The sequence below is a fragment of the Molothrus aeneus genome, chromosome 19, assembly GCF_037042795.1.
Source record: "Molothrus aeneus isolate 106 chromosome 19, BPBGC_Maene_1.0, whole genome shotgun sequence".
Taxonomy (NCBI): domain Eukaryota; kingdom Metazoa; phylum Chordata; class Aves; order Passeriformes; family Icteridae; genus Molothrus; species Molothrus aeneus.
Window position 1 is genome coordinate 9,854,988 of NC_089664.1, and position 104,227 is coordinate 9,959,214.

The window sequence follows — 104,227 nt, forward strand, 5'->3', positions numbered from 1 at the left end:
CACACGGGGTGCCACAAATCCTGAGAGTATCACAGCATACTGAGGGACACAGTGAGTACCGACTGTGCGTCAGGATTCTGAGAGAGGGCCTGTGCTAATTTCCAACAGAGCTGTAAGTGATATTGATATGAGACACACATAACGTAGGTGACCACTCATTCAGAACAGCCCTTGGAGATATTTGTAAGGAGATTTGATGGGATCCCCTCTCAGTCTTCTCCAGACTAACCAGGCCCAGCTCCCGCAGCGTCCCCCCATAACGGAGATGCCCCAGACCCCTCATCACCCTCGCGTCCGTCCAGCGGAGCATCCCGAGCGCTGCAGCCGGTGCCGGCGGCGGGGCCGGGGCGGGGCGGCCGGGCAGGGCCGGGCGGCTCCACCGCCCCCCGCATCACATGAGGGAACTTCGGGCCAATGGCGCCGCGCCGGGGCCGGGGCCCCGCTCGCTCCCGCGGACGCTCATTCAAAACGCGGCCGGGCTCTGGCGCCCGCAGCCCCGCACGGCGCCCGGGGCTCGGCGGGGCGGGCGCTGCCGGCCGCGATGCCCGGCGGGGCCGCGGGCTGAGGCGGCCGCCCGCCCGCCGCCATGCCGGTGAAGAACCGGTACAACCTGGTGGACGATGGCTGCGACTCCCGCGTCCCGCTGCACAACGAGGAGGCCTTCCAGCACGGCATCCACTTCCAGGCCAAGGTGAGCCCCGGGCGCGCTCCCCCCGCAGCCCCCGGGCCGGGGAGCACAGCGGGCCCCGCCGGCCGCAGCCCCGAGCCCCGGGGCCCTGGCAGCCGAGCCCGGGAGGCTCCCCCGCTCCGGCCGCTGCAGAGAGGGCGCTGCGGGTCTCTGCGGGCGCGGGGTCCCCGCGGGCTGCGCTCCGCTGCTGTCCAGCCGTGCCCCCCCAGCCCTGCCGCGGCTGCTCTTCAGCTCTGCAAGTGCCCCTGGGCCGCGCTGGGGGAGTCTAAAGAAAACAGCAATCGGCTATGAGAGCCTTACATTTAATGAGCGCAATCAAACAGGTTCTTGCTCTTTTCCTAGTGTTTTTGCAGCTGTGTAATCCTTAGACGCTGCCTTGGTGCTGCATTTGGGAACTGCTCTGGAATGACCCCTCTTGACAGCACCGTGGATGCTGTCCCAGGTGCTCATCCCTGCCCGATCCAATTCCTGTCCTGTCCTGCCACGGCGGGGGGACAGCTCCCTATTCCCTTGGAAACCAGCAGACTGCTTTGGGCCGCTCAGATAATAGCGCCTTACTACAGCTGACCCCTTCCCTGCATGAAAAGCTGGACCAGACAAGGTCTGCGGCCTTCAGGCATCAGAAAGAAATACTGATATTATCAGAAATTCCGTATTGATCGTGAAGAGCAGCCTGGCAGCACAGCAGCACTCTCAGAAAGTGACTCCATTGGAATTGGCATTCTGTAGACAGCATGGGGAACGGGTTTATAATTCAGCTGACAAGAAGAATTGCATTTTGCTGGAGCAACTCACAGGCTCCCTTCCCCTCTTTGCAGGTGGCCTAACACAGATTAGAAATGGAATTCACGCCTGCTGTCTCCTGAGCTGGAAAGAAGGGGCATATACATTCCAATAAAGCTTTGAAATACGGATTTTGTGCCTCTTGGTTTTCCTGCTGAAAGAGCTGTAAGATTTAAGCAGGATACAGGATGAATCTGAATAGACAGCTAATCATGTATTTTAAAAAATTTATCTTCCTTAGGGAAGAAAACATTTAATCTGTGATTTCTCTATTTAAATTAGCATTTGCTGTGCTGCAGACTGTGCTGAGGAGAAGAAAAATTCTTAATTTGATTTTTAAAAGATGGGTAGCAACTGTACCTTTAACTGAGTGAAACTGGCTTTTCAGATTGACAGCTCCAGGCATCCAGGGCTGGCGAGTGGATAACACCCTGTTAGGATGTGTGGGTCTGGGATGGGGTTTGCATTACCTTAGTAACATGCTTGCTCAGTTCTGCTTTACAGTCTGTCTCTTCCAATTATGCTGCTCATTGTGGGCACATCAGTCAGTTGCCACGCTGACAATGACAAGGCTGCAGCTGGCTGCAGGTGTCTGGCACCAGGCAATCTTACTGACCACACTCCCTCTCTAATCTCCACATGCCAAACTGCCTTCCTCCCCCTGTAATCTTCAGGAGGTCAGCTCTGGGAGCTGCTTGTTTGGGCAGAGCTTTGTGTGCTGTTTCATGAGTTTCATGGCTCTGTGTGGGAGCACAGGTACCCAAACTCTGCAGCCAGACCAGAGCAGGGAGTTTGAAAGAATCTCCTCCAGCTCAGCAGTCCCATCTGTCCTCTTGCCCCAATTAATTTGTCATTAGGAGCATGGCCTGTTCCTCACTGCAGCTCTGCTGCTGGCAGACAAAAGGCCAGCCAGCTGCAAGGAGCTCATCTGGATTACCAGTGACTGTCCTGACAGCCAGCAGAGCAGGGAGGGAGATGTGCACACCAAAGAGGCCACAGATCACAGCAACACAGCTCTGCCCTCCCCACCAGCCCAGAGGGAAGCCCTGGCTCTGCTGCTCCCCTCCCTGCTGCCCTCAAGCTCTCGTGCTCTGAGCTTGGTTCTCTGGTGGTTTACCAAATGCTATAGATGAACTTAACTGCTCTTAAAAGTGCCATTTGCAAAGGCATTTACAGAAGCAGCAGCAAAGCCAGATGACCTTTCAGATTGCTTGTGGTGTTTATTTCAAAGCAGGAGAAAGAGCACTAAAGACTGAGCCAGGAGAGCTCATCTCTGAAAGCCCTTTTAAGCAGACATTTTACAAGATAAAACCCATTGCAATCTGCAAGCAGTACAGTGGAGAAATAAATCCAGAACTGTCAGTAACAGCAAACCTATGGGGCTGTTCTGGGGAATTATTTTGTTCCTGTTCACATATATAATATCACTCTGAATGTTTGCAGGGGCCTCCTGATTAGCTGCTCCTTTTCCTCTCCACAAGGGAACAACTTCCAAAAAACCAACAGTTTGTAACCACACACTAAAAACCAGACAAGTTCACGAACCAATGCTCCTGGGAGGGTCACTAAACTCTGTGAACTGCCCTCAGTCCCCACCACTGACAGCAGAGATGGGCTGTGTTTCCCTGGGGGAGCTGATGGACCCCACTGGGCCCCAGCAGCACCAAATCCAGCAGCTGCCCTCAGCTGCCAGGGCCACTCCCAGCACATGCTGTCATCACCCTCTCACTCTGTGACATTCTCCCTGTCCTCCCCAACGTGCCCTGGGCGTGCAGGGCTTCCCTCAGAGCTGAGCCGCAGCACTCCACAGCATCAGCAGCCTTTGCTCCCCATGACTGTGCAGGACACCACACATTTCCTCATTGCCAAGGCTGAGCTGGCAGCTCTGCACCTCCTCCCCTTGGCAGCACAGGGCACTCCTGTGCAGCCGTGCTGTGCCATGTGTGCCACCACCATGTGCTGTCACCGTGTGCCACCCCCGGTGCCACCGGGCAGCAGCTGCTGCCTCCTGCCAACGGGTGCACCAGCAGGTTCTGCTTTGGCACACGAGGGGAGAGAACAGCAGCACAGGAGGGACAAATGCAGCAGCAGGAAGCTGCCCCTGGGTGTTCCGTGATACCCCGTGGAGCACGGGCAGTGTGCTGCCATTCCTTGTCAGGAGAACGGGCAGCCAGCTCGAGGAGCTGGAGCTGTGGTGCAGGGCTGGAGCTGGAGGTGATGGGATCCTGCCATCTGCCATGTCTCAGACCCCAGTAAGGGACCCTGCTAGGACTGGTGCAGACACTGGAATGCAGACACCCAACCCCAAGCAGTTTGGTTAGGGCTGCAGCTCCCCTAAGCAGGGTTGTAGGATACAGATTTGGGTGGGTTTGCCAGGATTCTGCAGACAGCTGAGCTGGTCCAACCAAGCAGGGACAGCAGTATCAAGAGTTAACATGGTCCAGACTGAAAACTTAAGCTAGAATCACAAGGCTGTCCCAGGAAAGGTGTTTGCTGCACATCCTGGAAGCTTTACAGCTCTTGTGTGCTTTCAGTTTTGAGCAGGTGTAGTAAGGAGGAACAAAGGATAGACAGTCCCATTTTCAGACTCACAGGATCATGACTCAATTAGCAGCAGACATCATCCTGCAGAGCACTGGTAAAGGCACATCCAGAACCTGAATGAGGTCAGAGCCTCAGAAATCCCCCAATCTCAGAAATCCCCAACTTGATAACATTATCTACAGCAGATATTCCTATCCTGTCCTGGCTCAAAGGAGTCCCGGCAAGGAGGGAGTAAATACAGGAGGAATGCTGTCTGTTTTGAAGAAGCCCCCCATGAAGGTGTGCATTACAGCCCAGCCATCTCACGTTGTGTCTTTCAGTACATCGGGAGCTTGGACGTGCCCAGGCCCAACAGCCGCGTGGAGATCGTGGCAGCCATGAGGAGGATCCGGGTGAGTTCAGAGCAGCTGAGCCCACACAGGGTTAAAGCTTGCACTCCCCAGAGTGACTTGGTTGCAATCTACTGCTCCACATCCCCTCCAGCCCTTCCTATCTGGAGCTCAAATCTCAGCCCAGTCAGGTTTGCAACAAGCTTCCCCAGAAATTCTCAAGGCATCTTAGCATAGGCCCATCCTGTGCTCTCTGTAAAGAGATCTGTTATCAAAACTCAAGTGTAACCCCCTCTCCTGTGCTGAGCAGCCATGGGGCTTCTCCTTGAACCTAAGAGATTTATTTAGCCTGTTTGGAATTTTGTGTGCGTGAAGAATAAGCTGGACACAATGTGCTTCACCAAAGCACTTGAGTTCCTTGACAGTTCCAAATATATTGTGTTATATATTGAAATATCAGTGCCCTGACAGGTGTGATTGATGTAAATCCCATCTGACTAGACTGTGGATTCTGCTGCTCCTAGAATAATTTGCTGCTTTCCCCATGCTCCAGTACAGTTTTACAGTTCCTGTTTCTCATCACCAAGGCTGCTCTCTTCCTGCTCTGCCCCTTTATTCTGCAGAGCAGCCTGTGAATGGTCCCCAGATTTAGCTGTGATTAGCAGGGTTGGGTGGCTTACATCTGCTTCGTGTATAACCAGTTCAAGTGCATCTCCCCCAAAAGGCAGTGCAGCTGTTGTGTCTGGCTGAAATTTTGCAGGGGTCTTAATTCTGAGGCTGTTCATATGTCTCACATCAGCTGAAGCAAGTTTGAGAATCTTCCATTTAAAGCTTTGAAGGGATTATCCTATTTCCCCCCCTTCCCCCACACTGTTTAACCATCTAATTTTCCTTTAGAATAGTGTTTTTTAAACTTAGCCTGTAACTGGCTGGGGAGCTGATGTATTCATCTCCAGCCAAGCTTAGAAATGACATTCCCCTCCCTTTGCCTGCTCAGACTATTAGCACAGCTCTTGCTCAGAACACAGTTCAGCAGCAGTCTAAATTGCCTGGTTATTTATGGAACAGGTGAATATCTGTAGGAAGTAAAAGCAATAGGTGAGGACTACCTGGGCAGTTCAGGTGCTGGGATAATTATTGGCAATTTTTCATCTCAATCAATATTTATCATCAGATTTGACACTGCACTTCTGCTGATCTATGACACCCTTGTAAGAAAAAGCAAACAGTATTTTAATATCACTCAAAATAAAGTGTCACATTCTGTTTTCACACCTGCTATTGCCACAGTGGTACCTAGCTCAGAGCCTTGGCAGTGCAATAGCATCCTTGAGTACCACAAGAAACATGTGAAAAACCCATTCTGCATTCCTGGGTGCCGTCACTTAATCTTGTCACACAGGATTTTTAAAGTAGGCATGCAGTAATCTATACTGAGTTTTTAATCTTGGAAGCCTATTCCAAAAAGGGAGGGCTTCCCTTTTCATCTGCACATTGTACAGCAGGATCTTATTCAGACACTTCCTGGCTGCTGAGCGGAAGATGCTCCTCTATTGAAGATAGTTAATTGGCACTGATCCTTAATTAGAGCATAAAGAGTGAACTGGGAGGTCTTTGAAGAGAATTCTGGTGCACAGAGTACCCAACCTAGGAACTGAGGGAAGATGGGGGTTATTTATGTAGCATTCATTTGCATGCAGAGGCCTTGTCTGTACCAGAGTTTTTTCCCATGGACTCTCAGCAGCACCAGTTACAACTGGGAGGAAATAGTGGAAGAAGCTCTTGGGGGAAATGAGTATTTTGTTCCTATGTTATTGTGAGTGTCAGTGCCTGTTTGCAGTGCAAGAGTGAGTAAGGTCCCACAGCCCTGCCAAGTGTTGGCAGGGGCATGTCGTGGTGAAGCTTTCATCCTTTGTGCACTCCAGTGTTCCACTGGAATTCTCCACTGGAGCAGAAGAGAAAAGTTGTGCAGTACAAGCCCCAGCAGAGCATTCCCTGTTCTCCCTGTGCCATGGGAGGAGTGGGAGCCATCCTGGTGCTGTTGGAGCCAGCCCACGGCTCAGGAGGGCTCTTACTCACTTCTTGTGCTGCTCCAGAGCGAGCAGGGAGGAGGATGAGGAGTCACAGCTCTCTTTCCCAGGCTGTGTCAGAGCTGCTTGCTCTGGTTACTCGTCAGTAAATTGACACAAGTGCCAAAACTGCCTTGGGGAAAAGCTTCCAGCTGCTGAGGACTCCAGATGTCCTGAGAGGGTCCTAAGGAGAGCAGCACCAGGTGATGAGTCTGCTCCAAAAACCCTGTTCTGCATTTTGTACTGGGCTCTTTTGCCAGTCACACGTGAATGATACCAGGATTTTGGATCAGTGGGATTCTCCATGTGCGAGCAGAGCACTGTGCCTGCAGACTTCAGGACATTACTCCCAGACAGCCTCAAATAACAAGTTTTAGCATCAGCCTGCTGAAATCGTGACCTGCTCTTTGGCAGTAGGTATTTGAGGTGCAGTCTCTTAGTAAAGCTTAAACCCATATTCTGGGCTGAATGGATGCTTGTAGAATTGCCAGCAATACTCCATTAGTCACACATTAGATCCCATTTCATAACAGACTGGAAAGCCTTGTCTCATCATGTTCTATGCTTCCACTGGAGAGAATGCAAATGCAGTAGGTAGAACAGGGAAGCTGCTGTTCTTAGCTTTCCATTATGCAGAGCTAGACAACTTTAAGTTTGCTAATCCTCCCAGTGGATTATTAGCTGCCTACAGCTGCCATGTTGTTATTATATGATCAGAGTTCACGCTAATCCCTCTACCTCTTGCCCTGGCAGGGGAGGTGATGAAATGGGTTTGCAGCTTGGATAAATACACTGGACCCTGACAGGCACAGCGAGGGCCTGCTCAGGAGACTCCAATTCATCTCAGAGCTCCAAGCACCCCGGGCAGGTGTTCCCCCACCTCCCAGGGAGCAGCATCTGCTGCCTGCAGCTGCCCCAGGCCATCCAGGCCTGGGTGTCTGGCAGCTCCTGTGCTCTGTCAGCGCTCTGGTGGAGCTGCCTTCTGCTGGAGTGGATCCCTCTGCAGGTACTGGAGCCTCCTCAGCACTCCAGGGAGTTTATGTACAAATCAAGATCTTTCCTCCTCACAATTCAAGCGGTAGTTAATGTGAAGATGGGTTTTGTAAAACACAAACCACTTCCTTGAAGCTGCTGAGGTTGTTAGGAAAATCTTAGCCAGGGAATGGATGGCTTCAAGTTCAGGGTTAACATCACCACACGTCCTGCATGCATTCCCCAGAGCCAGCACTGACCAGAGGAGAAGGTCACCCTCAGTCCAGCATTTCACAGCCAGCTGAGCAGGCCTAGTGCTGCTATTTTGAGTGCTGAGCTGTACCAGGACACAGTAGGAGTGAGTGACAAAGCCTGTCACCCCCACAGACAGCCTGCTGCCAGCAATTCCCCAAGATACTCTCTTTGTCTACCTTCAAGGCACAGAATCAGTTTCCCTGGAGTCTGCTCGTAAGGATCTCTGAAGCCTACAAATTCCATTCTGTTTGGAAGGTTTAGCTTGGACCTGTGCAGGTATTGACACTGAGAAAGGAGCCAGATGTTGGATTATTTAATCATTCTATAAGGGAACAGCCAACTGGTGCTGTGCCTATCCAAACACCAGGATGAGCAAACAGGCAGGCATCCAGAGTAATGTGTCTTCTGTTACCTCCACTTTTCTTGGGCTTAATTTAATTGAGAAGCCATTTTCCCCAGAGGCCAGTGTGCCAGAGAAACAGAAGCATTTATAAATCTCAGTGCAGGATACATGAGAAATGCCTGAGCTCTCCTTGGAATGAGAACTGGGTTCTCACTTCAGCCTCCCTCTTATCCTGATCATTCTTGCTGCATCCATCTTTGAGCAGAGCCTCAGCTCTTTGCAGTTTCTCCACACAGCACTTGAGTGAGGAGGTGCAATCCAGCCACACTGTAAGTCAGACTGACTGCCAAGCATCAACTGGTGGTGTTGAAGTGTGACATGACAGCAATTTAAATCAGGATGAGTAAGTTACAGTCCTGCTGCACAAACTTGTGAAGCAGAGGCAGCAGGGAAGCTGCAGGGAACCTGTCTGTGCACTCCAGAGCTCCCAGCCCCAGAGCTGGGCTGGCTCACACAGCACCTCTCACTTAAAGCCCTGCCAGGCTGTAAATTCCAACAGTCCAGGAGCAAATACGAGTGGGATTTATCTGCTCTTCCTACAGAAGGAGAGGAACCAGGTGGACAGATGGCAGAGGGCAGGAAGACTGCCTTCAGCCCTCAGTTTAATTTAATACTGTGTGACAGGTTTCAGAGATAGAGATGTTTCATGGGCTTGTCCATGAGATTGTTCTAGAACACAGCTCCCTCAGTTTTCCCAGGCAGGCAAAAGTTCACCTAGAAACTGCTGCATGGATTCCTCTGACATACTCTGCCTATAAGCCCTTCCTGGGTTATTGTGCTCAGAGCTATGCTCTATGTTTTCCTGCCAGTTTCATGTTAATCTGAGCTGGAGCTGTGATCAGAACTAAAAAAAGAGAGAAGCTGAACTCTCAGCTGGGTTTCTTGGTCAGTCTCTGCAGCCTCTCCCTCTGTAATGAAGGTATTTGGTCAGCTGTAGCTGAGGCACAGCCTCAAACATGGAAGTGCAAACTGCTGGAGCACTTGGAGCACTTGCCCTGGGGTACAGAGCTGTGTAGCTGCCACCAGGAGCTGTTGTTGTTGGGTGGGAGTTTGTTCTGCTGCAGTTCCTGGAGGGTTTTCCCTTTCAGCCTCTTTGGAAGAGCATCCAGAGCTCAGCTAATGATAGCCCTGGGCTGTGGCAGACAACAAGCCTAGTATCCTAAAATACTTCAGCAGCCTCAGACTGCTGGGGTGGACCTTTCTTTAGTTCTCAGAACTCCATGCACCTTCCTTGCATTTACAGGAGGATAAACAGTGACAGTTCTGACAAGGTTAGAGTGTGAAACACAGGCATCTCTTCCTCCTTCTCCCCCACACTAAGACATACCTTCCTTGCCTCTCTGGAGAACCCTGCAAGGGTTGTTTACCCTGCTGAGTGTTAGACACAGCCCATGGCCTCCAGGAGAGGGCTGTGGCAGCCAAACCAATATACACAAGCATGTACAAACTTGCTCTGGCACCTTCTGCAGCATGTCTGGTGTCAGTTCTGACTCCTCTCCAAAGCAGAGGTCTAAGAAGGGCTCTGCAGCTTTCCACAGGCAGTACATGATCAGCCCACAGGGCTGCTCAGCTCCAGAAACACCAGTTACTCTCAGGGTCCCATCCATGAGACCAGGCATCTCAACCACTTTAAGGTTCCTACCATACAAGATTAAGCTAATTGGGTTTACCTTTCCAGGCCCTGGCAAAATACAGCAAGTGTTTTCAGGATAGTAATTAAATGTTAATTGCAGCTAAGTTTAGCCCTAATGCCTCATTAGTTTGTTTTTCTGTTTGTTGCATCTCTAGCAGAGTCTCCTGCACAGGGCTGGGATCAGGCTGGGCTTCCCAGGAGGCAGGAGTCCCACCACGAGCTCTGAGGGTCTCTGAGCCTTGCCAGGAAGCCCAGGGCAGGCAGCACTGAAACCAGCACAGTCACTGCACAGCTCTGATGCCAAGCATTCTGCTGCTCCACACTGCAAATGGCCCCCAGGTTTGGCTCCCCCAGTCTGTGTTCTGCTCTTTAGGAAGATAAAGCATGACAGGGATGCCACCCCACCCTGAGGGATGGCAGACACGTGATGGGTCTTACCTGCAGCAGCACAGGATGCTGAGGGAGCTGAGCCCTCTGGCAGAACGTCTGGCAGGAATCCATTTCTCCAGGCAAAGAAGGTGGCTGCAGCCTCCCAGGCACTGCTCCTGACCCTGCTCCCATCCTGCTCTGAGCTCTGCAGCCTCCCAGGCACTGCTCCTGACCCTGCTCCCATCCTGCTCTGAGTCCTGCAGCCTCCCAGGCACTGCTCCTGACCCTGCTCCCATCCTGCTCTGAGTCCTGCAGCCTCTGTCCCTCCTAGGCTGCCCTGCAGCCCCGGTTAGCCCAAACACCAGCTGGGACAAGCTCTCCCTGAGCTCCCTTGCCATGAGCCCCAGGCAGGGTGGGCCCTGCAGGTGCAGCCCCTTGGGCCTCTCTGCAGGTGTTCCCTGGTCACCTTGACAGGCTCTGGTGTGCTCCATGCTTTCCTAGCCTTACAAAAGACTCATTAAAATGTGGAAGCTGGCTTTCTAGAAAAATTGAGTCTGCCTTGTCTCAGACAAACCCAAGCTTGTTTTACCCATTTTCTGCTGTTTGTATTATCTTAAAACAAAGGGAAGAAGCTCTTAATGAGCTGTTTCTGCAGTGGCATGGTGCACAGTGTTTCTAGGCAGCATTGTGTGATGTGCTGGAGAACTGACTATGCTCTGTGTGTCTTGAGTGGGAGGAGAGGAAAAAACACCTCTGAGATTACACAAGAATCCAACCTTCTGCTCACTGCTTGGGGGGTCTCACCGTACAATGGAGCTGCCCACCACTGACTTAGAAACTCCTGCAGATTTTCACCCTGCTCATCTCCAACCCTGAATCACCTCTGGACTTCCTGCCACAGAATAATGAGTTACCTTCTGTCACTTGACCTCTGAGCTGAAACGAGTGGGACTGGTCAAGCTGTGAACACAGGCCACTGTGCCAGAAGACAGCTGAGGGCATTTTTGGTAGCCACATTTCATGACCCAGTTTTTGAGGAGTGGCTGGTGACTGAGATGCTTCAGTTCCTCCGCCCTGTTCAGAGTGCACAGTGCAGGGTTGATAACAGATGGGTGGAGGGATCAGGCAGTGAAATGTGTCATCTCCAGGCAACAGTGACCTTTCTGCCTTCCTCAGAGCCCTCAGAACCCCCTGGCTTCTCCAGCAAGGGGGTGGAACCAGTCAGGCACATTAATTCTGTTTTGCATAAGAGTCATGGTGGATTGGAGTTTAGTTGAAGGCTAATAAAAGCAGCATTTAAATGGATAAAAGCTAAATTAAAATGTTAGTGCTAAATAGAACAAGACAGATCTTTTTGTCTGATGCTGAATCTTGGCAATGAAGCAGGTACCTTTTAATTGTAAAATAAAGTGGCTTTAACAGTATTATCATTATATTACTGAAGCATTTAATTTCCCTAGCTAAAATATCACAGTATGAGATCTCTGCAAAGCTTTTATCTAGTTTGAAATAAAGAGACTTTTTCACCAATTATGTTACTGGTTGTAGAGTATTACAGGGATGAAATATAATGGCTTTCAAATTACATTCTGGTGAAGAACACTCAGCCACGACTCAAAGCTGCTTCTTTGTTGGTGCCTGTAAAAATGTAATTGAGAAGGTAACCAGAGTGCAGAGAGCACATTGGATTGGCTTGGTAACAAGGAGCTGCCTAAATCTGAGTGGCAGCTGCAGGGGCACAGAGCTGGGGCAGAGACCCTCCCTGTCCAGCCAATACAAGTCCACCAGAGCAGGGTGATGTGTTTCAGGAACAAAACAGAATAACCCATGAAGATGCTAACACTTAAATCTGTCCCATGAGTCTCTCTCTGTGCAGAGAAAAGTCTGAAAACAGTCATCCTGTGGCTACAGCGTGATCCTGATGCTTTGCCTGAGCTCTGTTCTCAGGCGGAGGCTGTGCTGGACACAGGAGGCAGCCAGGGCACAGCAGTGGGTGCTCCTGTGGGTGCTGCCTTGATTTTGTCACATGCAGGGCCCTTTGTACTTCCCTGATCAGTGTTCTGAGCAGAGGGACCCTGAGGGACTGGGACCACAAAGGCAAATCCAGCCCAGGAAAATAAGATTTGCTAACAATAGCTTGGTTCTACACTCGCTTTCTTCAATCTGCTTTTGCTCTGTATGAATGAGGCCTGAGGACAGAAAGAATCTGTGCTACTTTACATAGTACTTTGACAAGCTACTTCATGTTTTGACCAAATAACAGTGTGATAAATCTAAAGCATAAAAGTCTTGAATGGCTCCCTGGAAGGAAGGATGCTTTGATGAGCGAGCAGGGATTTTTTTAAAGGCATTATGGAATGGTTTTCTTTCTTTCCTGCAGCAGTGATTAGACATTATTTAAATGTCTTTTCCCTGGACCAGATGGGTTGTTTGGACTAATTGGCAGCTGCCTGACAGCTTTCAGGACACCTGAGTCACTTCCCACTTCCTCCATCCTTCTGTCCCTGCTGCTGCAGAGATCCTGCCTGGGTAGCTGTGCTGGAGGGCAGGATGTGGCCCTGTGCATTGAAGGAGCACCCCAGGCCAGGGCCCCAAATCACCCTGTTCCCTGCACAGCCAGGTCCAACGTACTCCCTGGAATCCCACCAAACCCTCTGAGCTCCAGGCTTTTCTTCCTAAAAATCAGATTATTTTTGTCAGACGAAGAAGAGCAGAGGGAGGTGTTCAGGCCAGGTGCAGTGTGGTGAGGATGAGGCAGTCACAGCTGCCTCAGAAGGGTGCAAGGCACACGGGTACCCTTCAGGTTCAAACATCACCTGCCTCCTGTTGAGTGTCCTTTCCCTGCTGCAGAGCCACACACGGCTCATGGAGCACTCAAGGGTCAGTGATCCCGCAGCTCCATGGACCTGCTCAGTCCTGCTGCAGCCTGTGCTGCTCTGTTAATGATTACAGGGCACAAACTTCTATCCCAGGCACATTTCCCATTGTCATGTTGTTGCCCCCCAGGGCAGTGCTGGTCTCCTGCTTGTCTCAGTTCCTGGAATCCCAGCTGGTGGCTGTGGGCTGGGGGCTCTGTCTGGGTAAATCACTGACCTGTGTGTGAGCAGTGCAGGATGCATTGATGTCCACACTTCACACCTCCTGCTGACACCACTGCAAGCCCAGGGGCACAGGGAACAGCACTGCAGGGAGAGACGAGCCTGTGATGTTCTGGTACAGCTTTGGTGACAAGACCTCAGTGACAATAAATACTGAGAGCATAAAACCCTCTTTTTCCATAATTTCCATATCTAAACCCAGGCTTTTCCCTCATCGTGATTCACTAATCTCAGTAGCTCCCCTGAGGCTAATAGAGTCCTTGAACTGCTTAATATTCTGGAGTTTTGGAAATGACACAATTAGACTTGAATTTTCTTTCTCTTACAGTAGCAGTCTTGTTTCCAAATTGGAGTGAACTTTCATGGACAATTTGAGGAGAACCCAGAGACTTCCCTTTAAATTTAGGAGCTGCAGTTTTATTAGCACTCAGTAATTTCTAAGCAAGGCCCACTTGGAGAGAAGCAGTGTGGGAGCTGTGCCTGGCTCTGCTCAGGGCTGCACATCTGGGTAATGCTCATCCTTTCAGTGCACACCTGGAGGTCAGCTCTAAGTCACTGGGCTTCTGTAAGAAATGTTTGCTCAAGTGGAACTGCTGGAGATCGATAGTATTAACAGCTACAGAGAAAAGGTCTCCTTGCCTGGCAATAAAGCAGATTGTTTCTGTCCCTGAGTGTCTCAAACCAGCACATAGCAAGGCTGTTCATGGCACTGAGGTGTAGAAAGGTTCAGCTGCACCCAGGGCTTGAGCTAACCAAGAGTTCTTAGCCCTGCAGGAGAACAGAGATGGATTGCACCTAGCAGAGGAGTCCTGAAGCCTGCTCTGCACCCAGCAGCACACTCAGCATCCCCCCATTGTCATTCTGCTCCAGTTTGTGATCAAGTGCTGCTTCTGAATGCAAATGGAGATCAAGTCCTCCTTCTAGCTTGGATTCTGCTTGCTCAAAGATAAAGGTGCCAAGTCCAGCTTCCTGACTCTGCTGTGGATATGCAAAGGAAATGCTAATTTCCCTAGTAGGTGGCTAGGAGAAGTGGCAAGACACAGAGCTGGAGGATAGCACCCAAGATGCATATGAGGTGTGATAGCAAGTGTGGAAGCCAGGAGATGTTCCCTCCCTGCAGCATTTACACAGAGCAGGTGTTAGTCATGCAGATGTAGCTCCTCCAGATTCTCAACAGCAAACTAGATTGCTCCTTCTCCTTTGGATAGGTATCCACCCTGGGAGGACATGCTGAGCTCCCTGAAGTCACCAAGGCTTTCAGGAGGAGGCTGCAGAGCAGCAGAGGGCTGGAAATGGAGAACCCCAGCAGGTCACACCTGGCCCTGTTGGGAGCCAGGGTTGGTTTGGTTATCTGGCTGAACACGTGGGCACTTCTCTGCCTCTTCCTCTGAACCCCCCTGCCTGCCCCAGGTCTCAGGAGCACTGACATTCCCTCTCCATCCCTGCACTCAGAGTGGCTCCCAGCCTGCTCTGGCTGCCTTTCCCTCTGGACTGCCATCCCCCTTCCCTTGGACTACCTGCACTAAAATAACATCCTTACATAAACACTAAGTCTTGCATTATTTAGAGGCCCAAAATCCCAGTACCTGCCTTAGTCAGAGTCTGTACCTGGCAGTGGGATTAGGTTTTCTCCCCATCTCTGCCAGTGCCAGTGAGTCCCTCATGACCCTCATGGAGCCCCTGCCCCACACTCTGCAGGCCTGCCTGGCTCCCATGGCCACAAACTGCTCTGAGCAATGCTCTGCTCTGCTGAAGAGCAGCATCACAAACACACCTCTGAAAAGCCACAGAAAAACAAAATTGGCCTTTTATTCTCTCTCCAAACAGGCAATAAACACCAGCTTGCAGAGACAGAGTGGAGCAGCCCTGTTAATCACCCCTGCCCCATCTCCCCCTCCTGCCTCTGAGGACACCAGCTCCTCTTTTCCCTCTCTGCACAGCCTAAGGAGCAGGAAGTGAGCCAGGAGCATCTCCCCTGCCGTGGCCTGTCAGGCTCATGGAGAGGACTGGGCAGGGACTGAAAGTACAACAGGAATTCTGGAGCAGGCAGCAGAAATCCTCAGTTGCCTCCTGCTCCTGTCTGCTGGCCTGGCCCTGCCAGCGAGGTGCTGGGTGGCTGTCACTTGGCAGGGGCTGGCTGTAACCAGAACAACTGAAGGAATGGAGTAGAAAATGAATATCCATGCTTTGTGAGGGAGAAACAGACATAGAAAATACTCTGTTACCTTCCCACAGCCATGCAGGGGGTCAGGGGCTCTTTCATGGAGCTCTGAGCTTGCTGCAGAGTCCTGGCTCCTGCTCTTCAGAGCTTTGTTGTGTGAACCTTGATGGACAAGGTTTAAAGCAATCCAATCTCCTAACTTGCCTCTTGTCCTACATACCAGACTGGAGGGCAAGTAGGGTATGAAACATGCACTAAACCAGGCCCTTCTCTGCAGGGTGACACAGATGTTTGTCGGGGAATATGGAAATACTTGAAGATATTGCAGTGTTTAATTGCAGTTTCACTTCTCAGGGTTATTTCAGGTAAATCTGACCTGCTTCTAATGAAATTAGCACTTTTTATCTGCAGTAACCTAGCAGCTTTTTCAGGTAGGGACATTTTCATGCTCCTGTTGGGGTGGGGTCCCAAGACACTACCTCATTACTGCTGCTAATTAATCATCCAAGGCACTGCAGATGGAAAAGGTAATTTGTTTCCTCCTGCAAAGTGAATAGAGGTAGCGAGCAAAATAAAACCCAGCTTCCCCATGAGCTGGGCTTGGCCTGCCCTGGCAAGACAAGAACTGAAGGGCTGTGTGTGGGAAAGCTCCCTATTAAACCTGGGGACAGCAGGGAGCTCCTGGAAGTGACAGACACACAATGGTGCTTTTGTCAGAGAGGCACCAAAGGCCAGATGATGTCACCTTGTGCTGGGCTGTGAGGCTGCTTGCGCCTCTCAGGATGGAGCTCAGCAGTATTGCACTATCTCTTCCACTGGGAGGAGGCAATGAAAAGGCTGCTTTTGTCTCACCCTTTCTTAAAAGCAGGCGAAGAAGCTTTGTTCTGGGACAGTTTGTGGTTTTTCAGAGGTGGAAAAGACTAATTAAAGAGCCACTGCTAGCCCAGGGCTCCCACCAGCTCCCAGCACCTGCAGGAGCCCCACTCAACCCGTGGGTGTAACTCTGCTTTTTCCTCCACATCCTTTTGACTGGCACAGAGAAATGTCTGAACTCCAGCCAGGTCCTTTGCTGTGTCACCTTAGGGTGGAAAGATTGAGTTATCCTTTAGGGCTGTCTGAGACTTCAGCACTCTGGGGCTTCCCAAGGATAAGATCTGTTGGAAATGAGGAGAAGGGGGATGAAGAGGAAGGGCTGTATTGCCATGTCCATCAGAATGCTCTGGATTCCTCAGGTGTCAAAGGAGACCTGGACAAAATGCAGCTCTTCTCCTTCTCCCCCTGATGTGATCAGCCTCCACTGCTGCAGCCAGGGCAGCATCCTCACTGCCCCTGCCCTAGGTCAGCCAGGGATCCTTTGGGATGGACTGGGGCCACATTTCCTTGCTGCCCTCCCAGGGACTCCCAGAAACCCAGCAGGCCCGTGATAGCTTGGGGAGCAGTCTGCAGCATCTACAGAGAGCTTGCTGGATGGTGGAAGGAGCTCATTTAAATGAGAAAAAAAGACTTGAGTACATTGCCAGCATTCTCCTTGCCTATTTTACTCCCCTTTCGGTTTCTGCTTTCCAGTGAGCAGTTTTATGTTTCCAAGGATCATAAATTCTCATTTTTCCACTGGGCAGGAGGTGCACTCCTGGTCTCCGCTGCTTCCTGCGTGGCTTTTGTGTCCGTGTTGCCGAGCTACTGCAGCACAGCCCGGGCTATGCCCGGCCCATTCAGAGCAGCCCCGGGCCACGGGGGCTCGCAGCGCTCCACCGGCCCCTGATTCCCGAGGGACACGCGGGGAAAGGCTTCCAGACAGAGCCACGGGGAGGGCGGCGCTGCCCGGGCCGGCAGTGACCTCGGGAAGGTGGGATGCGATGCTGAGGGGGGATCGGCATGGACAGACGGCAGCCTGTGAGCTGTGGGGATGGACACTGCCGGTCTGGCAGCTCCAGGGCAGCCCCGCTGGCTCGGAGAGCTCCGGAGCATCAGCTCCGAGGGCAGCTCTCCAAGCATGGGTACTTTAAACAGCAGCCCAGATAACACCCTGTCCTCACCCCGTGTAGGTCAGCTGGTTTGAAATTAATTACATTCCTGAGCTGGAAATACTTGGATTCATCATGGCTTTAAATCCTGAAATGGGACTCGTATAGAACCAGGGGAAGGGAAGGGAAGGGAAGGGAAGGGAAGGGAAGGGAAGGGAAGGGAAGGGAAGGGAAGGGAAGGGAAGGGAAGGGAAGGGAAGGGAAGGGAAGGGAAGGGAAGGGAAGGGAAGGGAAGGGAAGGGAAGGGAAGGGAAGGGAAGGGAAGGGAAGGGAAGGGAAGGGAAGGGAAGGGAAGGGAGCAGGGGCTGGGGGTCCCTGCCTGGAGCCGGTCAGTCGGGGGGCAGAGCTGAGCTCATTCCCACTCCTCATTGCCATGCTCCCTGTGTCTGTCTGGAAGGGAAGCCTGGGGAAGGGGCTGGGACAGGCTATTGTTGGGGTTGTTTATGGACACATCGATCCTGCAGCCTGCCAGGCCGGCATGGGCTGAGGGAGGCCAGGGCAGGACAGCAGCCTGAGGGCTGGCTGGGGAATTTACAGCCACAGGGAGAAGTCGCTGGTTTCCAAGCCTGAGGCATCTTCCTGTGGGCATGCAAATAAGTCCATACCCAGCTGTGACTGGGGGCATTGACATTCTCCATCTTCAAAAACCTGCAGAGCCTCTGCTTTGATTTCCCTTAATACAGCTTAAAACACCATTTGAGCCATGGCCAGGAGCATGTTCTAGCCTTGCTGCTCCTTGTTAATGAAGAAGATGCATTTTTTGGAAGCAGAGACTGCCTCCAAGACCTGCAAACTCTCTATTTTATGACAGTTTTCATTTGCATAATGAAGGCCCTGATACCTTCAGTAATTAATCACATTAAGAATTGCTTCCTTGAATAACTGTATTCATGCAGGTTGTTCCTAGTGCTGGAAACTGCACATGATTTCCAATGTGCATTAGCCCAAGTTTCATCAGCAGATGGAAGCTGGTAACTGCATGTGTAATTTATATCTGCTTGGGTGGAATTATCCAATGAAATATGCATCACACGGTGCCATTAACATTTCTAGTCATACAGTTTTTAGCTCATGGGTAAGTTAATATTTCATGCCAGCAGTGTGTGGGACTGTAGGAAAGGCAAAGTCTTGAACACAGGTATTTAAGAGCAGAAGAGGAAAGTATTCCAGGTCAAACACAGCAGATATAGAATTAATGACACTGCTAAAATAAATGAAATTAATTACCCTTGTTTGACCTGCATTTTTTTATAAAATGTCCCATCTTGTCTCCATAGTTAAGAAAGCTGCCAGGCTGCTGTATTGCCACTTGTAGGGGCATCTCCAGATCCTTTAGCATCCAGAAAGCTTTGCCCCACAGGACAGCACAAACAACAGGAGAATAAAGATTGAATTGTGGAAGGCAGCAGAGAGAAATGTTGCTGTGTGGGTTTGGATTTGTCAGTAACCTTGATGAATCTGGGGGGAAAATCCCATCAATTCAATAGTAAGAAGAAAATCAGTGACTAGTCTGTGCTGTGACAGCAGTGACAGGTCAGCCTGGAGCCTTGTGCCAGGATAAAGGTTGGGTTATGCCTGAGCATTCTACAGGAGAAAGTCAGCTGTCTCAGAGTGCCTTTTCCCATGTGCTTTCCTGTCCTTATATAAATCAGTTCATTAAAATACTGATTCCTGCTTGATAGGAAGCAATTAAATGACTGAAGCTGTGTTCCACCTGCCTCTTCTGTGGAGAAATGCAGAGAGAGTCCAAGGTGAGCTGGTGTGCTGTGAGATGGGGCTCTGCCCTCCTCTGGGTGCTCTCACCCAGTTGTGCTCCTGCCTCATCTGCTGGGACATGGGACATCCTGCAGCTTCTGCTGCTTGAGGGGTTTCACCCTTCAGAAGAGATTAGAGGCACTAATGAGTTTTAACTATTTTCAGGCCAAGCTGGGTCTGGCCATGGCTGGGCCGTGCCTTGGCTGTGTGCTCCAGCAGGGATGCAGCAGTGGCACTGGCTCCATGGAGAGAAGGGCCAACAAACTCCTTCCTCACGGAGGCCACATCCAGCCTGGGGTGCTGCACAGCTCTGGCTGGGGCTGAGGCCCTGCACAGAGCCAGGCTGGGGTGGGAGCTGGCTGGAGTTCCCTGGGTTTAGAGTCTTGCCATCACTCCTGGCAGCACCCACAGATTCACTGCTGCTGCTCCCAATTGTTCCTTTCTGTCCAAGAGAGAAAGAAAAAGCATCTCTGCAAAATCCAGGCTTGGACTTTGCTTAAAGCCTTTGAGTAAAGAGCCTTGTTTGAATGTAATTGCACCCCTGTTGCTACAATGGGAAAATACACTGTATTGCTCTTTCTTGGAAAGCACAGCTAGTATTTTCCCAGCCATTTGTGTATAAAGAAAGATAAACAGCTCTTTAGCGGGCAGAACAGTCTATCCCGGGTTTATTGACATTCATGGAGCAGACAAGGACAAACAGTTTGGTGAGCACAGGGGAGGGGGAGCAGCTGGGCTGGGGGGCCTGGGCAGAGGGGCAGAGGGTGGGGAAGCCCTCTCAGGTGCTGAGCCTGGCGAGTCCATCTGCCTGAGCCCAGACCCTGCTGCATCCCCTGGGCCCCCGGCAGCCTGCAGGATGCACTCAGCACCTCACCCTTCCTCTCACTCCTCCCCATAAATAAAAAACGGGTACAGCTAATTTAGTTCCAGCTTCACACGCAAGAGCGCCAGAGATAGATTTTTAAAGAGCTTGTCTGAAAGTAATAATTCATGGGGAGATCAAAAGGCTGTGGTTTAATCCGGGGTCTGTCTGATACCATAAACCTTGCAGAGTGCTAAGAATTCAATGAGCAGCATCAAAAGCCTGATCAACATGAAAGCCACCCAATTTTCTGTCTGTAAAGCTGGCGTGGCTCACAATGGGTGCTGAGGAGTGGGGAAGATGTTTATCTTCTCTGCAGAGCTTGGGTGACAGAGCCACACACATTCCTCCAACTTCAGCATCCCAAAAGAGGAGCCTGGACTCCATTAACATCTCACTTGCTCCCTGTATGTCCCCAGCTGTATAAAGAAATCAGAGTTCTAATTAAATGTCTAATTACAAGGCCTAGGTAGATTTCAGGCTGCTTGGCATTGCCTTTTCCTCCACATCCACGAATCAGAATCTGCATTGATTTGCCAAAGCAACGTGACAAAGTGGTGGATTTCAAACAGGGACTGCAAGAAATATGGAGTATCAAAATGCTGTGTTTGGAAGCTAAAAATGGTGCTTAAAATGGGGGCAGGAAGGATGAGTGCTGTAAACAAAGGTCTCCAGAGTACAAGGGCTCTGCCATGCTTCTAACTATCTGCTAAAGCAACATTTAAAAGTCAGTGTTTAATTTTTAACACAAATGGAGGTGAGCTCAGGCTGCAGACACCTGCAGAGTTTTTCTCCAGAGATCCTGATCCCACAGAGGTTAATGTGATTATGCAAATGACTGAGGTATAATTGCGTTACTGCCGCCCATCTGGCCCTCCCTGCAGCTCCTGAGTGATTTTGTATTCCCCGTGCAGCGCAGGGCTGACACACAAGGGCATCAGAGATGTCACTGTCACTGCTTGGGGTTTGCTGCAGGTGCCACCTCCCCATCAGACCTCTGGAGCAGAGTCCTGCTGGACCAGGGCCAATGCACCAGGAAAACTCTTCCCAGATCCAAATTAACAGCCTGGGTGTGGTCCAGAGGATTGAACTCCACTTGTCCTCTCCAAAGGGATGCTCCTGACAGAGCCAGGATCCTGCCTGGCATCCCAGCTACTCCACCAAGTCCTTCCCAAAACTGTTTTTCTCAGCAGAATAAAACAAATTCCCACCTCCCTCAGCAGCTGGGATGAAACCAACACCTGACATTTTCCTGTCAGACACTGACCACCACACACTGTGCCAGGTACCCCCAGGACTCTCTCAAACTCAGGTTTCTGTTCCCCCAGTACGAATTCAAGGCCAAGAACATTAAGAAGAAGAAGGTGAGCATCATCGTGTCCGTGGACGGGGTGAAGGTGATCCTGCGCAAGAAGCAGAAGGTGAGGCTGCTCCAGCCCAGGGTACTCACACTGCTCACCCAAACTGGCCTTCTCCTAAAAACACCCAGGATTTGCACAAGAGAACACTCCAGTTTCCATCCTACTAATAACAACACCTTGCTGGAGAGAGAATGGAAATTCTCTGGGGAAGAGGATTTTTTTTTCTATCCAAAAAATGTATCTCTCATGGGATACATTTTTTCTTTCTCTTGCTAACACCAGAAAGCTTTTTCCAGGCTGCCTGGTCTGAGCCCCCCTCAGCTCTTTGCCCTTTCCACCAAGTCACTGAATCCAGATCTCCTCAGCCCCAGCTCCAAGCCTTCTTCCCCAAAGCATGTAGTTCTTCTGCATATTTGATGCTATAAATTAATCTTAGGGACCATTTTCAGCCCTGAAGGCTGTGATCAGATATGATAAACGATCCAAAAAAAATCTATTTTTATCTGAGATATTGTTGAAACAGCCGTGGCTCATCTAATCACACTGCAGCCTGGATTGTGGCTTGGGACAAAAGCACTGTTCCCCAGTTTTCCTGCCCTTCAGTGCGGTGGAGTTTCACCTGATTTACTGTAATTTTGTCTCTGCTTACAGAGAAAGGAGTGGACCTGGGACGAGAGTAAGATGGTGGTGATGCATGATCCAGTGTACAGGTACATGGCAGGAGATTCAACCAGGGAGGGCCACTGTGCCCTGGGGGATCTGTGCCCTCCTCCCACCTGCTGAGACCCCTCCACCAAGGCTTTCCAAAGGAGCATCTAAAATTAACCAGGGTACAGAGTTACTGCTGCTGGAGAATCCTTTTCATACATTTTGGAGAGTGAGATGGGCTGATCTGGCTTTGAAGCTGGCTCTGCTTTGAGCAGGGTTAGACTGGGTGACCCTGGAGATGCTCCAACCTGCATTTCTCTCTGATTCTGCCTCTGAAGACAGGCTTCCCATGGTTTTCCTTCAGAGCATGGCTCTCCCTGTGCTTCTGAAGCAGGGCCTTACTCTAAGGTGTAAGTGCTCACTGGGAATTAACCCTTACAGACATGGCAAGAAAGCACTGACTTTCCATGGGATACAGAGGTATTCCACAGGGCACAAGCCCCACCCAGAGGTTTACCCTGAACATAAACCTGGTGCCTCAGGAGCCCCTGGGGATGGGAGGTGAGCCCAGTGATGGTGCATGGCCTGAGGATGGGCTTAGAGCACAGGGTGCTCCAGGCTGTGGCATCTGCAAAGTGAATTCTTGTACACAAGCACTGAGCCCACAGCCCCAAGAACTGGGATCCTCAACGCTGGTTTTTGGGATCAGAGCTCTTAGTGAGGAGATAAGGAACAGAGGATATGCTGATGCATCATCTGTGCCCACTTCTCACCTCTGGCTTTCTTTAAAGATTACTACAGAGATGTGGTACATTGGCAGTAATTGCTCTAACTGCAAGTTCAACACCCAAAAAATTCCAGTGACAGAAAGAGCAGAAGAAAAAAAACATTTCAAGAATCCCTTTGGTTTCTTCTCTATTCAGAGCTGAGCTCACTTGTCACATTTTCACCTAATTAAATCAAACATATATAAAAATCTTCAAAATGTTTTGCAGTACAAGGAGGAGAGTCAGCCTGAGCAGCAGAGAGAGAAATCCTGAGAGTGCACTCAGCATCCCTGGGAGAGGCTTTTGTGCTGTGCCACCTGCCCACTGCCGAGGAGGGACCGTCTGTGTCCCCAGGGGCAGGACAGCCACCACCCTGCAGGCAGTTCTGCCTCGCTGCAGCCTGGGCAGGGGTTAATTGCTGAGGCTAAAAATAGCCACTCGCTTTCCAAGACTATGGATTTTTCGCTTTCCCACAGGATCTTTAAAAAGCTTTTGCCTGCTTCAGAAACCAGAAGGTTTTCCATCAAGCCTGAAACTCTCTAAATCCATCGCCTCCTGCCTTGAGAATTGCAGGAGGGGCCGTGCACCAGCACTGCCTTGTTCCTCCAGCCCTGGGGGCTGCAAACCAGCCCATCCTTGGGACTCATGGGAGCAGAGGTGGTCTGGAGGGCAGAGACTCCCCGTGGTGTTCAATTAATCCCCTTTGTCTCTCTCCCACCCAGAATTTTCTACGTCTCTCATGACTCGCAGGACCTGAAAATATTCAGTTACATCGCACGGGACGGCGCCAACAACTCCTTCAGGTGCAACGTCTTCAAATCCAAGAAGAAGGTAAGGATGCTGCAGGGGATGCACCCTCCCTCTCCTGGGGATGCACCTTCCCTCTCCTGGGGATGCACCCACATCTCTGCACCCACATCTTACAGGGTGCAGGGCCCTGGGGAGTGACCGAGGCAGTGCCGGTGCCTGGTGCTTGTCCCCTCCTGCCCAGCCCGGCCAGCGGCACATCCCACACAGGGACAGGAGCCCCCAGCCCCAGAATGGGGAACGGGGGGCGCTGCTGGAGCACCCAGCCCGGGAGGAAAGCACGGGTGGGAGGCAGGGGAGGCTGGCAGTTCTCGTGGGGCGGCGGTGGCAGCGCACGGCTCCGGGCTGTCCGCAGAGCCAGGCCATGCGCGTGGTGCGCACCGTGGGACAGGCCTTCGAGGTGTGCCACAAGCTGAGCCTGCAGCACGCCCTGCAGAACGCCGACGGGCAGGCCGATGGCGCCAGCGACAAATCGGCCGAGGAGCAGCCGCTGGAAGGTGACTCACGGCTCCCGAGGGGACTGGGCATGCCCCTCCCTAAAGCAGCGGTGCGGGGATGCTTTGGGGTGGGGACACGCAGGTGGGCAGGTGGCACCTCCTTCATGGGCGAGAGCTTTGGGCCCCTTGGGATGGGGAGCCCGGGGAATCTGCCCTGCCTGCCCACTCCTACTGAGAGCTGGGGAGGGGAAGGCTGGGCCCCCTGATTCAGCAAGCTGAGGGTCTGCAGCCCCTCTGCCAACCCATCCCTCCCTCCTGCCCCTTCACAGCATGCTGAGACTTGGAGCAGGTCCTGGCCCTTGTCCCTGAGCTTCCCCCAAATCCCAGCCCTGCGTGGGGCCCCGGCTCTTCCTCCAGCCCTGGCAGGGAAGGGAGGCTCACATTCACGTGTCCATCTTATTTGAAGTTCACCAGATAAAGGGCTCCAAGATCACGGATGTGGACGAGGTTGGCATCGATGCTGGGGGCATCTGTGTGTCCGAGAGGGGACCCAGAGAGCTGCCAGGTGCCAGGGGGGACCTTGGCATGCTGAAACCTGGGCAAGCCTCAAAGGAAAAGAATGGCCAGGTAATGGGGGTGGGCTGGAGAACGGTTCATGTGCTCTGCTGCTGCTGAGGGCCCTCTGCTCCGGGTCACTGTATCATGGCTTCATTTGGAGGTGCTTTCATGGAGACCCCATTGCAGCCCTCCCTCCTGGCTCCCTGCTCAGGACAGGCTGTTCAGCTCCCAGTTCCCCTGCAGCCAGGCCGTGTCCAGGGCTGGGCTGGGGGTTGAGGTGAGAGGCAGGGTGGGGGCTGCAGTGCATGGCTGAGCAGGCTTCTCACCCCACTCAGGCTGGATTTCTGTGCTCTCAGTGCTGCTCTGCAGCAGTTGCTCGTTCGACTGCCCTGGCAGCAATCCCTGGCTGCCCTCGTGCTCCAGGCCCAGGGAGCAACGTCCCCAGGAGGCCCAGCCCTGGCAGTGCAGGCACCCGCGGCACATTCAGCTCCAGCAGCAGTTCCACCTTAATGAATGGGTGCTCCACAGAGCTCTGGGAGCCCTTCCCGGGGGCCTGAATGGCATTGCTTCAGCTCACACAACAGTAACGCTCAGGGCTGCCTGGAAACAGCTGCAGTGACAGGCACTCCCCGAATCCATGGGATTCATCTGCGTGCCTGGAAAGGCTGGGCTTTCCTGTGCATTCCTTCTGGCACTGCCCAAGCAGGGGAGGGCAGCAGCAGGAAGGGCAGTGGCTGCTGGCACTGCCAAATGCTCCAGGCACCAGGACACCACCCAGCCTGGGCAGCCACAGCACGGAAAGGTGTGGAGTGTTTGGGTCACTCCCTGCTGTCTCCTTCCTGGGAGCCCTGGGGACACGCCCTCCCCAGACACAGCCAAGGCAGCTCTGCCAGCTTTCAGGAAGGAGCCTCTCTGGAACACTGGGGATCCCACAGATGTGCAGAGTTGACAGCCCAGGGCTGCCCCTCAACACCCCCTGGCTGTCCCGAGCACAGGGGCTCCTCTGCTGCACTGGGTCAGTGCCATGGGGAACCAAAATCCAAATGCCAGCCTGAGCCAATCAATCCGCTCACCTGCCCATTTCTTTGTGCCCAGGATGCCGAAAACTGCTCCCTCCACCTGGCCAGCTCCCAGCAGCTGCTCAGTCCGGGCAGCCCCTGCTCCTCGGCCTCCATCACCCCGCTGGCCTCCCAGCACTGCCTCCAGCTGCTCCAGCAGCAGCTCCTCCAGCAGCAGCAGCAGACGCAGGTGGCTGTGGCCCAGGTACACGTCCTGCCCTCCCCTCAGGCGGCACCAGCCCTTCTCCTCCCCCTGGGCCAGGCTGGTGGGGCAGGTGGGAGCGGGCTGGGCCCTCGCAGCAGTGCTGGCAGCGTTCCCGGTCGCGCAGCTCTCAGCAGCATCGCTTGCAGCCCAGCTCGCAGCATTGCTTTTAGCGCCGCGTGCAGCATTGCTTGCAGCACAGCTGAGCTCCCCCAGACACGGAGCTGGCTGCTCACACTGCCCCGGGCTGCTCTGGGAGTGTTGCAGGGCCCGGTAGAGCCCCCAACTCCCGTTTCACCCCATCTCATCCCGTTTTTGGAAACCATCCCACCCCCAATCCAGCATCAGAGCGAGGAGCCCGGTGCCTCCCGTCTGGGCACATCCCCTCCGCGTTTCTCGTTACCGGGGGGACAGCAGGACACCCCACACAGCCCCGGGATGCTGCCGCGTCCCCGCCCGCGGCTGGACCGGCTCGGGGGGACCGTTCGGGGGTGGCGCGGCGGGGCCGGCAGGGGGCGCTGTGGCGCCGCCGGTACCGGGCGCTCCCGGGGCTGCTGCTCCCGTCCCGCATCGCCCGGTCCGAATCATCCCGGCCGCACGACCCCGTTCGCATCTCCCCGTCCCGTCTCGCAGGTGCAGCTGCTGAAGGACCAACTGGCTGCCGAGACAGCGGCGCGGATCGAGGCGCAGGCCCGGGTGCGGCAGCTCCTGCTGACCAACCGCGACCTGCTGCAGCACGTCTCGCTGCTGGTGCGGCAGCTCACAGTGCTGGAGGCCCGGGAGGAGCACCGGGAGGAGCATCGGCAGCCGGGTGAGGATAGTGACACACTCACTGGGGTTGTTTGGGTGCTGGCACGCACCCAGCTCCATCCCTGTGGACAATCACTGCATTCCTTGAAGTCACAGGAAACAACTGGAGTGCTCCCAGTACCATCCCAGCAGGCTCTGGGGGTCTGGGGCATTTCTGCACCCCTCACAGTGCAGGGGAGCTGGAGATGCACAGTTTTTCACGTGCCCCTTGTCCATCTCTCACAGTTGACCACTCCTTGCAAAACCTGTCCCTGGCCCAGTCTCTCTCCCTGAACCTGAAGAACCACTACAGCCTGGATGTCCACCTGCCATCCACCTCCACCCCTGCCAGCATCCTGGGCAGCCCGGTGGCCCCCGGCTCGCTGCCTTCCCTGGGCCCCAGGGACTCCTACCTCAACCTCGTCAGCCTGGACAGGGGCAGCCACGGCTACGGCAGCAAGGAGGGGGACGAGTGCCTGGAGGGGCAGGAGGGGCTCAGCCGGCGCGTGGAGGGCTCCGAGGTCGGCGACTTCGCTCTGCCCAATGGGGGCAGCCGGCAGAAGGCAGACGACACGGCCAGAGGGGACGAGGACAGGTAGAGTGTGCCACCTCTGCCACCTGTGTCTCCTGCCAGCTGCAGCAGGAACACCCTGAGTGCTGCAGGGAGGTCCTTGCCCATCACCTCCTCTCTCTGCTTTCCCCCCACAGGCGGCAGCCGCCCATTCCCAAGCTCAACCCGCCACCCCCCATCCTACGCAAAAGGTCCAGCAAGACCTCCCCAAGCCTGGAAGTGGAGGTGAAGCCCGAGAGCACTGCCCACCTGAGCCTACCCAGTGCCAGCATCTCCAGCCTCACCAGCATCACTGCCAGCTCCCTCACCCTCTTGGACCCTGAGGCAAGGACTCCTGCACGGAGTGGTGCCTCCAGCACGGAGCCCGGCCCTGCCGGGACCTGCCAGCGCACTCTGGGCAAGGACAGGACTGGAGAGAGTGGGCCAATGTCCCCCTTGGCCAGCATCCATGACCCAGCAGCCAGCGAGACTCTGGCCAAGGAGTTAGTGGCCCTGGGCAGCCCCACGGACAGCTCACTGCCCTTCTCCCCTGCAGATGACACCTGCTTGCACATCAGCTTCTCTGAAGATGAGCTGGACACTGCTGTGGGGCCCAGCAGAGTCCCCTCTTAATGGGGCTACAGTAGGTGGTAGCTGGTGGCTGGCAGCCCCAGCAGCTCCATCCACAACCCTGAGCTGGGACTGGGGGTCCCTGTGCCCAGGCTATGAGACAGGTCCCTTTCCTGTCCCTGTCCCACATAATGGCTTCCCTCATCACCTAGAGGCCACCCCACAGGATGGGACTGGCCAGCCCTGCCTCAGTTGGCACCAGCTCACACTGCTGTCATACTGCCATCCTGTCCCTGCTCACAGCCAGGGATGCTCACAGCAGAGAATCCCCAGGGAGCTGCAGGCTGGAAGCCCTGGGCAGGGCTGTGGGACAAGAGACTGTTCTGTTCATCATTGCCACCCGTGGCAGCCTGAGCAGGGCCACGCAGCACAGCCCTGGTGTCACTGCCCTGCCCAGCTCCCCAGGGCGTCCCAGACTGCCACCACGCTGCGTCTCTCCAGAGCTGCCAGTGTCCACCAGCCCCACACTGTGCCCAGCCCTGCTTTGGGGACAGCAGCCCCACCACTGTGTCCCCATGCAGTGAAGCCACCACTGCCTCCATAGGTGCCTTTTCCCACTCCCCAGCACCCACTGCCCACACAGGCTGGGCCACCCCTCTGAGGCCACGGATGGGTGCAGGGCTGGCCATGGGAGCCTGCAGCAGGGGGGGTGACCCCCTAAGGAAGGGTGCACCCCATGTCTTGGGGTCAGGGCAGAGAGCCCTCCCGTGCCCCCCGAGCTGCTGGTGGCTGCAGGCAGGAGGCTGCTCCTTGTGCTGATTTTAGGGTGTTATGGTGTGGGTTTGGTTTGGTCTCAGAAATGTGAGTGTCCTGGGAGGAGTTAAGGTTTAAGGAAGAAGTGGAGTGATGCTCATCCACCTTGGTTGTTTGTCAGAGGGTGTTGGGAAAGTGTCAGAGAGTCGAGTTGGGAAGTGTCAAGCAGAAATGGAGACTTGGAGCAGCCATGCTGCCTGTCCCTGGCATGGTGCTGCTCCTACAGGGAGAGGAGGGTGACAGGACATGCACCCAGAGCCAGCCATGGCAGTGACAGAGCCAGGACGGGGCTGGGGACTGGGCTGGGGGTTGTAAAGCTTAGCTGGGCTGTCCTGTAGTGCAGTAGTGACAGCCCAGCCCCTCCATAGGACACTGCGGTTTGGTAATGGACTTTTAAAGAAAAAAATAAACAGATTTACAGAGCCAGTGCTGTGTCTCTGCCCCGTGGGGCCCGTGCAAAGGGGTCCTGAGCCTGTGGGGTGGACTGGGAACTCCCAGGTATTCCCAAAGAGGAAAGATTCCTGCTGGAAATGACTGCTGAGCCCCTGAGCTTCTCCCTGAGCAGCCCCTGCCAGGATGGGCACCACCAGGCAGGGCCCTGCTTCCCATACACTCCTTTTGCTCTTTTCTGGTCCCATTTCTACTGCTGAAATAAATCCTGGCCACAGCACAGAGGATGGAGGGCGGTAGAATGCAGATGGCAAAGCTGGATGGGATGGGATCAGTGGCTTGCCAGAGCACTGGGATCCCAAGGGATGCCTGCAGCCAGAATGGGCAAGAGACCCCTGCCCTCTGCAGACCCCTGACCCTTGCAAGGTGAGGAAGGAAATCCAGGTGCAATTCAGCACAGAGACTCCAGAAAGGACAAGGACCCTGTGAGATTGTTCCTCTGTGCAGGACAGGAGGCCCAAACAGAGGGACCCAGGACCTCTGTGGGGTCTCAGGGCCACCTCTCCATCCCTCCATGGAGTGGGTACAGCCTCCAGCATGGCAGAGTGGGGAGCAGGGAGCCCCTTCCCCAGGCCCACTGCAGACATCTGCCGGGGGGCTGCCTGCGTGGGGAGGGGGCACTTCCAGCCCAGAGCCTTATTATGCTTCCTTCATGGGAAGAAACTTTTTCCTTTGCTGTCTGCTAAGCTGCTAGCAATCATCAGGCAGGCAGGTGGTAAAGATTCATATCCATCAAACAATGCCATTTAGTTTGTAACCTGTGACTAAATCTGGTGTTAGCTTTAATTTCAGAGTCTGCTTTAGGGCTCGCTTGTTAATCTCTATGCAAAGCAGATGAAATGAATATGCAGCATTTTGGATGTAATTGTACAGCTTCAATTCAGCACTATAATTTTCCAAACAGGATCTTGCAATCAAGCTTCTATTCATTAGTGTATAAACAATTTAGTTTCTCAGCTCTCCAGTATGCCAATCATCTCAATGGAGTGAGCATCTCCGACAGAAAGAGGAGGAAAGTTTCCTTTGTGTAACAGAGGTAAAAGTTGCTCCATACTTCAGACAATTCCCACCCAGCAGATCCAGACCATTCCAACAGAAGTGGACGGTTCTTCATGCCCCAACAACACTGACCAGCTGCAAACCCTACTCAGGGGAGTGATGCTCCAGTCATCTCCCAGCTCATGTAGCCCCAGGCCCTTCAGGAATTCTGCATGTGAGACCTTGGCGGAAGAGCCCAGATCCACAGGACCAGGCTGCCTGGAAAGGTGCAAACATGCAGCACCTCAGCACACCCTAGTGATGCTCAGGGCTCCCTGAGTGCCCATGGCTCTGGGGAGGGGGTGGCCAAGCCCCCTCCACGTCCCCATCCCCCTGACACTGCACACCAGCTCAGCCTTCCAGGACAGAGCCCTGGGGACATCCCACACCTGGGGCCAGTGGCAGCTCCCTCATGGGAGGACAGGGCTGAGGTGACACAGGAGTGGGTGAGGGGCAGGTGTTGATCTCTGGGGCTCAGCACCCTCATGGCCGGTGCTCTCCTCAGCGGGGACACGAGGGTGCCACGCACACACGAGCACCTCCGGCCCCTGCCTGCATCCCCATCCCCATCCCTGTCCCCATCCCCATCCCCTCCCAGGCGGTGCGGGGGGACCAGCCCAGAGCCACGACAAAGGGAAGCGCCGTCGGCGGAGCCGCTCAGCGCGGTCTCGGTTTCCAAATGAATATCGACAGCGCTAATTACAGGCCGCCATGCAGACAGCTTATTAGCTTGTCACAAAAAGACGGTATTGAACCCGGAGCCCACGGTATTCACGGAGCGCAGCAAGACGCTCCCCAGACAGCACAGCGAACCAGGCAGGCGAACAACCTCCAGCAAAACTAATTACTTCCTGATTGTCTACGGCCACCCACTGGGTATAATAGTATAGACTAAATTTGGCATATACATAACTAAGCACTCAGCACCAATTTGGTGTACAATAATCATCCTCTGTGTTGCATAATTAAAATCTGATCACTTGGAATAATTATTTCATATTCCCAGTATCGGGTGAAGATTGCATAATGTGGCAGAAGTGTGAGCCTGGCGGTGGAATGATCCACTTCCACAGACGTGAGCCCCCAGGGAAGGGCATCCCGGCTCCAGGCTCCGGCTGCCTCCGCTGTGGCCATGGCCCTGTGGGCAAGGGGCTGTGCGGCCTCAGGCTTGGTCAGCACCGGCTGCAGAGGAGCTGCAATCCCCTCATCCCTGCTCTCCGCAGCAGCAGCAAGGCCCCGCTGGGGCAGGACGGTACCCGGCAGGACAGGTTGTCCCGGTGTCCCCACGCAAGCACTCTCCCCATTGACCTTTCCAGCCTGGCTGCTGCCCCGCTGCCCGCCCGGCCGGGATGCTCATCGCCCGACTCCATTGTGCTCGTACATCTGCTAAAGGCATTTGGAAAGACACGGCAATAAAAAATAAAAATCAAGTGGAACGTGTGTGTCTAATCCATTAACTTCCTCCGGCGGCTCCCCGGGGACGTGGCGAGGAGCAGAAAGAATACGTGGATATTGCACGCGCCCTGGCACCTTGTCCCCGGGCCAGCCCCGCCGCTGGCCACTGCCACGGGCTCATAAATCACTGCGGGCGACAGCGTTTCACAGCTCGCTTCCCAGCCAGGATATGGCCATTTCTGCTGATTACACGGCCGGCGCGCGGGGGAAGCTGCATCTCCCACTTCCAGGAAGGGAGGATCCGCAAGGAAAAAGCATTGATAAAAAGAAGAACGAAATCAGCTTTGTTCACGTTGCGAATCTCCCATTGTTCCTGCTGCGGCCGTCAGCCCTCGCTGGAGAAAGTATTTCCTCAGCGATAAATCTCCTGGGCTCCTTGCAGCCCTCGCCTTGGCACCAGACTCTCCTCAGCTTGTTTTGAAAGAAAAAGCACTTTTGGCTACAGGCCCCCTGTGGGGTGCACTGGGCAATTCATGGTGTGAGTTTGGGGGTTGAGGGACAGCCCTGGGGCAGGGGACAGTGGCCTGGTGCCCATCCCAGGGGTCTCTGCCCTGTGTCCCCAGTCAGGGCCACCCCAGGGGACACGCACTGCCACTCCCAAAAGCTCCACTCTCTTCCCACAGCACCCGGCACGAGCCGGGGAAAGTGAGTCTAACCGGGGCCACGCTAATCCCAGTGCTGAAACATGGAGCTGGCAGTGGCCAAGCACTTGGAATACGGGAGTCAGGCTGACAGTTGTACAAGAAAAATAGATCAAGTTTCCAAGAAAATAGAGCCGAGTTGATCTGATTTTCATCAGCATCTTCAGCCGCCTTTCGGGAAGCCCCAGCCTGCTCCTCATTCCTCCTCTCCACTTTACAAACCACTTAATTCCTTGTTGCTTTGGAAACCCTCACAAAGACCCTCTGCATCCCCCAAAATAACGAGCAACAGATGCTGCTTTGACCTCAGCAACTTCCTGGAAACATACATTTGTCAAAATAAAAATAAAAAGATTAATGTGAGGAAGGCTTTTAAATTATAAGGAAACAGCATACAGAGCCTGGCCTCGCACGCCGAGCCCGTGGCCTGTGGAGAGACCCAGGAATGGGCAGGGAGAGGCTGTGGGACCGGGGCCCCTGTGCCCCAGAGCTTGGGGACCCAGAAGGGCAGGGTCTGGCAGTGCTGTCCACAGCCAGGGACACCAGCAGCAGGCTCAGTTCTCCTTCCCTCATTGCTTGGTTTATAGGAGCAACTTGTCTCTTCCACAGAGCCTTAAAGCCCTTTGCCCATCCCGCAGGGGAGGAGATGGGCACACGACGGCTCACCAGGAAATTCTGGGTTATGAGCACTTGGACACCAGTAGGTTTCACCCTCCCACTCCAGCTGCAGAAACCTGGCACATCCCCGGGACAGAGCTCATGCACAGGCACAAGCACTTCCCAACAGCACCTGAGATGCCCAGCAAGGGCTCCTGGCAGGACTTGTGACAGCCACACTGTTGTGTGACACAGCCTGACCCACAGCACAACCTATCCCACCAAAACCCAGTACCCACAGCACTCACCAGAGCTGCAGGCAGGGAGGCTCCACGTGCTCCACACAGGGGAAGGCCCTTTTCCCTCCCAGCTTAATGGAATCAGCCAAAAACGAGGTGCTGGGAAGGGCCTCCTTCTCCTTGGCCTGGTGGGAGGTGGGCTGGGGGTTTGTGCACCTGGGGTGGGAGGGTCATGGGCACACTGGGGATTCCCATGCCCATCCTCATCCAGGGGGTGGCAGTGGGGAGAGGACCTAAAAAATGCCTTTCCATCATGTTAATGAGGGACAAGAAAATGCCGGTGAGCTCATTGGTGCTGGCAGGTGCATGTGGGCACTGCCAGCTCCCAGCAGAGGTGCCAAGGGATAATGGGAGCCATGCTGGAACACGGGCACTGTCAGCCCTGCTGGCAGCACAGGCCAAGGACAGAGGCTGAGCCCCGGCTGCCTCCAGCTCCCACACTGCCCACCCCGGGGCTCTGCCCTGCAGGTTCCAGCTGGCAGCACCTCTGCACTGCCAGGAGCCTGGAGTTAGTCCTAGACTGGGAAAGGGAGCCCATGTGCTGAGCTCCAGGGAGGAGAAAAACCATTAGAGAGGCACACACTAAATAATCACTGCTTGCACAGAGCATCATACAGGCTCCTGGGTGCTCCAGGGGAACTGCAGCACCAGGGGCACACTGCCAGCGTGGCATCACCTGTGACCCTGGCGTCACCTGCCAGCCTGGCATCGCCTGTGGCATGGCTGCAGTCCCCAAGGGACTGGACAAATGCCACAGCTCCTTGTGCAGGCACAGCAGGTCCCACACTGTCCATGGGGCCACCACACCTGCACCACAGTCACCCGAGGTGTCTGTGCTCTGCTTGGGCCTGTGGGGCTCTGCAGGGGTGCTGAGCCAGGGCACCTGCCCACAGCATTGCACCCTCCTTGTGTCACCTCTGGGAGCCCCTGGGGACACTTGCTGGCTTGCCCAGCTCACAGCCCCAGCAATGAGTGCTGTGCATACGGGGCTGCCGGAGGGCTTGGAGCAGCCCTGCCCTGGCCCCGCACCACCGGGATTCCAGACCCACCAGTTTCCTCTGCCCTTTCCACTGAACCAACCCGTGGAAAGTTTTATAAACTTGAGGAAACGAAAGTCAAAGCAGAAGGAGCCCAAAGCTGAGCTGAAGTGTGACCTCAGCGACCTCCCCTTTGTCCAGCCCGGGACCTCACTGTCATCTGTCAGCATCTGCTGAGTCTCCTCCTTCGGGGACACTCCAGGCCCTTCCGCAGGAGCGGGGCCTCCCCACAGCCCTGCTCCTCTAATGACTCTGTTATCTCTTGTTATCTCTGTCACTTCCACCTCTGCTTCCCTCCACTGTCAGAGCGGTGATGCCCCCCCAGCCTGGCAGTCCCAAAGGAGCAGCATCCCAGCCCACACTTCCCAAACCCCTCATGGATGGATTCATCCCGCTGGTCTGGGCTGTGGGATGGGGCTGACCCCAAGCTTGGTGGGGCAGTGGCTGGGATGAAGTTTTGATAGAGCAGCTCAAGCAGCACTACAGGCCACAGCTGAGCAGCATCCTATGGATGCTACTCCCATCCCATTCCTGCTCCAGATGTGATGGAAGGGAGGTAGAACCTGGCAGAACAGGGCCCAGGGGAAGATGGAGCACAGTTTGCTGTCTGAACAGCATGAACCTGCCTTGCTGATGAGAGGGCACTGACAGGCAGGGAGGGTTTGGTGCAAAGGAAGGAAATGGAAGAATTAAATCCACAGAACTTCCCTGCTTTTGTTCTCTCTCCCGCCCCCGCTCTTCTCCTTGGCCGCTCGCTCTTCTTGCTGGATGTGTATGGCTTGATACTACCCAAGCAAGCTGGAAACAGGGTATATCAGCTGAAAGCAATTTACTTTGAAATCCAGCTGCCAGATTTTCCTTCATTTGTTTACTTTTAAATGCTTTTTTAAAAGCCAAAGTACACAAGGCAGCCAAATTGCTGACATGTGTGCCGGGCCGGTACCCCGCAAATGCTGCATTCTTTCATGTCCTCCTGGGCTCAAATCCACTCATGTTTATTTAAAATATGTAGAACACTTCAGCACTATTAAGGACCATGTTTTATAGTAAATGGAAAAAGATTTCCTCGCAGGCCAAGGGGAGAGGAAAAGAATCACTTCAATTCAGTTTTGTTCCGACAGCACTTTGCCTGCCCACCAGGGCCCAGCCACCCACAGCCCAGCGAGGCCCAGAGCCAGGACCCAGGAGCTTGGGCTGCTCCAGGTGCTCTGGAAACACTGCAGACAGGTGGACACAGAGCTCCAGCAGGGCTTGTGGGGCTCAGCCTCTCTTCCCCCAGATCCATGGGGCAGGTGGCCTGTGGTGGCAGAAAGAAACACCAAATGGGGCTTGAAGTCCCTGAGGTTCTCCACAGCTCCAGCGTCCTGGTTTAACACAGGATTTCACCTGCGAACGTGGATATGAAAGCTGCAGGTGAGACACCAATCTGTGTGAGCCCAGCTACAACCCCAGGGCAAAAAAGGAGAGGAAATAGCAGTGACCAGGCAGGAACAGCCTGGCAGGGACACCGAGAGGGAGCAGACTCAGTCCCAGCAGAGAATGAGACACCACAGGCTTACTGCAGATGACAAGGAATTACACACCCTCTCAAAAGTAGGATACAAATGAAAATGTAAAATACAGATGAAAATAGCAAATACGTATTTTAAGGTCAACAACAGCTAAAAGGGAAGTAGGTATTCAAATTGAGAGTTTTTAAGTGCATTGCTAATGGGGGTATTTTGTGATGGAATGAGAATGGAAGGGGCATTTCCAGCTACTGCTGCCTTTCCTCAAATCACCCATCTGTGGTTGACACAAGCTGAACTCTGTGGGGTAACGTAAGGATGCGCTTCAGAAAGGGAAAATGTCAATAAACAGCAGATAAATCCTGCAGGCCTTTGTTGCTGCTCAAGCTGAAACAAACACAGAAAGGCAACGCAGAGAAAGGAGCAGGGAAGTGACATCTTTTTAATCAAATTATCTGCTACCAAAACCAAAGATGGACAATGGCTCTGTGAACACATTAATGTGCCTCTGACAAATCTTCCTGAAAGAAAAACACTGCTGATGTAGCCAGAATTGCTCTGGTTTGTGTCCTAGCAAAAAGCACAAGAAAGCAGAGACCTCCAGTTATTAATTTCTGATGATTTAGAGCACAGCACCTTCATAGTTTTATTGTAATTAGCCAGACTAGTAAATCTTCAAAAGGATTCCTCCAGTGGAGTCCCAGACTCAGATTATGTCATGGCTGAGCACAACCTCCCACAACTGGTTTCACTCATGGTTACAGAAACAAAGGCTCTGAGCACGCAGTGATGGAGAGCAGAGAGGGGTGTGCAAGGGCTGGATGCTACCCATGTTCTGGGGACTGTCTCTGCTGTAACCTCCTCCCCTGCTCCCTGCACACAGCCATTCCCAGGAGAAGGCAGGGTGCTGCCACTGTCATCTCTGACAGGCAGGAGCAATTCAGAACTGGGAAATACCCCTCCAAGAGTGCTGAGAGAGACATTTCTCCTCTTCCTCACCCCGCAGTGAGGTCTCCAGCTGCCTCTCTGATCACAGAGCCACAGAGGGCAGAGGCTCAGGGCAGGTGACAGCCACTTCTCTGCCCACCTACGCCCTGTGACCTGGCTCCTGCTGCTCTGGGCAAGGAGAACAGCACTGGGCCGTGGCTGTGCCTGCCCTGCCCAGGCAGTTTCCCCCAAGACTCCTCTAAGACACTTCACAAGGACAAAGACAGTAAACAAGCAGAAAGCTGTGTTGGGTGGAACCACCCCATCGCAGAGGAGCCAGGGCAGAGAGGGAAGTGACAGTGCCCCAAGGCCACACAATGAGATAGTGACAGGCAGGAAAGGGAAGCTGGGTTGCCTGTCCCCCTGTGCAGGGCTGTACCCTCCAGTCCCCACTGCTCCTGCCCTGCTCTGTCCCCTCTGAAACACTGGTCTAAGAGACAGAAAACAAACACATGAAAGCCTGTAAAAATAAAGAGCCCAGTAACTGGTAGTAAAGACTCCAGCAGCTGTAGGGAGCCAAGAGCTTCTTGGAGGGGATTGGATGGAAGTCGAGTTTCCCTCCCTGCTTGTATTGTATTTCTTTCCTCTGCCAAAATGTGCTTCTTGAGCCTTGGGCAGAGCTCTCGGCAGCTGACCCTCACCTTCCTCTGTTTAGCCTGGAGCTCAGGCTGGCCACGAGCGCCTGGGGCCGCGCCAGGGGCCGGGCAGAGCCTCCCCTGTGCGCACACGGCCGGGTCAGCCCCGCTGCTGCTGCTGCTGCTTCCCGAGAGCCACAGCCCGGGCGGCCACACCTGAGCACTCAGGCACACGCTGGGCCCGAGGGGCAGCGCAGGGAGCCGAGAGGCAGAGCCCAGACAGAGCCCGGGCTGGGCAGGGAGGGCGGCAGGGAGGGAGGGCTGCACTGATCCCACATTCAGGGGCTCCATCCAGCCCTTTTCTCCCAAAGCCGAGGGAGGGCTGCACTGATCCCACATTCAGGGGCTCCATCCAGCCCTTTTCTCCCAAAGCCGAGGGAGGGCTGCACTGATCCCACATTCAGGGGCTCCATCCAGCCCTTTTCTCCCAAAGCTGAGGGAGGGCTGTACTGATCCCACATTCAGGGGCTCCATCCAGCCCTTTTCTCCCGAAGCTGGGTCAGGTTCTGTCGCAGCACAGCTGCACACGGGAGGCAGTGAGAACAAAGCAGAGGTCAGACAGTGCTCTAACCAAAGGGGTAATTCTGGCTCCATTAAAATCCTCACTCCTGTTTGCATGGAAGCAGAAGGCTGTGCTACTACTTATAAAGAGCTGAACCACCCTCAGGCTGACTCATAGCCCTTAACAGAGCTGCCATGCTGATTTTACAAATATTAGAGCAATGCCTCAGATTCAGGGTTTTGTGTGGTTTAACCTATCACCTCGGGAGCAGACCCATAGCTCTTTTATAGAGCTCCCTTTCCCTGTATTTTATTTCCTTTCTGGGTGCCAGAATTGGAGCCAAAGCCGAGCTTAACAAAGCAACAGGCACGGCCATTCTTCCCAGCCCTCATTTACCCTGGTGGGAAGGGAAAAATTAATTTAAACCCTATCAAAAGTGCAAAAGCTGTTTGCCATTTTGCGCTGCAGAACACAGTGTGAACCAAACACTCCCTTGAACCACCTGCACTTGCCAAGCCCAGCCAAGAGCACAGGAACTTGCAGATTGGAATCCTTTTGTTCAGGCATCAGCAACAGACAAATGTGATCTAAGATATTTCTCAGGCAGCAGCAATGGGGATATGCTTGGGATACAAAATAAGAGCTTTTACCCCATTAAACACTCTCTTCTTTGAACCCCTATTCCTGGATGTATGAGGTATAGCAAAACTCTTCATGTCCCAGCAGCTTCTGCTTGTGTCCCAGCCTGGGACAGCCTGGAGCAGCTCTCACAGGCAGGCACAGCCTGGGCACAGGGCCATGGGGCTCTCCTCCCTCACTGCCTGCCCTTGCCAGGCCCAGAGGAACCTGCACCGTGCCTGTGTGGGGCTTGCCAAGGCTCTGGCAGCACGTGGGAGTGGAGAAATTTGTTGAAGCAGAAACCAAGCCCAGGAATAACTCCTGCACCAGTGAGTGAGCTGTTGCTGACCTGCCTTGGGGGTCTGGGAGCCACCTGTCCTCCAGCATCTGCTTCTGCTTGCAGTGCTGATTTACTGCTTTAAAGCCAAATTCACACCACAGACTACTTGCTTCTAGTTTGCTGTGCTGTGTTTTCTCAGAGCTCCTCCCTTTGCCAGAGCACTCTTTGCACCACACTCAGCCACGCAGAAGGCGCCTTGGATTCAGATCAAGTCCCCAGGTAGGAGGGCTCATACGAAAAACCAGAAAATTATTAACAGAGTTATTAACATTAGTAAGACCATTTGGTGAGGCCATGTCTGTTCCTAACAAAGAGAAATAATGTGCTTTCATACAAAGGTAAATATTGCAATTAACCTGCTCCCATCCTTGCCTGTCCCACTCATTTCACACCAGCTCCAGGTGCAGAACCACCATGCTTTCTGCAGCACCAGGGTCATCTCCTTTCTGGATTCAGAGAAGGAATTACAATGTACACTGCGACTTCCCAGCTACCTCCATTTACTTCAACTCTACCTTAGCTTCCTTAAACCACACCAAATCTGACTGAGGCAATAGTTTTCAAATAATTTTTCCTCCTCTTCTCCCTTCATACTCAAGAGTTTTTATATGTAGGAAAAATTGAGACAACGCAAATTTTATAGCAAAGATAAAAGATCTAATCAAGTTTCTGTATTTAAGTAGCCTTTGGATTTTCACAATGGCAGAATCTTCACAGAGATGCCCAAAATCAGCTTAATGCAGCCACAAGAGGGAGTCTGAAATCTGTTACTGCCCAGATGGATTCTGGCGTCTCAACTCTTCAGTACAAGAGCACACAGAGAGCTCCAAAAGGATTGTACAGTCCTGAATTGAGCAGAACCATTTGAAACCAGGGCATCTCCAACTGCCACATGTGTTGGAGACATTCTCAGAAATGTGCTGTTGTGCTACTGCCATGCAAGTCTGCTGCACCAGAAACGCACAGTTCCACCTTGCTGAGATTTGAAATTACGCTCAGATTTTACTCTTCCCACCCACAGTCTGAAAGAATGGAGCAGGTTCTGCCGAATCTGACCCACAGTGCAACAAGCTACAACACTGGCTTAACATTCTGTTATTTTAACATGTGATTAGAAACTCTGGCAAAGCTGAGATCCCACAGCACAACAAATAACACTTCTCACAGGGCCAGGGAAATATCTGTGTTGAATCTGTGTCTGCTCTCCATCTGCCAAAAAATTGTCAAGACACATTCCTCAAAAATACTTTTATGGTCTTTACTGAATCTCGACATCCACTTGTTCTAGTTTCCATTAGAGCTCCAAAGGGGCACCCAGGTTTAAGAAAAGCCACAGGATTTTGAGCAGAAATAGCTGCCTTCAGGCACTGCCCAAAGCACCATGAAAAGCTTCTGGTAACACTTTTCCAGAGGTTTAGCCAAGAGATAAAGACAAGAAACAATTATCTCAGAGAGGTTAATGAAGGAAATGCTCAGGGTACAGCTGAATTCTACTTGACTTTATCATTTCATTGTCCTCCTCTGCTGATCTCTTTTGTACTTTCACCTGCCCACTCCTTCTTGAAACTGAAGAGGCAATCTAGGCCAGCAGACAGTTAATTCTGACATTTTAAACCATGATCAGTGTATCATTAGTGGATCCCACAGCTCTGACCCAAGAGGCTGTAGATTCAGCTGTCAAGAAACAGAAGATAATCTTAAACCTTTGAGGTTCAGCATAAATCAAAATCACTTTTTTTTTTTTGCTTACAGTACTGGCCAACTTAAGGGTGGGGTTCTTATCAGGCTGTTGAAAAAACCTGCCCTCCTACTTATGAATGCCTCTTTTCAGAAGCAATCTAATAGGAAAAAATAGTCTTTAATTGTGATTAGGGACTGACTACTGGAATGCCCATGGCTGTTAATTCCAAAGCAGATGTTCAGCAGTGCAATATGCTGACAATAGTAAGTTATTATCAGAACATGGTAAGATCTAAAAACTCCTGATAACTGTTGGGAGTGGTCAGCAAAGATCTGATGTGATACATGTTAACATCCCAGAACAATTCATCCTCCCCTCAGCCAAACCTCACTGCACTCACTCAGCTGAATGCAATTAGACCCCAAGCTTGTCCCAATTTCAGTCTCTGCAGAGAAAGGTTCTCTTCAACAAGGCTGCTCTGAGATGGTGGTAGTGATGGCCAATGAGGAACTGCATAGGTGCAGCACCAGCTCACAGATTTAGGCAAGGACAGCTAAGACAGCCTGGTATGTGCATTAAAATAAGAACACAGCACCTGCCTTGAGTTTCAGTCAATGCACCCCAGCAGAAAGTGGCAAGAACCCAGAAGCCTCACAGTGCACAAGCTGTTTTTAGATAAATGTTATACAATTTTCCCTCCAGCTCCATGGATCAGAAACACATGCTGCAGCTATAGAACCATTACAGTTTAATCCCACCTCAAACAAGGAGATGGTAAATCTTCAGATCCTACTACCAGCAGGCTACTCAAGGAGCATAGTTCCACTTTGCCATGGTTCAAGTGAGACAATCTCACCCAGAGCAAGTTAAACTGCATATTGCTTTGGAAAAACAAATTCATTGGCTTTTTTTGACCTTGCTATTAGATGGAGGTGATGAAAGACTAGATCCAACTCCTGTGAAAAACTTGACTTTCAGATACTGTAGAAAAGACAAATTTTAAAAAGCTCACTAACTCCTCCATCAAAAAGAACACCACAGTGAAAAATTGGGAAGGATTTGCCCCAAACCCTTTAAATCAGGGCCTTGAGACAGAACAGAATCTCCTTTCCTACCCTGCTTAATGGGGCACAAGATCCTTTAGGATAAATTTTTTCCTGAAAGGTGTTGAAAATGTCATATGATTTTTCTGATAATGTAGCTTGTGTTCCCCCAGTAGAACAGTCCAAAAAGTGGAAGTCCCTAACCAATGTTGTATGAGCAGCTGGGAAGCACAACAGAGATCTTCATGGCAGAAAAAGCATTGCCTCCATACCTAGCAAATACCAGATTCCACTAACCTCTTGCTCCAAGACAGATTTTAGGTTAAACCTCTACAGGAGTCCCTTGGAAAGAATGCATAATTATCAGTTGCAAGACTAAGGGAAGACATTAATGACTTGTTTGTTCCCAGAGTTTCCTTGATCCATGAGGCAACGTTCTCAGTACGTAAATCAAGTCTCACGCCAGTCTGTGATTGATGGGCCAGCAGTCAAAGACTGGAACTACGTTTGCACACATCCCAGACAATCCTGGTAGTCATGATAACCCGCTGACGTTACTGGTGCCCAGAGGGTCCCCAGGGCTGTGTGACTGCAGAGAGCTCTGAGCAAAACAGGGAAATGCATTGTTCTCGTTGCTATGAGTTTAAAGAAGTCTGCTCAGTCATGTAATGGTTTTGGGCTCTTTAATTATTAGTAATACCCAGCACACACCACACAATTTACATGTGCAAGTGCCACATCTCTGCACTTGAGTCACAGCCTGCCCACTTCACCAGGACCAGAAAAAGAGCCTGCTGCCAAAGGGAGAGGGCTTCAGTTCCCCTTCTATGGGTGGGTTTGGCTGTGGTCTGGGCCTAGAGTGATAGGCATTCTCAGGCAGAGGACGGTCTGTCTTCACCTTCGTAACCTGGAAAGAAATGCAAAGAAGTGATACAGCTTCTCACAGCATTTAATAGCCAGGTTGAGTCAGAACTTCAAGGAAGAACTACCAAGAAGAACCAAACAATAGCAAGGACACATTGTTCAGCTGATGAGAGCTCCTCAATACTTCTAAGAAAAGGGAAGGGAGGGGTGTTTCATCACAACTACAGAATAGCTCCACGTGAGCATGAGCTTCATTCCTAAAGGAAAAGCCTCTAACAGGAAAAGCAAAAAGCAAGAATTTCACTAAGAAAAGCACAAATCTTCTGGAAAAGCAACTATGAAAAATGCTGCCAGTCTTGACTTCTACTATCCCACAAATTCCAGCGCCGAGCTCACAAAACACCATCGGGCCAAGAGATGCTGGAGACCTGCTCTGGACAAAACACTCACAAAGGGAGGAGAGCAGGATCTGCCTGTGCGCCCCGAGGGGTAAGGAGTTACCTTGGAGAGGTCTCCCAGGTCGGGCCTGACCCAGCCCAGCTTGTCCAGCACGCAGGAGTCGAAGGCTGCCTGCTGCTTGCGGCAGCGGCGCAGCTCCTGCTGGCTGCTGTAGTCGACGCACGTCCAGTAGGCCGTGAAGGGCTCGGCGCAGTGCGTCCGGATGCTCCTGGGGACACCACACACAGACCCCTCAGCACCCCCACTCGGGCTCCTCTCATCCCAACCTCAGCTCGGGGTCAAGTGGGTTCTGCAGCTTTCAGCTCTCAGGAACAGCTAAAGCTTCGCTCAAGTCAGTATCTGGTACAGGTACCTGTGAAATTTCCATCGCTGCAGCTACAATTAATGACAGCAATGACTTCACTGGTATATGGAGGAGATTTTTGTGGGTGGATGTTCACAGCTCCTCCATGGGATGTGGTGAACACCACAAGGGGACATCTTTGTTTTGCCAAATAATTTAGTTACATTACATGGCGCTCGAATGCTTCCAAATAATTTTGTGTCTAAAGCTCAAAAAGCCGTGCTTAGAGCAGAGGTTTCAGCTGCTGCACTGGAGGTGGAGGTAATTAAATTACGTCCTTTACAAACAGTACTGGCACGTGCCTTGGAGTTACATGTTTGGTCAGGAGAGGCAGGTGCTGCACCTGCTCAAGCTTTCTCAGTGCTTCACGTGTGGGACAGGGAGGACAGACAATGCAATGCTCAGGTTGGTTTCCTGGAGTTCATCACACAGCTGCAAGGTGCAGCAGCCTCACACCACTGCCCTGAGTTCCCAATAAAAACCCAGGCCACTTGCTCTGGAACAAAGGCACAAGATCTTCAAGTAACAGGATTAAACCATGTAGAAATAAGCAAGACAAAACACATGGCCTCTATTCCCAGAAGTTTAAGAAGAAGGTAGAAAAGTTTTGAAGGCAGTGATGGCAGCAGCATTTTTAATTAGAATAATGGAATTACAAAATAGTTTGGGTTGGCAAGAACCTTAAAGTTCATCTCATTCCACTATCTGCCGTGGGCAGGGGACACCTTCCACTGTGCCAGGCTGCTCCAAGCCCCATCCAACCTGGCCTTGGACACTTCCAGGGATGGGGCAGCCACAGCTTCTCTGCGCAACATGTACCAGGGCCTCACCACCCTCACAGGGCAAGATTCCTTCCTAACACCTGATCTAAACCTGCCCTCTGTCAGTGTGAAGCCATCCCCCCTTGTTCTGTGACACTGTCACAAGTCCCTCTCCATCTCCCTTGTAGCCCCTGCTCGTACTGAAAGTTGCACTGAGGTCACCCCGGAGCCTTCTCTTCCCCAGGCCGAAGAGCTCTCCCAGCCTGTCCCCACAGCAGGGGCGCTCCGCTGGAACGAGTGACCGCCAGCGCTCGAATGACACTGCCGGGCACGGCCCCGCAGCTCCGTCACCTCCAGGCCCGTGGGGCTGCGGCGGCGCCTCCCGGCCGGGGGCCGCTCACCTGAAGAAGTCGATGGCGCACTGGTTCACCTGCCGGCCCTCCCTCAGGCACTTGCGCGGGTCCTTCTCCTCCCAGCGGCACAGCATGAACTCCTTGTTGGGCCGGTCGCACTGCGAGCCGTAGTGGTGCGCCGCGGCCTTCAGCACGGCCGAGCTCACCGCCACCTGCGGCGGGGCACAGCTGCCGTGAGGGCGGGCGGGGAAGGCAGGGCAGGGCAGAGCGGGGAAGGTCCCGCCGGCCCTCACGCACTCACCTCCTGCACATCGAGCTCCTCGAGCGGGGGCACCCGCAGCACCCCGGGCATGGCGGCTCTCCTTGAGCGCCCTCAGCACCCGCACCGCACCGCGCACGCGCGGCCGCGGAGGCGGGGCCAGGGCAGGGCCGGGGGCGGGCCGTGGCCGTTGCCATGGTGACCGGGACGCGCCGTCGGGGCCGCCATGGAGCTGGTGGGGCATCGGTACCTGGGGGGAGTCATGCGCGGCAGGTGGGGCCGGGCACAAGTGGGGACACCGGGGGGACCGGGGGACCGGGAAGGGGCACAGGGGCTGCGGGGATCCGGGAAGGGGCGGGGGGGGGGGGGGCACGGGAAGATGGAGGGCACAGCGGGGTTCGCAGGGAACACGTGGGATCGGGGGTCCGACAGGGAGGCAGGGGCGTCGCGGGCATCGCAGATGGGCCATGGGGACAAGGGAGGATCGCAGGGGGCTGCTGGGACCCGGGCGCCTGGAATTGCCACCGTCCACCCTCACCATCTCTTCCAGGATGGAAGGATTCGGCTACTACACGCTGCCGATGGGCACCGAGTACCGGGGCTCGCTGTGGGACGGGATGTTCCACGGGCAGGGCGAGCTGCGGCGCCCCACAGGCGGCGCGTACCGGGCGCTCTGGGACCGCGGGCTGCCCACGCAGGTACGGCCGGGGGCCTGCACCCCGAGGGGCCTCCGCTGGCACAGGCCGGGGGTGAAACCCGCGGATTTCCGAGCCAAGGCCGCGTTTGACCCCTCGGGGTGGGTGGGGAGAGGCTGCTGGCACCGCAGACGGGATTCCCGACAAAAGGCGAGCGGAGCCGCGCTGGCCCTGCTGCGGCTCTGCCGGTGCGACCTGGCCTTGGTTCCGTCCATCCATCATGTTTATTAAGTCTGCACTCAAACGTGTTTTGCAGGGGAAATACACTTTTACAGATGGTCTCGAATTCGAGGTGGAAAAATGGCTTTACTGCGACGGCTACGACAGAAGATTCTATACAGAAATCAGCTCTGGTTTTAAACCACCAGGTACTAAATTGCATTTGCGATCCTGAGAGTCTGGAAGGAATTAAACTAACAACTTTGCTTAAGAAAGATTAATTCAGCTACATGAGTAACATGGAGCAGAAATGCTCTGGCTAATTTCATCCAAGCCTGAGATGCTGCCAGGAGAATGTGGACAGCACCTTCCACCAGCACAGCCTGGGGTGCAGCTCTGCACCCACCGCGCTCTCCTGGGGCAAGACAGGCCTTTATCATCTGCAGCTTTTGACATCCTGATTAACCCCTTCATACCATTCACCCTCACTGCCTCAGCAGGGTGCTTTTGATACAGAGAAGTCCAGCAAAAGCAATTCGTTTGCATCCAGGGCAAATGAAGTTTCAAGCATCTGGCCCACGTAGCTTTTTAGAAGACACCAAAACAGATGTTTGTGTTCAGTCTATATTTTTGCTAAACACTTTTATAATGTTATTTATTTTAGTCAAAAGTTGGGTTTATAAAGGAAAAAAGTGAGTAAAGTCTGTAATTTAATACACACAATACATAGAATATTTTAGTGATGACATAGAGTTCTGTGAAGCCAGCGATTCTCTCCTGGCCCCATTTTGGATTTTAGGGTTGGACTTGTAATGTTAACTTGGTGGGCTGAATCACAGGGCTGTGAATGAGGAAATCAAAGTGATTGTTTTTTATCACACAATCTTTGCGTGTGCATTTTTCCATTTTCATTTTCCCCATCTGCAAAATTGATGAAATGTTTTACAAAATTTATTGTGAGGTAACTCTGTTATTTTTATAGCAAACACCATGGAGATGTATATTAGTTATCTTGATCAAAGGCATAAATTAAAAAAAAAAAATCAAACCATGTTTTTCCCCTTCAGGCATTGCTCAGCTTACAAATCTGGATCCTCCCAAAATAATCCCAAAAGGTTGTTATGACTGTGGTGATGGATTCTATAACCCCAAAACCAGAATAGTTGTTGACTACAAACGCAAGTTTCTGAGAAATGCAGGTATGATTTAACTTCTTCTGCCAGGTAAACTAAGAAGGGTTTATTATATCTTCTAGGCTGCCTGATTAAAGCCAAAATATAAACAACTCCATGACTTGGTTCTATTATCACTGAGCTAAAATATCTTTAACTTATTTATTTTATCAGTGATTTATGTATCCCCAGAGCTGTACAAATCATATTTTGCAAAATTACAATGAAGTATTCCCAAGCATATATGAATAAATATGTTTTATTACCATTTGGTATGTTAATCTCAGAAAAATCTTCAGTCTCTCCTGTTATGATCTCAAGCAAGGGAGTGGTTGTGAGGGGCACATCACTGATCCTGAAAGCTGAAAAGCTCCATGTTGTCAAGCAGCAAAGTGCTAAGCATGTGCTCATCTCTACATGCTGGAATAGTCCAGTTTATTAAAACGAGTCTGGGTCTTACCTTCCTGAAAGGAAGCCTTCACCTTGGAGAGCTGTGTTTGGAGTAGAGTCTGGCAAATACACAGATAGGTCCTCAAATTAATAAACCTTGGGGAAAATGAGTTCTTACCAAGCCAAAAGAGAAACTTTTCAAATTAAAAGCCACAGAAGATTCCCAAACAGTTGACACTGAGATAACTAAAAAAATGTAATCTGACCTGAAAAAAACCCTGCCTTGTGTTCTGGCTATTTAATCTTTGTTTTTATCACCTTTTCAGTGCAGAGGGTTTTAAAATGAAACTGATTTCTGAAAACAGCCACCCACCACGCTTTTTCTTTTTTTTTTCCTCAAATGTCCAAATTGCAAAACCTCTTTTTTTTTTTTTTTTTTCTAAAAACCAGAACATTTCATTTTCAGTGTGCTACAGTTTAACAGTTTTGTTGCTTGGAAACTCCATTTTTCAGCAAATTTACTATTTGTTGTAAAAAAATTCTGCTCCGCTCTACTTTCAAGAGCTTTTGTGAGTGTGCACTGTGATATTGGAGGAGGGAAGTGGGGAGGGGTTAAATGAATTGGAGATACCATCTGCTATAAAATATACCCTGTGATACATGGCCTGTTTTATAAACGTTGAATAAAAACTGATCTAGATTATTACAAATGGCATTGATCCAAAATACTGGAATGCAGTGGGCCTACTGATGAGGAAGATAAGCAACATGCTTTCCAAAAACACAGGAACCTACACAGATTAGTACAGGAGGGAACGCCTTGGAATTCAATTTATTGTTTTTTAATCTGTTCTTTGAACTCATTGTCCTTTATGACATTTATCTCAAGCCCTACAAATTATACCAATCAATACTGGCCCAGCAGCGCAGCGTGCGGCCTGCCAGAGCGCTGGAGATGGGCTTGGTGTGGCCCTTCCAGCCAGGCCTGCACACAAAGTTCAAGTTGTTGATGTGAGGGTGAAGAAGGAATGTGTCATGTAGGCCAGACCCTTCCTCTCAAGAACATGAACACAATTGAAAAGCCCGGCACTTGTTCAACATCAGAGGAACTCCTGCCGCCCCAGGAGAGATGATTCAGGGCACAAGGCCACTGAAGCAAAGAGAAATGAAAAAAATGAAAAAAAAAACCCCAGCTGTAAGCAGAAGAAACTGAGGAAGAGGCTGAGATGACAGGGAACAGATCCAGAATTACTCCATTATAGGTTGGGCAGGAAAGAGCAGGAAAACCTCCAGGCTTCCAGCCAAGTCTTGAAAGCATCAAAAGCAGATGGTAGGAAGCATTCAGGAAGTTCTTACAACAGCTTGACAGGTTTACCAAAATGACACTATCTGCCTCAGCCCTGGCAGCAGGCTTCAGAATACTCCAGTGCTCACCTTTCACCCCGGCCCTATTCTGAAGTGATTGCTGATTGTTCCTGGGCTGTTTGAGGGATCCCTGAGCCTGGCACGGCCTTGGCCCAGCCTGGCACAGCCAGGTACAGCTCCAGAGCAGGGCAGAGCATTCCTCTGGAAACTCCTGAGCCTGGCACGGCCTTGGCCCAGCCTGGCACAGCCAGGTACAGCTCCAGAGCAGGGCAGAGCATTCCTCTGGAAACTCCTGAGCCTGGCACGGCCTTGGCCCAGCCTGGCACAGCCAGGTACAGCTCCAGAGCAGGGCAGAGCATTCCTCTGGAAACTCCTGAGCCTGGCACGGCCTTGGCCCAGCCTGGCACAGCCAGGTACAGCTCCAGAGCAGGGCAGAGCATTCCTCTGGAAACTCCTGAGCTCGCTGGCAGCTCTGCTCCAGGGAGATGAGAGGATGGGGAGCCCCAGGGAGGCTCCTGAGGAGCCTGGCCAGCCCTGCTTTCCCCAGCTCCGAGGTCTGATCCTCATTTGCTCGCAGAGCTCTCGCTGCTGGAGCAGCAAAGGCCCCTCCTGAAAACATCAGCAGGCCCGGGGAATGAAATGACAGCAGCAGCTTTGTTATAGTTTTTATCTAGCAAACTTTTCCAAATTCTCATTACAGCCTCGCAGTTATTACTCCGTCCCTAAACCTCTGTTTCCTTGGGGATGCTCAAATTTCTCTTGGTTCTCCATGTGTTCTTCAAGCTTTTCTTTTTGCCAGTATTGCGAAGTACGTGAAATTGAGCGCATAAATAAGAATGGGAAGGCTCATTTGTAAGAAGATACCTTGTTTATTTTTAATAGATACAGGGACCAGGCTCCTGTTTCACCAGGAGTATTCCTCTTGGTTTTTTTTCCCCCAGAAATAGGACTCCTGGCACTTTGTAACAGAGTTTAGTCAATAGAAAGATCGGAAGATTTCCCAGTTTTTCAGTGAAAAGTAGAAACTACAAGACATTATTTTTAATGCAAAGCAGAGAGGTACAAGAAGAGCTGTGACAGTCAGATTTTAGGCCCTCTAAATATCGGAAAATACCAACAAAAAAAGGAATTTTTTTATACTGAGATGGAAAAGATCTCAGCAGATTGCCTAGGTCACCTGTCTTGATGAAAAGCAAAGATATTTCTGATGAAAATTGCCTTGTTTCTCCTGTGGTTTTCACAGGGATGGGTTAAATAATATAAAATATGCTTTTCTTCATTCTAATATGAGAATATTTATTCTACTATTTTCATATTTCTTCTTGAGGTTTAATTAGTATGGTGCATAGGGGAGCTTCCTGTAGTGCAGTCAGTATTACCTGAAATATATTTGGACCTCTTCCTATAAATCAAGAGCAGAAAGACACAAAATCTGCCTTTTCACTCAGAGCTCAGGCAGGGAACTGAATTAAGAGCAGGATTAGGCCTAGAAGACCAGGACAAGTGTCTTATTAGGAGGGGGCTTGGTGTTGCTGCAGTCCCAAGCCAGCCAGCAATCAGCATTTCTACAAGCCTGAAAGTCTCGTGAAAAGCAGCAGGAAAAATCCTGCTGCTCCAGGAATCATTATGAGCTGAAAAGGTCAAGATTCAAGAACATTATTTTCGTGTAGTTTAGAGAAGTCTGGGGTTAGAACATCTGAGGTTGTGAGGCTGGCCCAACTCCCCAGGCAAGGGGACAAAGCCATTTGAATTCTAAGCCTTATTAATCACAGACTTACAGATTCCTTATGTTGTTACCTTGGGATGGAGAACTCATGCTTGGTCTGAAAGATCTGAGAGGCACAAATATTTTGGACAGTTGGCAATGATGTGTTCAACCATTTCAGATTTATCCAAATACACAAATCCATGAGAGAAATCTCTACATTTGGACTTTTTTTCCCTCACGACTCAGATCTGACTTGCACCAAGTGCTTTTTGGGAAATGTAGACTTTGACTTGTCTGAAAAATGCAGTTGAGAAACAGCCATAACCACTCAATAATCGCTCAGGGTAATATTTCTATACCTACCCTCATGTACCCCAAATACATGCAGATGTTTGCGTGCTCTTTCTCAGAAACTACTGGAGAATTGGGTGTGGGATGAGGACCTGGCAATTTTTCAGGCCTGGAGTATTTCTGGAAAAAAGACAGCAAATTTAACTTCGAGTCAACTGCAGTGCAGGAAAAAAGATTGACTGCACTGAGGGATCATGCACGGAGCTTTATTCCCTGTTCTTCTTTGAAATTGCCCATTCTGATGATGGAGGGAGGGGATGAACAGCCTGATCCCAGGCTAGTCCCCCAGTCATTGCCTAAGAATGTAGAGTTGTTTTGGCAGATGCCCTGTGCAGGGAGAGGAAAGCCCCAGCAATACACATACAGAGGGAATATAGTATTTTTGTTCGAATGAATTTAGCTTCCCATAGATTTAAATGTCTACTTATAAGGCAAGACCATTTAATCTTTTGTACATTTGTTTCTTTTTTATTTGACTTAAGATACTGAATTTAGATGAGGTTTTAGTTCCTACATATTGAAACTCTTAAAAGCTCTTCAAATAATTGTTCTTTGGATACTTGTTAGGCTAAAGAAATCAGTTTTGATCGGCAGTAAAAGTTCATGCTATTTTAAGTGCAATGCTATAGCTATTTTCTGTTGTATATTTAATCATTTTGAATTATATGTCATGTAAAAGATTTTAGCTCTGGGGCATTTGCCAGATGGCTGATTCTGCATTTCACACAACAAAAGAAATAATGTTTGTGTAAAGCTCTTAAAAATAGTTGGTAATCAGTATATTCTACAACGAATAGGATCCAGACCTGTTTGGAAAAAAACCCCAGCTTTTGCAGAAATTAATTTAGAGGATTTGGTCTCTACCTCTGGGCTCTGAACAAAACAAATTGTGTCTATTGTTTGCTGATTTTGTAACATTTAACAAGTTAACTGGATTGTAAATTTTACTCATTTTTATGTTAAATGCCGTTTATTGCAATCCATTGATCTTTTTCTCTTTACTTTGGCTGACAAACTTATTTCTGAAAGCAGGGTTGTAAAGCAGAGAGCCAATGCTGCTCTCCCTTTACACAAGCGGAGCATACGAATGTGAGTAGCCCTTTGCTTTTCTTGCAACAGCTGCAGTGTTTGTCCTTTTTACTGCTAGTTCCTCCTTCTGGCCTCTTTGATTCATATTCCTCCAAAATACCACTGCAAAAAAATATTTTTTCTCTCTGCCATGGCATTCAGCTTTTTCTCTTTGCCCACAAGGCTCTACAGAGCTACCTACAAATTCACCCTCAAATTCACCTTCTGGTCTTGTCTCCTCCATCTCCCAAATACCTTTTTTCCCTTGGATCTAGTTCCAGGACATAGGTTTTTAGCCACATTTATACAATTCCAGTTTTTTGGTACTTTCTTTCCAGACTCTGTGGTACCCAAAAGCTTTGGAAAATATTACATCCAGAAGCAGTTCAGAAATTGTTTTATAACTCTTTGATCTGGATCTTCAAAGTGTCACTTATCTACCTCTTCCTACTTTGTTAGTTAGATAGCTTTTGTTCCAATGTCAGAGCTCTGGATCTAAATAATCCCCAATGCTTAACAAATAAATTAATTGAGGAGCCAGATCTCAGCAGGAGGAGAGGCACAACCCTGGCAAGTGTCACAGTGGGACTGCTGAGTGGGCAAGGCAAATGGCTGGGCAGTGAAGATGGCAGAGAGGAATCGAATCCACTTCATTTCAAATGACACTCCCAGACTCCTACGAGAAGTTGAGGGGGTTTTCTTACCCTTTTTTTTAGCTTACTCTACCCTAAACACTTTTTAAAATGTTAGGCCAATTTTCCTACCTATCATATGCTCTTTTTGTATCTTTTTATATAGAAATGTGTGAAGATCAAGCACATTTGGATGCCATTGCAAAATTACTATATATGTCTTTCACAGTGTCAAAATCTGCTCAGGTGACAGACAGAGACACTTGGAGCCTTCTCATCTGAGCAATCAAGCACATTCTTAGATTAAATTTGGCTTACATGTTTTAATCTGAAACATCCTTCATTCAGCAAAATAGATTATGAACCAACATAATTTATATTCCAGGTTCTAGCCAGCAGAGATAATATTAACATTTGCATCATGGTGGAAGTTACTACAGTAATTTCAGTAGCTATAGCTTTTGCAGATATATTGTTCCTTCTGGTTTCCTGGCCTTATCTTTTTGAAAATTGTGGAAGTTTCAGTTCCAAAGAGTGGCATGCCAAGAATAACACCTTTGTTTGGGTGCTAACCATCCTATTGTGAATCCATTAAATAGGTTACACACAACCTTATAGGCACTTACATTCAATATACAGCTCATGTGAAAACAACTTTTACAAGAGATGGAAAGTTCATTTGGGGGCCATTTTGGAATGACAGTAATTAAAAGAGAATGGAAGGGTGAGAATTTGTGGGTGGAAGCAAAGGTTAATTGAAAACATATTTTCCATTTTCTTGCCAGCCTTGATGTTGGTGGGGTCAGGTGCAGTAAGGAAAGGGGTGCTAGGGACCCGGAGGGGGCAGTGGAAATGGGAGGGCTGTGCCAGGCAGAGCCCATGGCTGAGATGCTATCACAGCTCACAGTGATTGTGCAGTGGAAGAACATGATGAACTGCTCTGCGGGTGCTGGGAGGAGTCAGGGATGTGAAAGAATTCCGTGATATTGTTGTTTACAATGGGCTGCGTGTGCTTAGCCCTCTGCAAAGCGGGGAGGAAGCTCAGCTGCTGCTGGAGGATGGTGTGCTGTAAACACAGACCATCCAAACACACCCCTCAGACCGTGGGCAGCTCTGGGCAGGGCTGGGCTCAGCAGTGCCAGGGCTCCCAGTGCTCCCTGTCCCGCTGGTGGCACATCCCAGGGACACCAGCTCCGCTCCTGGGCTCTCAGAGAGCTCACACAGGGGTGACCCCACTCTCATCTCACTCTCTGCCTCCCCTCCTGGTCTCTAACAGAGCTCACACAGGGGTGACCCCCACTCACATCAGGTCCCAACCTGCCCTTGGGCAGGGGAGGGAGCCACGGATCTGAGTTTCAGAGTGCACAGCCTCTGAGACATGAGGAACACATCCACTGCCAAGACCTAACACAGTCAGATAAGGTTTTTAAGGTGAACAATGTCGTTTTTTCCCCTGTTCAAACCACTGGGGATTCTAATTTTAGCAAACTTCTAGGTGGTTTCCTGGGAAAGCAATAGTTAAGAGAAGCCTCCATGACAATTCTGCCAGTGCTGTCAGTCTCAGCTCTGTGCCATGGCAGGCACCTAAGCATGCAGAGTCCTCAGAAGCCTCTCACAGCTGAGGTTTCCATAAGCAACCCAGAAACATGATAGTTAAAAGCAAATAATTCTAAACTTTGCAATATGCATTTAATATAGCAAGATTAAACGCACCTAAATTACAGTGTGTTCTCATGTCATCCCTTGGAAGCACCCTGAAGCAAGGCCACCCTGAATTTTCAGCTGTTTCTAATCCCAGCTGAGAGATAAATCTGGAGTGTGGTATTTGGGGAAATCTCTTCTGCCACTACTTTTAGCCTGAACGTTGGAAAGGAGGCAAGTGGTTTCATTTTGCAGAGAGCAGAAATCCACTGATTTACATGGGCTGAGCTTTGAGCTCACTGTGGAACACACCTAACAGTGGCTGTGACACCTGTTTGGACTTTGCCAGCATTTGGAACTTCCCCTCAAGCCTCCCAAAACAAGGCAGAAACTTGCCAGGCAGTATTTGGTGAGAAGATAAAATTTTGAAATGGGCTGCTTAGAGGAACCCATTACAGCCTCAGCTTTAGCTGGGTCTTGTTTACCTAAAGAGGCTCCCCAGAGTGACCTGTTGGGTGTGGGGACAGTGAGATCAGGACACTTCCCCCCTGCTTAATCACCTTTTGTGGGCTGATGCTGTTTCTGGGCACCAGTGGTGCAGGTGGCTGCCAGGGCTGGCTCCCTGTGCCTCTGCCTGCTCGATGAAAACAGCCTGAATTAATCACCAAAATGACAGAGAGCTGTCCCAGCGTGGGCTGGCTGAGGAGCTCACCCACAATATTCAAGATATATTTAGTGGGTGCTAGAAACTGATCTCATTTTTGATTGAGACACAAGGAAATAATTCAAGAGCTCATCCATTACAATCTTTTGCTGTTTCAGTTTCAAGATTCCAATAATATGTGATTATAATAATGATAATTCACTGACTTTGGAAGAAATAAAATGGGTAACATTTACTAACTGCACAGGGATACACCAGATTGCAGTGAAATGCTCAGACAAAGCTTTTCCCCTTTACCTTCAAACACCAGCATGGTTAGTCCTCTTTCAGCAAAGTCTGTTCCATCAGTGTTTATTCTACTGAGGAAAATCTAAAAAAATGGATAAACTTTAAAGATAAATACACAAAATTCAGCACACCACATGAAGAACCCCATTCTACCTAATTGTGCACAGGGTGATAATTTAGCACTGATTAAAGAGTTTGTATTTTTTTCAAATCTTTTTTAAAAGGAAAATTACTTCTGAAGGTGAAGATGTGCTTAGACAATCATATTAACATATTCAAACAATTGTAATTTGCAAAATAGTAATTACAACTCACTATCTGGTAGCATTAATCAAACTTCAAGGTTTAATTCCATTTTAAATATTGATGAAATGTGATTCTCCAATCTAACCCTGGTGTTGCAGGGTTATGGAAGCAGCCAGTGGCAGAAAAAGAGGAACGTGTAGTTAACAAGCAGCTGCCACAAAGAAGGATCGGCATCTGTGATTTAAATTGTTAGCTGCACAGTCAGGTAGAGTGTAAAAAGGGTAGTCAAGAGGCTGTTAAGTCCATTGCTGCCAATTACTAACAATCAGGGAGGAGCTTTAAGACTTGTTCAGTACAATAAACCCAGTTTGTCTTGTTTCAGGGGTTACTACTGAAGAGGTTGCAGCTGCACTGATTCAAATAGCCCTAAAACTACAGTAATTATCAACCAGTCTTCTTTAGTGTAGCAAAAGTATGTTTTACCATAGCTTAACTCTTTACATTCTAATATTTCCCTGCCTCCTCTCCCATAGCCAGCCCTGGAGCCATTCTCATCCCTGGGCTGTGGTTCTTCTTCCTAGCCTGGAGCAATTCTTTCATTTCCCCTTACCTAGACTGAGGAGCAGCTGTACATCACACTGGGCTGGGTGGCAGTTCTAGGGATTTACTTCATGTTGAGTCATCCCATCCATTTTTCCTTTTCATGCACAAAGTTGAAATTCACATCTCTCGTTCAGTTTTTACATCTGGTTAAACTCCATGCAGGTTAAGCAGGGCTTATGAACATGTATTTAATTTGCACAGGATTGGATCACAAACCAAGACATTTTGGAATCAGTCTGGCAGGCCAAGATCCTGGGAGTGACTTGTCCTGGGTGCTTTCCTAGGAAAGCAGGAAATCCCAGAGTGCAGAACGAGACAATCTGGGCAAACCAGGGGCATGCTGGAAACCTGTGAAGCCAAGTTAGCGTCTGCCATTCTTTGTGCTGAAGCCCTTGATGCTCAGCTGAGTGAGCACTGCCAAGGGCTCAGTCAGACTCAGGCTGGTTATTTCCAGCACTCAGGTGAGCCAGGTGTGCCCAGCTGCCAGCCAGACATGGTGATGCACAGCATCTCTAAGTTTTCTTATTCCTTCACCATGACAGAAACAGACAAAAGTTTCCTTTGCATGCAATTATTACAAGCTCAGTTAAACTATCTTTTTTTTAGTTAAGGCAATTCCAGCTAAAACCAGGGAGCCACACAGAGTGGACAATATCTGTCACAGGCAAGGCTCACGTGATTCATCTCAACCACCTCGTGCATAGAACAAAAGCCAGCACATTGATTATGGCTTGGATGTTGTTTTTAAGAAAGCTGAAGGACCACATTTGCATTCCTGTTGCAGCCCTCGGTGGAATCTGCCTGTGAGAATTGCATGGTCTTTAAGCAAGATTCTGTGCTCATGTTTTTAATTTCCCTTTTAGCATATTTTTTTCAGCATCTATTTTCACCTACTTTACACCCAAATTAGAAATGTGCCATTAACAGGATATTTTGTTATGGATCTGTGGATCTCTAAGGAATAAAAGAAAAAATCAGTGGAACACAGAAAGAGCTGAACTTAGCTATTTCATCCAAATGATGACTATTTTGCAGTCATTAAAGCAAGCACCTTGGCACCATTCCTGCCTGCACCAGGGTGCCAGCAGAGCTGGGTGTGAGCAGCACCTCAGGTGTGCACCCAACTCGCAGCCAGCAATGAGAGAAAAGGGGGGGCAGCATGGAAAAAAAAAAAAAAAGGGAATAAAAAAGAAAAGACAAAGCTTGATTCACAAGCCATCACAGTCAGGATTAACCCCCAAACTTGTGCATCTGAATTTGTCACATACCCCTCTGGAAACTTCTTAACCTAACACTTCATTCCCAGCACCTTCCTACCCTTTGCATTTCAAATGCTCCTCTGTCACTTCAGCATAAAGGTACAACTCCACAATCAAAAATCTCCACGAAAATCTGACTCCTAGAGAAGCAACATGCTTCTTTCTCCATTTTGTTTGACCTGCCTAGGCAGGGTGCTCAGCAGGGGGAAAAAATGGGACCGTGATGGTCCCAGGGGTCACAGCCCCTCGGCTCCATCCTCCTCCCAGTCATCTGCTCCTGTACGTAACAAGGGCTGCCACGAACCCTCAAAATTCAGATTTTTACACACATCACAAGCAGCTAATATGAATTTGTTAAGACAGTGGTAAACACAAGAAGCAACTCGAATATATTTCATTTGTATAAAAATAAATACAGGTATTGTTGTAAGTAATACTTTGATTTTTTTTTTTCCCAAGGCTTTTTGAAGTTTGTTTTTCCTGGTTTAATACACAGATCTCTTTTCTCCTACACAAACACAAAGGAAAAGGCTGCAGAACAGTTTTTGGAGACAAGACAATTTAAATCCCTGAAATTAAGAAGCCACAACTTAACATTCACCAAGCTATTTTTTTGTAAATCACGCAGAAAATTACTATTCAAACTTTGCTGGTCAGTTGTTTTTTCCTACATTGTCTTTGCTTTTATTTTCTTTCCACACTGTCATTATGCTCTCAGAATAAATACGACAGACATGAATACTAACAAGGGACACAGGAGTTGGTCTAAAATATCTCAGCCACTACATCAGCTTATCAATACCTGCCACAACATACACCCCAGGCACAGCACGGAAAGAAAAGCTCCAAGACAAGAACCTGGGATTTTACTGACAATTTTTCTTTACCTTCACGTTTTATAAACCAACAAGCAACACAGCCAGAGTATTTTAAAAATGCCTGTCTTCATTTCTGATAGTTTCAACATTTCTCCTGCGTGTTTTGCCCAAAAAGACAAAATATAAAATCTATACATGTAAATCTCGTGGCTCACCCAAGCTAAGCTTATCAAACAGATGAATAATCAGTCCTTGCCACAGAGCCAGTACCTCCTGCCTTGACAAATTCCCACACAACAGCACACGATCCTTCAAACAAACACCAAAAAAAAAAGTGTTCTAAGATACGCCCATGGCTAAAAAATGGATTTATTTTTCAAGGAAAAATGGCTTGTTTGACTGGAGCCCAGGGGTGCAAGGAGCAGTGTGGCACAGGGATATTTAAGGTTCCTTTCTCTCCCTTTCAGACGATGATGAGCATGAATGGATCCTTCGGACCTGCCGGAAAGCCTGGGATTTAACAGCTGAGGAGGAACCAAAACCATCACACAGCCTCTCCTAGACAATATTCCAGCAAAGCAGGTAATCTGATTCACAATAAATGCAATTTGTCCTCGTGGATTTGTCTCACCCTTTCCCTCGACAGGAATATAATCTTTCTGTCATCTTTGTCAGCTCAAAGAAAAATGGAAATAATCATTTAATCAGTCATGCTGAGCAAAAGCCACGGCAAAAAAGCCGACTGTACTCACAATAATATTCCTGAGAGGTGTGCAGTGTAGTATGTATAAACATTATTAAGCCTGAAAACAATTTGTTAAAAAGAGTGCCTCGGATTCGGTGTTGAAGTCATTCAAATCCATCTTAATCAACATTATTTTCCCAGATTTTAGTTAGCTGTCCTGGTGAATTCCTTTCCTCTCTTTTTGCTCAGTACTTTGATATTGATTGATCATTGTAATAATGTACACCAGAGGTATTCTTTAATGACGGGTTTGCTAACTAGGAAATTATATCCATTTACTACGAACGTTTGTTGAACTCTCCTGAAGCCAGAGTTTAACAAAATAATAAAAGAGGAAAACTGGGTGGGTTGCTGCTTGATTAGTAAGCCAGAAAGTATTTAAAAATAAAATAAAATGGAATTACATCATTTTCTGGATGTAAGTGCCAGCACTTCTACTTGCATTAACTTTATTTATTACACAAATAAGACATTTACAAAGCACAACATTAAAAGTATGTAACAAAACAGACATTGGTTTTACAAAAAGTGCTTACAATTTTGTTTTACTTTTTTAAAATAAATATTAGTCTTGACTGTCCACTCATTCAGAGAAAAAATTTTTTAACCATTGTAGCCAAGACATGCAGAATTGCAACATGCTACAACAAAATGATTGGCAGATGAAATAAAACTGGTGTTTAGTTGGCATCCTACAGATAAATCACTGATAGTAGTGCAGGATTGGTTCCCACTCCCTGTCCCAACGAGTGAGTTCTGTAAGCACCTTTAGCTCGGGCATTGGGCTAACCAGCATGAGCCAGGAAAAACCACTGGTGATAAAAGCTGAAACCATCCCACTCCCAGAGCCAAGCTCTGTTAGTCACCTTATTAAACTGGAGTGAAGAGCCTTTCACTGGCTGTCTTCAGTGGATTCTGTCTGCAAAAGGGTTTGTAAATAGCAACTGGAAAAGTTTAGTGCGTGGAGTCTGCATTGCTGCACCAGAACCCATCTGGCAATTACTGAATAAACTAAGAAAATGAGAATGACTTTAATTTTATTTTTTTTTAAATCCACAGACAGGAGATGAATGCAAATGACCTGAGATAAGGTTTGGTTCAGTGGCAACAGTCAGTGTGAAATATGTTGTGAAACAATGTATTGAATAAATTAGAAGATTTCTTACATTCTTGGTACAGTTGAGTATTTTCCATACACATAATTAGCTCTAAAACTGCACAAGCTGAATTGCTTCCAGTTTTTGCAAACAATTTGGGCTTAATATAAACAGAGCCTGATTTCTGAATTAGCAAAGCTGCTCCTGGCTACTTATGGGGGGAAGTGCCCCAAGCACAGTCTGTGGTGAGCCCACATCCCTGGAGAGAAACACCAACATTCCCTCGGCCCTGCCATGGCATTGCTTACAGACCCTTGGATACCCAGGACATTTCCCAAGTGGGGTTTTTCTGATCGAGTTGGTATTTAGCAAATACATATTTCATAGTTTCCCTTTCACTGCATTGCCAAGACAGAAGGGAGAAACACATCAAACCCTTTTCTCCCTCAACAGAACAGTTGTGGCAATCTCAGAGACTGTGGGATGTCAGGGCAAGTTACAGCCTGAATCTCTCCTTCTGTGTCAAATGGAATAACTACCCATTCCTTTATGGCACTAATTCCACAACTAAATGGTCATTAGGATGTGCAAGCACAAATGGAGAACAAAGTCAGGCCCTGGTGACCCCCCCCGGCCCCCACGAGCATCTCAAGGCTGACACAGCAACCACCTCAACCCGTGATGACAAACACTCACCAACAGCCAGCCAAGGGAGCACTCATCCTTCCCTCATTCTCTGAAAAGGACAAAAAGGATGCACGTGGTGCACCTGCTGACTGTCCCCTCCTCAGGGGACACCTCTGCAGAGGTGGCTCCAGTCAGGTCAGGCATGTGGCAGCACCTTGTCACTGGTCACACTCTGGAAATGGTCACTCACGCATCTGGAGGTGACAATAACATTTTGTGGACTTAATTCCCCTCTCTCCTTTCTAATGTTACTTTGAACTGGGACTAGAGCTGCTGGCTGCAGTTTGACAGGTACTGGCCCAGCTGTCCGAGGTAGTGCCATCACTCTCAGTACACAGACACACAGGAGGGTGTGCGTGGCTCTGTGTGTGTGTGGAGTTGCTCCAACCAATATCAAAGTGTGTTGTACTCAGCTGCTTCTCAAGCCAAGAGATGCCAGTGGCCCCCGCAGCAGGCATCCCCATCTCCCCACGCTGCTCTCAGGGTGTTCCTCATGGCTCAGTGCAGCCGTGTCTGGCTGCTGGTGTCACACAGAGTTCAGGGACACAGGCAGGAGAAGGCTCCCCACGTGTGCAGTGTGGGCTGGCCAGAGCTGTGGGATGGTTCCCACCTGGATTGATCCAGGATCCCCCGGAGAGGAGAACACGTGTATCTACAGTTCCCATTAAAAACAAGTTATGTAACAGATGGATTCCCATCTCCTGCTCCTGGGGCACGGCTCAGTCACATCCCTCACTGGCTGTGGCTCAGGGCAGGCTTTCACATTCTTGGAAGAGCGGCCTCACAGACACTTCACAGCAGGACAGACCCATGTGCTTGTGTGGAGAGAGGTTTTGTCACAGACCTGCTCCTGGATCGGTGCAAACTGAGAAGGGCTGGCAGAGGTCTCTTGTTTTTTTTCGTTATTACCATCAACGAAGGATGGGATGGTTTTGGAGTCCTTTTCCTGACTTGGGGCCAGACTGCTGAGCACTTCCTGTGAGCCCAGCCATTCTCCTGGGATGCACCCTCATCCCAGGGCCTGGGACAGCCCAACCCCAGCAAAGGAGACCAGGAGGGCAGAGGGGATCAGAGCCAGGCTGCCAGACTAAGGAAGATGCCATCCCCTTGCTGTCCATTTGGCTAGTGATGATTTCTGCTGGCCTTACTGTGGCTTTCACCTTTTTAACTGGGCTCCAGTTTCTACCCAACTCTTCCCACTGACTGAACTTGAGTCCACAGCTGGGCAGAACATTTCTACACCTTTATGGCCACCTTCCATCGAGCATTTCCCAGTCCCAGAGTATGGATTGTCTGAGAGTTTTCTGTAGGTACATTCTGAAATCACCCATTTGTGATCCAATATGACTCCAAGGAAATAAAGTAGCTTGTTAATAAAGAACGAGAGTAAAAAACTTAAAAAAAAAAAAAAAAAGATTTGGCAGATGGCTGTGAGAGGAGAGAGATACTCAGTGTTCTAAGAACAAGTCAGCAATCAAAAACTTCAGGGTGCTAAACCTGGCTCTGCCACCAACCCTCATGGTTCCTCTCAGTTTAGGACATCTCTGCTTCCCCTCCTATAAAACGGGGGGAAAAACACTAAGATTTACTTACCTTTGAGTGATCAAAGGACATGTGATTCTAAAGCACTTTGAGGAGGAAGAAAAACTGCCTATTTCCAGCTGGCATCATGTTTTCCACTCAGTGGAGTCTCAGCTACCTGTGAGTTTGGCTCAGGAAGATCTGTCTATACATCGAGTTGCTGAGCCAAAAAGCCAATTTCAGATTTCGCACAAGCGAGTGGAAAGAAGGAGGGATGTCCAGGAACTGCTTCACTGGTGCAAGAAGAGAATCAGGCCAAACCACGAAAATTCCTCCTTCCTTTGTGTCCAGAGGCGATCATCGACCCCCCTGAGACTCGGCGTGTTCTGGGCTGTTCATATTCCCGTGGGTTTGGGAGCAAGACTTGCAAGCACAGCAGAGTCACCAGTTTTGACTGTGTCTGGCACTGCCTTGGAGAGACTCACGGTCATTCTACAAGTCCACAAGAAACAATTGTAAAATGTGACTGTGCACTCAACACACACATACACAGAGTGTCGCTGGAGGAGTCGGAGCGGGCGTGAGGTGCTGCTCAATGGGAGGAGCTGAGAGTGCTGGGGCTGAGCTGCTCCCGCAGGGCCGGGCGCTGTCAGCGGCTCAGGGGCGGCAGCGGGGCTGGCAGGGCCACGGGCAGCTGAGGAAGAGTCCTCGCAGTCAGTACTGGAAGAGGATGACCTGGGGGGGAAAGGGGAGCGTCAGAGGCACAGCCCTGGCCATGGCCCTGTGCTGCAGGGAGCAGCAGAACGGGCTCTGCCAGGGCAGCCACCTCCTGGCAGGAAAACCCTCTCTGGAAATGTTCTCTGCCCAGGAGCTGCCAGCCCTGCCCAGGGAAGGAGCCACCACTGAGGAGCCCAGGTCGGAGGTGACAGGAGAAATGCACCACACCTTGGGCTGTGGAACCAAACGCAACCGGGCAGCACCCCAAAAACGGCACTTCATTCATCTGTTCCCTGATACAGCAGCTACCAAGAAGGACAAAGGCCATGCCCAGCAATCCTGAGTGCCCACCTCACTCAGTGGCCAGCACAGGCTGCCCTCAAACACTGCACTGTCCAGGGGAAGCAGCTGCTGGGCTGCTCACCTCTCACCTCTCACCAGCCACTGCTCTGGGCACCCCCAGAGGAGGGGGGGGCTGCCCCACAAGCAGAGGGAAACACACACTCAGCATTGAAATGTGTTTTCCCAGGATCTCAGCTATCTCTGCTTTTAAAAATTTTTGGATGTGGGAAAAAAAAAAAAAAAAAGCTACTTCAGTTTTCAGGAATTCAACATGCAAGAGATTGTTTAGAAAAGGAGCTGGTTGGGGGGCAGCTCCGTGTCCTGAGAACCCTGTTCTGCAACAGCTGTGAGCCAGTAATTGCATTTAAATCAGGAGCTGCTTGCTGCAGTGAAGCCTCCCTAACAACAGCACCAGGACTGTATAATATTGTCTGAAAACTCTGCAGCTTGCTGGGCACATATGACAAAATGGTAGAATTTAGACTGAAAAGGTATCTTTGCTATGTCCCTGCTTCTGCCCACAGAAACAGAGCTCAATAAGCTGCTGCACTGAGAAGAGAGAGATCTGAAAAGAGAGGTGCTGAGAACTTCTAACAGTAAAGACAAAAGCTAAAACCACTCTGAGTTGCCAAAGGCTCAGTGTTCCCTCAGAAGGAACTCACTGAAACTGGGGTCCTAAATAAAATCTTCCAAACCTAAGCATGTCTGAGAAGTCTTGCCCCAATAAGCTGTGTGTTAGAACAGATACTGTAAGAGCTGAACAGAAAAATATCAACAAGCAATATTGTCTCCTGGCCAGACATTGTGAAATAACATTCCTACTTCAGATATTGTAACAGCCAGTTGTTATTATTTTTAAGCAATACTGCAACCCACAAGAAATGAATCTTTTTTGTTAACTCGTGGAAAACTGGGAAGTTAGCACATGCCAGAGGTCCTCCCTGCTCTGTTGTTCACAGCCAGGTGCTGCTCACACTGACCACATGTGCAGGTGCCTGAGGAATGGAACAGACAGAGCAGGGGAAACCAGGAAGGATCCAGGCAGGAGGATGTGAGAGCCCTCAGTGGATGCAGGCACAGAGTCCCAGCAGGTCACAACAGTGAGGGAAAACACAGTGATGCCATTTTGACCAACAGTGGGTACATCAACCTTAGGGCCCCCAAAACTAAGGGAAGACACATGGGTGGGTGGCAGCTGTGGAGGTCATGGAGAAGCAGTGACGCTGACAGGAGGTAGCAATGATGTTACACACAAATCTTTGCTACAGTGAGGGTTGGCCCCAGAGCCTGAAGCAGGGACTACATTTACCTTCTCACCCCTATTAGACAGTGGTCCTTCCATGTCTGCTTTGAGGTGCACTGGTGGAGCAGTGTAGGGAAGTCTACAGTGCACTTGTCCACACTGTACCTGACCTGTGGATGAGAAGGGGCTTCAGCCTCTGTTACTGCAAACAACACAGCCCACAGCACCACAGCCCACAGCCCACAGCACCACAGCACCACAGCCCTCCTGCAGGACCAGCAGGGAGCAGGCAGGGCTGGGGCACAGCCCTGACCTCGGGGGGAGAAACCTCTCAAGAGCCACAGAGCCAAAACCTCTGTCCAGGCATGACCAAAGCTGCCCATCACTCACAAATCATTCACTGGGAACAGAGAAAGCAACTCTGAGCAGGAAAGAGACCACTGACCACCGAGCCCCATGGGGCACACTCACAGCTCTTCTCCATGACACAGAGCACAGGAGGGCCGAGGAGCAGGCAGTGAAACCCAGGCACTGACTTTGCTGGGGACGAGTTAATCCCAAGGGCAAAGCTGATCAGACACGAGGAGGAGGAGCAGCAGCAGCAGGGGCACCATCCCCGCACCCGCAGCACCGGGAGGGTTTTGCCCCTGCCCCAGCCCTGTCCCAGCCCTGCCCCAGCCCTGTCCCAGCCCTGCCCCAGCCCTGCCCCAGCCCTGCCATCTCTTACTTTCGATGTATCCGTGCAGCGTCACCATCCGGGCCCGCTCAGGGCTGCTGAAGGGCGAGTAGTGGATGTCATCGGACAGCGAGGAGGGGATGCGGGACGGGGGCGCTCCCGAGGGCGGCACCGTGTGCTGCGGGGTGTGTTTTTTATGGCGAGCTCTGCAGTTTTGAAACCAAACCTGAAAAGAAAGCAGCGAGCGCTGTAACAGCTGAGAGACAATTGGGTTAAAATGTGGTCCCTTCACCAGGGTCCTTGGATGGGTGTTTCCTCCAAGTTTTTACCAAAGGAATGAAAAGCAGCAGGTATGAGATCTCTGATCATATCTCACTGCTTCTAATTAAAGGAGTAGTTTAGGAATTCCATCCTAGAGTTAAAACATGTATAGAAAGGGATTTTTTGTGCTAAAGAGGTGATCTGTTTCTTATGCTTTAATTTCTTAAAGATAGCTGTGAGTAAAAACCTTCTCCAAGACTCAGTGAAGATCAGGTCTCCAAGGCAGAGCACACTGGACCATAGAGAAGGAAACAGTCTAAGCATTTGACAAATTGTTTCCTGTTCAAAGTGCCTTTAAAAAACATCCACATAAAAAATCACCCGGTATGCAGCCTGCTTGATCTTTAGCTGAATGAAAAATCTCAATAACAGAGGCTCAAGCCAGATTTTCACATACAAAATTTAAAAGTGTCATTGGCAAAACAATCTTGGATGAAAGCTCCAAATTTATTTTAACCACTCGTGTTTTTATTGTATGCAGAATGTATGTGAGCAGAACGGTACAGTGATGAGTACAACGTCACCAAGAGGCAGAGCTGGGCTGTGTGGGAGCTGGGAGCTGCAGAGGGGACACTTCTCAGTCCCCAGGCACCACCCGCACTCCCCTCCCACACCAGGGGTGGGGATTTCCCTGCCTCAGTGTCCCCTGGAGCTGCAAAACCCCTTTTTCTTTAAACTTCTCCATGCCAATGTCTCCTGACTCTGCCTCTGTGGCAGGGGGAGCTCCCACACTCCGGCAGCGGCTGGGACAGAGCACAGCTCCAGGACCTGCTGCTAACAGCAGCTTTCCCACCCAGTGATTTACTGTGGATGGCTGGGGCTCTTGGGGTTTTGATTCATTGCATCATAAGAGGGGAAAACAAATAGAAACCCCACGAGCGAGACAGAGAAGGAACCGGCGCTGGCCTCGCTGCGGGGGCAGAGGAGCCGGCACCAGGGAGGCAGCTCGGAGCTGCTGGATGGATGCTGAGGAGCCTCGGGCTGTGAGTGTGAGCCCTGGCTGGTGCCAGCCTCCAGGTGCCCCTGCCTGCCCTGCTCAGCCCATGGTGGCCACCCCTGCCCGTCCCTGCCTCACCTGAATGACTCTGCGGCTCAGCCCCGTCATGTCCGCCAGCTTCTGCAGCGTTTGTGCGTCGGGGTTGTTGTCCTGAGCAAACTGTGCCTGCATCACCTGTGGGGAGAGGAGAGGAGAGCAGAGCAGAGAGGGGCTCGGGTGAGGCTGGGGAGCCCCGGCCCCCGCAGCCCCCTGGCCCTCCCGCCCTACCTGCAGCTGCTCGGCCGTGAAGGAGGTGCGGGCTCTCTTGGCTGGCTTGGGCTGGCTGTCCTGCTCCGAGGGCACAGCCCCCTCCAGCGTGATCCCATTGCCTGCAGGAGAGAACCCTCTGAGGCACAGGGCAGAAGCCTGCCTGCCCCACCACGTGCAGCAGCTGCTGCTCTGGGGGACTCCACACCTGGTGGCACCACAGCGTGGGACACCCAGAGCATCCCCTCAACAGGGGGACAACAGCCCTGGCACCACAGCGTGGGACACCCAGAGCATCCCCTCAACAGGGGGACAACAGCCCTGGCATCACAGCCTGGCACAACCAAAGCACCTCCTGCTGCAGTGGGAGCTGAAGGAGTGGAGCCAGCACGGCCACCCAGGAGCTGCCCTGGGCTGCTGAGCCCCTCCACACACAGGGAAGGAGAAACAACCATTCCCCAAGAGTTTACTGTGGAATTAAGAAAAATGCAGCAAGTGCTGGAAGCCACAGGGAATAAGGGGAGACAGCAGCAGGAAGAGGTCAAGGTGGTGTGTGAGGGAAGCACTGATGTCCCTCTGGCCCTGACTCCTGGTCACCACTTGGCCACATTCTCCAGGGAGTGGCTGGGAAGGGACCCTGTCTCTGCCAGGCTCACCCACATCCATCACTGCTGCCCCTTGCTGCCCCCTGTGACGCCGTTTTCCCTCGTGGGCGCTGCCTCCATCAGTCCTTTCATTTGCTCAGAGCGTTTCAACGGGCTCTTTGCTCCTTTCCCCAGCCCCAAACTGTCCCAGCACCCTCGCCTTCCTCTTCCTCCTGGGTCCCAGAGCAGCAGCAGGAGCAGCACCATCCCCAGGGCCTTGTGGTGGCCATGCATGAGCAGCAGCCACACTAAGGGGGACACTCCAGGGGACCCTCCAGGGGACACTGACCTCCCCCTTGCCCAGCCCCGTGTTGGGGTGAGCCCAGCCGTGCTCTTGCTGCTGTGTAGCCTCAGAGAGGAGCCCAGAGCCTGGCTCCTGCCGGGGCCCTGCTGCATCCCGTGCCAGCCTGGCTGCTCGGGCAGGGTGGGTGAAGCCCCTCTGAGGGAGGGCAGCGAGCAGGGCTGGGCTCACCCCACTCCCAGGATGCGCCTGCACGAGCTGGACCAGGCTGTGATTGTCTTGGCTTGAGTTGAAGGACTTTCTCATATAGTTTGACTTGTTCTTTTCGGATGATGAATGGGACTCTGACTTCAGCAACATCTGTTTATTTTTCTTGTATGTAAAACCTCATGTGCAGAAGAAATTGCTGGGTAATTACTGGAGGGGGGAGTGTGGCCCTGCAACTCCACAGCAACTACAGCTCTCCAAAGTGATCCCACCCCCTTCTCAAGACCCCTTGGACACAGGTAGTGACACCTGACACTCACCAGGTGCCCCAGCACTTCCCAACACTGGTGCTCAGCCCACACCAGCAGGTTGTTCTGAGCAGCAGCAGCAAACCCACCATCCCAGCCCTCAGCCAGGGCAGCAGCTCTGCAGGACTCCCCAGTGCCAGGCCCTGCTGTCCTCGCAGCATTCTGCTCCCCCAGGACACGTGGCTTCTCCCCCTCCATCCTTGCTCCCCATCACCTCCCTCACGCCCCGCAGCAGCTGACCAGATGGACCAACACGTCACAAGCCACATCCTGAGCCAGGACCCTCCCAGCCCAACTGGGCACTCTGTTTCCATCCTCTTTCTCTTTCTCAAACACAGTAAACTGAACCATATTATTTTCCTGTCAGGTTGTTAATGGTTTCCACATGCTGCATGGGCTGGGACATGGTGTGTCACTCCCTGTGCCCACCATGTGCTGAAGCACTTCCCACCACAGCACAGGCCCTGGCACTGCCCGGCCTCCGTGAGCACCTCTCTGGACTAAGCCCACAAATCCGTTCCTCTGAGCATCTCTCTGGGCACTGCCATGCAGGAGGCTGGGGAAGGGACAGGAGCTGCAGTGCTGTGACCCAGTGTCCCCAGCTCAGCTGGCTGTGGCACAGCGCTGTCCAGAGGGGAGTGGCACAACCCCACATGGGCAGGGCGGGTGGAAAATGATGGGAAGGTTTTGTCCAACCACCAATCCCACCTTCTCCATTAATGACTCACAGCCTCAAATCCCAGTGGGTTCCTTACACTCTGCACTCCAGGCTGTGCAGGACCAGGCACTGGTCCCTGGCATTGCCCAGGGCACACAGGTCTGCCACAAGCCGCAGGTGCTGCCAGCACATTGGCCACCCCACGAGCCCCCTGCCAGCACAGGGCCTTGTGCTCAAGCCCCCCAGGACCACCCATCACCCTTTTTGGAACGCTAGAACCCTCCCCAACCCCCTGTGCTGAGGGTGAGCCTGGGGCACGGCGACACCGTGGCGCTCCCCGGGCGAGGCTCCATACCGTTCTCCGCCGCGCGCTTCAGGTTCTCGATCATGGTGTCGTAGTGGATCCGGCACAGCACCTTCTCCTCCACCAGGCCGAACTCCTCGCCCGTGGAGAGCTGCCTCTTGCAGGAGAAGCAGGCGAAGCAGGCCAGGTGGTAGGCATTGCCCCGCGCCCGCCGCACCCAGTCGCTGGCGTAGATCTGCCGGCCACAGCGGGCACACTTGGTACCGAACCGGCTGCGGGGAGAAGAGATGGGTGAGGGCAGGGGAGGAAAGGCAGGGAGGGCAGGAAGGGGAGGACAAGCAGGGGAAGGCAGGCAAGGGAGGGCAGGCAGGTGAGGGCAGCAGCATCAGGCCAGGGTGCAGGTGCTGCTGCCGACCCCATTGCTCACCCCGACACCCCAAGTCCCACAGCACCCGTGCATGCAGAGATGCAGTGGGGCCGCCCCAGCAGTGCCCGTGCCCTGGCAGTGGCAGCAGTGTGGGCAGCAGTGGGTGTAACTCACTGCAGCCCTGTGAATCAGCTTCCCAGCCCGTGGGTTTTTTTATTTTGATAACAGCCAGTGTGACACTGGGATGGAAACTGTGTCAGAGCTGGTTCTCTCCCGCTGCCATAAATCAAACCATGTGTGTTCTCCTCACACGTACAGGCGCACACATCTGCTTTTTCCCCCGTGGAGGAGGTCTCCTCACTGTGAGAGGATGATGACTGTGCTGGAGTGAGCTATGCTGGAAGGTAGCTCAGCACAGTCAAGAGGCAACAAGACAGCCAGGATCCTCTCACCAGGTGATTGTGTGAAAACCCCCATTCCTGTCAGGATGCTGACAGGAGGGCAGGTGATTCACAGGGAGCAGCAGATGTGGCCCCCATGGCCCTGAATCCCCAAGACAGTGTCTGACATGAGGTGCCAGCCAGGTTCGATATCTGCATTTTCAGTTCTACTGCTGCTTAAAATAATAAATGCAATGAACAGCAGCAGGAGCATCAGGAGAGAAGGGAGAATCTCCTCGGCCACCCCAAAGTGGCACTGGCTCCAACACAGTCGATGCACTTCCGCACGCAGCTCCAGCACTGCCACTGTCACCTCAGGCTCCCGAGGGCTCCTGCCAGCCCCTCACCACAGCGGGAAGCAGAGCCACAGGCAGCCCTGCCCGGGCAGCTCCAGCATCTCTCAGTGCAGGCACAAAACACTGACAAGGAACGACCACAGCAAGCGACAGGAGAGACCTCAGAGCACAAACCCTTCAGTTCAGTGGCCAGAGCAGCCCCAAGCTCTGCACACAGGCAGAGACAGAGCCCAGGCCACCAGGGCCAGTGTGCTGCCCCTGCCCGACCCCACACCGAGGAACTGCTGCCCACCGTGGGCCCAGCAAGATGTGGAAATACTGTCCTGTGCTGGGATTACTAATAGCAAAACTATTTGGGAGGAAAAGAAGGGTCTAAATTTTTCAGCCTGACCATAGCTGACCAAAAAGAAGAAAAAAAAAGAGGACATTTCTGTGCTGAAATTATACAGAGACTTAGCTAAGAGACTTCACTAATTTACTTCAGATGGGAACATTGTAAACTGACTTTGTGCCAGCTCGTTTATATAAACGCACAAACAAAAGAACTGTATTAATTTTTTATTTAGAAATAAAGATCATTCCTGTAAATTGAATTACTTTGAACAATGTGCTATGTAAACAGTGGTACTTGCTGAGCAGTATCAGGCGAGGGGCAGGCACACGGAGCTAATGGCACGTGGTGATCGCCGCTCCCCGCTCCAACCCCAGCCAGGGGAGCACAGCATGGCCAGGGGAAACTGAGGCACCACCCAGAAAAGGTCACACATCCCCGTCACACATCAGCTGGGCTCTGGGGAGACACCCAGGCATCTCCTGAGGAGCGGGCAGGACCCCCAGGCTGGCAGCAGTGCCCAGGGAGCCGGACAGGGTTTGCTGAAAGGCGCGGGGGCTCGTGGCCGTGGCAGCAGCACAGGCAGAGGCTGATGCCCCTGTCCCTGTCCCTGTCCCTGCAGGGCCATGCCATGAGCAGAACCTGCAGAGAGGCTGAGGCTCAGCACAGCCGGGCATGGGGCTGCACAGCCTGCAGCAGCAGCAGCAGCAGCAGCAGCAGCAGCAGCAGCAGCAGCAGCACTGCCGCTGTGCCTGCGGCTCTCGGCCAACTCCCGTCTGCGGCACTGCTGCAGCCAGCACAGACAGGGCTGGGGCCAGCACCAGCACCCACTGCCACCCCACAGAGCTGACACTGAGGGACCACCACTGCCAGGGACGCAGCAACGGGGAGAGAAATGCCGGCAAGAAATCTGCCCCGACCATCAGCAGTGCAAATAACAGCTCAAACACAACACAGGATTTAGCTCACTGAGCTCGCAGGGCGGTGAGGGCCCTAAGAGCCCTAGGAAAGGGGCTCCACAGGACTCCTGCCACCTGCCTAGCAGGGACAGGGATGGGCATGGGAACAGGGCCACACTGTAGCAAGAGACACAGAGCCAGAGGATTTGTCCAAGCCCAGAATGGTGGCACAAACTGGAGCATCACCAAACGCTAGCAGAGCCATGGGCTCATGCCCTGCGTGCATGGTTTGTGGTCAGGTGAGCAGATGCTCTCCCCAAAGATTAACTCTGGGAGGCAGAAACTGACAGCAACGTTACCAGAGAAGACTCATCCAGAGAGACTCATCCCAGGGAGACTCATCCCAGGAAGACTCATCCCAGGAAGACTCATCCCACCTCCCCCAGGGCAGCCGCATCATCTGGGGCGCAGGAAGAGCAGAGGCGGGAGGATGCCCCTGGTGCATCCTGTCCCTCCCACGCCGCTTGTCCCCAGGTGCCACAGCTCCCTCAGCCCTCCTGTCCATCCCTGCCTGTGGGGACAGGGCAAGGGGCACCCGGCCCCAGGGCCACGCACAGCTCAAACATCCCTGTCCCCTCCTGGGTCCTGTCCCCTCCTGTCGGAAGCCTCTGGCACAGCCCTCAGAGCCAGCTGCAGCTCACATCTGCCCAGTCCCTCAGCAGAGCAGCAGCGGTGCCTCAGCGAGGACCTTCACGCTGTGCCACTGCAATGCCTGAGCTGGAGCATCATCCTGGAGGGACACAACCTCTGGGATGAAGGCCACCTGAGCCACGGCCAGGCCAGGGACCCCAGGGTCACCTGCCTGCAGCCTGCCCACCAAGGGCACAGCAGGAATCACACCAGGATCACACCGGGCCTCTGGACAACTGGAGCCCTGGGAGCTTGGCTGTGAGCAGTCCTTGCATGGCTGGGAACACAGTGTTCTGCTCAATGAGCTCCAATTCTAATTTGGTTCTCCTTGGAGCGCTGGAGCCTTAGATGCCAAATGTAATTATTTGACAAGACACAGGAAACAGCAGCATTTGCTTAAAAATGTACATGAGGCAACGGAGTCACGGCAGAGCCAGCACCTACACAGCCCCTCACGAGGATAGGGAAGGGACACTTGCACAGAGCGGCCCTAACCACGCTCCCCATGGGCAGTGGGGCTGTGACATGACAGCCCCGTGCCTGACAGCCTTCATCCTCATCGTCCCCCAGCAGCCCCGGTGTCGGAGGAATGCAGAGCATCCGTGTGACCCGTGCAGAGCATTTCACTGTCCCTTCACTGTCCCTTCCCTCTGCCTTGGCTCCAGGGATCTCATGCCTTAGGATGGGGCTTCTGCTTTGCTTAAAAAAAAAAAAAAAACCCACACATTTAATTTGCCTCAAATAATAAATAAAATTTTCAAAATCCATCCCGAGGATCAGGTTTAGCCCGTGCCACGCACCGGGTTCCACTGGCTGGAGTCAGCAAGATGCCAGCCAGGATGCTCCCAGGGCTGGGTGGCTGCAGGAGGTCACCGAGAGAATGGACAGCGGGGCGAGTTTGCCGGGGTAGCGGGAGGGATCCCAGCCCTGCCGAGCGGCTCCCGGCCGCACACCGGCACCGACGGCGGTGGCTGAGCCCGGCGGGTTCTGCCGCGGGAGCGACCCCCGCCCAGCACCCCGAGCACCGCAGCGGGGCCGGCCCGGGGTTCGGCGGGGGCTGCATTGATCCCCGCGGGCTCGGGGGCAGCGAGGCAGCTCCGCACCCGCCGGGCTCCGAGCGCCGCCGCCGCCGCTCAGAGATTCACCAAAATAAAATTTAAAAATCTCTCCAAACCCCCACCTTTCAATGGAAAAGGAAGGTTCGGGGCGCGGGCTGGGAGCCCCCGCGCCCCCCGAACGGGTGCCGCAGGAACCGGGAGCGTCGTGCGGCGGCTTCCGCGATTTTCGTTTTATTTCCCTTGGCCCCGCCGGTACCGGCGGGCAGAGCTTGGCTGCTCCCAGCGGGGAAGGGGCTCGGAGCTTCTCGGACGGGGAAAATCGCAAAACAGATTTATTTTAACATTATTATTTGCCATATTTGCTCAAAGGTCATTTCGAGATTCCGGCGCTGCTTTAAAACCGCCTTTGGAAAGGTACGCTCTCAAAAACAAACGAAAAAGAAACCAAACATGAACGGCACCAGAACGGCGATAAATGAATGAAAACGCTCAAACTGCTCCAAAACCGCGGCCCCGGGATCCCCTTGTGCCTTTCTGTGCTGAGTGGGGGAAATTTCGCTGAAATCACCGAAAATTGCGGTTTGAAAATAATAACAATAATAACAATAATAATAGTAATAACAACAACAAAACCCATCACAGGGCAAGACGCAGAGCACCGCAACCTCGGGACCGACCCGGTTCTCCGAGCCCCGCACTCCCGGCGGCACCGCACCGAGCCCGGCGGAGGCAGGGGCTGAGCTGCGGAAAAAATCGGGCAATCGCAGACCCTTCAACAAAAAACACCGGGGGAATCTCTGAGGTGCCCCCCGAGCTCCCCTGCCCGCTGTCGTCGGGGCAGCCCCGAGCTCTGCCGTGGCCGGAGGATGCTCCGAGCCCCCCGCGCCCCGCCGGGGTCATTCCCATTTCCTGCCCGCCATTCCTCTTCCTCCCGGGTCAAACACCATTCCCTCATCCTGGTAGGATGGGGAAAATCAGAGCGGGGGTTCCAATGTTTAGTTAAACCCCGGCGAGGAGCTCAAAATATTCAGTCCCCTCGTGCGAGTCAAACTGGGGGGAAATTAGTGGTTTAAGGTTTAGAACAGAAAGCCTCTCGAAGCCAGAACATCCTCCCTGCGGGACAGGCTGTCCCGGGCGTGCGGGTCCGGACCGAGCCCCGCCGGCCGCCGCTGCCGCCCGCCGTTCGTTTCCGTTCCGTAACGCGCTCCCGCCGCGGGCGCTCCGGCCATTGCGGGCCCACAGCGCTGACAGGGGCTCCCCGAAAGCTGGGCACCGCAGGCTGGCAGCACCTATTTCCCCTCCGGCAGGAGCCGGGACGAGGCCGTTCGAGCCCCTTTTCCCCGCCGCGGGGAGCCGGGCGCTGTGGCCGCCGAGCCGGGAGGAGCAGGGGCCCGGGGCGGCCCGCACAGCCCGGCCAGAGGGCAGGAATCCCTCCGGGCGGTTGTGCAGTTGCACCCCAAACTCCCTTCCTTCTTTTCTCCCCGTTTCCCGAGGCTCATCTCCCACCCGGCTGCTCCAGAGAGCCCGGCGGGTTTTCCAAACCTTTCCACGGCAGCGCCCGAGCGGTCCCGACCCCGCGGCAGCCGGCGAGGGCTGAGCCCACCGGAGCGGCCCCGGCCCGATCCCTACCTGAAGTAGTCCATCTTGCAGAATATCTCCTTGTTCTTGATGTAGCAGCTGTGTTGCTGGCGCAGCGAGGTACGGCACACGGAGCACTCCAGGCACCGGACGTGCCAGATGAGGTTGTTCACCTGCGGCAGAGAAGGGGCTGAGACCCGGGGCCACCCGCCGCCCCCCGCCGCCCCCGCCGCCCTCCGCCCCGCTCACCTTCAGCAGGTACCGGTCGAGGATCTCCAGCCCGCAGCTGGAGCAGACGTTTTTGCCGGCCGACGGCGTGGAGGAGGAGGAGGATGGCGGGGAGCAGACGGACGGCGTGGAAGGGGTGCTGGGCGCTGAGCGGGCGTCCTCCTTCTCCAGGGCTCCAGGCAGAGGCTCCCCGTCGGGCTGCGACTGCGGGCAGAGCCGCCGCGGGGCCGTCAGCCGGGGCCCCGCCGCTCCCCGCGGCACCGAAGCGCAGCGCCCCGCCGGCTCCCCGCACTCCTCGGCATCCCCGGCCCGGCGGGTTCGCACAAACCCCCGACATCCTCGGCGGGACCCCGAAATCCCCGGTCCCGCGCGTCCCCACAGCCCCCGGCCCAGTGGATCCCGGCGGGTCCCCGCAGCCCCCGGCACCCCCGGCCCAGTGCGGTCCCGCATTCCCGGCCCGGCGAGTCCCGGCCGGAACCCGCAACCCCCGGCCCCGCTTACCATGGCTCGGGAGTGCGGGTCCAGACAGCGGGCGCTCCCCTTGGGCAGCGGCTCCGGCGGCATCACCTTGATGGAGAGAGCGGGAGAGGGAGGCTGCGGCTCCATGCGCCGGGCGAGCGCGGGGCACCCTATATAAACCGCCTCAAAACAATAAATAAGAACTTTCTAGTGGCCATTTAAATCCTTTGCAACAAAAGCTGCGTCTCTTTAATGAAGCAATTTGAATGTGGATTGAATTCTCCCCCTGCCTGCACTTAACCCGGGCCTCTTGAAGTAATCGCTCGGTTCCCATGCGAGCCAAGGCGCTGAAAAACCCCCCAAACTACCTGCAATTAGAAATTGCCGTAAATGCCCGAGATAAGAGGTACCAGAGTGTCAATTCCGGCTGTCAATCAGGGAATCCATCAGGCCACCCAAAGAATTGCAAATTTGATTTTTTTAATGGTAGTAATTAAAAATCGAAATTCTTCCCCCTCTCCCTCCGCCGAGCACAAAACGCCCCAGAAAACGCCGGGATGGAAAAATCCACCCCTCTGGCGCGGGAGGCAGCGAGCGGCCCCGGCCCCGGCCCGGCCCCAGCCCCGGTACCGGCCGCCGCGGGGAGCCCGGCCCCGCTCCGGCCCCGCTCCCGGCCCCGACGGCAGCGGCGGCGGCGGCAGCGCTCACCTTGCCCGCCTGGGCGCCGGCCGGGGCGCGGCGGCCAGGGCCCCGGGGCTGCCCGCCCCCATGGCTCCGGTGCATGGGGCGGGCGCGCCCCGCTCCGCCCGCCGCCGCCGCGCTCCGTGCCCGCGGGCGGCGCGTCCCGCGGCCGCGGCAGGAAGGGCGGGGAGCCGGGCGGGGAACCGCGCCGGCCCCGCTCCCCCGCCGGGGGCGGCCGCGGGCCGGGCAGGAAACGGCGCCCCCCCGCCGCGCCCCGGGGGCCGCCCGCCCCGCCGGGCCCCGCTACCTGCGGCGGCGGCACCGGCGGCGGCACCGCCCGCGGGCGCGGCGGGGAGGGGGCGGCCCGGTCCCGCTCGTCCCGGTCCTCCCCCGCCGCTGCCCGCCCCGACGGGGCGCACGGTCCGGGCCGGCCCCGCAGCCCCCCGCGGATCGCGGCAGCGGGGATCGCGCCCACCGCCGCGGCGTCTGGCCGCCCGCCGCTGCCCGGGCTTCATTAGTAACCTGATAATTCCCCAGCAAAGACCCGGCAGCGGTGCCACCGCCGGGTAATTGCAGGACGGTAACGTGAGCTGATGGCGGCCGGGGATGGATCCTCGCCGTTATTGATTGTGACAGCTAAATTGTTAACCGAGAGGGAAATCAGATGAAAGCCATTTTAGAATAAATACAAGGCATTAAGTTTAAACATCGAGGTTGCAGGAAAGCCTGAGAAAACCCCAGGAAACGGAACCCAAGGCCTGCCAGCTTGTCCTCCCCTGTCCCTGGCTCCACAGAGGCCGAGTGCGGGGGGACACAGACAAGTGCAGAGGCGAGATGCTGAGAAAGGACAATTTAAACCCTTCGTTCTCACTGGTGGGGTCTGAATTAGCTCTGGCTGCTCCAGGAGAAACACGTAGGAGTTTTCATGGACACAGCCACGAAAGCTGCCTGTCCCCCCACGCAGCAGCGGCCGAGGCAGGGCCATGTGGGGTTTGTTTGCATCCCCAGAGCGATGCTGGGCTTGGCAGCCATGGCTCAGCACCACGGGCCAGCACCACGCAGCCAAGCAGATGCTTGCACTGCTCTCATGATTACAGACCCAGCTCCCCAGACCCTGCAAAGCCAGAGCAGGCTCAAGAATGGGGTGACTCCAGCCCAGCTTCTGCCCTTCTCCAGCCCTGGGAGTAAGTCTTGGCTCTGCAGGGTGGGTGTCCTGCTCTCACTGCCTGCTGAGAGCAGACAGATCTCACACGTGCATCTGGCACCAGGAACAGGGCCTGGGCAGTGGCTGGGGAATGCAAAGCACTGCAGCTAACAGGTACCAGCCCCGAGTCCATCCCTGTCCTTACCCCCCTGTGCTCCCTCCTCCAGCCCTGGAGTTTGTACAAGGCAGCAACAAGGTGGCAGCGTGTCAAGCAGCAGCTCGGCCAAAATCCCAGAATTTGGGGTCGGGAATGTTCTGTGCTCCCAGAGTGAAGATTCTGCGCCTGTCCCAAGTGAGGCACTGTCACCACAGGCAGAATGGTTCAAACACCAAGGAAAAACCCAGACTGTGCCCTTGGTAAACATCACCCTCAGTAACTCACCTTGCTCCCATGGGCTTGCTGGAAATAAAGGGGAAGCAAGGAACCCTCTCAGAGGACAGGAGGGCAGGCTGGAGGTGAGAAGCAGCCCAATTCCCCTGCACAGGAGCCAGGCACCAAGCCCGGCTCTCCTTCCCACCACCAGCTGCCACCCTCCCCACTCACGGCTCCAGCGATGCCGCGCTCCCCGGCGCTCTTCAAATCTCTTTCATGACGGTCTTATGCAAAGTCCCAGGGTTGATGCTCCTGAAAAAAACCCCATTCCTGAGCATTTCCCTCCTCCCAGCTCCAGGGTGAGGAACTCTGGGCCCCGGGGAGCGCAGGCAGCAGCAGCAGCGCCTGCCAGGCCGGCGGCAGCAGCAGTGACCAGCACAAGCACCGACCTGCAATAAAGCTCCCCCAGGTCTGAGCCTGGCCAGACAGACAAGGCACTTCTGTTAGCGACCACGGCAGGGCACAGAAATAATTAAAAAAAAAAAGACTGATGCTATTGTACCCCGGTTCTGTCAGTGGACTTCGGCTGATGCCAAGCATTTACCACCCTCACTCACTTCCTGCTAGCCACCCTCGGCTTTCCTGGAGGAAAACATGCATTTTAAATGTTTATTTAGAGCTGTAAGAATTTCAACAAATTGTATTTAAATACAAATAAATATCAAAGGATGTTTCTGAGGGGAGCACAGCCACACACCCAGTTGAAACCAGGTATCTTCAGGTATCTTCCTAATGGAAACAGAATTCAGAGCTGTTTTAAACAATGCAGATACAGACCCGGAAAGCTACAAACGTCAGAGCACGCAGGAACAAACACAGGCTGTTCACAGAGGAATGCAAACGGGTGTCACTCACATTCAGAGGGGTACAAACTCCCAAGAACACTACTTTTCCCTCTACTCAGGTACCCAAAAACTAGGAAACAAACGTTAACAGCACGAGACCTACTTCAGAACAATTGAGGCTTTCAACAATCCTCCGCCACAGACAGGCACGGCTCCGCTCCAGGTGCTGGGTTCGGCAGCAGGAAGCCAGCTCTGCCTGGAGGGAGGTGTGCTGCTGCTGCAGGAATACAAACCTCCCTGGGCTGTGCCACTGAGCAACTCCTGCCTGCACTAACTGGGGCTGTTTCCAAATTGTTTTCCTCCTCCTGTTTGAGACCACCATTAACCAGCTTGGGGGGAGCAGCTCAAGAGTGACCCATGAGGTCTGACAGGACTGGGGAGGGAAAATCAGAGCGGTGTCACCTGGACCTGTGAGCAGTGAGCTCTCTGACATCCTCCTGGCACATGCAGTCACAGCACTGCATGCACGAAGGAGAAAATGCTGCCAGAAAATGTTTTTTCCTCAGATTTCTATTTGCAGACATTTAGGGGGAAAATGTGCTGCAGCTCAGATGGTTCAGAGCAATGCCTTCCATCAGATCTGTGGATTTGGCCCCCGGGGCAGTGCCAGTTCACCACAAACCCTGGTGCTACCTCATACCACCTCCACCAGCCCATGGAAACCAAAGCTGGGCAGGACAGGGGGCAAACACCGAGTTCATGGCTTGCAGATGTCTCAGAGGCTGCAGTTACTGCCACACCTGATCATGAGGAGCTGCCACCATCAGGGAGCACTGAACACAAATGCCAAAGCTCAGGGCACAGCACAGACCTCAGTGATGTGTAAATACACTAATTCCTACAGGCAGGCACACACCTACAGCCTAAAGGACACTGAAAATACCTGTGCTGTGTCATTACCATATCATAAAGTAACATTGTGGAGTGAAAAGGCAAATGAAAAGGCAAAATCAATTGGCCTTGGTGCATATAAAATATTGCATGCACAGTTACTAAAGGTGTTGCAAGATCTATTTAAAATGAGTTTTATTGAGATGAAAAAGTTTTTCCATTTTAACTACAGCATGTTAATCAAAACCAAGTGCTTCCCCTTCCATTAAAACATGAATTGGAATACATTTTGTTCAAAAATACTTTAAAAAGTAATCAGTTAAATGGAGTATTTTTGGATGTGCTTTACTCCGAACGCTGGTTACTGTTCCTAATCTGGCTAATGAATGCACACTAACGAGAGGTTGCCTGTGTGTTCATCAGAGGCTTTGAAGGGAACCTATTTCTCTGAACAGCCTTCAGCTGTGAGCTGCACAGGCAGGAACAGGCAGACCCTCAGGTGTGACAAGGGCTGTGCTGGCCGTGCCCTGCTCAGGTGGCACTGTCCTTCCCACTCTACAAAAGTACAAAAGCATTGGAGGACTCCAGGTATACAAAGCAGTGTTTCTTGCTACCATCATCCATTCATAAGCATCATCTTCTGGATTTCCAGGCAGCTCTGGAGTAAGGAGTAGTCCTTTTCTTATCTGGTGGTTTGAAGTAAGAATAAACAGGTGCTGCAGGATATTCTGCATCTGGATTTTCTGCCATCATTTTCAGCTTGGCTTCAATGGCCTTTATCTTTGCACTGACACTGGAAAGAGAAAGAGCAGAAGGGAAATTGAGCTTGATCTTAGCATGAAACCCAACTACAGAAATGCAGAGATTCTGCTGACATGAGAATCCTCCCTGCACAAGGAGGGGCCAGGCGGCCCCCACTGCTGCATCCACAGTGAGGCAGGAATGCACAGCTCAGAGCCCACACTGCTGCACTTCAACCTCTGCACGGGTTTGCTCCTCCAAGAGACACCTCAGCACCCCAAAACAACGGCCCCTGCACCCATTCAGAGCGTTCTTGAGGACGCTGAGTGAGACAAGAACACGGCAAGGCTTCCTCCTTCATGTGACATGATGTCATGTCAGGAGCTCTGAGCATGTGCAGCAGAGCAGAGCTCAGAGCAGGCTGCTGGGAACAGCAGAGAAATGAAAGCCAGACTTCCTCCCAGCTACAGCCCGCTCGGGATGGGAAAACCCCAGACTCTAATTAGGTCAGGAAGAAACATTATTTCAGCATTAGCAGGGTTTATCCCAAAGGGAGAAGCTATCCTAGGTTACACCCCAAATTCCTAGGACTTTTGTTATTCACTATCCTCCACTGGCTATGGATGGGGAGGAATGTTCCCTGTCCCACTGTGGCTTCTTGCACCATCCATCCTCACCAGAACAACCCCTTTGTGCCACTGATGCAGTTAACAATCTGCATGACTCAAACCCCTCTGCTCTTTCCTTCCTAGCCTGTTACTTCTGAATTACAAGCTCATTTTATCTCTGGGCAAGTGCATTAATCTGGTCCTGGTTCCTCACAGGGCTCCACTGACAGAACACAGAGGAAAACCACACAAGCACACTGTGAATTAGCAAAGCAGCTATGTGCTTCAGGTAAATGCAGTGGTTGGAAAATTTAACCACATCCCACAGACAAGACCCACAGGCAAAAACCACTGGCAAAAAAAAAAATTAAAATTAGTTTTATGTGAAGTACTACCTGTGATTTTGTTTTAATCTTCTGCCACTGCTGTGGAACTTCTTGCTCATAAGCATTTTGCTGAACCAAATTAGTCCAGTAAAAACCCAATGAAGTGCAGAGATTCTGGCCAAAGGAGCTGGAGTGCTATACATTCCCAATTCCTCATCTCACCTCATACCCTTCCTAGTACCCACTGGCCTTGCACTAGACAATAAACTTCCAGTCTGAAGTGTCCCACATCAAGTGAGTGACTTCACAGGTACTGCCCTTTCAAAAACAGCTTTTTTGCTGTGCTACATTTTTAACACAAACAATGCAAAGAACTCTAAATCTTACTGAAATGGAAGAAGTTGGTTCCCTGCCAGTCCCACAGCAGGGTCACCTCCCACCCAACCCACCTCCTACCTTAGGTTGGACTGGGGTGGCTCCGTGCTGGAAGATGGCTCCAGACTGATTGGAAGGATCTTCTCGTTTTTATTGTGATCATATCTCTGCAAGCAAGAGACCAAGGACTGAGTCAGCTGCAATTAGGAACAAAGAAACATTCCCACAGATGGACTTTAAAGCTGGATTAACATTGCCTCAGGTTTTGTGGAGCTTTTGCTAGGAAAGATTTTGGTGGCCAAACACTGAAACAAACCCCAACCACAATATTTGGTTAGTACCAACATGGAATGCAGGCTGGATACTGAACAGTTATGTGCATTGTACTGTGGATCCTTAAACCTTATCCTGTCACTTCTTGTTCCCCTCTACATAAGGCAGGAAGCACAGATGGTAAACTTGAAGGTAACTACTGCACTGCTTGCTGTGCTCTTTATGTGCAGAGCCAGAAGGTAACCCAAGCACACAACTGCACAGAACTGGGCAGTCCTGGGAGAAAAGATAGGAAAAAAAAAAAGAAAAAAAATCAGTTAGGAACCCCCCCTCCTTTCTGTAGAAGCAGCTTGTGAGTCTGTCATCTCTGTGGGCAACGGGCCTCCTGAACTATTTGCAGTGTTCTGCTTCCTTATTTCGCTTGGCACAGAGTCAGGTTTGTTTTTCAGCAGAGCTGCTCAAACCGACAGCGTCTGCTGAGCCTTGGCCACTCATCCCAGAGCTGCTCAGCCCCGTGCTGGTCTTGTCTAAAACAACTCTTGTTACAATGAGCCAAAGTTTTGTGCTGTTAAGTCTTTCCATTCAGGGATTGGAAAATGCCACGTGAAGTGAGTGATTATTTATGCATGTTCCTCCCCAGACCCAGGAGCAGCTGGGCAGACACTCACTCCTCCAGCTCAGACTCCTTGCGTGGCCTGATCGTTCCTCAGGCATCCCAAAGCACGTGGCACTCCAGCAGCTCCACAGATACAGAAAATGGAGACTGGATTTGCACAAGCTTGGATGTGCTGACAAGAGCCCTTGAAGTCAGTAACTAAAACAATGTGGTCTCCTTTAATGAAGATACCTACTTTGGTTTTTTAAGCATCCGAAACAGATGCACTAATGTACTTGATAAGACAAAGCAGAAAGCTGCTGGGAGAATAATCAACTAAAAGAAAACTACCCAAAGGAAAATAGCAACAAGCATCTCCTCTCTGCCTCCCCCAAAATCTGTCTATCTGCAAAGAAAGCTATTAAAAATAAATTTCTTTATCAAGTACAAGATCGTAAATAACTGTAGGAGGAACAAGACAAGAATTTTTAAAAATTAAAATAAGTATGGAACTGCCTACATCAATCTTAAAAACTTGATTGTTTATGTGACGGAGCAAGGAATAAAAGGATATTTAGCTTAGATGCAGAGTATGTTACTTTAAAGTCAAAACTAATTAGAGCTGCTGCCACATAAGTGCTTTCAGAAGTGGAACCAAGTAACACAGCAACCGGTAATTGGGAATTTCCATACCTCTCCTATGCAAAAAAACCACAAAGGGAAGGATTCAAACTTCCAGGCAATTACTCACTAAGTTTGGGAAAAGTTAAAACATGGGCATTTAGAGAAGTAATCTGTTCACACTGCTCTGAGCAGAAACCCCCTCCCAAAGAAGCCCAGGTTAAAGGGCCTGTCCTCACTCACAGCTAATCCAGCACAGCTTGGCCAGACAGGAGAAGCTGCAAACATCAACTCCCCGAGTTATTTCCTAGAACAGACTGAAATTATTTTGCCAGGCAAAGACTGCCTTGATAAGAAGGCTTTAATAATAAAGCTTTTCAGCTCTGCAAACCAGAAGCAATTCTTCCTTGCAGCAGCCAGCTTACCTTGACCTGTGCGTGTGCCCACCGCACCACCAGCTTCTTGGAAAGGGCCAGCTTCCCATTGAGACACTGGATCGCCTTCTCTGCTTCCTGCACAGGAAGACAGCTCCATAAACAAACCAAGCCTCCAGTCAAAACCCACTCACATGGAAAGAGCCCTTTTTTCTTTCTTATTTAGCCTACTGCAAGTACAGCTCACTGACAGCACAGTAAGTTTATCCCATTGTATCCCAATGCAGGGACACTTTGAAAGACTCCCAGTAACCAGACTTTATCTGCCTTGCTGCTCCACCCTCCTGGGAGTAATTTTCTAGATGAACAGTGTTAGGGCTCTTCTGACATCCTTATCACCAGCTGCAAAATGGACCAAAGAACTGGCCCTTTCTGGTTAGCACCAAAAAGGATTCAAGAGAAGACAGCAGAGGAGATAGAAAATCACTATTGCTACTTCCAGGAGCAGTCACAAGTGGCTGTGACAGAGCAGAGCTGCTAGAATCTGTGGGTTTGTGTAGACAAAGTACAGAATTTAACCTTTCCTGTTGTAGTTTTGAATTAGCATTAAAAAAACGGGAGAGAAGTCAGTCATTGATATCAGAACTTTAGACAAAAAGCAACTTACCTGTTTGGTTTCAAAGTTGACAAAACAGTAACCCCTGGGCTGCCCTTCCAGAGCACCAGACTTGTGGAAGAGAAAGTCAAATTGCTTTACTTTGCCAAACTTCTGAAGGAGTTTGAGGAGGTGGTATCTGAAGGGAGGAGAAAACATTTATGACATGTTTCATCCCACTGACAGTGAGGAGACACAGAGGAACCCCTGACACACAGAGCTCACACTCAGCTGTGTCACACACACATTCCCAAATCCCAGCAGAGGTGGGTGCCCTGTGCAGCATCCATAGCTCTGAGCAGCACCACCAGTGACTCTCCAAAACCCCAAGGCACAAAGTTCCCTGCCAGCAGTGCCAGCTGAAGGGCACAGAGATCTATTAATAGCTGCCTTTTGGACAATTATGCAACGGCTCCCAAGGGGTTTGGGAGTGCTTTGCCTCCTGCCTCACTAAATCACTCCTACTTTTAAGCATAACCCTCCTGTCTCCCCTCTCTAGCCCTGATGTGACCACCTGAAGCTCCATCCCCTGTACCCCTGTCCCAGCTCAAGCCCACAGCACCTGCATCCCCCAGGACCCTGTTCCTCCTGCTGCCCTCCCTGTCCCAGAACAAACCCACCCTGCCCTGTGCCAGTGCTCTGGCAAGGACACCCAGGGCACACAGACACCTGCCTGGAAAAGACAGGGATGCAGGAAGACAGAAGAATAAACAGAACAACCTGCAACCAGGAATTGCCAGCAGGCCCCAATAAAAAAGGCACCAGCCAGCCCTCAGTATCATCCAGCCTAAATCTGCCAGTGCTTCTGGCTCAGACAGCTTTTCAGTGACATGTTCATGGGAGTCAGACACTTTTTCAGCCAATTACCTTCCTGCCATCCAGTGGGGAGTGTGCTGTTTCAAATAAAACTGGGGAAAGCCAGAGTAAATCTGTCTGCTTAGTATCTGGTGCACTGAGCAACTTAAAACAAGGAGCACAGATGCTGTACAGGCCACATCTAGTCCTGAGAGTTCTCTGCAGCTTTTTTTGGTTCCCTGGGATTGAAGTGTTTAACAACACTGCCTGACCTAGGAGAAAAGTGACACTCATTGCTCCTTCACTGCCTGACCCCATCCCTGACATTTAAGAACTATTTAAGTGTTTAATAAGGGTGTCTTAGTCAGGACTCATCTCCCAAGGAGCTGTAGAATGTTTGTTAGCAAGCCACACAGTCTAACCCAAATTTTCAGTGTTTGAGGTAACACTCAGTGCTCGGAGAGCCTACCAGGGTAACACCAGGCACCAGATGAACCTCCCCTGTCCAGACATGAATGGCCAGTAGTGGCCCAAGGCAGCCAAGTGCACCAGGCACTACAGGCACTGTCCAGATGGGAAGGGCAGACAACATTTTTCCTAATAAAGCCTGATAGGATGTCTGAAAAGAGCCTTAGCCCTTTGTTAAGCTTCAGAAGCCAGGCAAGAAAGTTCCAGGAATGTGAGTCATCCCACAGGATGGGTCACAGTGGACATTCAGGATGTGCACTTTTAAAGAGGTGAAGGTGCAGCGTGTGTACAGAGGAGCAGTGCAGGAGGGCCAGTTACCCCCAGGGGAACACACACATTGTCATTGATTATGGAAGGCTTCCTACATCCTTTGCAACACCTATGAGCTCTCACAGTGCTCTGAAAGCAAGGGCAACTGGAAAGAGCAGGGCGAAGAAAAGGAGCTGATTACACAGTAGCCAAATTTCACCACCTCACACTTCCAAAAAGCAGACAGAGATGTACAAGTGAGAACACTGACTTTGGAGATGTGATGTATAAAAAACTCCACACGTTGGACTTCCAGAGCCTCCAAGATATGTAAACCCACCTCAGGTTTGTTTCTGCAAACATACTGCTCCAAAAAGCCCTCGGAATTTCAGCAGTATGGAAATAAAGTCCTTACACCAGGACACTGTTCCCCTTCTGGCCATTATAGAGGCAGGGGAAGGGCAAGGAGGATTCTCCCTGAGTTCTGCACTAAGAACCCTGCAGCTGCCTTGCCAAAAGGAACTTTTTTGGGGTGTTTTTTTTTATTTCCTGAGAGCATCTGCATTCAAATAATACTTTCTTAGCAGTGAGGTGATAGTTGCTCCCTTAAAACAATTTTCATCAACAGCCTAGAAGTAACTTATGTCACCTATTTTGTTTAGAACTCTTTTCCCAACCATGCCTGCAATTTTACAACTGCAGGTCACCTCCTCTCTGTGGATCAGCTCAGAAATCCTGTATAATTCATGTTTTAGGCTGTGATTATGGTTTGTTATTGTTCAAATACTGAGGGCATCAACAGTAACTTGACAAGCAATTAAAATACCGAGGGCATTAAGAGTAACTTGACAACTTGACCTCTTCAGGCCAAGAGGTACAGAAGAAGAAGACTGTCAGGGAAAACCTGAAGCCTTAATAAAAATAAAAAAATAAAATTAAAAAAAAATTAAAAAAAAAAAAGGTGAGAAGATGTAAAAAGCTTTGCTATGGCAACAAGGTGGGTGACCCAGCAGAGCCTGGAAGCGCTGGCACCGCCGCGGCCCCAGCGCGGATCCGCGGCCAAGCTCCATCTCCACTTCCTGTCATCTGATGTGGCTGGAGACAAACCTGCAGCTCCCCCGTTTCCTTTTCCTCCTCTCTTCCTCCTGGCACCCCCAGCGCTATTCAGACGCAGGCAAGGCTTCCTCTGAACAATGCTGTCCCAAGGACCCGGCGCGGGGCCGGGCCACATGCAGAAACCATTATTGCAGGAATTCTGCCCCACTGGGAGCTGCCAGCGGGGGGCTGTGACAACAGCTTGTGCACACATTGTTTTCTAGGTGACACTCATCGAGATGGGATCCTCGACAAGCAGCACGGCAGCTGAGGAAGTTCAACACCCCTACTTCATCCCCGTGGAAAATGAATGGGCATTGAAAGGCTACGGGAAACCAGATCACGTGAACGGAGAGCTGAAAATGAAATCTCTGCCTGGCCAAAAAACTGCAAAGTGTCAGGCAGCTTTTAGGAGCAGGAATGGGCACAGGAGGCAATTCTAGGGGTACAGAACTGAACTGTGTGGCTTTGCCCCATGGGGTGGGAGCACCAAGGGGTGATGAAAGCTGAGCCACAGCACATGGCCTGCCCTGCTGTGCAGCTGGGGCACAAATGGTGGTGGTGACACCAAAGCACGAGGAACCACCTGCTGCCACCCTCATGCAGACCCCATGGCAGGGATCTCACGGCTCCCAGAGTGCCTGGAGACACCATCCTATGTCACAAGCAGCTGTGAGGTCCCCTGGTGCCAGCTGTCCTCCTTCCAGCTGCTGAGAACACGCTCGGGAGACTCCCAACAGCACCTGCTCCTACAGGCAGGCAATGCTTTCAGGGTGCTGATAAAAGGAGTCACCACAACCAGCAGCAGCAGGGAGAATGCCCAGCTGAAGAGCCACCACAACCCAGTACCCAGGGCATGCCAGCACCCCCAGCTGAGCCACAGACACTGGATGTGTTCAACAACCTCCCAAAAGCACCAGCTCCCAGGCTGGAATTTGTAGGCAGCCCTACATTTATAAATGCTGCTCCTGCAGCTTGTGCTCCAACGTGTACATTACCTATTAACTCCCCAGCACTTGACTGCAGCTCCACTTTGCTCTTTAAATGGAAGTTTTGGATTGATTCAAGACTTTCTGATCTCATTTCTGCTCAAGAGTGTCACAACCACTTATTAACTCTGCCAACAACTCAATCAACCTTACTCTGCCTTAAACAAATCCAACATAGAAATAACAAAGGCAGCTCTTTTAAAAAACTGATAAAAGCAGCAAATGCAGAAACATTTCATTTTCAGGAGTTTGATTTAGTCATCTGAGTAGTAACCTCAACAGGAATAATTCAGAGGAGCAACTAGAACTAGAGATGTAAGCCCTTAGCATGAGAGAATAAGGGTCAAGATGATTTATAGAAATTTACTGACTGCACATTTTCTTTACACTGACAATGTGCTAAAAGGGGCTTCCTCTTCTTTTATTCACAAAGAAATGGAGACACAGCATCATTTGCAGGAGAGAAGAGCGATTTTAAAGCAAAACAAAAAGCAAGACCCAGAATTCTAAAGCCTGAAATAAGCAGCAAGCACTGTCCCTCATCACTGGGCAAACTTTGAACATTTAGGAGCATGGAAGCACTCTAGGTTTGAGAAACCACCAAACTCACTTCATCCAAGCGATGAAAACAGTAAATTTTGCCATATAAACCTATTACTTATCTGGCCAAGACTAAAAGGAACAACCTACCCTGAAAGGGTCTTTAACAGCACTGAGGATCCCCTTGGGCAGTGAAGGATCCAATGCACTCACACCCTGCACTCCTGCCCTCACCCAGCTCCTGAATCCCTGAGGAGCCAGCAAACACTCAAGAATTCCTGTATCTAATTCCTCGTGGTCAGTGAATGTGGACAAACCACAGGGACAGAGCTGTGGGAGAGGAGTGGTAATTAATGCAGAAACCTCCCAAAGCTGAATGGCTGAAATCACAAAGCATTAATGATTCCATTTAGAGGCTATTAGGGAGCTGCTCTGCTCAGATGAACCACGCTCAGAATAAACCCCAGCACCTGCACAAACACAAAAAGAACCAGGAAGAAAAAGTATTCCACGACAGGCACACACAATAGTTAATCAAAAATGCTTGTTTGTTGTGAGTGTGGAAAGCCCAAATTGTTTTGGGTTGCTTTTCCTTTTTATACAACCTAGTGATTTCACAGCACCCCATCCAAATATTGGACAGCACATCATATTCCCTTGACAATTTAGCTGTTCAAATGTTATGCTTGTGCAGGAGATAATTATCCATAGCCTGGAGAAAACACGAAATGCTCACAGACATTTAATTCATGCATTTACCCACTACAGCATCCAGTCCCACCACTCCCACCTCCTCCCCACCCACTGCTGCAGCCACTCTCCTCTGAACTCACGCCCAGCAAAATACCAAAGCAGAGCTGCTGTTTGACACAGAGTCTGTCAGCTCTGCCCTGCCCACCTCCATTCCTCCCCAGACCCCAGCCTCTCTGGGTACAGCTTCCAGGGCTGTGCCTTGCTTTACCATTTGTAGCACTGTAAGCCTCCAGCCTGATATTCTACATTTCCCCAGTTTGGAGCACAGGGATGTTTTCAGCCCCTGAGCTCCCAGCCCAGCGGTGCTTCAGGAGATGCTGTGTGCAGACTCTGAGCCCCTCGGTGCGGGAAGACACCGGCACACGGACACACCCGGGCTGGAGAGATTCCTGCCCGCAGCAGCACCCGGCAGGCACGGGCTGCTCCTCGGAGCGCGAATCTGCTCCAGCGGGCGACCGGCCCCGCTGGCTGGGGGCAGAGCAGAGCCGGGAGTGCAGCTCCCGACCGGCCCCGCTGGCCGTGGGGGCACCCCCAGCACCCGGGGAGCTGCGGGCACCGGGGGCCGGGCAGTTCTGGGGCTGACGCCGGGCCCGGGGGCTGCCGGGGCTGGGGAGGGGCGAAGCGGCACCGCCCGGAGGGTTCGGTGCCGCTGCGGGAACATGGCCCCGTCCGGGGCGGTGCCGCCGCGGGGGCGGTGCCGGGGGGGGTTCCGCGGTCACTCACTCGGTGATCTTGGGGTCCAGGTTGCCGATCCAGAGGCGGTGCCCGTCCTGCAGGGCGCCCTCGGACAGGATGGAGGCGTTCTCCAGCGGCAGCGCCTGCCGGCCCGGCTCCATGGGCCCGCTCCGTGCCGGGGCCGCGGCCGCTCCGTCCCCGCACAGGCCTCGCCCCGCCCTTGGCGCCGCTCGATGACGTAACGCTGCGGCGCGGCCGATGACGCTCTCCGAGACGCGCAGGGCCGCGCTACGGTGAGCGAGGCGATGGCGCCCGCCCTCCCCCGCCTCCCTTCCCCTCCCCTTCGCCGCCCCCGGGCTCCGATCCCGGGCCCCTATTCCCGATTGCCAGCCCCGATCCCCGCTCTTCGGCGCGGCTTTCCACGGGGCACCGAGGCGAGCGGGCCGGGCCGTCCTGAGCAGCGGCGGGGGCGGGGCCTGGATGGGTGGGGCAGCGGAGCGGGGCCTGCGCGCACCTGCGCGGGGTTGGAACCGGGACCGGAACCGGGACCGGGACCCGGACCCGTGTCGGGGTCGCGTGTCCCCGGTGCAGGGAGGGCCGCTTTCCCCGGTGGCCGCCAGCGGCAGCTCCCCGCTCCCCGCCACCGGCTCCGCGGGGCCCGAGTCCCGAGTCCCGCGTATATTACCGCAGCTCCGCGGCTGCTGATACGGCCCGGAGCCCCGAGCGGCCCGGTGGAACGAACCCTGTGAATATAGGGCTGTCAGAGCTCTGAGGCACAAATGGAAGCCTCAGCCCCGCTGGTGTGCGCACAGCCGGTACCGGCGGGAGCGGCTGCTGCTCGGCAGCCGTGGGTTTGTGTCACGGGCACATCTGGGCAGATGTGCAGAGGCCGTGCTGACACCGCTGGCACCCACCGAGCCCTTCCCGCGGCATTTCCCCGGTGGCCACGGCCGATCCCCAGAGCTCTGCCCTCATCACGGAGCTGCCCTCGTCCCCGCAGCCGCCACTGAGCCCTGGGGCCGGTCGGGTTCAGCCCCCCGAGCTGCCCTCCCGCTTCTCTCCCCGCAGGTTGGGCACACAGCGCTCTCAGCCATGGCTCTGGCTCTGCGCTGCCTCCGTCCCCTCCCGGCGCTGCTGCTCCGCTCCTCCCCGGCCGTGGCCCGGGGGCTGCCCCCGGCCCCGCTCCCGGGGGGCTGCAGCCGCTGTGTCCAGCACTTGCTGCTGAGCCGGCAGCTGGCTACCAAAAAAGGTAAAACCGGCAGCTTTTCTCACGGTTTTGCAACCTATCTTTCAACACTTATAAGCATTTTTAATATATTTATTAATTTTGGCTGTTGTGCTCAAATGGTGAGCTGTTTACTCGTTAAAAATACAGTTACTTTTGTTTTACTTCAATTTATCTTAGACTTGATTCTAAATCTCACTTTAATATCTTCTTTCTACTTTCTAACTAACTTGTCAGAAATATAAACTAATCTTTTGTGTAATCTGCAGCTAAAGGTAAAGGGCAGAGTCAAGCCAAAGTGAATATCAGTGCTGCACTAGTTGAGGATATTATCAATTTGGAGGAAACCAGTGAAGATATGCAGGCAGTCATAGAAGCTCTGAAAGAAGATTTCAGCAGAAATCTCAATGTTAGAACCTCACCAGGTTGGTAACTTCCTTGTGTGATGCTCTGTAGCTTGTAAATAAGGATACAAATCCCAGTAATGGACAGCTCTGATTTTTTCAAAATCAATTTTCTTTTCCTGGAGTTATCCAATTCCTACAACCCTGACATCCCAGCTAAAGCCTTTCTTCACCCTGAGCTTGACCAGGAAGGATCCATTTTTGTTAATAGCTTCCTGGAAATAGCTTTTTTAAGTGGGAGATGTCAAAAGTGTCTAACTGAACTGTTTGCAGATGTGATGAAGAAGCAGGTTGTCAGCTAATGGTGCAGTAGGGCAGGAAAAATCCAATTGCCATTAAATGATCCTTTTGGAAATTGCCATTGGGCTGGTGTCTGGCATATACAAACTTTTTTTCCTGCTATGCATCTTTATGGGTAGTAACCTGTACAAGCCTCCTTCATGGATTCTGTGTTTTAGGAAAAAATGTGGATGTTTGCCTAAGCTGCAGTTACTAAAACACTCGGAGCATTTGTAAGCATATCAAGTTTCAGGGATAAAATTTAACGTTAAACAATGACCAGATTTGAATCATTCCCCACCCCAGCTCTGGCAGGGGCACTTCTGTCTTTAATGGAGCTGGGAAGCCTAGCTCAGTCTCTTAACTATTTATTTTAACCATAGGTATTTTTTTTAATTGCACTGATAAAGTACCTCCTGGCCCATGTGCCTTTTGGCCTGTTAACATTTTGCAGCAGAAAATAGAGAGCAGATTAAGAGTAGCTCAGGGAGAAATGGAATACTTTAAATTGAGCTGTGTACAACACCCCTCTGGGGGCCTGGAAAAAATAGAGGGGTTTAAGATAGTGCTGCTAAGTTAAAGACAATATTTGTCTTGATTTTTATAGCAACATTCTGATTTTCTTTAGGTTGTAAGAATTAAAAAAATAACCATTTCCCTTTAATTCTTAACAATCCTGCTTAGTTTTCCTATTCTAGTAGCAAAAACAAACAAGAGTTTTGTTTTCATGTTTTTGTGCTTTAGAGCAGCTTTGAATTATTTACCTTGTGCATACACAGGGGATGCCTGAACACAAACAGCACCTGAGGTCTGAATAAACACCATTTTTTCCTTTGTAACCTCTGCATTTTGCATGGCAGAAGGGAAGTGGGACAATGTGGACACGTTTTTCTCCAGCACCCCTGCACAGTGTTCTGTCACACTGAGGCTCCCTGTGTTTGGTTCTTTTGAGGGGCCCTGGATCACATAACTGTGGTGACAAAGGATGGGAAGTTTCCGCTGAACCAGCTGGGGCAGATCTCACAGAAGTCACCACAGCTCCTGACAGTGAACATGACCAGCTTCCCAGAGGTGAGGACACGTTGGCAGGGGAGGTAATTGCCACAGGAACAAACAGGTTGATGCTGAGCAAAGGAGCATTTAGACAAAATCAGTCAGATGTGGCAGGGCTGCAGCCTGGGGCTGGGCTGTGTCACTGGAGCTGACACTGACCAGGAGGGGCATTTGCTGCTGACAGCAGCTCCCCAGCCCCACGTGGCTCCCAGAGCAGCTCACCTGCAGCAGCACAGGCTCACAGCAGAGTTACTGAGTGCTGTGCTTGCTCTCAGGGCTGTATCCAAGGGGTGCCACAGTTACAGGGGTTTGCTTTGCCGGCGCTTTCCCTCAGTTGGATCTGCAAAACAACAGAAGCACCATGGACCAGATTGCTGGATTCACTGTGCCCTTCCAGCCCTCCCCATTTCCCATGCATTTATGAGAAGCCTGAGCACACACACTCACCTGAGCTGCAGACAGGGCAGCAATGCTCTATCAGCCCTCTTGTATTCATCTCAATTCCTTGTCAGGACATGGCCATGCCCAGAACCAGACGTGTCGTTGGAATTTGTGCTGGGAACTTCACCAGACACCTCTGAAACTTGCTTATATATTACCAGGGCTGCTGATAGCCCTGAGAGTTCATGAGAGAGGCTGTGATGTAGCCTGTGACCTTCTGAACAGCTTTTCTGGTGGGACTGAGCTGGCTCCTGCTCAGTGCTGTCACCGGGCTCGACTTGGGCACTGCTGAGCTTGGCCAGCTCCTCCCTTGGCAGCACCTGCAGGTCAGAACTCAAATCAGGGGCTCTGGATTATCTTCTGTGAGTTCTTGTAATTTTCTGCATGAGCCTTAGGCCTGCCCCTGAATGAGGCAGCAAATCCAAATCCCAGCTCAGCTCAGCTCAAGCCCTGGGGGTGCCTGCAGCAGGTCCCAGAGCCAGGCACAGGGCAGCAGGAGTAAGCTCAAGGTTAACAATTCATCTTGCTCCAGGGCTGGAGCTGTGCCAGGCCTTATCTCTATTTATTTTGCAAAGGCTTTCCCCAATTAATTAAGTCAGCAAAGTCTCAGAGGAGGTCAGTGCAAGGCACTTGATGCCTGAGTGTTCCTTAGAGTGTATCCCTTGTGTATAAAGGCTCTGAAGAATGGAGGCCCTCATGAGTGAGGTCCTGAGAGGGCCAGGGAAGTCCCTCCATGGCTTCTCCCATGTCCAGGTAGGAGCTCAGGCTGAGAAAGGGGCACGGGAGAAATTAAATATCCTCTAGATAGGATTGCCTACATTTGCTTCCTATGCTAAAGGACCACTTGAACATTTCTCTCACCACAGTTGCTTTATACCCACACCTGTTTTGTGATAGATTGAGCTAGCACCATTAGAGACATGATCACTTGATGTCATTATTTACAGCATAGAGTCAGTAGTTCATGACACTGAGAAGAAAATAAAATTGCCTGAAGTGTTTGAGAAATAAAATAATCATAGAAAAGGACTTGCAGAGCCAAAGTCTATTTTCCCAGGAGTTACAAAACCAAACAACACTGGATTTCTAAATACAATTTTTTCACAGGCTACAAGAAGATGGAAGCAATATTGCAATATTTTCCCTTCTCTCATTACTTTCCTGTTCTTCTATCTCCTCCAATATCTATGTTAAACAACACAGTTTTTACTGAGCATTTCTTTCCTGCAGACCAGGCACTGTCCATGGAATAACACATTGACATTCCTAACATGCTGAGATCATTCTGGTTGCATTTTCTCTGCCCTTGTAGTTTCAGGGGACAGCAGTTGTCTCCTGCAGAACACCAGCAGAGCATTCATCTCATTCAGTGATGTCACACAGGAGGGACCTGAGCAAATCTGCAGAGCTTTAGTTTGTGCCTCAGTTGGCAAAAGCTGAGCTTTATAAATACAGTCTGAGCTACATAAATACTGCAGCAGCCTGGAGCTAAAGTTAATGATGGCAAAGAGTATCAGAAATAGCATCATGCCTGGTAGGAAACGAGTGCCACAGGAAAAAAAAACTCCTGGGGCTTGTCAGAGTCAAAATGAAGTGACCTGGCAGAGCCCTGTGGGTGTTCTTGGCCAAACTCTGCTTTAACCCCAAAGCCTGGCACTCTGTAGAGGGGCACTCACCTTGTGATGGGGGTGAAGCCTTGAAATCACCTTGCAGTCACCAGGCAAACTTGCCACCCCCCCTTCCAAACACAGCAGGGGGGAGTTTTGGGAAGTGTCCTGTGGTCAGCTTGTGGTGCTGAAGTGGTTAAGTTCGTTAGGGTTTCAGAATTGGCACTGGGTGATTTCCAGGGGGAAACATTCAGCTGGAATTTTCAAATGCTCAGAATCTTTCATCTCCTTTGCCACAGTCGGGCCCTGCCTTGGGAATTTGTTGCGGTTTCACTCTGCGTTGCCTCAAACCATTCAAACAGTTTCAAAGAAGCAAAGCAGTTTTCTTTTGTTGCTGCCTCCCTTCCCCTCTCCTCCCTGCGTGCCCCTACCCCAGCACGAGCGGCCGCAGTTTCCCACTGGCTCTGATCAAAGCTCTCTGCACCAATGGCACTTCCTGATCTCACTGGTAACACAAGTAAATGTTTCCATGTTCCATGGAGATGGATTGCCAACTATTGACAGAGGTCTGGCATATGGGAATGATTATTTCCTAATTCCCTTTACCTTTTGATCTGTTCCACAGAGCACAGCTGCAGCTGCAAAGGCCATAAGGGAGAGCGGCATGAACCTGAACCCCGAGGTGGACGGGACAGTGATTCGGGTGCCAGTTCCCAAGTGAGTATCCATGCCCCAGCTCTGCATCATGCAGGGAGTGCCCTTCAGAGGCTAAACATGCACGATTGCTGTGTATCCCCATGCAGCTGCTTTCCAAAGAGCTGTAGTTTCGGTTCAGGAAAAAATCCGAGCCCTTAGAAGGGTCTTGTGCAACCTCTTGGGAGTGTCTGGGCTCTGTCACCACATCTTGGCATCTGATGATTGATCTTATTTTTCATCTTCCCTCTGCAGAAGAAGCTTGGTCCTGGCTGGCTGCAGCACTTTGAAAGAGAGAGCCAAAAGCTTTTGAAACTGTATTGCTTTAATTCAGGGGCTGATTCTTGGCTGCCCTGCTCTAAATTCCTGCAATTACACCAGCACAGAACAGCAGTGTCGAACCAGTGATGTTAGGGGAGAGTAGCACCTTGCTGCAGAGAGCACTAAAAGGAACTGATGAAAGTGAGAGGAAGGAAATTTATAGCTTTGACAAAAAATCTGCTCACTCTTTTGTGTAATACACAGTGTGTAACTGGTGGCTGTATGGAAAATTGGGTATAGGGTTAGAAAAACAGGTTACTCAGGCAAGGGCTGAGCATCACTTCCCTCACCCAACACAGACCTTGGACAAGGCAGGAGGTGCTGCTGCATCCGTGCTTCAGTTTGGATCAGGAGAAGTGATCCTGGCTCTGCCTGGGAATGGGGCTCCACTCAGATGAAATGAGGAATCTCCCAGCAGCTCCAGTCACTGGCACAGGGCTGGGGGCACAAGGAAAATTCATCAGCTCCTGTGGGTGCTCAGACCTTACGGAGCATCGGAACACCCTGGGCAGGTGTGGCTGGGCATGGTTTCCCACCATGGTAAAGACAAACAGCTCCCACACAGGGCATGCACAAACCCCTTGTGACTTCTTGGTAAAGATGAGCCAGGTATTTGGTGTGCTGTAAATCTGCTTTAAACATTCTGTGGAATTTTACCCAGCATTTTGATCAGAGAAGTCTAATTGCAGCTTTCCGTGGCTGTCGGTGAGAGGCAGTGACATTATCATTCTATTTGCTGATTTTCCTTCCCTGTGCTCCCTGCCCTTCCCCCATTCCTCAGGAGAGGAGGCAGAGGAGGAGGAGGGCACCATTATCTTTGTAATTGCTGAGGCTCCCGGGTTGCTGCACAGTGGTTTGATTGTTAATGGGCACTTGGGTCATCCTTGAATACGAATTGCAGGGGAGGAAACTCCAAAACTGCAAATCCCCAGCTTTAACAAAATCCTGTGTTTTTAAACAAATGTGTAGGTCTGTCACTATCTTCTGTGGTGCTGCAGAGAGAAAACAAGGCTCCTCTTCCCAGGGAAGCTCTGCCTCTGTGCTCCTGTGCTCCCCTCCCGTGTCAGGGCTGCAGCTCCTGGTCCCCTCCTGGCTGCTGAGAAATCCTGAGTTAAGGATTCTGTGCCCCAGATCTGCCCTCTCTGGCCCTCCAGTCCCTGCTGCTCTCCAGCTCCATGTCTGGGGCTGTGGGAGTTTCAGCCACTCACCTTAAAGACAAACAGTTGCAGCCTTTTAAAACCCCTAATAAAAAGGCAGGGCAAAGATAATTATATCCCTCATTTACTTTTAACATTTTTTTTAAGTTTTGCATTATTTCCAGCAGTTCATGAAAGAATATATGACAGACAGATGCAGTGAAATTGCAGAATTATGTCAGGTGTGCAAAATAAGCAACAAATCAGAAATGAAGAGACAATATTAATATTGGTTCTGCAGACTTTGGTTCTTTCATGAAGGGAGGCACAATAAAGATGAACCCAAATCCAAATTGTCCTTACCTGTTGTTATAACCACTCCTCAATCTGACCTGTCAGCTGGACACACGTGTGCCATATTTTGCTTTGTGCAGGTCCAGCTGTGCTCTGGAATGTTTCAACAGAGCATTTCAAAATGGAGTTTGCTTTTCAGTATTTATTCTATCAGTTTAGTTTTTGCAATGCAGTTTTAACAGAAAAAATACACTCGTGTCCTTGGTGTTTACTTCTGCTGCCTGCCAGGATCCCTCTGCTCCCCAAGGCATTCTCCTGTTTGTGTGGCTAGCACTGCATAGGCAATATTTATTTGTATAAAAAGGAGCCTCTGAGGGTTTAAAAATAAAAATTACCAAAAAAAAAATAGGAAAAAAAGGAAAGAAAACTATCCATGGGAACATTTGTATTGGTTGATCTCTTGGCCGAATTTGACCTGACCTTGTGTCTTTTATGGTATTGCCTCATTTTTAGATTCATCTTTTTTGGACCCATTGTGTTACACTGGATATTGTTTGTAAATCAGTAATATTTTTACACATGCTTTACTGAAAGCCAGATGACTCATTTGAAAGTTTAATGACTCATTGTGAGCCTTTTTTTTTCCTTTTGCCCTTTAAGAAATAAGCAGATACCTACTATGGGGAGAAAGGACCAAAACATTTCACTTGAAAACACCCCAAAGCTGTTGTGAGCTGCTCCTGCTCATCATCAGGAGCCTCTTGCCTGCGTTTTATTGAGCAATAAATGTTGCAGCCTGTGTTTATCTGCAATTATGAATGTAGAGTGTTTAGTTTAGCCTACTTTCCTTTAACTGATCCCTCTCCTTCACAGGAAATTCCTGGTGTTGGAGGTACAGGAATCACTCTTACCCAGAGAAGTGTCTTGTGTTGAGCTGGGTTGTCCTCTCAGGGTCTGTTCTGCCACATGCAGGGGTGGGACCTCGAGGGCTGCAGTGCTGGGGGAGGCAGAAGGAAAGATATTCCTCAGAAAAAAAAGATGTGACCCCCCTGAGATGTCACTCAGCAGGCTCTGCCCTGGGCCAGGCAGGACAAGGCTGTCCTGGGGGGATGGCAGGGATTGACCCTGCTGCTCTATGGGCTGCTGGGTGGGAGCTTGTCCTCATTCCCCATCTGACCCCCTTTCCCCAAGTTCACTTCACACTTTGTTTTGGCTTTGAGAGGGGGTAGGGACAATGGTTACTAGACAGAAAAGCAAACATACCTAAGAACAGCTTAAAAGTCCCAGATCTCGGGGCAGGATTAGAACAACTGTCCTTAGAAACCTGGGGCCTGGCTCGTGTTGATGGATTCCTTAACCAGAAACAGCATCTGCTTGGAAAAGTCTCTGTTTCTGGCATTATTGGTAGCATTGCTGAGAATTTACACACAGTCTGGCTGGAACATAAAACCCGCTGAGAAACTCCCCGGCGCTGCGCGGTGATAAAAAGAAATTGGTGTTAATAAAGACAGACAGGGAGGCATGAAAGCTGTGACCCCGTGCCAAGAAGCAGAGGAAATCTGGCAGTGCTGCATAAACAAAAACATTTCCTTCAAGGCTCGGCAGCCCCGGGCAGGCCAGCGATACCCTGGGCACAGCCAGGCTGGGCTCCCGCACAGCAGGGCATGGGAGAGACCCCAGCTCCCCCCTCAGGCTGAGCAGCCAGCATTCACTCCCCACTTAGCCCCAAAAAAGCTGCCTGAGAAGGTGCCCAGCATTCACTCCCCACTTACCCCAAAAAAGCTGCCTGAGAAGGTGCCCTCAGGCAGAGCTGTGCCCCTGAGCTCCACTGGGGGTTCTGGATGTGCTCGGGCTCTGCCTGGGGAGGTGGGATGTGAGAATCCCAGAGGAATCAGTGCTGGGACCCAGGGGAACCACAGGGAGGGATCCCTGCTCCGTCCTGGGCAGACACTGGGGCCAGGCTCCAGCCTGTGCTGACCAGAATCCTCCTGCCACGTGTGGTGGGTTAGGCTGGAGCTCAGGGGAAGGTTCTTCCCCCAGAGGGTGGTGGAGCCATGCCCAGGCTCCCCAGGGAATGGGCACAGCTCCAGGGCTGCCAGAGCTCCAGGAGTGCTTGGACAGCACTCTCAGGCACTGGGTGGGATTTTGAGGGCCAGGAGTTGGACTCTTCCAGCTCAGGGTATTCTGAGATTCCATGTGACATTCCCTGGCCAGTCCCTCCACAGGGAGGGGGCAGGCTGGGGTGCCCCGGGTGCCAGGGCTGGCTTGGCTCTCTGGGTCTGCCAGCTTTCCTGGCCATCCTGAATTCCTGTAAATACTAACTGCTTCTGGGAAACCTCTTCCCTCTGGCACTGGGAAATGGGGATGGCTGCCAGAGACCTGGCTGTGGGGACGGGCTGAGGGTCCAGCTGTGCCCCCAGAGCCCACACCCACCAAGGGGCAGAGCCCAGGCACCCTCACCCCACATTTCCTGAGCTCTCTGTGCAGAGTCCTGGCCCCAGGGTTTGGGTGACCCAGGCTGCTGCAGCCAAATTCTAAATACTCCTGTGAAATGTTTATTTTGCAGTATCACCCCCACGCATTCTCCTGCTAGAGAGTCTCAGGGAGTGCACTGGGGTTTTTCCTTCTCAGGCAGTCTGGAAACTCCAAGAGCTATGAAAATAATTAAAATACTGTATTTAAGCACTAGCAGTTGACAGTGGTTAGCTGTAGGTGCTGGAGCATGACCTGAGCTCAGGGGACACATCAGCCCTTCCTGAGCCTTTTATCCCAGAGCCCCTCATCACCAGTTTTTAGTTTGGGATAGAAAGTTGAGCATTTTTTGGTGACACCACAGCAGCAGCTGGCCCCACATCAGGGGGAGGGTTCACCCTGGTCTGGGTTACCTGTGGCTTACCATGAGCAGCAGCATCCTCTTGTCAGCCCAGGTGTTCATATCATCCTGGTGGGAAATCCTGCTCATGGTGAGCTGGATTAAGATTGGGTGAAAGATAAGCTCATTAGCTTCCAGGTACATAATTCAGGCTCTTCAGCTGCAGGGAGGCAAATCCCAATTTCAGGAGCAGACTTTCCTCCTGGCTTTGCAGTTCTGTGCTTTTTAGGATGACACTTCTCACTTGATCTTTCAAGTCTGGAGCTGGATTTTTCCTCTTTTCCACACATGCTTTGGCAGCAGGAAGTAAGGAATGTCTGAACATTTCAAGATGACTTTCAGGCACTGCAGCAAGAACTATAAAGCAAGACTCAGTCCAAGATCCCCAGCTTAGAGCTGAGCTGGAAATTTTCCATTCTAGGTTCAAGACTGCTTCCTTGGAATGCTGTGCAGAGCTGGCAGATTTTCTCAGGTGGACCAAAGCAGAATAAAAACGTGTCCTGAGCTGTTCAGTCCCTCTGCCCTGAGACAGTGCCTCCACACAGAGCCAGCTCCATCTAAAACCAGCAGCTTTTGTGTGTCCCTGAGCAGGGCAGCACCAGTTGGAGAGGATCACTCATTTACCCAGAGTCCTTCACAGAAAATAAATCTGGCTGTGCTACACATGACACTGCTTTTCCTTTTGTTGTTTTTCCTCTCCTCTCTCTCCCAGGGTCACAAGGGAGCACAGGGAGAGCCTGGCCAAGCTGGCCAAGCAGTCCACCAACAAGTCCAAAGAGGCCCTGAGAAAGGTGAGAAGCAAAAGCATCACCCAAGTAAAGAAGTCCAAGAACAAAGTGTCAGAAGACACCATCTGGCTGCTAGAAAAGCAGGTAATTTTTCTTTCCTTCTGCCATATTTTGGTGTCCCACAGCTCAGTGGTTTGTCCCAGCCCTTGCTGACAAATCCTCAGCACTGAGAACCCAGTGGGGCAGTGGACAGCCCTGGGCTGAATTTCTGGAGCTGGCAATGACATTTGTATCTGCTTTTTCTTTGTGAGACTGGGGGCTTCGATCTCAAAGCCAGATTTAGGATATGAGCCATTGTAAGCTGACACAGGGAAAAAGAATTCCCCAAAAGCTTTTGTACTAGAAGGGATTGTTGCACAAACCAGCAGAATTTAGGGAGTGAAACAATCCATGACCATGGCTGTACCACCACTCATGCTATGCCTGGCCACTGCAAATGTGTTAATGAGCATTGCTCCAGTTGTTATTAATGAAAAGGCTTGCAAGATTATATCTGTTCTGAGTTTTTGGCTCCAGTTCAGGAAAATACTTAAGCACATGCCTAATTCCCTAAGAGCAGATGTCACTAAAGTCAATTACTTGGGCATAAACTCAGGCACAAGCCTAAGTGTTCTGCTGAATTGATGCCTCTGAAGGCAGGCCATTACTCCTTAGCTGTTTGTTTATTAACAGCTAAAGTTAGATACATTGCAAATGCTCTGGGACAGTTCTGCGTGTGCTCACAAAAATAAACATGGATATACAGAGGGTTTGTGCAAGCAGGAAAAATGGCCATGCCATTGTAACCAAATCCTGCAGGAAGCCTCTGTCCCAGAGCACACAGATGTGCTCTGCACTGGTGGAGGGAACATCTCCAGTGCAATTCCTTCCTTGTACCCAGATTTTTCATTGTGAGCAAAGGCCATTGTCAGGCCTTGTGCACAAGCAGATCTTCATCCCCTGGAACCAGTGCAGAGCACACACTGTGCTCCAGGCTTTTCCTGCCTGTTTTCATCCCCTCTGCACAGTGGCCATGTCCATCCCTTCTTATCAGGAGAGCTGATCCCTGGGCAGGGCTTCAGCCATCACCAGTCACTTGAGGCTTTGTTCCAAAGGGGGGTTTGGTCACTGCTTTCCCCTTCAGCTGTGGCATCACCTCACACAGAGCTCTGGTTTGTGCTGTCTTGCCACAGATCCAGCAAATGGCAGATGAGGCTGCTGCAGAGATGGACAAGCTGCTGGCAGCAAAGACCAAGGAGCTGCTTGGATAAACACCATCCCAGCTGTCAAAAACATCACAAACATCATCCAACTGCCCCTGGAGCAGGAACGGGCTGCCACAGCCCCAGCACCCAGCCTGCCCGGGGCCAGCAGCCTCAGGGGTGGGCAGGGGCAGCTCTGTGCCCTGGCTGCTGCCATGGCTGCCTTGGGGTGTGCTGGAGGGAGGGGGGAGCTCTCCTTGCTGTCTCTATCCAGCTGGGAACAGGATTGGATGAACTGATACCAGAAATAAAATACCAGGAAGGAGAACTGGAAACTGCTGGAGGCACAGGGGGAGGACTGCCCTGTTCACCTTGTGCCCCATCTTTGCCCCACACCCTCAGCCCCCTGGAGCCAGGGCCACCCACGAGAGGAACCTGCCTGTCCTGCTGCAAACCTCAGCACCTATTTCTGCTTGAAATAAAGTCAAAATGAGGTGTGGAGCAGCAGCCTCACAACAGCCAGGTCCTGGTTGGAGTGTTCCCTTGGCTCACGTGTTCCAAAGCAAGCATTTGCCCCGTGCCACAGGGCAGCAGGGGCTCTGTGGGGAGAGACCTGAAACCAGTGCTGTCAGCACAGCTGCTTTAGCCAGGACTGAGAAAACCTAAAGCCAACACAGGAACTTCCCAAAAGCAGCATCTGCCTCCCCAGGCATCTACAAAACACCTGAGAGCCTCTGGCAGCAGAGCTGAGGGCTTGGAGGAGGCGCAAGCAGAGCAGGTCCTGAGCTCATGACACAGCTCAGCTCCTCACTGGGAGCAGGTACTTCCCAAAGGCAGGCCCAGGAAGGTGGTGGCAGGCCCAGGAAGGTGGTGGCAGCCCCAGGAAGGTGGTGGCAGCCCCAGCCCTGCTCCCAAGGCATTTGGGTTCAAAGAGCACCAAGTGCTCTGCACTCCTTAAATAAACAACTCCCCAAAAGTTAGTTTGTGTGCCACGGGGAGGGGGAGGAGGATGAAGGATTTGCTCTGCTAGGGCCCCACATGTCAACAATTTCTCTGCTTTGTGTATTTTGGCCAAAGCCCTTACCATGATAAATGAATAAAGGAAGATGGCGAGCCCAGGGCGGTTCCACTGCTCGGGAAATTGCTTTCAGCCATTACTGGATTTCTTCTGACATTTATCAACTGGGCTTTTTTTTTGCCATTGTTGCAGCCTCAGCATCCCCACAGCAGCCTGGGCTGGAAGGGTTTCCCTCATACCCGCCCAGGAGCAGCAGCAGCAGGGCTGGGAGCTCCACAGAGCCAGGGCAGGTGGAGAGGAGCTGCTGCTGCTGCTGCTGGAGGCTCCTCCAGCCTCTCCCCTGTCTCCCAGCCCTTGGCGTGGTGGCAGTGGGCTGGTGGAGCCAGGCAGTGGAGCTACAGGGGGCCACGCACACGGCAATCCCCCAAATATTTACCACTACACAAGGAATAAAACCTGGGGTAAAACTGCCCTGGTGCTGGACTGGGGACAGAGCTGCCTGGATGGTTGGGAGCCCATTTACCTGGGTCCCCCTCTCACCCCTGTGCCCTGCATCAGCCAGGAGCAGCCACAGGGCCCACAGGAACTGCTCTCAGCCCTGGTACCACTGAAGCAGGGCAGACAAGACATGAACATGAGGAGCTGTGCCCCATCCTGCTCCTTGTGGGACAAAGAGGAAAAAAACCACAGCCCCAGCACCTCCCAGCCACACAGAACCCCCCAGGAAAAGAGAGGATGGGCACTCACCACTGGCTGGCTCACAGGGTGGCCCTGGAGAGGTCCCACTTTCCCTTGCAGCACAAATCACCTGCTGCTCCACATCAGGAGCTGCAGCACAAGGTCTGCCTGCTCCAAACACTCCTCCCCTGGCACCAGCAGGAACCTCTCACTTGGTTCCAGCCTGGATTGCACCCAGAGCTGATAAGAAGCTGCAGCTGATGCTGTTGGCGGGTGGGAAAGGAGCTCCAGCTGTGCCAAATAACCCAGGAGGGGAAGGGACATGGGCCAGAACGCAGCTGGGCTGCTTCACTGTGGGTCGGTGTCAGCGATGCCACATCAGCCACCAAATGGTTTGGCCTTGGCAGGGCAGGGCAGGGGGTGAGGGAGGACCATGGCTGGACCCCCCTGGGCTGCCCACACCCTGCTGCCCTCACAGGGACCCCTCTGCCAACAGCACCTGCCAGCCTGGGGCACTGGCAGGGTCCCATTGGTGGCACTGCTGTGGCCTGGAGGGGTGGGGGTCCCCTGGGGGTCACAGTCCCAACATCCCTGTGCCCATCCCTGCTCAGGACAGACCTGTGCCCTTCCCAGGCTGCCCAAAGCCACTCTCAGCTCCACCAGGATGGTGCAGTGCTCCAGGCTGGACACAGCAGGGCAGGCCCCGGGCTCCTGGCAGCTGCTGGCCCAGCCCCGCGGCCACAGGGACACGAGCAACTGAGGCACAGGGAAGGAAAAACTCCAAGGAAGCTGGAAGCTCTCGACATAGTTAAAAAACAACATTGCTCTTCAAAATAGAAGTGATTGCGCTCCTTGTGAGTCACGGAGCAGAGACACGGAGATTGCTTTGTGCCAGGGACGGGCGGGCGCTGATTGTGCCGCCCGGATTTGTATCCACAGCCTGGATGGCATGTCAGAGTTTACAGCGAGCATGCATTTTCAACAGTGAGCTTTGCAAAATGTATCAATGTAATCTCTGCCTCCTATATTCCGTGTTGATTAGACACGATTTCTGGCTGGATTTTCAGAAAGCTCAAGTGCTTTTTTAATCACTACAGAAGCTCATTATTGCTTTCCAGTGACTCTTATGTCCTTCACTTCTCCTTTCAGATTAGAGTCTATAGTCAGATGAATATTGGATGATTTCATTACATACAAATGCAATCAACAGTTTTGCATAAATTTCTCCTCTTTTCTTGAGTTTCAATTGACCTCAGCACCCGTGGAGGCAGGCGCAATACACATGTAAATGAGCTGGCGTTGCTGCAAAGACACGGATTCGAGAAACAAGATAAACTGTCAGATAATATTCAGGATTTTTAACAGATCAAAAAATACTTCCTCGTTCAGCCCAGCCATAAAAATGGCACCTTCAGCTGCTGGGGAATTTGCTTTTGT

The 104,227-nt window shown here is 51.8% G+C and overlaps 6 protein-coding genes and 1 long non-coding RNA gene across 10 annotated transcripts; 3 read left to right on the forward strand and 4 right to left on the reverse strand.

The window, feature by feature from the left end:
• The first annotated feature begins 528 nt into the window (after positions 1–528).
• On the forward strand, positions 529–28,927 carry LOC136564755 (carboxyl-terminal PDZ ligand of neuronal nitric oxide synthase protein-like). 2 transcript variants are annotated; one of them, XM_066563006.1, is made up of 11 exons: positions 529–691; positions 4,336–4,407; positions 21,274–21,366; positions 21,958–22,016; positions 23,444–23,552; positions 23,884–24,025; positions 24,432–24,592; positions 25,619–25,786; positions 26,417–26,594; positions 26,819–27,167; positions 27,281–28,927. In XM_066563006.1, exons 1-11 carry the CDS (start codon positions 587–589, stop codon positions 27,753–27,755), a joined length of 1,911 nt encoding a protein of 636 aa, XP_066419103.1. In that variant the 5' UTR covers positions 529–586; the 3' UTR covers positions 27,756–28,927. The 2 variants fall into 2 exon arrangements, with proteins under 2 accessions (XP_066419103.1, XP_066419104.1); XM_066563007.1 differs by lacking the exon at positions 25,619–25,786.
• A 13,075-nt stretch (positions 28,928–42,002) lies between these two features.
• Positions 42,003–44,530, reverse strand: NDUFA8 (NADH:ubiquinone oxidoreductase subunit A8). The gene is made up of 4 exons (XM_066563061.1): positions 44,418–44,530; positions 44,165–44,328; positions 42,702–42,867; positions 42,003–42,243 (listed from the first exon to the last, which is right to left on the reverse strand). Exons 1-4 carry the CDS (start codon positions 44,466–44,468, stop codon positions 42,106–42,108), a joined length of 519 nt encoding a protein of 172 aa, XP_066419158.1. The 5' UTR covers positions 44,469–44,530; the 3' UTR covers positions 42,003–42,105.
• A 30-nt stretch (positions 44,531–44,560) lies between these two features.
• MORN5 (MORN repeat containing 5) lies at positions 44,561–59,346 on the forward strand. 2 transcript variants are annotated; one of them, XM_066563111.1, is made up of 6 exons: positions 44,561–44,648; positions 44,926–45,073; positions 45,327–45,438; positions 46,297–46,428; positions 57,902–58,016; positions 59,239–59,346. In XM_066563111.1, exons 1-5 carry the CDS (start codon positions 44,602–44,604, stop codon positions 57,994–57,996), a joined length of 534 nt encoding a protein of 177 aa, XP_066419208.1. In that variant the 5' UTR covers positions 44,561–44,601; the 3' UTR covers positions 57,997–58,016; positions 59,239–59,346. The 2 variants fall into 2 exon arrangements, with proteins under 2 accessions (XP_066419208.1, XP_066419209.1); XM_066563112.1 differs by having other exon boundaries at positions 44,584–44,621.
• Positions 58,612–75,517, reverse strand: LHX6 (LIM homeobox 6). 2 transcript variants are annotated; one of them, XM_066563109.1, is made up of 10 exons: positions 75,443–75,517; positions 74,777–74,842; positions 74,297–74,479; positions 74,099–74,220; positions 68,440–68,660; positions 66,048–66,148; positions 65,859–65,954; positions 64,514–64,688; positions 63,853–63,956; positions 58,612–62,219 (listed from the first exon to the last, which is right to left on the reverse strand). In XM_066563109.1, exons 1-10 carry the CDS (start codon positions 75,515–75,517, stop codon positions 62,199–62,201), a joined length of 1,164 nt encoding a protein of 387 aa, XP_066419206.1. In that variant the 3' UTR covers positions 58,612–62,198. The 2 variants fall into 2 exon arrangements, with proteins under 2 accessions (XP_066419206.1, XP_066419207.1); XM_066563110.1 differs by having other exon boundaries at positions 74,777–74,917; positions 75,398–75,517.
• A 2,070-nt stretch (positions 75,518–77,587) lies between these two features.
• RBM18 (RNA binding motif protein 18) lies at positions 77,588–89,036 on the reverse strand. The gene is made up of 5 exons (XM_066562673.1): positions 88,849–89,036; positions 83,249–83,375; positions 82,633–82,719; positions 80,800–80,885; positions 77,588–79,461 (listed from the first exon to the last, which is right to left on the reverse strand). Exons 1-5 carry the CDS (start codon positions 88,959–88,961, stop codon positions 79,302–79,304), a joined length of 573 nt encoding a protein of 190 aa, XP_066418770.1. The 5' UTR covers positions 88,962–89,036; the 3' UTR covers positions 77,588–79,301.
• A 21-nt stretch (positions 89,037–89,057) lies between these two features.
• MRRF (mitochondrial ribosome recycling factor) lies at positions 89,058–101,612 on the forward strand. Its single transcript, XM_066562672.1, has 7 exons — positions 89,058–89,093; positions 89,869–90,049; positions 90,295–90,450; positions 91,661–91,779; positions 94,435–94,526; positions 99,838–99,997; positions 101,086–101,612. The coding sequence occupies exons 2-7, from the start codon at positions 89,893–89,895 to the stop codon at positions 101,161–101,163; spliced, it is 762 nt and encodes a 253-aa protein (XP_066418769.1). The 5' UTR covers positions 89,058–89,093; positions 89,869–89,892; the 3' UTR covers positions 101,164–101,612.
• On the reverse strand, positions 90,098–97,226 carry LOC136564583 (uncharacterized). Its single transcript, XR_010784730.1, has 4 exons — positions 97,165–97,226; positions 95,125–95,261; positions 92,209–92,522; positions 90,098–92,101 (listed from the first exon to the last, which is right to left on the reverse strand). It is a non-coding gene; the product is annotated as an uncharacterized lncRNA (long non-coding RNA).
• Positions 101,613–104,227: the final 2,615 nt, after the last annotated feature.

What these genes read in the sequence shown, in the direction of transcription:
- LHX6 (XM_066563110.1), bottom strand. Translation starts at nt 75,517, where the DNA reads ATGCACCGGAGCCATGGGGGCGGGCAGCCCCGGGGCCCTGGCCGCCGC. An exon ending in TGCAAGATGGACTACTTCAG is followed by an intron (nt 68,661 to 74,098) that starts GTAGGGATCGGG and finishes TTCTCCCCGCAG; the next exon opens with CCGGTTCGGTACCAAGTGTG. An exon ending in TGAGCCGCAGAGTCATTCAG is followed by an intron (nt 64,689 to 65,858) that starts GTGAGGCAGGGA and finishes CTTTCTTTTCAG; the next exon opens with GTTTGGTTTCAAAACTGCAG.
- NDUFA8 (XM_066563061.1), bottom strand. Translation starts at nt 44,468, where the DNA reads ATGCCCGGGGTGCTGCGGGTGCCCCCGCTCGAGGAGCTCGATGTGCAG. An exon ending in AGGAGCTCGATGTGCAGGAG is followed by an intron (nt 44,329 to 44,417) that starts GTGAGTGCGTGA and finishes GCCCCGCCGCAG; the next exon opens with GTGGCGGTGAGCTCGGCCGT. An exon ending in ACCTGGGAGACCTCTCCAAG is followed by an intron (nt 42,244 to 42,701) that starts GTAACTCCTTAC and finishes ATTTCTTTCCAG; the next exon opens with GTTACGAAGGTGAAGACAGA.
- LOC136564755 (XM_066563006.1), top strand. Translation starts at nt 587, where the DNA reads ATGCCGGTGAAGAACCGGTACAACCTGGTGGACGATGGCTGCGACTCC. An exon ending in TCTTCAAATCCAAGAAGAAG is followed by an intron (nt 23,553 to 23,883) that starts GTAAGGATGCTG and finishes GGCTGTCCGCAG; the next exon opens with AGCCAGGCCATGCGCGTGGT. An exon ending in CAAAGGAAAAGAATGGCCAG is followed by an intron (nt 24,593 to 25,618) that starts GTAATGGGGGTG and finishes CTTTGTGCCCAG; the next exon opens with GATGCCGAAAACTGCTCCCT.
- MRRF (XM_066562672.1), top strand. Translation starts at nt 89,893, where the DNA reads ATGGCTCTGGCTCTGCGCTGCCTCCGTCCCCTCCCGGCGCTGCTGCTC. An exon ending in CAATGTTAGAACCTCACCAG is followed by an intron (nt 90,451 to 91,660) that starts GTTGGTAACTTC and finishes GGTTCTTTTGAG; the next exon opens with GGGCCCTGGATCACATAACT. An exon ending in TCTGGCTGCTAGAAAAGCAG is followed by an intron (nt 99,998 to 101,085) that starts GTAATTTTTCTT and finishes GTCTTGCCACAG; the next exon opens with ATCCAGCAAATGGCAGATGA.
- MORN5 (XM_066563111.1), top strand. Translation starts at nt 44,602, where the DNA reads ATGGAGCTGGTGGGGCATCGGTACCTGGGGGGAGTCATGCGCGGCAG. An exon ending in ACCGCGGGCTGCCCACGCAG is followed by an intron (nt 45,074 to 45,326) that starts GTACGGCCGGGG and finishes CGTGTTTTGCAG; the next exon opens with GGGAAATACACTTTTACAGA. An exon ending in CTCTGGTTTTAAACCACCAG is followed by an intron (nt 45,439 to 46,296) that starts GTACTAAATTGC and finishes TTTCCCCTTCAG; the next exon opens with GCATTGCTCAGCTTACAAAT.
- RBM18 (XM_066562673.1), bottom strand. Translation starts at nt 88,961, where the DNA reads ATGGAGCCGGGCCGGCAGGCGCTGCCGCTGGAGAACGCCTCCATCCTG. An exon ending in CTGGACCCCAAGATCACCGA is followed by an intron (nt 83,376 to 88,848) that starts GTGAGTGACCGC and finishes TCCTCCCTTCAG; the next exon opens with ATACCACCTCCTCAAACTCC. An exon ending in TCAACTTTGAAACCAAACAG is followed by an intron (nt 82,720 to 83,248) that starts GTAAGTTGCTTT and finishes CTTCCTGTGCAG; the next exon opens with GAAGCAGAGAAGGCGATCCA.